Source organism: Trachypithecus francoisi, unplaced genomic scaffold, assembly GCF_009764315.1.
Source record: "Trachypithecus francoisi isolate TF-2019V2 unplaced genomic scaffold, Tfra_2.0 Lachesis_group3, whole genome shotgun sequence".
In the NCBI taxonomy this organism is placed as follows: Eukaryota; Metazoa; Chordata; class Mammalia; order Primates; family Cercopithecidae; genus Trachypithecus; species Trachypithecus francoisi.
In genome coordinates, this window is record NW_022681468.1 from 14,550,921 (window position 1) to 14,695,099 (window position 144,179).

Sequence of the window (144,179 nt, forward strand, 5' to 3'; positions counted from 1 at the left end):
TTCCTTTGGGGTAGCTCTCTCTCACCAGGTCAAACCTCCATTCTATGCTGATTGCCTCCCACATGTTAATGGTGCCTCTCATTCATAGCTCCTTGTTCAAAGTCTCTCTTCCCTGGCAAACCCCCTACCTGTCCCTAGCAGTCAGTACTCTTGTTCACTGCCACTACAACAGTATTGATGGAACAGTAGGGGCTCAAATGGGAGTTCCCTTCCTCCTTTCTGTTTACTATCAATAGCTCCCATTATTACTCTCATCTCCCTCACTAAAACTAAGCCTACATCTACCTTTCTTTCTCTCTTACTCTTTCTCCTCCCTTCCCTTCCCTTCCTTTCCTTTCCTTTCCTTCCTTCCTTCCTTCTTTCCTTCCTTCCTTCCCTTCTCCTTCCTACTTTCCTTCTTTCTTTTTCTTTCTTTTTTAGACAAGATCTCACTCTGTCACCCAGGCTGGAGTACAGTAGTGCAATCTCAGCTCACTGCAACCTCTGCTTCCTGGGTTAAAGCAATTCTCATGCCTCAGCCTCCTGAGTAGCTGGGATTACAGGTATGTGCCACCACACCTGGGTAATTTTTTTTCTTTTTTTTTCTTTTTTTAGTATTTTTAGTCAAGATGGGGTTTCAACATGTTGGCCAGGCTGATCTCGAACTCCTGGCCTCAAGTGATCCACCCACCTTGGCCTCCCAAAGTGCTGGGATTAGAGGCACGAGCCACAGCACCCAGCCTGCTGTGGCTCACACAGCAGGTGTGGTGGTACACACCTGCTCTAATAGGCACGTGTCTTGCTCATTTAGTGGAAGTAGAAGAAAGTTAGAAATATTTTTTCATGTAACAATAGCTGCTAATTTTTGTTGAGCTCTATTCACAAGCCTTGAGGTAGATCTTGTTGTCTCCATTTTATGGGTGTGAAAATAGCAGTAAAAAAAAAAATAATCCGAGGGTTCCATAGCTTGTGTTAGAGATGGCATTCTGAAGCCCAGCCTGTCCTGCTAACCACCTTCAGGATGCCTATGATTTATTCTGAGTTTTCAGCACAGGCAGTGCGGGGTGGGGGGTGTGTGTGTGTGTGTGTGTGCGTGTGTGTGTATAAGAGAGAGATTTCAGCTAAGCCCAAGTGACCACTGGTTGCCCTAATTAGGAATCTGTGCTGAAGGGTTATGTCTTCGTTTGGGCTGCCGTAAAAAAAGTACCATAGATTGAGTGGCTTATGAACAACAGAAATTTATTTTCCACAGTTCTGGAGGCTTGGAAGTCTAAGATCAACATGCCAATATAGTTAGGTTCTAGTAAGGGCCCTCTTCCAGGTTGCAGACTGCCAACTTCTTACTGCTAACTGCTAACTTCTTACTGCTAACTTGCAGACTGCTAACTTCTTAATGCTAACTGCTAACTTCTTACTGCTAACTTGCAGACTGCTAACTTCTTACTGCTAACTGCTAACTTCTTACTGCTAACTTGCAGACTGCTAACTTCTTACTGCTAACTGCTAACTTCTTACTGCTAACTGCTAACTTCTTACTGCTAACTGCTAACTTCTTACTGCTAACTTTTAGACTGCCAACTTCTTACTGCTAACTGCTAACTTCTTACTGCTAACTTGCAGACGGCTAACTTCTCACAAGGCAGAAAGACAGGAAGCTAGCTCCTTGGCCTCTTTTAATAAGAGCACGAATTCCATTCATGAGGTCTCCCACTTTCATGACCCAATCACCTCCTGCCTCCTAACACCATCAAATGGGGGCTTAGGATTTCAACATATGAATTTTGGGGAACACAAGCATTCATTTGGGGGAACACAACATAGTCCACTGCAGGTGGCAAGTGAGCATCTCTGACCAAGCTCCTAAGTCCTGCAGCTATATCTGTTTCCCATTAACATCAAGTACTCTGCTAATCTCCATAATGAACTGAGTTTACTAGTAACTGAGTGACTTGGTCATTAAGATGCTGGATGTTAGAAATGGATTCTCATGGATGAAATCAATGGTGTTTGAGATGTGTGGAGAGACTGAGAGAGTTTGAAGGCCATCCCCACCCTCAGATGATTAGGGAGGGGATCCTGTATCCTGGGGTCCTTAGGGATGGTACCCGAGGCCTGATCCCCAAATGGTCCTCAGTCTGGCCACTGATTTGGGAGGGTCCTGTTTTCTTGATCTTGACTATAAGTTTAACTGAAGCCTGACACTTGAATATTATTGATTCTACCTGGAGTCACTCTTTCCTGCAAACGTAGTCAGAATACCCGAAAGGACAGAGTGTTAGGTTAGCATCTATCTTACTGAGGGTTGTACATCTGTATACAGCAGGATTTGACTGGTAACTTACTTTCTTTATAACCTGGTGGCAAGGTTGCTGAGGGGCAGCTGGCCCTAACCCACCCTGCTTAGCAGCTCCCAAAAAAAGAACTTACCTGCACATGACATAGGTCATGTTTCCAACATAGGTCAATTTCCAACAAGAAGTACCCTGCATTGTCTTTCTAGACAGAGAGACTTCAATAGGGCTCAATACATTCACAACCCTGCAGCTATTGAGCACAAGTGCATTCTTCTGGGCATTGGCAAGTTTGCCCAAAGTAACACTTCCACGGTCAGCCCCAAAGGATTCCTTCTGGTGAAATATCTGCCAGGTAGGTGGTGAGTGTCCACCCCACAGTGCCAGTGAGGTGGCACATCCTCAAACCCACAGGAACAGCCTCTTAGGAAAACAATTGCAAAGCTCCTTTATCCATACTTCAAAAAGGAGACATCCGCTATTGGAAACAAGACCCTCAGCCACAGACAGGATTTGAAAAAGCAAGTCATTGGCCGGGCGCGGTGGCTCAAGCCTGTAATCCCAGCACTTTGGGAGGCCGAGACGGGCGGATCACGAGGTCAGGAGTTTGAGACCACCCTGGCTAACACGGTGAAACCCTGTCTCTACTAAAAAAAATACAAAAAGCTAGCCGGGCGAGGTGGCTGGCGCCTGTAGTCCCAGCTACTCGGGAGGCTGAGGCAGGAGAATGGCGTAAACCCGGGAGGCGGAGCTTGCAGTGAGCTGAGATCCGGCCACTGCACTCCAGCCCGGGCGACAGAGCAAGACTCCGTCTCAAAAAAAAAAAAAAGAAAAAGAAAAAGCAAGTCATTAAAACAACTGAACCACACTGCTGGCATGCCCTCCTATTGGAATCCCCCAAAATTCAGAGCTTATATTTTAAAGAGCTTATATTTTAAAATGCCTACAGCAATGTGAGGGGTCTCTGAGGTGTTGGGAATCTTGTGTAGCTTGACTGTATCAATGTTAGTATCCTTGTTGTGATACTCCACTATAGTTTCTCAAATATTATGACTGGGGAAAGAAAACAAGGTGAAGGACATATAAAATCTGTCTGTGTTATTTCTGACAACTTTATGCCAATCTACAATCATCTCAAAAACTGTAGTCTAAAAACAGAAATGTCCTAACACTTAAGAAACATCTTCCAGGCTGGGCGCGGTGGCTCATGCCTGTAATCCCAGCACTTTGGGAAGCCGAGGCGGGTGGATCACTTGAGCTCAGGAGTTCCAGACCAGCCTGGCCAATAAGGCAAAACCCTGTCTCTACTGAAAATACAAAAATTACCCAGGTGTGGTGGTGCACACCTGCAATCCCAGCTACTCAGGAGGCTGAGGAAGGGGAATTGCCTGAACTCAAGAGGTGGAGGTTGCAGTGAGCTGAGATTGTGCCACTGCACTCCAGCCTCAGCGACAGAGCAAGACTCTGTCTTAAAAAAACAAACAACAACAAAAAAAACCTTCCAGTCACTTTTGTTATTTAAGACATTGAAGACATTGGAAATCTGGGGAGAAATTCAACAGCAATCCTTACACAGGCCTTTTTTTTTTAACCTGGAAGAGGGGGGTTATCCCATTTTCCCCCTTTTGTTTGTGATGGTTTATCTTATGAAATTCCCAGAGCCTGCAGCGTGACGTGGTGGCTCCCTGTGAGCTGGTAACTCCAGATCACAAGCCATGATCAGTGGCTAAACCTTAGGCAAATTGGAGTTTCCCTCCTGAGTTTAGGCTTTCTCTCCTGTTAACATTCTGATTAATCAATGCCCCAACATTTATGAGAGCCTGGCTCTACCCCTTGGTGGCAATGGGCTCCAAAAAATCTTCACCCAAGGGGGGTCCTTAGAACACTTTGCTTCAAAAGATTTTCCCCATGCACATCAGAAGATTAGGTACAGAGAAAAACCATGAGAACACTGATTCTGCTCCAGATTTCTCAAGTGGAAACCTTGTCTTAGTATGGATCTTAGAAAACAAAATTATCCCAGAAAATGAATCAATGGACAGAATAAAAGTCATCACTGTACGTCTCCATTTCTGATGGTGGGCAGTGTGGATTCAGTGGAAGAGGCCCCAGGAACTGGGAATCAGGAAACCACCAACCAACTTTGTGACCTAGAACAGGATCGGCAGACTACAGTCCAGGATTGATAAAGTTTTATTGCAACACATTCATTGGTGGAGTCACCCTGTATCGGCAGAGTGGAGCAGTTGCTATAGAAACGGTATGGCCCACAAAGCCTAAAATATTTACTATCTGGTTCTTTACACAAAGAGTTTGTTGACCTCTGATTTAGAACAACTGTCATGATAAAAATACTACTATGTCAATGTTTAAGTACTAGGCATCATGCAAAGTGCTTTAGATGCCTTTGCTTATTCAGTCCACACAATGAATCTACACAGCTCAGATCATCACCATCTCATAAACAGGGAAATGAGATTTAAGGAAGTTAAAACCTGCTGGGTTCACACACTTAGTAAATGGACCACCTTAGTAATTCTCTCACCTCCTGAGAAAGTCCCTCTTCTCCCTGAGCCTGCGTCATCATCTGGGTGGATGTCAGGGTTGCAAAAGAAGCTCTAATACCTCTACTGTTCTTTTGAATATGATGAGAACAACCTTTTTCCAATCAAATATCTAGGCACAAGGCAAAAGTATTTTCTTTAAAAGTTTGTGTTTGTTTGTTTATTTTTGTTTTTTTAGATGAAGTCTCGCTCTGTCACCCAGGCTGGAGTGCAGTGGCACGATCTTGGCTCAGTGCAACCTCTGCCTCCGGGGTTCTAGCAATTATCTACCTCAGCCTCCTGAGTAGCTGGGATTACAGGTGCCCACCACCAAGCCCGGCTAATTTTTGTATTTTTAGTAGACACGGGGTTTCACCATCTTGGCCAGGCTGGTCTTGAACCCCTGACCTCGTGATTCACTCACCTTATCCTCCCAAAGTGCTGGGATTACAGGCGTGAGTCACCGCACCCGGCCTTGAAAGTATTTTTATAACCCAAATACTTCCAAAAAGGTTTAAGACTGGAGTAAAAGGTTGAAAGCCAAGTAACAATGTTGGGAAGTGACAGTAAGATGGGAATGGATTTTACAAACATTTTAAGGGAATCTAAAGCAATTGAGCATAAAATGCTTTTGAGCTTCCTGGCAGCCAAAGCAATAAGGGAAACAATGTGAAAATGAGAATCTCACTACCTAAATAAAATGCATCATCCCTTCCTCACTGTTATTTTGCCTTGAATCTTCAGTGTTTTTGACTCTGCCTTTGGCCATTAGTAAGGTCTTATATCACGAATTGACACACTCGTCCCCTAGTGCCTTTGGCTCCTTGAAAGGTTCAGCACATCCTAGCACAAAGTGAAATCAGCCAATGTGGGACACTAAATGGGATCAAGATTGTATTGCATCAATTCCTTTTGCCACACTGGCTAAGGCGTATCACTAACTCCCCAGGAGGAAGAAATAGGAGATTGATATCAGAACCCACTGAAGAGCCTGTACTTTTAAAATAAGAATATAGAGTCAATTGTAAAGTATTCTTGTGTTTTATGAACTTTTTCAGAAGGTTAAAGATAAAGTTATGTTTGGCGGCATACATGAGCCATACTAGAAGCAGGGGCTATAAAGGAGGAAGCTCAGCCGAACCCTGACTCTTGGGGTCATTCTTATGCCATCCCCATAGCACAGGGGTAGTGATCATGGACCCTGGCACACACAGAATCTTCAAGAGCAAGAGAGGCCACATCCGCACCCAACCCAGCTCAGTGCTTTTTAACCATGGCCACACGTTTGATCACCGGGGGAAATTTAAAAACCACTGCAGACCGGGTCCACACCCAGAGATTACAATTTAATCTGTCTGGGTCACGGCCTCAGCATCAGCATTTTTTTTTTTTTTTTTTTTGAGACGGAGTCTCGCGCTGTCACCCAGGCTGGAGCGCTGTGGCCGGATCTCAGCTCACTGCAAGCTCCGCCTCCCGGGTTCACGCCATTCTCCTGCCTCAGCCTCCCGAGTAGCTGGGACTACAGGCGCCGCCACCTCGCCCGGCTAGTTTTTTGTGGTTTTTAGTAGAGACGGGGTTTCACCGTGTTAGTCAGGATGGTCTCGATCTCCTGACCTCGTGATCCGCCCGTCTCGGCCTCCCAAAGTGCTAGGATTACAGGCTTGAGCCACTGCGCCCGGCCAGCATCAGCATTTTTTAAATTTGCCCAGGTGACCCTAATGAGCAGCCAAAGTGGAGAACCACAGCCCTAGTTCAAAACAGTGATTTGCAGACATCATCATCATTTTCCCTTTTCACAAGTAAAACTACCACTGCAAGCAGCTATTACTGCAATATAAATAACAGCTTGAACATAAGGCCTTTTTAATTTGTTTAAGTAGATGGTTACAACAATGATCTATCCCTCCCTTATGACCTCAGATCTCATCCCAACGTGTTATATTGGAGAGATGCTTCCCTCCTTGACCTCAGGTCACTCTCTCTCAACACTTACAGTAATTAGTGTTTACTGAATGCCTCCTGCCTAAGAGAATGAGGACAGGTGACCTTATGCCTTCTCCACAGCCACCCTGAGAGGTAGGGAAGAGCACTTCTAGTTTACAGATGGAAAAAGTGAGGCTCCAAAACAATGCAGTCTGAGAGTGGCAGTCTGAGAGTGCATATTCCTGCACTGCTTCCTATAGCACTGCATCTGTTGTCAAATCTGAACTTGTCATGAAAGCAGAATGGGTCAATTTCCTTAAAAAGAAAAGGAAATCTTTCAGTGAGTTCAGTCTGTCCCAGTCACACCAGCCTCCTCGCTGTTCACAGGACAGACAAGCACGTGCCCACCTCAGGGCCTCGGCGCTTCCTGCCCCCTTAGCTGGAAATGCTCCTTCCACATCCCCTTTCCCTTACCTTTCCCCTGAGTGGTCCTGTCCACTCAGAGACCTTGCCAAACACCTGATTTTAAGTCCCCAAGCCCATCCCAGTCACTATCTCCTGATCACTATTTATTTTCCTCACAATATTTATCACCTGACATTATACATCTGCTCATTTGCAAATTTACTTTCTGTCTGCTCCACTAAACCATAAGCTCCACCAGGGCAGGCCCCTTTTGCTCACTGCTGTCTCCCAGTGCCTGGCATACAGGAGGCGGGTGCCCCGTGAACATGCCCCTCTCACCCTCTCAGAACACCAGCCCTCATTCTGCAGCAAACCCTGCTGTAAGTGCTATGCTTTTTTTTTTTTTTTTTTTTTTTAAGAAGGAGGCTTGCTCTGTCACCCAGGCTGCAGTGCAGTGGCACAATCTTGGTTCACTGCAACCTCTGCCTCCTGGGTTCAAATGATTCTCCTGCCTCAGCCTCCTGAGTAGCTGGGATAAAAGGCACATGCCACCATGCCTGGCTAATTTTTTGTATTTTTAGTAGAGATATAGTTTTACCATGTTGACCAGGCTGGTCTCGAACTCCTGACCTCAAGTGATCCGTCTGCCTTGGCCTCCCAAAGTGCTGGGATTACAGGCATGAGCCACTACACCCAGCCTCTAAGTGCTATGCTTTTGTTAATGCATTAAACCCTAAGACAACCTACCTCAGGGCTGTTGTCACCATGCTACAGACAGTGAAACAGAGGCACAGAAGGGTTCATAAGTAACTTGCCCCAGGTTGCTGCCAGTAAGTAGCAAAGCCAGGATTCAAGCTCCACAGTCCAACTTCAGAGCTTATGCTATTAACTACTTTGTTGAATGAATGATGAATGAATGGTGGATGCCACTCCACTGGCTGATGAGCAAGGCAGGCCAAATCTAGCCCTCACCCAACTAAAGATCCTGCATCTCTGAGGTCGTCCTGAATTTTACACTAGGGCACAATGCACCCTAACTGGGCCCACCCCGCACTCTATCTGCCCCTCAGCCAGGCCCCTGATACCTTCACACTTCAACAGTTTGTACAGTGGCAGAATTTCAGGTTTCAAAGCAGAGAGAGAATCTGAAGTCTACCCAAACCTGGTGTGTCTCTCCAGACATCTTATTTTTACACAGTAAAATGTAGCATTTTGGAAACAGGTAGTGCTTAGGCACTTGGCAAGCTGGCTAGATGGAGCACACTGGGTCCATCCTGCTCTCCCTGTTTGTGGAGGGTCCAACAGAACAAAGTTCCCTCCCTGGAAAGCAAGTGGCCCCTCTCCCTCACTCATCTTCAGGCAGTTGCCATGTCTTCATAAATCTGATCAAAATCCAGTCTCTGAAATCAAACCCCCTCTCCACATTCACTGTAGCCCTCCCCGCTCATGCCTGGACATCCTAAACAGGCGTCCTCGAACGCCTCCCCAGGACTACTTCCTTTCTCTGACCTGAGATTGGAGTCACATTCCCAAAGCACACTCCTCAGCATATCAATCCTCAGCTCAGAAACTCTCCCCAACTCCAACTGCCTCGATAAGAAATGCAAACTCCCTAGCTATCATCTGATTCAAGATGACCTCCCTTTTAAATGTCCCCCTCACTTAACACTACACATGAGCAGACCACATTAACCTACTACTGAGAAACTGTATCAGTCAGCTTTCACTAGGTTATGTTGAATAACAACAATCCCCCAAATATCGGTGGCGTATAACACACATTGTTTCTCATTTGCATCACTAGTCGGCAATGAAGGGACAGCTTCTCTTGTCTTCCATTCTAGAATCCAGGCAGAAGGAGAAGTGCCATCTAGAACACATCATCCTCAGGGGAAAGGGAAAAGGGCAAGAGCTGGAGAAACACACAACTTTTAAAGTTTCTGCTCAGACATCACATAAGTGGTGTCTGCTCACGTCTATTGGCCAAAGTAAGTCACATGTCCATGTCTGAAGTCAATGGATTGAATACCCTATAATGCAAGTCACATCCCCATCTCTACAGGAAGATCTGGAAGTAAGTAAATGCAAACAATAACATATGCCATCACAAAAATAAAAAGTCCTGTCTTGGTTGGGCATGGTGGCTCACACCTGTAATACCAGTACTTTGGGAGGCCGAGGCAGGTGGATCATTTGAAGTCAGGAGTTCAAGACCAGCCTGGCCAACATGGTGAAACCTCACCTGTACTAAAAATACAAAAAGTAGCTGGGCATGGTGGTGCGTGCCTGTAGTCTCAGTTACTCAGGAGGCTAAGGCAGGAGAATCCCTTGAACTTGGGAGGCGGAGGATGCAGTGAGCCGAGATGATTCCACTGTACTCCAGCCTGGGTGACAGAGTGAGACTCTGTCTCAAAAAAAAAGAAAAGAAAAGAGTAAATAAATGAGTGAGCAGCTTGCCTGAGCAGACTTCTACCCCAGAGGCAGCAGAAGAGGAACAAATGGAGAACCCAATCAGCCTGGGAGGCGGGGAGAAGCTGGCTGGAAGAATCTGGCTTTAAGGATTAGCTGAGTCATGTGGAGGGGGATGGGGAATCTCTGGTATGTCTGCAAACTGCTTCTTCCTTTGTCTGACAGCTACTCCTGAAAGAGACATCGGGGTGCTATCATTTTACAACACAGGTTACATCCAAAAGGCAATTCTTAGGATATATGACAGAAGAGGAAAAGGAGGTGAATGAACAGATGAGCTGTAGCAAAACTCTATGAAGCAAACAATGGGGAATTGGGTCAGCTATGTCGTTTCAGGGTTGCATCTGTCACTTGTTGCTAATATTGACGTTGTCATATAGAAAAACAGGGAAAAAGTGGAAGGGGCAGCTGCAGAGTTCCCAAGCAGAGAGCTGTCTTGGACTCTTTGGCTGCACAGCCAAAGGTGCAAGCTGCGCAGGGGTGTGTGTGATGGTACAATAGCTTGCAGAGATCCATCTCCAGTGCCTACAGCTCTACACAGGCCAGTGACCCATTTGTCCTTGTGAGACCCTGGACTGACTCGCCCAAATCCAGACTGGCAAACACCCCTGCTTCATGGCCCACTCTTTATGACAGATTTTTACACCCAATTCAAGGGAATGCCTCCAAGAAGATGGGCATAGAGGAGCCTGATCCAAAAAGAGGGGGAAGCAGCCTTTATCCTCCACCTGTACAGTAGGTGGAGCCCAGGGGCACTAAAAAGCCATGGAAACTCTTTAAATGGGGGATGTGATCAAGAATCAAAATTGTTATCCTTGCTGTTGTTTAATCATTACCTCCAGGCCGGACATGTGGTGGCTCACGCCTGTAATCTCAGCACTTGGGAGGCCAAGGCGGGTGGATCATCCGAGGTCGGGAGTTTGAGACTATCCTGGCCAACATGGCGAAACCCCATCTCTACTAAAAATACAAAATTAGCCAGGCGTGGTGGCGCATGCCTGTAATCCCAACTACTCGGGAGGCTGAGGCAGGAGAATCGCTTGAACCCAGGAGGCAGAGGTTGCAGTGAGCTGGGATTGCACCATTGCACTCCAGCCTGGGCAACAAGAGCAAAAGTCGATCTCAAAATAAATAAATAAATAGGAAAAAATATAAAGAAGAATCTGGGAGCATGTCAGAAATGGAGATCCCCACCCCCAGCCCCACCCCAGACCTCCTGCATCTGCATTTTAACTAGGTCCCCAGGTGACCATGTGCACATAAAAGACAGAGAGGCACGGCTCTGAGCTACAAGACCCACCGCTTTCCTCCAGGATCTCCTCTGTGATCTTTTGGATCCCTTCTGAGACCCCTCTGACTTCATTGTGTGATTCTCAGTATTGGTGATGAGCTTGGGGCTTGAGGGCTGTGGAAGAGGCAGCAACATCCTCCCAGTGTGTGTAGTCTGCAAATTAGGTACCAACTTCCCCACCTTTCCTTTCTTCCTCCTACACATATGGGTCATCCGAAGCCCACAAGTCATTGAGTCACTTTTCACACAGAGCTATAAGGAATCTGTGCTGGCTAAGGAAAAACCAAGCAAGGCTTAAACGATCAAAGGGATTTCAGAGCAATTCTTTCAAGGGCTTGCCCCCTCTGAGGCCCAGAGAAGAATCACTCAGAAATTAGAGAGTGAAAAGATGTAACCACACAGCTATTCTGTTCCACTGCCAGCATGGAAGCATGTCTAATAAGCCCTCCAGCACATGGCCCCATCTAACTGAAACATCCCAGGGGATGGAATTTCCCCCCATTTTCCTGGGGAGACTGTTTGAGGCAAAGGTTTCCTTTAAGAAGCACTTTAGGGGAGGCAAGCTGCCCGTTGATGGTTCTTCTCCCGGGTCTGCCAATTCCCAGGTGGAGCCTGGAGCCCCTGCACCCGGGTAACCAGGTGGAACCCTTGCAGCCAGGTGAGTGGCTGCAGCACCATCTCAAGTACTCTTGTTCACACAGCTCTCTTTGCCGATGCTTAGCTAATAAGCCAGAACCACTTAGCTGCTCTGATCTTTGTTTATAAGTCATTCTATCTGCTCCATTAATCACCTTTATCAACACTCCTGCAGGTCTCTGGGGAGTTTCCACCTCTTTCTTGGCACCAGGCTTCTCCAGGCTGAAGGCCTTTCAGGGCAATGACCCTCATGTCCCGTTCTCAATCACCGCTAGCCAATCATCGTGTCCTGCCTTCCCTGAGCACCTGCTCAGAGTGTTGTTCATGTCCCCGCAGTCAGGCAAGGTCAGCAACCTTCATGAGGACAGCTTATTCAGCAACCAGAGAGCATTTCACAGAAGGCGCCAGTGGCCCCTCCTTCCCAGGTGTTCATCTTCAAATGAGGCAAGACACAAAGGCCACCAGGCCACCAAAGAAGGTGGGGCCGCTGCCACTTTGCCTGCTGCCTGTGTGGTGTGATGCATCCTCTTTCGGGATAAGCACCAGCCGGCCTCGCTGCATACTCCTCCGAGGAGGCACCGAGAGATGGAAAAGGAAACCAGGATGACTCTAAGAACTGGTCATCTGCCTGAGAGAGGCCCCGACTCTTCCCTTTTGCATGTTACATGCGGTGCCCTACATTTCGTCAGCTCCCCCCTATCGTTTTGCTTACATGCCTCCAATGTTGCTTAGAACAAATACATCTGCTTTGGGGCCTCGGCAAAATCCTGCTGGGATTAAGCCCTACTGATCTAAAAAACGTAATAAACTGGGTGTCCTGACGTGTGAGGCCGTGTGTGGAGGGAGCACAGAATTAGGGGGATCCATGCCCCCTCTCAGCTGTGCTTATGATGGTGAGCACTACACTCTTGCCATCCCTTGGCTCCAGGTGCCCAGAAGTGAAAAGGTAAGCAGCTCCTACAGTGGGGAGAGGAATCGTTCCCACTCTTAAAACCTTATGTGAGACAGAAAAGCCCGGTTCCCTGCAGCAGCACACACAAGGCTTGGCATGATGCAGCCTCGGGAGCCACCACACCCGAGGACCTGAACCCTGCAAAGCCAGCTGAAAACATCTCCCTCGCCCCGATTTGGTCAAGTTCTCTCTCACCACCCTATTTCGCAATCACCAAGTCCACTGCCAGAAATATCCCACCCTCCCCATCTGTCCAGCAAATACCCTCTTGCGTCAAAGCACAGCTCAAATGCTGCATGCTTTGTGAAGCCTTCCAGCCACGCCGGGCATGTGAGTGTGTCACCCCAGGTCACATGCAGTGATTACGGAGTTTACCTTGTCCTCTAACCTGTGGGCTCACTGAGAACAGGGATTTCTCTCCTTTGTCCCAGCCTCATTAGTGTCCCACCCACGGGTACCCAGTAAATGCCTGCTGGGTGCATACTTTGGAATACAGAACATAGAAAATAAGCTAGCCACTGTATTTATACTACATGGCTCTTCTTGAACTAGCATCCTGTAGAGGGGTCTAAATCAAAGGAAGGAAGAAGTGCTTTTCATGCTCCCATCTTGGAAAATGGGGATGCCATTTATCTGCATCTGCAATTAGGGTTGATGACCCCCACCTGCAACTTGCACCTCCAGCGTCTGCTGAGACCTACAGATCCTGCCTCTCTCAACCTATTCCTTGACACCCTAAGTAAAACTATCCCTTCTGCTAAGTCTCTGCAATAACCTCTCATTATTCTCCCTATCTTCATTTTTCTTTTTTTGCCCTAAAAAGCTAATTAAGCATAATGCTAAGGACTTTCACATATTATTTCAATTTCAGTTATTCTCCACATTGCCAGCAGATCTAACTTCCTAAAACCCAGAACGGCTCAGAAACCATCCCTGGCTCCCAAAGCCTACAAAAGAGCATGAAGGCCTTTGGGTGTTTAAGACTGGTTGGTTCCATTATGGAAAACAGTATGGCGATTCCTCAAGGATCTAGAACTAGAAGTACCATATGACCCAGCCATCCCATTACTGGGTATATTCCCAAAGGATTATAAATCATGCTACTATAAAGACACATGCACATGTATGTTCATTGCGGCACTATTCACAATAGCAAAGACTTGGAATCAACCCAAATGTCCATCTGTGACAGACTGGATTAAGAAAATGTGGCACATATACACCATGGAATACTATGCAGCCATAAAAAAGGATGAGTTTGTGTCCTTTGTAGGGACATGGATGCAGCTGGAAACCATCATTCTCAGCAAACTATCACAAGAACAGAAAACCAAACACCGCATGTTCTCACTCATAGGTGGGAACTGAACAATGAGATCACTTGGACTCGGGAAGGGGAACATCACACACGGGGGCCTATTATGGGGAGGGGGGAGGGGGGAGGGATTGCACTGGGAGTTATACCTGATGTAAATGATGAGTTGATGGGTGCTGACAAGTTGATGGGTGCTGACGAGTTGATGGGTGCAGCACACCAACATGGCACAAGTATACATATGTAACAAACCTGCACGTTATGCACATGTACCCTAGAACTTAAAGTATAATAAAAAAAAAAAAAAAAAAGACTGGTTGGTTCCAACATACATTACAGGATGACTCGCCACCCATACTCACCCGCGCCAACTGTTCCCTCAGCCAGGGGGACCCTCCTCCTTCCCCAGCAAAGAGCACAGGCTCCGGAGCCAGGCTTCCCAAGTTCAGATCCTCACACTGCCAGCTCTGAGCTGGGAGACCTTGGGCAAGTTATCAAACCTCTCTGTGCCTTACTCATATCTTTTGTAAAATGGGTATGATAATAACAACACACCACCACCATCTACCCTCAGGACTGTCACAAGGATCAAGGAAGTGATGTGTGCAAAGCACTCAGAATGCTGCTACCCAAGTGTCTACTCCACCATGAGCCTTCAGCAGCCACACCTTCCCATCTTCAATGCCACCTTTGCTGGGATGCCCTCTTTGATTTTGACATCGGGGACTTAACTCGTCCCTCCTGTACTTACCACCAGGATTGCAGCCCTGTGTACTCCCCACATACTACATGTTAGCATTGTGGATTCCTATCCTGTCAACTCAAATGGAAGCTCCCTGGAGGCCAGGTCCGCATCTAGGACAGTTTTTTTCCCCTTGGGACCAGCAGACAGGGTTGCTCAGTCAACATGCATCTAGCAACTTGATCTTTGAACTCTAACACTTAACTCCTTCTGGGTGTCCTGATTTTCCCCAAGGCACCAACAGGCTAGAGGGGCCAGCCAGGGAGACAGTAGCTGCTTTCGTGGAGGCACAGCTCCCTGAGGGGTACAATGAGGGACGCTGTCCATCTAGTCATCATTCGCTGTAAGCAGAGTCTATGTCCGACTCCCGTCTCAGCTCTAAGCCAAGGACAAAGAGGACATAGTCCCTGCCCTCAAGGAGCTCAAAAGCAAGAAGGGAAAGAATGGCAAATACCTACATTCTTATCATTGCAATCTGTCATGAGCTAAAACCAAGGATGGCTTCCACCTGAGGTCAGGGAGACTGCCCCCAATAGGCCTCCTAAGTAGGGTGATTTTTTTCATAAATGCATTTGTTTTAATAAACAGATATCTTAGGTACAGAGCTGAACAAGCTGCCATGGGATCTACCCAGCCATCCCTGAACTTGGCATGTACAATGGAATCCAAAGTCAGACATTTGTAGTGTGAAATGAGATAAACCAACAGTGAGGTCATACAAGCTGGTATGTTGGCGGGGTGGTGTGAACGGTCTTTCTCTTTCTATTCTAGGCAGGAACTGCATCAACCACATTAGCCAAGCACCATGCTTTCACCAAATCCTACTCGTGATTTTATAGATCAATTCTGAAAAGCCCCAAATGACTGATGTCCTCTATTTCACAAAGGAGAGATGTCTTCAAAGAGTTAAGCATCTATTACAGTCAGGCAAACAAAAGTAACCGTATTTGCACAGCACTTTGCACTTAACCCTTAAAAGCCTGTAGGGCAAACCACATCATCATTACACCCATTTCACAGACAGGAATTAAGGCTCAGATAGGCAGAATAACTTGGACATAATCAGATTGTGTCAGGGCCAGAATGCAAACTCTCCAAATTCCAGCTCTCATTCATCAGGTCCTACATCACTAACAGAAAGGACTTTATCTGGAACAATCACAGTGAATACCGCTGTGCCCCATGTGATCTGGGTCATCTCTTGGTGTCAGCCATGCAAAGGGTCTACAGTTTCTTGTCCTCAAAGAATTAATAACAAGCAAATATAAGCTCCGCTATTCATTTTTAACTTTAATTCAAAATGAAGCAAGTGCTGCACTTATAAAATTCAGCCTCCAGCCTTTATCAGAGGGCAGCTCTGAAAATTTATGCTGTGAAGTTATATTTCAATTTAAGTTCTCTTTAACAGGTAATTGCAGCTGCAAAAAAAAAAAAAAAAACTTGTATAGCGCTCACTCTCATGCCAGGCACTCCTGTAAGCACCTTACAGAGATTAACACAAGTCAGTGCTCAGAACCCTGATATAATGGTACCATCTGACCTCCAGGGGCACATACGCGTGTACAAGCACCCACATGTACACACACTTCTATTGAGTGGCAGGCAGACACATCAGTGAAGGAAACACACCCTGGCCCTTTCCTTGGGTAAAAAGGCAAGATCACTAGTTCAAGGTCACAGAAATACAGCAAGCGCAGTGGCAGGATTGCAAACCAGATGGTTTGGCTCCAGGGTCCATGTTCTTTGAGCTCTAACTCTTAACTCCTTCTGGGTGTCCTGATCTTCCCCAAGGCACCGACAGGCTAGAGGGGCCAGCCAGGGAGAGAGGTGTCACTTTTGTGGGAGCACAGCTCCCTGATGGGTACAATGAGGGACTCTATCCATCCAGTCACCATTTGCTGTAAGCTGAGTCTATGCCTGACTCTGGTCTCACCTCTAGAGCCAAGGACATAGAGGACATAGTCCCTGCACTCAAGGAGCTCAAAGTCAAGAAGGGAAAGAATAGCAAATCCCTACATTCTTATCATCGCAATCTGCCATGCGCTAATACTGAACGAAGCACAGCCTGTTAACTGCGGAGACCACCCCAACTGTGGATTACTGAGAACCAGTTTGCCAACTTCCCCCTGGCCAGCACAGGTAGCTGGCATCTCCCAGGCATCACTGCCACCCCCTCCCCATGCTTTAAAAAAAAACAAATCCAAGTAATCTGATCCAGCCCTAGCCCTAGTTGAGCACGGACTCCTGGATAAATCCCCAAAGCCTAATTACTTACTATTGTGCCTGGTAATCTTAGGAGGTGTTTGTTTTCTCTTTCCCCTCAGACAGCCAATGAGCAAGACACAGTGGTTGCCAGCAAGTGTTCCTCCAGGTACGGGAGGTGATGCTGCGATTTCTCAGGGAGCAGTTTCAGGTGCACACTGCTGTCTGCCTAAATGCCCTTCCACAGCCTCCACCTACCTTTCGAGGCCAGGCTCAGACATGGTCTTCTCCAGGGAGGGCACCCTTGCCCTGAAATACCACACTGTTTCCTCTGTGGCACCCTCCCTAGGGAGACCCCCCACCGTGGTATTTGCGGCAGGTGGCTTGGTCTGGTTTTCCAGCCCTGGCCTGTCTTCCCCATGCTCACTGACAGCAGGGACTGGGTCCCTTCCAGCTTCAGAGCCTAGTACAGTACGGGATGTGTGGACTTTAAGAAGTATACGTTGAATTTAATTTCTTGGGCAGTTACTAGGAGACTCAGGGCTGGAGCCATGCACTGTGCTGAATTAGCAAAGGAAGCTGTAGGTCCAGAAACCAGGCAGCCACACCTGTTCCCACCTCCATGGGAAGGCCCCCTGGGCAGGGAGCTCTTTTGCTTCTCATCCACACAGTAACCTCTGTTCCTTTCCCAAGGAGCACATCCACTGCTTTTTCAGGAGAAGCAGTAAATTATTCCGGCACATTTATTTTTATTCCTTTTTAGTAAAATGCCATGTTCCAAAGGCCTCTTCTATAATGGACAATGTTAAATTTAAAAAATCCATTTTCAAGCATTCAACTTTTCTGTTACGTTGAACGGCTGGATCTCTTTCACCCAAGGCAATAAATGGCAATGCTTTATAATTTCCATTTTTAACTCAGGGAGGAATGTTCCTCAGGGTTCAAGAGGAAGCCGAGTGGGCGCTCTCTGGATTGTGGTGGGCCACACCGCATCAAGAGCGGAGAATCTGCAAGTTGGGGGTAGCAGATGGCCCAGCAAAGAGGAGAGATTGGGAGCAGATAGCCCCGATCATTTGGATGAGGCCAAAAAAACTTCTGATTGCAAACAAATAGGTATTAGAAACATACCAAGAAGCACGGTCCACAGAGGTGTTTGCTGCTGCCGTGGACAGGGCATTCTCTGTTTCTCAGATGGGCACTCAGACAGTGACAGGCTGGAATCTGCTACAGAAGTTCCCATCTCTGGTTTGTCTTTTCTACCCCACTTATTAATAATTATGGGTAAGGAATATAGGAATCACAATTCAGACCACCTGAATTAAAAATCTTGCTCCACAGAGGATTTTGGGGGCAGTGAAACTATTCTGTATGACACCATAATGGTAGATAGGAGACATCACACATCTATCAAAACCCGTGACATGAGGGCTGGGTGCAGTGGCTCATGCCTGTAATCCCAGCACTTTGGGAGGCCAAGGCAGGTGGACCACCTGAGGTCAGGAGTTCAAGACCAGCCTGACTAACATGGTGAAACCTCAGCTCTACTAAAAAAAAAAAAAAAAAGTACAAAAATTAGCTGGGCATGGTGGCACATGCCTGTAAACCCAGATACTTGGGAGGATGAGGAAGAATTGCTTGAACCCGGGAGGCAGAGGTTGCAGTGAGCTGAGATCCTGCCATTGCACTCTAAACTGCGCAACAAGAGTGAAACTTTGTCTCAAAACAAACAAAAAACAAAAACAAAAAAAATGGCATGTACCACACAAGGAGGGAGTCCTAATGTAAAAGGTGGACATTAGTTAATAACAATGTATCACTATTGACTCATCTTTGTAGCAAATACACCCACTAATACAAAGTATCAATAATAGGGGAAACTGTGAGGATGGAGGGATAACAGAGGAACTCTGTATTTTCTGCTCAGTTTTTCTGTAAACCTACAACTGCTTGAAAAATAAAGCTATTAATTAAAAACACATAAACCACTGATTCTGCCTTTTGTTGGCTGCGTGGCTTGGACTAGTTTGAGTTTCTTTTACTTCATCGGCAAACTGAGGACAGCACCTGCCTTCAGAGTTGTTACGAGAAGGAAGTAACACCTGAAAAGTGCTTAGAATAGTGCCCAACACAGGGTACCCTGGACTTAGCCAAGATGATGATGACGATGATGATAATGATGGCAGCCACCACGGGCTCTGTATGGTTCAAATACTTCCATACAGCATGTGGTGTCACACAGCAGCACTGTGAGACAGGTAAGAAGAGCTGCTATCCTCATTTTACAAAAGAGAAATCCTGATGCTTAGCGAGATTATGTAACCTGTCCAGGGTCACATGGCCAGTAAGTGGTGAGCTGGGACTCAGACCCTCGCGTCTGCCTTCACCATGTCCAACTACTGTCTCCAAGACAGACAGACAGACAGGAAGGAGCCTTTTCTGGCTGCTGAAAATCTTTGTACTTATCCAGCGTAATCTCCTTTTGCTAAGAGAGAGACGGAGGGAGAACAGCCACTAAATGCCAGCAGGCGGGATCTGGGCACAACTGATACTAGAACGCAGACCTTCAGCTCCCAATCCACTGACCCACTATATAACATCCCATCCCGCCCCACCCCCTGAAACAGGCATGAGTGGGCACAGTGATGCCGGGTGCTGTCTTCCTCAGCCTCTGTTTGTAATCAGATTGGTGACTGTGCCAGCCTATGGCTGTCCAGTGTGGTTGGTGACAGTTTCCCTAAGAAGCTGCCTGGCCCTCTGGAGGTTGCCCTTCTCAGGAAAGGCCCTCTCCAGGCTGGACATCCTGCCCCTGCTGTCTGGGAGAGGCATGGAACTGTGATCTCCCTGCCCACAGTAGTAAATCCAATTCTTGCTTCTCTAACTCAAAATTTGCTTTTACATAACGACTTTGAAATGTGGATGTGTGACTTGTCTCCCAAGCCCACTGAGGCATCATTCCAACAGATGTTTGTTCAGAATCCAGACACTTCTTGCCACCAGGGCCACTGCACCTCCCCACCCACTTGTCCTGATGTCCTTTTCGCAGCTCTAGGCCCCTCGTCCTTCTCTTGATTTCTTGTGCTTTCTCCACCTCTGCTCCCCACACAGGGGAGTCTACAGAGGCCCACCCCTAAGGGTACCTGCTTGGTGATCTCACTTCCTCCTAGTCCAGCCACAGTGCCAGCTCCTGTGTTCAGGGTCCCACCCCCACCAGACTCTACCACCCTCTCCCCTTCCACAACCGCCCTTACACCGGCATGGTACAGAATAAAAAGTAAGGGTGGAGCAGAAGCAAGCTGATGACCGAAGATTCTCCATCTAGCGCCTGCGTCCGTCTCCTCTGCTCCCCTGAAATGCTACAAAGCACCTTTCTCTTCAGACCCTCCTTAGCACCCTGCCTCAGCCCGCTTCTCCCAACCTTTCTTCTGTGGACACACAGCTCAGGCATCTCAGAAGATGTATCTGGAAGAAGGAAAACCACACACAACAAAGCAAATTCTAAAGAAGGATTTAAATCCTTCCCACAACAACAAGGGGAAATCAAGCGCCAACATGGGACACAGGACGTTGGAAACCCAAACCAATAGGGGTCACATCGTGGAGAATGAAAAAAACATTCAATATCAGAAGTGGGGCAGGGTGCAGTGGCTCACGCCTGTAATCCCAGCACTTTGGGAAGCCAAGACAGGTGGATCGCTTGAGGCCAAGAGTTCGAGACCAGTCTGGCCAAAATGGCGAAACTCCCGTCTCTACTGAAAACACAAAAATTAGCCATGTGTGGTGGTGGGCGCCTGTAATCCCAGCAACTCAGGAGGCTGAGGCAGGAAAATCACTTGAACCTGGGAGGCAAATGTTGCAGTAAGCCAAGATCACACCAGAGCACTCTAGCCTGGGTGAGGGGGTTGAAACTCTGTCCAAAAAAAGTTCTAAAAAAACCCAGAAGTTGGGGATGAAGGCAGTGTTAGAGAGGGGGAAATCATGCCCATCCCAGTTATGCAGGCAAATATAAAATAACACCTGTCAAGACACAAGAAAATTCTTCTATTTAGAAGCACGTTCTACAAGGTAGGCCATCCTCCAGCATCCTAAATCCTTCAAAGATAAAAAACAAACAAAGAAACAAATTTGTTTCCAGAAGAGAAAAGAATAAATGGTGTTGCAAGATGTTTACTTGTTAACTTGCCCTCAGAAAATTCAACTGACAAATCATTTTCAGTACTTAACACACACAGGCATTACATCATCTTTGGGGTGAGCAGATTAAAAAGTGGTAACAGAGAGAAGCTAGTGTCTGAGCATGTATTCTGGGCCAAACACTGTTTTAAGTGCTGATGGGTATTTAGATTCATTTCATTCCAACAATCCTCTGAGGTGGAGGTACATTTGACCCTTGAATAAATCAGGCATTAGTGGTGCCACCCCCTCTCAGTTGAAAGTCTATTAATATGTATAACTTTTTTAGACGGGATCTCACTCTGTTGCTCAGGATCTCAAGTGCTGCCCACAATGCCCAGCTAATTTTTTAATTATTTGGGAGACAAGGTCTCCCTCTGTTGCTCTGGACTGAAGCAATCCTCCTGCCTTAGCCTCCCAAAGTGCTGGGATCACAGGCATGAGTCCCTGTGTCTGGCCTGCATATAACTTTTGACTCCCCAGTAACTTCACTACCAATAGCCTACTGCTGACCGGAAGCCTTACAGATAACATAAACTGTCGATTAACACATATTGGTTTTTTGTTTTTTTGAGATGGAGTCTCACTCTGTCACTCAGGCTGGAGTGTAGTGGTGCGATCTCGGCTCACTGCAACCTCCACTTCCTGGGTTCAGGCGATTCACCTGCCTCAGCCTCCTGAGTATCTGGGATTGCAGGTGTGCACCATGATGCCTGGCTAGTTTTTTTGTATTTTCAGTAGAGAGGGAGTTTCAGCATATTGGCCAGGCTGTTCTCGAACTCCTGACCTCAAGTGATCTGCCTGCCTCGGCCTCTCAAAGTCCTAGGATTACAGGCGTGAGCCACCACACCCAGCCTGTTTAACACATATTATATATGTCACATGTATTACACACTGTATCACTGTATTCTTACATAGAGTAAGCTAGAGGAAAAATTTTGTTAAGAAAATAAAAGGAAGAGAAAATATATTTATTCAGTAAGTGGAAGCAAATCATCTAATGGTCTTCATCCTCATGATCTTCATGTCGAGAGGAGAAAGAGGAGGGGTTGGTCTTTCTGTCTCAGGAGTGGCAGAGGCAGAAAAAAATCCACATGTAAGTGACCTATGCAGGTTTGCTCAACAGTCAACTGTAATTATTACCCTCATTTTACAGATGGAAAAAGTGAGGCACATACTATGGTTTTAAAATGCAAACAAGGCTTTCACCCTTTATAGTCTAGTTAGGGGAGGCAGATAATACAATAATGGATAGACTTAGTGCCTGCAGGCCAGTTGTGGTGGCTCACGCCTTTAATACTAGCACTTTGGGAGGCCAAGGCAGACAGATTGCTGGAGCTCAGGAGTTTGAAACCAGCATGTGTAACATGGCAAAACCTCATCTGTACTAAAAATACAAAAATTAGCCAGGCATGGTGGCATGTGCCTATAGTACCAGTTATTCAGGAGGCTGAGGCGGGTGGATGGCTTCAGCCTGGGAGGTCAAGGCTGCAGTAAGCGGAGACCACACCACTGCACTCCAGCCTGGATGACACAGTGAGAATCTGTCTCATTTTTTAAAAAGTAAATAAAATTAAGAATTCACACCTGCAAGGAGCTAAAACAAGATGCCATGACAGCCAGGGACTCAGAGGGCTACTTTGGACTGGGTGACCAGGGAAAGCCTGTGAAGGTGCCAATGGCAAGTAGGAGCCGATCCTGGAGGATCTGGACAGAAACAGTATGGTTCCCAGACACTCCAAAAGTCAGTCACAGAATGCAACTGTCACTGCTTCTGGTTTCACAGGTCAGGGCTGGGCCCAGCCATCTGTGTTTTTCAAGTCCCCCTGGTGTCTTTCATTTACAGGCCAAGGTTGAGAAGCACGAGGTTCCATTCTCAGCTGTCTTCAAATACTCCAGATGTGTGGAAACTCATTGGTTCTTTATATAGACCGAATGTTTGAGTCCCCCTCAAATTCACAGTTTGAAGCCTGAACTCACAATATGATGGTATTTGGAGGTAGGGCTTTTGGCAAGTAATTGGGGTTAGCCGAGTTCATGAGGGTATGGCCCCCACGATGGGATGAGCACCCTTATAAGAGGAGAAAGAGAGACTGTGTGCTGTCTCTCTCTGCCACTCTGAGCACACGAAGGTGTCCATCTGCAAGCCAAGTTGAGAGCCCTCACCAGTCACCTTGACCTTGGATTTGCCAGCCTCCACAACCATGAGAAAGAAATGTCTGTTGTTTGAGCTATTCTGTCTATGATATTTTGCTAAAGCAGCCTGAGCTAAGGTAGTCCTTTAGGGACTCAGAGTCACTGCCACTCATTCCTACATCATACATGTGTCATGGAAAGACCTACTTCCCTTTTTCAGTGCTTGCTCTGCACAGGCCATGAAAATAAACATCCAAGGCCTAGAGGCCCATGTTTTGCCTTCAGATCCCTAGGGAAAAATTAATTATAAATTTTCCACAGACATCATTGAACAAAAATAAAGCAGATTTTTAAAAATCTTTCCTACATTTAAAAAAAATGGTTTCTAGGAAAATGGCTCCATTAAATAAGTGTTAACATTCAAATTTTTGTTTGAATTGCTTTTGTTCAACATTCAAATATTTATTGAACACCTACCAAGTGTCCAGCTGTGCTCTAGCCTAGTGCCAAGTGTCCAGCAGTGCTCTAGCCCAGAAAGCCACCCGGGCATCTCTTCAGGATGCCAATTCTGATTCGGGGGGCCTGAGACTCTGCATTCCTGATATGCTCCCAGGCGATGCTCCCATGCTGAGCACTAGGTCTCCAGGCCAGCGAGCACCACTTCTGACTTCATCCTGAAATTGCCTGGGAGCTCTTACAAAGTAACGACTCCTGGGCCCTACCCCAAACCAATGAAAGCAGACACTCTGGGAGTGGGACCTGGACATTTCAAAATATTCCTATAAAGCTCTTGAGGTGATCTAAAGATGCAGCCAGGATTAAAAACAGCTCTTTTGGCCACAAAAGAGGTAGCCCTCAAGGGTAGACACCCAGCAATGAAGTGAGTTATGTTAGTGACACATGTCACAAAAACATAAAAACAACATAGGCAGCAGGGCACGGTGGCTCACGCCTGTAATCCTGGCACTTTGGGAGGCCGGGGCAGGAGGACTGCTTGAGCCTAGGAGTTTGAGACCACCCTGGGCCACATGGCAAAACCCTGCCTCTACAAAGAAATACAAAAAATAGCCTGTGGTCCCAGCTACTCGGGAGGCTGAGACAGGAGGATCACTTGAGCCAGGGTGGTAGAGGCTGCCATGAGATATGATCACACCACTGCATTCCAGCCTGGGTGACAGAGTGACAAAATTAAACAAAAACAAACAAACAAAACACACAGGATGATAAAGGTGGAAGGGAAGGGAAGGGTGGTGGCTGGTACTTATGCTGAAACACAGATAATGAAATCAAAATGCTAACACCAAGATCTGGGGATACAACCCCGGGCAGAGTCCATTTTCCATGTAGAGTCTTCAGGAAAGACTAGAGCAGGGTCCCATTCATGTTTTTGGAAAACAAAGTTCTTCCTCTCACAGGTAAAGACGAGCATAAGGCACAGGCCATAAAGACACACACTGGAGGTTCTTACGGAGACGTGGGCTCCTGTTTGTGGGACACCCACTCCAAGTGGTGCCTTAGCACAGGAGAGAGCTCTTAAAGCTCCATCTTCTGACATCCCTGAAAGGCCTCACCCAGCAGAGCTGCACAAGGTGCCCTCCAAATCATGGAGGCAAACTCAAAGCAGAAGCCTGAAGAGGAGGCAAGATGCCCTGCAATTCTTTATGAGGAAACCCCACCAACTGTGCAGAAGGGAGGCAGCCATCAGACGACAGCATCTGTCACACCCCTGAAACTCTCACTTGAAGCTCTAATCCAGCCTTCCTTATCACAGCAAGCCCCAGGATGGGAGGCCAGGGTGAAGAGGTGTAAGAATTGAGTGTTTGCTCTCCAGGTGCCCAACCTCACCGACTCCCAGGTGGAGTTCTGGTGGTGGGCATGGAGCCTACGACCGAGGTCTAAGCCAGTCCTGGGCCCAGCACTCCCTTGGCCAGATCAATCTGCAAGGGTGGTCATGCGGCCCAACTCAACCCAACAGAACTTTCTGGCTTCTGCAGAAGCTGCTCAGCCTCAGCATATTTGAGTCTGGGAGAACAAAAGGTTGGGCCAGTGGTAACCGCCTTCCCATGCTAGATGATAAGTGAGCCCAGAGATGGAGAAACAGCAATTGACACCTCGTAATCTTTGATTTCACACTGCTAGTTACTGAGGCACTACATTTCTATTTCTGCTAAACCCAGTTCTGTCATAGCAACTCTAAATATCCCTGCCTCATCTAGTCCCCCAGGCTACACAGAAGGACACTGGACCAGCTCATCCTCCTCTGTGTACCTGCAGTGCCTCCTGCAGGGCTGCTCACTGGGAAGCCTCTGGAGTCCGTCAATGTCACCCAGCTTTCCCTGTATTGAGATCTTGCCCTCTCTACTCTAGTATAAGCTACTCAATGACAGGGGCTTGCATCTTATACTCCCCACTACGTGTCCAAAATAGAGCTGGACACACACCAGCAGGTGCTTGCTACACAGACTTGTGAAATGAAAAGGGAGCAGAGATTCTCATAGGCCAGGGAGGAAGATGCTGGGAGGGAAGGCTGGCCACAGCCCCCATCTGGCCTGAGAGGAGAGCTGGGGACTGTGCAGTACAAGGGAGAGGCCTGGCACCTGGATCCAGGTGACCCCAGTATGTTCCAGCTGCCCAAGACATCTTAGGAAGCCACTAAACTTCTGAGCTTTGTGTATCTTGTCTTGGCAAAAACATGATAAGGATTAAAATGTGAGATACATCAAAATGCACTTTCATTCCATCATTCGACCCATATTCATGGAGTCCTTCCTATGGGCCAGGCTGTATTCTGGAAACAGTCAACACAAAGCATAATGCAAAAGTTAACCATTTTTAAAGATAGTGTCAAGTTCCCTCCACTTCCCTTTCCACAAAAGGGACAAGGTAAGGCCTTCCTGTGGAATAGAACAGACACTTTATATGTTGAATGATTTTTAATCAGACAGCTGAAGACAGACACAGAGCCCACAGTGGGGCAAAGGAGAACTCTATGATAAGAAAGGGATCCCTGTCTAAGCCAACATACTCAGGCTATGTACAACAGAAGTCACGGAAGGCGCATGGCCAGCCCAGGATAAGGGCACCAGCAAGCTTGAAACCACCCAAACATTCCCCAACCCTGATTCTTTATCCCAAGTAGCAAAGGGTTTCCATGGGGATGGTGCCAATTCCAGCATTTCTGGTCCCTGGAATGGGTGGGAACGGCCCCCAACATTAACCATCCTTGACCTCACGCATGTTTTTCAGTGTACAGCCAATGTCCCTTGTCATGTGTCAGTTGGCCCACATGTCCACCAGCCTGGCTGATGAGAGCAGACACCCTGGGGGAGGGAATGACAGGATGACACCCCTGCCTGCTGGGTCACCAGGACAGGAGGAATCACCCAGGTTCCAAGTTAATCCCAGCACTTCTCTGCAAGCCTGCGCTTGTCCACCACCACGTCCCTCCCGGTGGACTTCTCAGAAGCCATCTGAGGGCAGGGAAACTGATGGCGTAAAAAACAGTATGAAAACTTTGACAGAAGGTCGCCCTCTCCTAAGCACAGGGAACCAACTAAAGGTTTTAGTTACACAGGCCTAGGCTCTCAAACCAGCTTTACCACTTATGAGTTCTGTGACTTTGAGCAACTTGTGCCTTCTCCCTAGATCTTTCCTGACCTGTAAAATGGGGACGAGACTTGCCTCACAGAGTATGACAATTAAACACATGGGGACTCCCATCCAACCCTGCTCCTTTGCCCTGGAGCTCCATCTCCTTTTATACCCAGGCCCAAACAGAGCCTCCCCAGTTTCTCCCAACAACCCTGCAACAGGCAACTATTCTGCCCATTTACAGGTGAGAAAACAGAGATCCAAAGATGATGTGATCTGCCCAGCAACTCAGTGGCAAAGCCATCTATATTAAAACCTCACAGTTCCCTAAGGGCTTGTGAATGTATCATCCCCCCAGATCCTCCTCACAAAGACCTTAAGGGTTGGAACCAGAGCTCAAGCATAGAAGTGCCTATGGTCTGGGCAGTGGCTGTGACTTCTGCTCTCTGCCAATATGCTCTCTTCTCCTGAGAATTTTCTTCACTCATTTAAGCAAAGCCTGTCTGTGGCAGGAGAACAGACAAGATGTCACCTCTGGGTCTCTACTGCCTCGGACCCCCAAGAAAAACCTGAAGAAGAACATCAAAACGGGGCAAGCAGAATCAGTCTCCAGGGCTGAATGACACCCTGCAGACTCCCATTTGAGAGAAACGGCTGCAGCACCCCAGAGCGTCCCGCCCCTGCATCTGCCCAGGCATGACCGGACCCTGGTGGGCCATCTCAAAGCACCATTGCCACAGCAGCTGGATCTGCCACTGCAAGAGCTCCAGTAATGGATACAGTGAGCAAAAGGGAAAGAAAAAAAAGACATCTCAAGCCACAAACAAAATCAAGAGAACAGGGAAAATACTTAGCCTTCAGGAACACTGTGAGAACAAAAAATAACATTTTTAAACTCTTGAATGTGACCTTTTCAGTTGCTGGATAAAGAAAGCACTTGAGTTGCTTAGCAGCACCATTGACGAATGTCTTTATGTTACCTTTCAACACCTCACGGCCACCCTTTCCCACTCAGGTCCACAAACCGCCTTTCTCAGCTCCGGCTGTAACCGCCCACATAAGCACCATCTCCAGGTCAGGCCAAATGCCTTAGTAGACTGGGTGGAGAAGAATCGATTTCTTACCAGGATCTGTGCAGTTCTTGGCTGTCTGTGTCCCATTCACTGGGGCCATCAACTTTCTATTTCTCCACGTGTCTGGCAGGACACGTTTGCTAGCAGAAGCTGTTTTGTGCCCTGGATTGGAAAATAAGTTACAGATACCATTAGGTTAGTGTGATGGCTGCATTTCCAAAATGATCTTATATTTGTGTATCTATGTCAGCAACTGCCCTGTTTGCCTATTTGGAGCCATCTTTAGGAATTGATAGGTTGATTGGAAGTATAACATAACCTGCTTACATACAATGGTCTGTTTCCCGGATCTAGTTCACTGTTTCCAGTCCCAGATGGGTCAGCATGTGACCTGACCTTGGCCAAGACTGAGGTGGTCTCAGCACCTCATAGGTGCAACAAACGGTTTAGATAGGTGGCCCTTTAGGTGTTCTTCCAGTAAAAGACACTCTCAGAGGGCCCCTGCCCTGGAGGAACTACAAATGAATAGCAAGTCAGCAAGCAGGTGGGCATGATGCGGTCTGGCTGATACGGTCTGGCCCAGTGCTCCTCACACTTGAATGTGCACGCAGATCACCTGGGCATCTTGTTAGAATTCAGATTCTGATTCAGCAGGTCTGGGGTGGGACCTGGGATTCTGCACTAACAAGCTCCCAGGTGGGGCTGATTCTGCTGGTCCAGGGGCCATACTGAGCAAGTGAGAATTCGTGGACGCCCACAACCAAACACACTTAAACTCCTAAAGGTAATTCCTGATCCAGCAAATAAAAATGATCCTCATGTTAAGACCTTCAAAGTATTCATTTACCTCTCCTGATGCTCATTGCTTCAGCTGAGTAATGATACCTCTTCCATAATGCTGACATCTAAGAGCCTCTAGGTATGTTGTTATTTCTGGTGTGTAATTGGGGAGGGGGGTGGAGAACAAAAAACAAAAAAACCACTGACTTGCCCAATTGCAAAGCACCAGGTACTAAGATATTCAAAATAACCTTCCTGGGTCTCATTGGAAAGAGCCACTTTTAAACCCTGCATCCTCAAATCACAAAGTAGGTTTCGAAAGGCAGTTATTTCGAAAACTTTAATCAAGTTCCGCTTGATTTTACCTATCAGTGTACACCTCTAAATGGTCTCTGGATGTTGATGGCCTTTCTAACTGCTCAAGAAGGTACCACCCACTTTACCTCCGTGTCTTGGTGTTTAAATCACCAGCATTTCTTTTGTTTTTTTACATTTGAAAAAAAAAATGAAACTAAAAGGTTCACAGCATCCAACTCAAAATGAGACGATTAGGGAAGTGAATGTCTCCTGAAGGTTACACATGGGGTCACATCCCCCTAAACAGATTTCTTTGATTAGTTCCGTCTCTCTTTCCGCTCCACCTGAAATTTGCATAGCCTAAGCTACTCCCAAATCCCTCTTGGAGGAGGGGGCACAGGTCGAGGCTCCACACACCCGCCTTCTCCCTCCGTAGGAGTTAAGGGGAGTTGAGAGACACGATGCTGATACATGGCAGCAATCCCCCGCGGCAGACTGCCCCAACGCTTTAGGGTTGGGGAAGAACACCTCAGGGCACCCAAGGGACCCCTTTGAACCAGGACAGGGGCGAGACGCAGTGGCAGTTCCTGCGGCTCTGCAGAATAGGAAAGCCACTCAGTTTCGCCCACCCCAGACCAAGAGAATCCTGCCTGCACCCCGCAGTTGCGCTGCCCATTCCGGGCACACTCCCGGGACGGAAGCGGTTCTTGCTTTCGTCTTAGTAACACACACCTACAGCCGTGTCCTGAGCCCCCAGGGGCCGCGCGTAGCTCAGGGGAACCGGCGCCACCACGCAGAGCGTCCATCAGCCCTTCTGGGCGCGCTCTACCTGCCCGGCTGGGAGGGGACTGGATGAACCCTTGGGACCAAGCTGACGAGGAAGAAGGGGGAAACATCTCGGAGCCGCCCCGAGACTCCCCAGCCAAAGACCCCAACTCCCCAGGAAGAGGGGGCCCGTACCAGCACCCACCCAAGTTGCCGAAGAGGCCGGACGCACAGCACACCAGGGCCAGCACCGCGCACACGAAGCCGACTTGCTGCGGCAGCATCTCTCGCCTCCTGCGAACTTTGAGCGGCCGGAGGGTCCCGCGGAGCGCCATTCCGGAGCGCCTGGGTGCCGTCCCTGGGAGAGGACGGGGAGCTTCAGCGGCCGGAGTGCAATCAGTGGCCGATCGGCGCTGGAGCTGTAGCAGTAGGTGCGCGGCTCAGAGGCGAGGAGCTCCGGGCCAAAGCCTCATGTCCCGCGGGCGAGGTCTGCGGAGGAGCCCCTTGGGAAGGTGGAGACGCGCGACGCGGCCGGAGCTCAGAGTCCCGTGCGCGGCGTGCGCGCTCCGCGCACCATGGCTCCGTGGCGAGGAGGCGACGCCGGCACGGTGGCGCTGGCGGCCCGGGCTGGCAGGGCTGGCGCAGTCCCGGCGCTGAAGCCGCTACCTGCCCGCTCCGCTTCAGCTCGCTTGCCGGGCCACAGCCCTGGCAGTAGCGCCGTGGGAGCACTCAATGCGCCCCCGCGCCCCGCTCCGCCGCGCCCACTCGCAGCATCCTCCTCCTCCAAGTTTGGCGGCTGCCGCTCCGGCTGCCAGCAGGCGATGCTCCCCTGCTTCCCGGCGAGCCGGCCCGGGCGGCCGAGTGCGCGCAGCGGGAAGGCGGGCTGGAAGCACGGGACCTGAGACCCTCGCGGCGAACAGGCTGGACGTCGGCCCTCCCAGGGGCGAGCTCTACCCGGGAACTTTCTCTCCAGCTTCTCAGCTGCGGGCGCCTGCGTCTGCGAGGCCGTGGCGCCTCCCGCCCGCTGCTCTCGCCTCCCTACTCCTCCCCTCCCGCCCGCCTCTCACCCCCCGCCCTTCCCAGCACGTGTACTCCTCCCGTAGGGCGCACTCCCGGGTGCACTCTTCCCTTCCACCGTGAGGTCCAACTACTGACCAATATAATCCCCTTCTTTCTCCCTTTTTCTCTCCCTTCCCATATGGAGCAGCAACGAGCCCTTCCTTTACCCTCTGAGGCTGCTGCAGAGAGAAACAGGTTATGGCACCGCTGGGGACTCTTAGAACAAGGGTTTCTGCAGAGCAGTCGCTCCTGTCTGGGCTCCCTGACCCCCGAGGCCACCCGAGGCCCCGCCATACCCCCTCTCCCCCACCCCGCCACCCGCCATGGGCAGAAGATGCAGGAGACGATTAATTGGTCATGCAGAGCTAACACACAGGTTTGCACCAAGCCAACAGGAGCCTGGACCCGCTGGGACCAGCTCCTTCAGGGCTCTCGGGACTGTTGGGGACCTGCGAGGCCGCGACACCGACCTGCAAAAAAGCTGCAGACGGGGCAGAGAGGGAAACCATAGAGATCTGCGGGCCCCACCACCGACAGCTGAGCTTTCGATGTTCCTAAGCCTACCATTTCCCAGGGCTTTCTGGTTTGTTTTTTTCTCTCTCCTTGTTGGTCGGCTCTCCGGTGTAAACCGCTTTAAAAATGGGGCAGGAGGGAAAATTTCAGAACAGCAACTGAGGGGTGATACAGGTGCAGGCAGGTGGAGGGGACCCCAGCCCAGGGGGGTGTGTGACTACCCCTAGGACTGACTTCCTTCCCGGCCAATTCATCGCCACCTGTTTAGTGCTGCTAGGGGTTAAAATCCTTTTTGGAACAAGGCCAACTCTTTAATTAAATAAATACATACCCACCGTGTGCAGGCCCTGTGCCAACTGGAGAACAAAACAATAACAAATGTATGAGACCCATTCTCTGCTTTCAAGGAACCCTAAATCAAAAGGGAGCAAGGCCCTTAGATAAATGCCCCATTTAGGAGGGTCCTAAAAATCACTGTTGTGCAGAATGTGCGTTGTTCACTCACAGCTCACTACACTACTGTGTGGTCCTCCGCAGCATGAGAATTACCTAAGAGCTTATGCGACGCACAGGCTAAGATTCCACCCCAGACCTACTGAGTCAGAATGTACATTTTTAACAAGATCCCTTGGAAATGTGTGTGCACCTTCACGTGTGAGAAGTGCTCCCTTTTCGAACCTGCTCCAATGACTCTAGCCGGTCACCACCCTCACGGTTCCCTCTGGACCGAGTAAGCAGGGATCATTTTGCTTGTGTTAGTCTGGCATAGTGACACAGGTTAGAGATGCCAGAGGGCCAGGAAGGGAGAAGGCTCACTGATTATTTTCAGCAGCTCTGTTTCAATACCAACAAAGATAGTGAAGGCATGAACACAAAACTAATTGCAGTGGAAACCCCTAGAGGAAATGAAATGGAAAAGGCCAGGGTTCTGTTTTTGTCTGCAGAGATGCCTTGACACTGAGGCTCACTCTCTGTACTGGTGACCTCAACCAAGCATGCCTGCCTGTGACAGAAAAGACACTTTTCATACGTTTGGAGAATTTTCTTCTCATTGACTAGACTGTACAAGGATGCATTCAGCAGTAGCAAATAGAAGACTATAAAACATTGTTAAATATGGCACTTAGAGAGCTAGTCAAGGGCCCTTGGCATCAAATTTAAGCCAAAGGAAAAAGTTAAAGTGCAAATATGCTGTTGTCCTGTCCATAAAACAGTGTCAGGGTCACATTGGTTAAAGCAATGCCAATGAACAAAATGGCATCTTGTTACTAGCATTTAATATTTTCTTAAAACTTTTGTCCATGGAGCTCACCTAGGGCTGGTGAAAATACGTGTTTTTGAATCCAAAACAGGCCAAAGGAGTCATTAGGTGTCTGTCTTTAGACATTTAGTCAGCTCTTTAGTAGGACATTTTCTTTTCTTTGACATTTTTCTCCTGCTTTCAGTTAATAGTTAGAACGCTTGGAATAATTTCTCATGCACAAATGGATTCCTTTTATTTGACAGTTTAAAAAGCAATTCATTTGAAATTGTACTTTTCACTTTATTTAAATAGTGCCCATTACCAAATAGCCTCAGCTCCAGCTCTAATGACTCATTCTGCAGGAGAGAGAATTGGGTTTTCTGTACCTTTTGGATTCAAAGCATTCAGGAGCATTTTCTAAATCAGCAAAGGCCATGGGACAAATGGAAAATGCGTTGCTTGGTTCATCCTGGCCCTGGCTTCAATGCCTTTGGATTCAGAATATCTCCTCTGCAATTGTGTCTTCTGATACAACACTGCAGGGAATTGTCTACATGGCCAGAGTTTAGGCCATTTTGTTAGGAAGTCTCAGCCCAGGGGAGGTGGGTACCATATTTTTCCTTAACAATCCTTTCCTGTGACATGATGAGCTTCACCATTTAATTCATATCTTACTTCATTTTAAAAAGTTTTCTTTGCTAGAATGACCTTCTCCATGACTTCTAATTTCCACTTTGCCTTGAAAATGACTGCTCATCAGCCCCGGATAGGCAGCAGTTCTCAAACTTCAACATGCTTCGGAATCCCCTGGAGTTTGTTAAAACTCAGGTTGTTGGACCGCCCCCTCCCCAACTCCACAGAGTTTCTGCTTCAGTAAATTCAGATTCAGAGTAGGCCCTGAGAATGTGCATTTCTAACAAGTTCCCAAGTAAAATTGATGCTACTGGTCCAGGGGCCACATTTTGAGGAGCACTGGGCTAAGGGATGCTATGATGACAGTCACAGCACTAAAACAGCAGCAATTTGTTTCCGGCTCGGGCTTCTGGTCTACCAAGAGGTGTGTGTCTTGAGGAGGGGTCAGTCAGGTACCCGGAAGCAGCCACAGTCTCAACATGGCTGTTTGCAGTGCCCGAAGGCAGAGACCTCTGGCGCCTCCTGTGCTGACCATTAGATGCTCTGGCCAGAACATGACTGCTCTCACCTCTACTCACCACTCATGGCCCCAGACTGGTCACATGGCCCCACCAATCCGTGAGGAGGTCCAGAAGTACCATTCTTCCACTGCAGGCTAAGATCTGAACTTTACAATGGGTGGCCTTGATGACGACCACATCAGTGCAAACCTTGCCCCTCTTCCTTGCTTTCTAAGACCTCCCTTGCCTGCCCCTTCCTCTTCTCTAGTAGAGTTGATTCCGCCATGTCCTAAAGCCCCTGGACTACATCTCCATTCTAGCATTTCCCTTTTTTTTTTTTTTTTTTTTGGAGACAGTCTTGCTCTGTCACCCAAGTTGGAGTACAGTGGAGCACAAACTCAGCATTCAGCTCACTGCAACCTCTGCCTCCCGAGCTCAAGCAATTCTCATGCCTCACCTTCCCGAGTAGCTGGGACTACAGGCATGCACCACCATGCCTGCTAATTGTTTGTATTTTAGTAGAGACAAGGTTTCACCATCTTGCCCAGATTGATCTCAAACGTCTGAGCTCAGGCAATCCACCTGCCTCAGCCTCCCAAAGTGCTGGGATTACAGGCGTGAGTCACTGCACCCAGCCTCATTCTAGCATTTCTATCTCATTGTTTTGTGATGTGGGTGAGATTATCTGTCTCCTTTTAGTGGGTGAAGGCCTCAGGAGTTGCCATCTTATCCACAGCTCTGAACACAGCACCCTGCCATTAGGTGCTTCATATATGAAGTATTTATTGAATGAGCAAACAAATAGATAAAGAATAGTTGCCCCTGTTATATGATATCTGCTCTACCACCACTTCAGCCCCACCCAGGCAGCGACCCCATCTTCGCTGCCAAGGTTACCAGTGACCTGTGAGTACATCTCCCAGAATGTGATCCTCTTACACATGTTGACTCTTACTAGCCACCATTCTTTATGTTCTTGACAATGTGTGATTCTGGTTTTTCTCTTCCTTCTTTGACCAGCTCTTCTTGGTCCTTTTGGAGCACAGCTCTCCCTGGTCCTCTGGGGCTCTGTTCTAGTTCCTCTTTTCTTCTCACCATTTACCCCTCTTCCTGGGAGAGTGCCTTGTTGCTCTCTGCTACCGACTCACAAGTCTGTATCTCTAGCTGGAAACTTCTTGGTCATTTCAGCCTGCATGTTTGGGGGATGAACCCATGTCTCCCACATCTCTCCTCACAGCCCATCATCAACCAGGCGTAGGACTTGTCCACTTCTTGCCATCCCTGTTGACAGCTCTGGGTGCATTTCCCACCTGGATCACTACAGCAGCCTCCTTAACCAGCTTCTCTAACCCCAGTCTTTCCGTCTCATTCCCTTCTTCACCCAGCATCTGGAGGAAGAAAAATCTGATTATAACCCTTCCTTCCATAAAACCGTCAGAGGCTTTTTGGATAAACTTCCAAGTCTTTCGCTTGGCTTTTTAGATCCCACATGGTCTAAGCAGTGCTTCCAACACTGACTACACATTTGAATCACCTGGGGAGCTTCTCAACCACCAGAGGTGGAGGTGACTTCGGCATCAGTATTTTCTCCAAGCTGCAGCTGGGGTGAAGAAACCCTGCTCTAGACCCTTCTGGCCCTTCCAGCCCAATCTGTCATCATTCCCCTCCTTCAACTCCAAGCTGCAGCTATTCTAAGCCTCTTGTGGCTCTTTCTTGTTCTTCAAGGGTGATCCTTGTCTCATTTGCCTAGAACATGCTTCCCACCTCCAAAGCCCCCTTACCCTGGATAACTCTTCCTTTGTTTCCAGTCTTAAAGGAGAGATCATTTCCTCTGAAAAGCATTCCAGGAGCCCTGAAGCCTGAGTTAGGAGCCCCCTTCTGTATATTTATGGTGCCTTGCATTTCTATCAATAATTCATCATACTGTACAGTAACTGTCTACTTCCTTGTATAATATATAGTTTCCACCAGACTGTAAGCTCTATGAAGACAGGAACTACCATGCTCACGATGTGACCTAGTAGGTACTCAATAAATATTCATGGAAGAAAGAGACCGGCACACTCAGCCCACACTCAGCAAATGTGACTTGACTTGTCATGTTTCTCCCATTGTCATCTGCCATATGCAGTATTTTCACCATTGTTGGATCTCTTGAGTGTGTCTTGTAGCCCTAGGGAGAAGGCAGAGCCAGAATTAGCATCCCCATTTTACAGACACTCGGGGAGCCAAGATCCTTCACAATTAAGTAGCCTGCTCCAATTTGCATGAGTAGTCAGAGAGACAGCTGGATTTGAACCCAGTCTTCTGCCCTTTAAACACCCTCCACCTGCCACCCCATGCCACAGATGCTCACCCTGACAGGCAAGCTGATTAGCTTGTGGGATAAGTTAGTTCCTGTAGAGACAGAAGGCTGTGTGCCACAGCGGTCTCCTGCCTGGGTCATCTCATGGTCACTGACTCATGGTGGGAACCTCCAGCCAAGGGGGAAAGATGCTTAAACAGACAAGGCCTGGGGTTCCCTGCAGTCATCGTGTGTAGCTGCTACATATGTTGTAAGGCTGCTTCTCAGATTCTTGGGATTTACTGTTTTTGTTGTTTTTGCTCAAGTTGGTCTCAAACTCTTGGGCTTAAGCGATCATCTTGCCTCCACCTCTTGAGTAGCTGGGATTACAGGCGTGAGCCACCATGCCTAGCAGATTCTCGGAATTTAAACATGGAAATAACCAGTCCCTTTGCTCACCACTCATTCAGAAGACATTTATGGAGCACCTAACTGTGTATCTATTTACAGTTCTCTATTTTACCACACCATAACCCTATAGGAACATATGAGTTAGAGAAGGCTAACATACCCTGTCAAAGAAACCCAGCACTGGAGTGACCTGAAAAACAAAGCAATTTCTTTTTTGTATGCAATAGCCTTATAGAGCAATCCAGGTGTGGAAGGAAGCTCTGCTTCTCATCATCACTCAGGGACCCAGGTTTCTTCCACCTTGTGGCTCTGCCATCTCCTGGGCATTATCATCATCCCTGTGGTCAAAGCTGATTCACCTCCTCACCTGCAGTCAACAGGAAGGGGGAGGAAGCACGGTGGAGGCATGCTCAATGTCACAAGTCGTAGACCCGGAGGTGGCCAGTGTCACTTCTGCTTGTATTCCATTGATAGAAACTTAGTCACATGACCACACCTAAACAAGGAAGTCTGGGAAATGTTTGGGCAGCCTGTGCCCAGTGAGAATTCTGTTACTGTGGGAGCCAAAAGGGACGTGTAAGTGGGCAATGATCAGCCTCTACCAGAGTTATAGAAGTGTCACTAAGTGACTAGTCCAAGCTCTCCCAGGTAATAAGTCACAGATCCAAGCCTTCACCTCAAGCTGCAAACCAGAAAGCACCCCCAACCCACTTCCCCCTGATCACTTAGCTCTTGCCAGTCTAAGAGTGGAAATAAGATAGGTTGGGATGACCACAGGGGACAACAGGAAGAGCTATTTGGCAAGGGCTCAAAAGGGACCTCCAATTCAGACCCTTCCTAATTTTCTGCTGTTGGATTGGCTTCTTCTTGCTCCGTATAAGCTGTGGCATTACACAAAAGCCAGATTTCCCTTTATGACCAGTGCACTGCGCAGCCCAAGGCTAGAGCAGCTTGGGTTTTTGTTTTTCTGTGACCATGCTCTCTCTTGCTTTTGCATTTCTTCATTTCTTGCTAATGGCTTGGGCCTCAAAAGCTCTGGCCTCTGCATCTCTGGAAGGGCCTTAAATATATGGGGAGAAATGACAATTGTGCCAGGAGAAAAATGACAAGTGCTAGGAGAGTGGAACAGACAGTGTTGGAGGAGATTTTCATCAAAGGGAGATTCTGCCACAAGGGGAGTTGCTAAATGCAGCTGGGACTGCTGGGACAGACACATCTCCAACTCAGGTGCACGTTTGCCAAATCAATCCCCAAGGGAAACCAGTACACATGGTGAGCATCTTTCAGTCCAGTGTTTTGTCGGGAAGTGTATTTTGCTTTGAGTTTTTTGTTTTGTTTTGTTTTGTTTTGTTTTTTTGAGATGGAGTCTTGCTCTGTCACCCAGGCTGGAGTGCAATGGCAAAATCTCAGCTCAGTGAAACCTCCGCCTCCCGGGTTCAAGTGATTCTCCTGCCTCAGCCTCCTGAATAGCTGGGATTACAGGCACACGCTACCACACTGGCTTTTTTTTTTTTTTTTTTTTTTGGTAGAGGCGGGGTTTCACCATGTCGGTCAGGCTGGTCTCAAACTCCTGATCTCGTGATCCGCCCACCTCGGCCTCCCAAAGTGCTGGGATTACAGGCGTGAGCCACCGCGCCCGGCCTGCTTTGAGTTTTAATGAGGAAAATTTTTACTCTGACCACTTCAGAGGCTCCCATACAAACATTCCTGCTAATTCCCACTCAAAAGATGGCCAAGGCTCGGAAGTCAGAGATGGACAAAGCTCTGAGGACTGAGGTCATATATTTTGAACATGGGCTACTGCCTGGGTAACCTGAGTAGCTCCCTGTGGCATCTGGGTGGAAATGCTGCCCCATTGTCCAGAATGCAGGGGCAGTAAGCCCAAGCGGCCAGCTTGGGCAGCTGTCTGCAGGAAACTTGCCAGAGACCAGGCCAGCGCTTGCTAGACATACAAGCTCTTGTCCCCAACCGGAGAACTCGGTGTCCTTTGGTCATTACCCAGATAACATCAGAAACTGCAAGTCAAGCAATCAGGCCATTGCAAACAGGTTCAGTCCCTCTGGGAAAATGTCTTAGTCCCCATCAGACTCAGTACCTAGCCCAGCACTTTGTTGTAGTAACTCTAGCTGTCCCCAAATCTCATGAGCTTAGCACTTCTACAGCTTATTTCTCACTCACATGAAGTCCAAAAATGGATGGATTGACAGGTGGCTCTTCTCCAAGTGCTTATTCAGGACTCCTGGTCCCTTGCATCTTGTGGTTGTGCCATCTTCCACACATGGCCTCTGGGGGTGCCAAGCTCATCTGCACTGAAACAACAGAGGGGTGAGGACATGGAGAATCCTACGTGGAAGGTTTTTGTGGGTCAAACCTGGACGTTGTGACTGTGCATCCACCCACATTTCATGGGTTAGAACTCAGCCACATGGCCACGGCCTCCAGGAAGGCTGGGACATGGGGTGAAGGAGGAGAGGAAATGGCTTAGTGGGCAGTCATCTTGCTAGGGCCTCAGCAGGAACAGTCATAACAGATCCTATTTCTCTATCCCTGCTCGGGGCCAGGCAACGTTCAAAGAACTTTCTTTTGCTGACCCATTTAATCCTTCCGACACCTCTCCAAAGTAACTACCATTGTGATCACCGGTTCACAAATGTCAGAGCCCAAGCCTCTGAATCATTAAGTAACTTGCCCAAACTCAACACACATCTAGTAAGTGACCAAGCTGGGATTCAAAGCCAGATGGTCTGGGTCCCAAATGCCTGCTCTTAACCATCCTGATGAGCCTTCCTGCCCAAGTCCTCCTTTTATAGATGGGGAAATTGACACCCAGAAAGACAAAGCTAGATGGAAACTCAGATCTGTTCTAGGTTCAGCCTCACTCTCCTGCACATATAAGCTATCAGTAAACACTTGTTAAATGAGTGAACTGGTGGTTCTGCCTTTGCAAATGATCGGAAGTGAAATATAAAGCACCTCTTTAATGCTAGATGCCAATTTTTGCATGGCTCACCATCCTTGCATGGAGGCAAAAAGCTGAATAGGAGGCTGGGATGAACACAGACTCAGCTCATTCAAAAATAAATTAGCAAACTGCAACTCTTTTTGGGAATTTTGAAAAAAGGCCCAAAGGAGATTTACTACTGGGTTGCATAATCAAGTGCCCCCAAAGTAATACTAATGCTTTAATGGCTGTTATGCAATGTTGATGGGCCTCTATGACTCAGTGTTCTAAATTAATTTAAGGGATTTCTGATGAATTTTGTTGGTTAGCTTTGGGGGACTCTCCTCCCCGCCCCCAACCCTTTTTTAACCAGGTTCTGAAAGCAAATCCTCTAGCAAATTCTTACTATAAGATGAAGATATTTCAGTTAGGAAAATGCAGATATTCTAGAAGATATCAAAGGAGAGAAAGGAGCTCTTTTGTCATCAAAACACACAATTAAGTTTTCCCCTCTGCCAAAAGCTAAAACCGTCCTCCTCTGGGTCATGCATGTGAGCAGTCATAGGGCCATTCAAGCCGAGAGAATTCTAATCCCTCAGGCTGCTGGTAAATAATAATGTATTAACTTATTATTAGTATTCTGTTTCAAAGGCCAGTGATCAAAAGACAGTTAGCAGATGGCCAGAACGGTAAGCTTTAGAACTCAAATTGAACTGCTTTTGAATTCACACTTCACAATGGCCCTCTGTGGATCCGAACTTCCCATCTTGCATTCTTGGCTCTGCAAAAACCTTCTAGAACCTTCTATCAGTCCCCTCACAAATGCCCCCACTGCCTCGAGACACATCTGTATGTGCAGGCTGCGCTTTATAATGGGAGACAGGAGGGGATTCCTGCAACCATTTCTTAGCGTCTCAGCCTTGCTCTATAGGAAGAGAGCCTAAAGTGGAAATCCTGGTGTCTTTGAACAAGAAAATGTCTGGCCTTGAGACACATACGTTTGGGACATTTGTGTCCTTGAGCAAAACTGAATAAGTAGAGCCCCAGTGACCTGTAAGATAAAAAGCCTTTCTGATACAGCAGTAATTTTCTCCTTGCCACAAAACATTAATATTCAGTAGCTGAGTCTTATAACGAAGAATCATGTGATGATTTTTAGAAGCATTCACACTGGAACCAAGGAAGAAACTGGGGATGCCATGGCCTGCCCAAGATGGAGCTGCTACTGGTCCCTCTAGTTTTCCCATTGTCTGCCCTCTTTTCCATAGTTTCTGTCCCACATTCCCCTACATCCTATCAAGATACCAAAATCTCATGTCATACAGTTTCACATCCAAATTTCTATAAAATCAAACTTATTTCAGAGGTATTAGCTGGTAAGAGTTTAAATGCAGTGGCCTACCATTTTGAAGGTCACGGAGGCCTTTGAAAATCCAATTAATCCTATAGACCTTGGTCTATATTATCGTATAATATACACACAAGACCTTGAATATAATTTCTGGAGTGGAACCCTTTCCCCAAAAGCCATCTTCTAAGGACTTTCAAGAACCTGTGGTTTAAGGTGGATCTTTATTATTCCTCTGAGACATCACCCAGGACTGTATTTTAGAAATAAACTAAAAGACCAAATAGCCTCAGACACTAAAGAAGCAAAGGCCAATTTCTTGTTGCTTCTCCAAGGAAAGAAAGAGAATTCCATTGTTGATACTGGAAGAGTGTAGAGGCCCTGTGGTTAAATACATTTTGGAAATATTGGATGTTGTAATCCCCTTTCAGAGGCCTACAAGGCATATTATTGGCGCTGGGAAGATCCACAATGCAGCATCTATTATTTTGTGGAATTCAGCATTTCTGGAACTTATTTCACCCTGGAATCCTTTTTGCTCCCATCACTAGTTAATATCCCCATAGAACTGGTGTTTTGAGAAATATTGATATAGCCTAATCCCTGCATTTTGCATAGGGGAAACTGAGGCCCAGAAAAGGGGCATGACTTTCCCGTGGTCCCAGTGAGTTAGTGATAGAGCCAGACCTGAAAGCCTGGTCTTCTGGCTTGTAACTCTATTTGGCAAATTGCCTCAGTAAAAGGGTCTTCTTTGGGGATGGGGAGCAGTCTGGAGGACAGAAGGCAGAAATAGCTATGTCTGTTCACTTAGGGTGGGGACATTGTCAGTGGTCCTGGTTTAATGCTCAATACCCTCCTCAGCTCATCAGAGCCCTGATGTGCCTGTGGATTTTGTCCCATGGGTAATACTCTGAGGGCCTGGGGTGCTCATGATGAAGGCCCAGCAGGACCAGCCCAGCATGGGTTATAGAATGGGAGCTGGAGTCCAGACCTGGATCTCAGGGACACTCTTACGTTTCTGGTGATCCTACCTGGCATCAGTGGGGAGACCCAATGGACCATGCCTAGGAGGACACACAGTGGGCACATACCTTGTGACCAAGCCAAACCAAATGAATAGGAGCAGAAAGGGCTCTGATGGGTGTGAGTGTGGTACACACTGGGTCCCCAGGATATGGGCAGAGAGGTAGAAGCTCTTCCCCAGTTGTATTAGGGATACACTGCACTCCCGAGCTGTCTGTTTAAAATCTTCCAATGATGGACTCCATCCTCCCTCCCTCCAAAGCCCAGTCAGCAGCTAAATGAGGATCCCCTCCCCAGCACCTCCCAACAGCCCATCCCCATAGGGCACCTGCTGGTTGCATTTTCTCAAACACTCTCTGAGCCTCTTTTTAACTTCCCAAGGTCGTGAGTGTCCTTTGGCTCATTGCTAAAGACACAGCAATCATGTGATTTTTTGCTCAGAAGTCAAAGGATGCTAAGGATTGCTAAGAAGTTAAAAGGAAATAGTCTGAGGTTTTCCTGTTAAAAAAAATAAAAACAAAGCAACAATCTCCTTGCTTTGCTTATAACCATGTGAAAATTGCATGCATTACTCTGTGTGGGGAGACCCTGGAAATAAAAATAGTTCCTTTGCTAAAAAGAAAATAATGATGCCTTTAGTGGAGGTCCAGAACTGCTCCCAGGAGAGTAAGCTGTGTCCCTGCTTTCCTTATAGAGAGACCAGGGTCCATGGAGCTGCCTGCATGCAGGCCCAGCTGAGGCCCTTGCAGCCAATCAGTGGTGTCCATCTGGACTGACAGATGTTGTGTTGAAATTGAGAAGTATGATTCAGTCTTTAGACTCAATGGGAAGGAATACCCATGACCATGGGGTGGGGGGTGGGGGTGCTGGGTGGGGATGCTCAGGAGCAGACACTGGGTGAGCATTTGTAGTGCCTGGACAAGCCCTCGTTCTGGTCTTGGCTCCATCACAAACCTGTGCGACAATGGGAAAGTCACTTCACTTCTCGGAGCTTGAAGCTCCTCATCTCTAAGCGATGGGGGAGTCCCTGCCAGTTCTATAAGTCACTCCGAGCCCCTCCTGTACTAAATGCCCCCAAAAGAAAGAGCAGAATACTCAGGGAGTGACCTTTTGCCCTCCAGCCCAGCCTGGCTCTGTCAGTCCTTGCTGTGAGTTCCGCCAGCCTCCTGCTTCTCAGCAGCTTCCGAACGGCAGGCCTGCTGGCTTGGGCTCCAAACCCCTAAATTGGGAAATGTTCAACTGCAGATTGTTTACATTGTGTATTCAGAGTATGAAGTGGTGTTTGAGAAGTGTTGCCATGGAAACAGTGAAGTGAGGAGGCAGCTAACTATGAAGGGAAATAATCCAATATTAACATTCACAAGCTATGCTCCTTTACTGCTGTAAATGAAATATCACATTATTGGACAGCCCCTCAAGGCAGCCACTGTCCATGTACTGGGCCATAGTCTTCAAAATTGGAGGAAACTACTTCTTGGGTCCAGCTGATTAAAGAAACCGTAGCACATTCAGAGGCTCCTTGACATTGGGTCCGGGGCCTCTCCCAGCTCAAAAAGTTGCTGCCTCTAAGCCGATGGTTCTCAAACTTTGTTGATGGGTGACCCACTGGAGCAGGACAAAAGACCTCATGGTCCACTGCTTCATCCAGTCCCAATTTTCCATGGAAAAGGTACTGTGTGATAATACGAAATGCTGCCATAAAGCAAATTTGGGGAAGTCAGAGGTGCATGCACGCATCTATTTGCCTTTGCAGCAGGCACGTGGAGGTTCCCATGGGAATCATAGTATCTATGACACTAGAGTCTAGTCATTGGAAAATTATAGACTCCCCAGATGGGTGATGCAAAATGGGTATCACTACACACTGCAGAGTTAACCAAACAACCCCCTACAAACACCATGGAGATGGGTGAAGCTGAATTCACTGTAACATACAGCCAAGGAGCAAGAAGATCAAAGACTGAAAAGCACAGCCGACTCGAGACAGCACCAACGGGATGCCGGCAATGCGTAGCCTTCCCCCATATTGCAGGATTCCCAGCCACCTCTGTTGCCAAGAGCCGGATGGCAGCCAGACTTCTTAGTAGAACACTGTGTTCGAGTCCTCAGTAAATTCCAATGTTGGCTCCTTTTACGTTATAAACACCAAATATTAGAAACCCTCAATACTCATTTATTAAGTGACCTTGATCATATGTGATGATGACAGCCTTTGAAGTGCTGCACACTTTGCCTGGGGGAAGGGTTTGTGTGTTCCTGTCCAGAGGGTCTCCGAGGCCCTCCTCTGGACTGCAGGTCACTGAGGATCATGAGTAGCAGAATCAGGTAGGTAGACTTACCCAAAGCTCCATCCTCACCTCTCTTGGCTACTTGTAGCACTTCACTGACAACATTCATTACCCACTGCTGCCTGTGGGCAGCTGCATAGAGTCACCGGGGGAGTTTTGAACATGATACCTCCCTGGGCCGTAGCTCTGGAAATTCTGATCTACAAGATCAAGGATGGAGCTCAAGGATCTACATTCTCAAAAATGTCCACAGAGTGTGTGAGGGGCAGCCAGATGTCGAAGCCCTAGGCTTCGGGGGTGTCAAACAGACTGGAGCTGAACTACCTTCTACCACATCCTCCTGCCTGGAACCTTGGCCTGAGTGGGAGAGCCTCGGTGCCTCAGTTTCCCCATCTGTATGTTGAGGATGAAATGCCTGCTTCCTGGGGAGATGGGAGGGTCCCAGGACAAAATGCTGGAGAACAGTTGGCTCTGCTTCGTTCCTGGCAAGTCCCCAGCAATGTTCCTTTGGAGGTCATGTGGCCCATAGAAAACCCGAGGGGGTGGGTTTCCAGGGGAGGCATGTTACTGCTGTGCTTTATAACCTACATATACATTACATGTGTTCTTTTGTATATATCAAATGCTTCGTATTTTTTTAGGTCTATTCAGGAAGAAAAGAGAATATGATTTGGAGTGAAAGCTACCAATGTTCAAATTCCAGTTCTGCCAGTATCTATGCCCACTAACTGTGTGACTACCCCTCTCTAAGCAGCAGTTCATGGTCTTTAAAATGGAAATAATAATCCTTACCTCTCAGGGTTTTTGTGACGGTTGAAAAACAAATTTACCTTAAAATTTTTTTGAGACAAATCCAGATATAACTATATGAATAAAATAAATGAATGGATAAAAACATAAGCGAGTACATGGCGTGCTTGGCACAATGCCTTGGGCAGAGGAGACATTCAGTGAGTGGGGGCCCTGCCTCTTGGATCCTCCCCGTAAGGCCAGCATGGGGACTCGTGGCCAGAGGAGCACTGGACAGACATCCCAGCTGGACAGAAGAGGGGCTGACAGCTGAGCTTCTACTGGGTGGACAGAGGAACCTCAGCTCCTTCCCAGGTCAGGGATGACCAGCATCCCAAGTCCAAGGGGAGAGTCCCTTCAGGTGATCTGAGCAAAGTCTAGCTTCAGAGAATTAAAAGGAACAAAATCTGGAGTTACTGGCATTGTCTTGATTCCGGGGCTCAGGAATGCAAATATAATAACTCCACAGCAGGGATCAGGGCTCAGCTCATGCTTTTCCTCACAAATTTTACAAGATGCTCAGGCTTTCTCCGGATCCCCCACCTTGACAGGCTCAAGAATCTCTCAGAGGTGCCTCTGTGTACGCAGGCATTCAGTGAGATTTATATGTTTTGTCCGGAGGGGCCAGTCCTGTCTGTCCTCACATTGTACCCCATAAACACTTGGGCAGCCCCTCATGACAGGCAGAGCCCGTGATACTGCTGGGGACACGTAATGCTCTGGATCCTGCTGCCTAGCAGGGGTGGGTCCTGCCCAGCCCATGGTGGCTCCTCAGGGAGTAAGGCAGGCCACCCCTAACTGTAGAGTCCCATGCAGAGCTGACCTGGGCTCCCAGCATTTGGATCCTTCAAAGCCACTTCTCCAACCACTTTCCTGGGGCACAAACCCTGTAGAGCCTGCCTGGGAGAGTTGTCTGGTAGAGCTTCACCTTCTATCACTCTTACCTCTGGCCTTTGCTGCGGGTCAACCCTTTGATACTGTCTCTACCGTTTCCTGCCTCCTGGAGAATTCTATCTCAGGGGCTACATTGCCATTTCCTGCCACCTGATCAAAGTCATCTCAAAGGGGAGGGGCTGGGGTCTTGGTCCTTTTCCTCAAAGGAGACTCCTCTGCTCCTTGCCCAGTTCTTTTCCAGCAACCTCCAAGCTTAGCACACCAATGACTGCATCAGGGCATGGTAATGCAATTCCACACACCCGTGAAACCTGAACACAAGCCCCTGTTAAGTCAACCTGCTGGTAAGCTTGGAGCTCCCAGCATGCCACCAGGAGACCAGCTGGGCACAAGGCAGCATTTTTTTACTTAACAATCAGGTATTGGTGACTTCCTCTGTTCTAGGCATTATGCCTAGAACAGAGCAAGGGAGGATTGCTTGAGCCCAGGAGCTCAAGGCTGCAGAGACAGAGACTTAAAAGACACAGCCTCTGCCCTCAGGATGTTCACAGTCTAAGAAAAGAGACTCGGGTATAAATAATAACATGGAAAGAGAATTGGGAGTTGGGCCAGGATCCCAACACCCAGAAATGGTGCTGAGTAATGATCATGGCTCTGATTCTATCAGAGACTGAGCTTCCAGGCAGTTACTGGAGCAAGACAATGGTACAAAGAGAAAAGCACAAACCCAGTTAAGAAAACTAGAGTCCAGAGAAGACAAGAGGAAAGAGCAGGTAGGATCCTCATGATCACCATGGGGACATCAAAGCAGGCAAGATGCTCAGGATCCTGTGTGACACCCAGTACTTAGCCCTGGGTCTTGATGTTGTATTGATGAGGAAGGTTAATCTGCAAAGAGACCCCTAAATATGCTGGCCTAAAGAACAAAGAATTGGATCACCAGATAAAATATGGGATACTTAATTACATTTGAATTTCAGATAAATAACAACTTTTAGCTTAAGTATGCCCTATTCAATATTTTAATTCATTCATTTTTTTATCTGAAATTCTAATTTAATTGGGCATCCTACATTTCAATTAGCTAAATCTGGCAACCCTAAAGCAAAGGTGTATTTCTCTCTTACTTAAGAGTCTGGTCTAGACTGGTAGACCAGCCCAGCTCCACAAAGTCATTCAGGGACCGAGGTTCATCGTCCTGCTTCCCCATCCCTTGAGGCAGAAGTTCTCAAGGTGTGGCTTGCCAACCAGCAGCAGCAGCATCACCTGGGAACTTCTCAGAAATGCAATTCTTGGGCCACATTCCAGAAACACTGGGGTGGGCCCAGGAATCTGTGTTTAAACAAGACTTCTGGGTGACTCGGATGAGCTTAAGTTTGAGAAACACTGCCCTACTGTGCTATTCTCTTTGGAATGGTTGCAGCTGGGTCCTTGCCATATCCTGTCTTCCACCTAGAGGGGATAGGGAGAGGGAGAAGAGAACATGGAGGAGGTTGACCAGTCTTTTAACAGCCAATCTAAGAATTGGCTCACATTCCACTGAAGGCTAGTCACATGGCCATATCCACCCACAAGGAAGACTGGAAAATGTCATCTCTAGTTAGATAGAGTCTAACTACAACTCTATAAATAATGGAAGGAGAGAATAGATTTTGTTGGACCACTAGCAATTTCTGCTGAACATGTCCTCTGGTCACCCTGGCCATCACAATATGGGGGATTAAAGCAGCCTAGTCAGCAAATGAGGTTCCCTGCAGTAGGGGCATTAGGCCAGGCATGGTGGCTCATGCCTGTAATACCCATGCTTTGGGAAGCTGAGTTGGGAGGATCACTTGGGCCCAGGAGTTCGAGACCAGCCTGGGCAACATGGCAAGATCTAGTAGCTACAAATATATATATATATACACACACACACACAAATATATATATATTAGCCAGGCATGGTGTCATGTGCCTGTAGTCCCAACTACTCAAGAGGCTAAGGTGGGAGGACTGCTTGAGCCCAGAAATTCAAGGCTGCAGTGAACTATGATCGCACCATTGCTCTCTAGCCTGGATGACAGAGGGAGAACGTGTCTCTATTTAGAAGAATGAGGAGGAGAAGGGTAAGAGGAGGAGGAAGTTGGGGCATTGGTGGACCCATCTGCACAGAACAGGAGAGCAAAGGGAAAGGGGCATGTGGCCTGAAGGGATGACCAAGGCCTTCTTTATTTAATGTCCAACTCTTCTTTTCAGCAGCCGGCAGCACTCATGACACCCCCACTGTAATGTCCCCAGGGCCTCTCTCCTGCAAAATTTCAGGCTTTCTTGATTTCCTCTGATCAAATCTTACCTTCTCTCGATCCCAGGATTACAGATGAAACCGAGATAAAAATAATTTATGCAGACTCTGTGGCATTCGTAGAAGGGCAGTGTCCTATCCAAAGAGATGATGGTGTAAGGTGTGGTGGCTCATGCCTGTAGTCCCAGCACTTTGGGAGGCCGAGGCAGGCAGATTACTTGAGCCCAGTAGTTCAAGACCAGCCTGGGCAACATGATGAAACCACATCTCTACAAAAAATACAGACAGACATACACACACAAATTAGCCAGGCACAGTGGCACGTCCCTATGGTCCCAGCTACTTAGGAGGCTGAGATGGGAGGATCACCTGATCCCAGGAAGCTGAGGCTGCAAAGAGTTGTGATTGCACCACTGTACTCCAGCCTGGGCGACAGAGTGAGACCCTGTCAAAAAAAACAAAAACAAAAACAAAAAAACACACAAACAAACAGAAAATGAACAACAAAAAACCCAAAGAGGTGATGGTAACAGTTCTACTTTGTTTTTCAGGTCACAGGTAGACTCTCATATTAAGTTCTGATGTCCCATGTTTAAAGGAATATTAACAACTTAGAACACATTTAATGGAGAGTGAAAATGATAGTGAGGGTATCTCAAAACTTTAGAGAATTGTTTGGCTTCAAGAGGAAGACCTGGGAGTGGAAGGCCAGGGAATTATCGTCAAACATGCAAAGGCTGCCATAGAGGAAAGCTCCACTAATTCCATGTAGCCAAAGAGGACAGAACTAAGGGTGTTGGGTATAAGGTACATGAAGGCAGACCTGCGTTCCCCCAGTCTAAAGGTGAACTAACAATAAGGTTTAACCAGCAGTGGAAGGGAGCTGTTTACTGATAAAGAAGTAAGTTCCTCATTGCTGGAAGTATCCAAGCAGAAGTTAGGTGACTACCTGTCTGGAATAGTATAGAAGAGATGACTCGGACTAGATGAGAGTTGAGTCAATCCCAACCAGAAGAGTCTTTGGTTCTAATGTATATTTGCTGGTGACCCTAAGCAAGTCATTTGATCCATCTGAGTCTCAGTTTCCTCATCTATACATGTGGGAGTCCCCACCTTGCATCGTTCAATAAGGATATTGTGAGAGTCAAGTGAGAAAATAGCAAAAGCCCCTGTAAGTCTAAATAGCACATCTGATGATGATGACAATAATGGTGACAGTGACAACAACAAGCATGTCTGTGCTTCTATTATTTCAAGGGAACTTTTAGAGACCCCGAAAAGAGAGGACTGACGCTGGACACTTTGGGCATGAAGTAAGATTGTCAGGGCAAGGAGGATATTTTTCCTTAAATAGGACATTGGGAAGCATCTCCAGTCGCACCACCTCCTCTGCCTATAGTTATAAGTCCAGCTGAAGCCATGTTAGCTGGAAGTCTGCACACCAGGCAGGACGTGGCGTCCGCATGCTGCCCCGCGTATAAAACTCACCTGGCATTTGGATATTGACTGAGATTCTGCTGGCCTCTGGCTCGTGCTCAGGAAAACCCCCCTTCTTGTTATAGCCCAGCTTAGTTTTGCTGAGATGTCTTTCAATGTTTCCAGCAGTGGTGGGGGTGGGGGCACGTGTGTATCTGTTTCAAGGTGAATTTGTCTCAGAGTGGGCTTTGAAGAATGCCGCAGTGCAGAACTGAGCCATTGTCAAGGGGATCAATGCAGGGCTGACGTCCGTGGGCCTATTATCTGAACTGCTACAACGACCCAGGAAGGGCGGGCTCACTGACCGCCATTGTGAGGGCTCACTTGACCAAAAAGCAGAGCGGCGTGGCAGTGGCCGGCCACGCTGAGCGCTCCACTTCTCAGACTGTGTAACTAGGGGGCTGGAGAAAGTTCCATCAACTGGCATCATTCGGCTATGGCAGAATGAGAAATGGTGGGGCTTCTATCCCTCCACTGCCTCCTGATAGCTATGCCAACAAAGAAAAAGGGAAAAGCGTTACTCATCCTATATTCTTCTGCCTCTCTTCAGTTGGATTCTTAGTTTGCCCTGTTTATGGTTTTAATTAGTACTATCTGGGGCCCATAGAGTATACAGTGATATTTTAGAAACCATAATATTTATAATATTTTTTTAGATTGGTTTCTCCCATTCAGAAAAATAAAGATGTAAGTAGGGGATCTGATAGGGGGCTGTATGCAGTCAATGTTATTAGGAGCAAACCTTTAACTTTTAAAGGTTGATTGAGCAAGTCAGTTTATAGATAAAGAGACTGGCTCGCTCGTAATCAGATTCTAGGATTCCAACCTGGGTTTCCAGTATTCTTTCCAGTACAACATAACAGCTTTCTTTCATTTAGTAAATACTGATTGAGACCCTACTGTGTGCTGGATACTCCTACAGGGACTGGCAGTAAGGCAGTGAACCAGACAAAGTCCCTGCTCCATGGGGCTTATATTCTAGTGAGGGAAGACTTGTATTTTCTGATGCACGTGAGTGTATCTCCTCGTACATCTTGTATGGTGCTGGGCACAAAATCAGTTGTTAATAAATATTTAATAAGTGAATGAGTGAATGCTCTAACAGTGACCTTGATCACTTGAGCCCGGGAGGTAGAGGCTACAGTGAGCCGAGATCACACCACCGCACTCCAGCCTGAGCAACAGAGCAAGGTTCTACCTCAAATAAACAACAAAAAAGTGAAGTTTAGATTGGGGAGAAATGCAGGCTGGGTAGAAAGGATAGGACATTTGAACATTGTGCTCAGTTACTCCTCCTCTTCCCTTCCCCAAGGCCATGATCATGGGACATTCCAGCTAATAAAGCACCCAGATGAAGGTGAGGTCGCTTGTGGATGGGTACATTAGCTCCATTCCAGGGAGCAATTTGTAACTTTTCTCACAAAGCATGAATAATTTCCAAATGGCAGGTGCACAGATTATTTCTCCAAGGAGAAGACAATTTTGTCCTCCCACTTTTCATCATGCAAATCTTCCAACCACAGTTGGCAATAAGTAGAAATAGATAAATGAGATCCAAAATTCATATTTAACTGTTTGGAAGGACAGTTGTGGTTGAAAAAAGAAACAGTTGAACAGAACAGGGGGCCGGTGAGGACAGGATCTGTGTCTGAGACGTAGGTGAAGCTGAGGTAAAAGTCATAGCAGAGAGGGAAGAGGACAGAATTTTAGAGAAAATGATTTTTTTTTAATGTTAATATGAGAGTTTAGTATTCAAGGTGTGGGCTCAATTGTTATTTGTCTCTGTTCAGTCCCCACTGCCCTACAGAATCAGACCAAATGATCTGGGCAGGCTATTGACAGCCCTTTGTGACCTAGCCCCTGCCTGCCTTTCTAATCTCATTTCAGCCACTCTCCACCTTGCACCGCACCCATGCAGCCTGCTCCAGTTCTCTCTCTCCCCAGCCCCTGGCCCTCCAAGTATACATCCCTCTGAACCCTGTGCCTCTGCTCAAGCTGTTTCCTCTGTCTGCAAAAACCCCAGTCCACCCTTCAAGGTCAAGTTCAGATGTCATCCTCTCTGCAAAGCCTTCCTTCAGACCAGCATGAATTTAGCCTTCTGCATTTGTGTGGCTCTTTACTCATACCGTTCCTATAACATGTTTGAGTCTCTGCTCTGGTTCGTCAGCAGGCCTATCTCTTCTACTAGATTTTAAGTTCTTTTGGATTTTTTTGTTTTTCTTTGAGACGAAGTGTGGCTCCGTCCTCCAGAGAGCCCTGCCACCACACCTGGCTTTTTTGTTGTTCTTTTGTACAGACGGGTTTCACTATGTTGCCCAGGCTGGTGTCGAACTCCTGGGCTCGAGAGATCTGTCCACCTCAGCCTCCCAAAGTGCTGGGATTACAGGCATGAGCCACCGCACCTGGCCTGATTTCCTTGAATCTTAATTACCTACAAATGATCTGCAGTACCTCAAACTGTGCCATGAACATTACAGCAAGAGGATATAAATACAAATTAAATGTGAAGTTTATAGCCAAGCAGAGTGGCATGTGCCTGTAGTCCCAGCTACTGGAGAGGCTGAGGTGGGAGGATCGCTTGAGCCCGGGAGGTAGAGGCTACAGTGAGCCATGATAACACCACTGCACTCCAGCCTGGGTGACAGAGCAAGGCTCCACCTCAAATAAACAACAAAAAAGTGAAGTTTAGATTGGGGGGAAATGCAGGCTGGGTAGAAAGGATAGGACATTTGGACATTGCACTCAGTTACTAAAGCAGGATTATGGAAAGCCCCTCTGGCATTCATGTGGCTCCCGGCTCATGCCTCTCCTATAACGTGTTTGAGTCCCTGCTCTGGTTCGTCAGCAGGCCTATCTCTTCTACTAGATTTTAAGTTCTTTGGAATTTTTTTTCTTTTCTTTCTTAATAACGTTCATAAGTTTGAGATACGTAACGACTTAGAGGCAGGACGATGAACCACAAGTAAAATGGGGCTGAGGTTGGGCAATGAGACAAATATCTACTGTGGAATAAACAAACAGCAGAGAAGGAGGTTGGGCCATTTGTTCCTCTCCTCCCTCTCTTCCTGGCTTGGGCACAGTCTTTACAGGTCACTGCGTCCCACCACAGCTTCGGCTCCTGCCAGGTGGCTCCTCTCCCAAGACACAGCTCTCACCTGGGTTCTACGAACGCCACTTCCTCTCCCTGCACCTCTGGCCTCAGGATGGTGATAGCTTCCTGCTGCTGTGGGTCCCTGGGGCCCTCAGCACCCCTTGTTGCTTCCCTTATTGCACTCATACCTTCATTAATAGGCCCTTTACCTTGATGCTTTCCATTGAGGACCCTGACTAATACCCCCGCTGTATCTGTACCACTCCTAGACTCTGGTTAATACAGAATTCCGGTCAAGAAAATCCTGGGTGTCACCCTGTACCGGGGGTCAGCAAACCACTTATTTTTATAAAAAAGTTTTACTGGAACACAGCCACACCTATTCTTTTGCAAATTGTCTATAGCTGCTTTGAGCTACTCCACTGGCAGAAGTGTGCAGCTGTGACAGAGACGGTATGGCGTGCAAAGCCTAAAATATGTACTATCCAGGCATTTACAGAAAGAGCGTGCCCATCCCTGCTGTGTACTCACTGAACACGAACAGGTCATTGCTTTAGCATCCATCTACAATGTGTTTTCTAGGGATTTCTGCTGCTAAGATCTGATTCTCACCCCTGTCTTCTTTCCACTCTCATTATTTTCCAATCCATTCTTCATAGGACTTCCAGACAGATCTTGCCAAAACACAAATGTGACCCTTCTCGTTCTCCTTCAGGGGCTCCACTAGTTGAAGCCCAATTCTCAGAGGACAGCGTCTCTCTCTACTTCTTGCCTCATTGCCAAAGTGATTGTCACTCCAGCCACACCAATGATGATAGTGATTTCTTAACTACTTCTCAGGGTGGAGAGGAACCGAAATACTGAGGATATATGTCCATTTTCAGATGCATGTGTCCGTGCCAGATGCATTTCCTGAAATTTCAGAAATGTTACAACGTAGAAAAAAGAAGACACGCTTCTGAGCTGAGGCAGTACGGTAACATGGCCAAAGCAAATGTGAGGGGTAAGGGCCAGGGCTGCTCCAAGAGAACCCCTGCCATCAAGGCCAGGCCCTACAGGGCCATGGGGATCAGGCAGTGGAGTCTGGGGACAAGAGGGGCTCCCCAGGTGTTCTGAGCAGGTGAGTGACATGGTCAGATGCAGCCAGTGTGGGAAGGTGGGCTGAAGACAGAGGGCAAATGACAGAGAGGCAAATCAGAGGAGTGACACCAGGTGCGGACTCAGAGCTGATGCTGGGGCCAGACATCAGGGCACGGACCTGGAGGAAACGTAGGAGATGGAACTGACTGGAGTCACTGGCTGATCAGAAGAGGGCTTAGGGCAGCAGAAGAGGGAGGAATCGGGGTGGCTTCCAGGCTTCTGTCTTGAGAATCCGAAGAACCGGATATATGCTCTGACTCAGTGGCTCACAGGAAACCTTATATTTCCTGTATTCTTAAGCCCAGGTTCAGTTCTTGCCCCTTGAACAGGCTCCAGTGTGAAGGCTGTGCCTGCTTTTTTTTTTTTTTTCTTTTTTTGAGTTGGTCTCACTCTTGCCCAGGCTGGAGTGCATGCAGTGGTCCAATCACAGCTCACTGTAGCCTTGAACTCCTGGACTCAAGTGATCCTCCCACTTCAGCCTCCCAAGTAGATGGGACTAAAGGTATGTGCCACTCCCCCAGCTAATTATCTGTAGAGATAGAATCTTGCTATGTTGCCCAGGCTGGTCTCCAACTCCTGTCCTTAAGCGATCCTCCCACCACCGCCTCCCCACCTCCTGCAGCGCTGGGATTACAAGTGTAAGCGTCACACCCAGCAATGTGCCCATTCTTGATTTAACACATTTCCCCACAATCTAGAGCTGCACTGGGGAAGGGGTGGCCATGGATGATTTTCATTGCCCTTGGAGGCTGACTCAGAGCTGCTCTTAGAGGGAAGAGGTTTTCCTTTCTGCTGGAAGTTGACATTGGCGGGTACAAGTGGAGGCAGGAGTTGGCAGGAGAGAAAATGCCCAGCTCTCCTCATGAAGGACTGCCAGCAGAATAGTCCCCAAATCTGCCTGGGTTGCCATGTCCTTGCCACTTTTCCCCTTACCAGCTCCACAGAACAGGTGCCAACACAGGGAAGTGGGGTCTTCCTATGTTGGAATTCCTCAAGGGCACCTTTGAGGAATGCTCCTCCCTCCCAGCCCCACAGGGGAAGGTCACGTCAGAGAACCACAGCAGGGACCTCACAGCTGCAGGGACAGATGCTCTGGAACCTAAGGGCCACCCTCCTCTCACCCCCAACATTTCCTCAGTTACTAGGAAGGAAGATCGATTTGACAGGAGTAAGGTGTGTGGCCTGGTTCTGGTCAAAGGCAGAAATGCAAGCATGGTCTCCACCATCCCTGAGAAATCACAGCATGGGGGTGGCAGTGGCTTGGACAGCAGGTGAGAGTTTGAATTGGTGGCAGCAGCGTCCTGAGGTGCCCCAAGTGCTGCAGTCAGGACCCTGTATCCCTCACCTGCTCCCCTAAGGCTTCACCTTCAGGGAGCAAGACCTGGGTAGCCACAGGGGCAGGTGAACCAAAGAGGGCTGGAAAGACAAGCATGGACCAACTAGGTTTGCTAAGGCAGAACCTGGGGTACAGCACTTTCTCTGGCTCAAAATCAACGAGTGAGGGCACGTCAGGAGGACCGAAGGGTCCTATTTGGATGGGAATGTCAAGGCCAGCTCCTGAGAAGGGACTCTTAAGTTGATGACTCATTTGGAGTTCAAGTCAAAGAAAGCAATAGTACAGGGAACCTCTCCCAACCCCATTCAGATCTCTCCAAGATGATTTACTGCACTGAGAGGAGCCCTTCCCATTTGCATAGGGTTTTGTAATTTAATTTCAAGTCTGTTCATACTCCTTTCCTCATGAGAGAGGTAAAGGCAGGAATTATTATCCTTCCTTTCCCTGCTGAGAACCCAGGAACCTCCACCCTTTCCTGAAGTCCCATGGTTATTTAGTGGTGGAAGAGTTTCCAACCTAGAATGGTGGTTATTATCTCCCTAATGAAATGGTATGACATGGTCTAACCCAACTGTCTCTCTCCCATACCCATAATCAGGTCTTGAAACAGTTCCCTGGAAACAATCAAGCTTTTCATTGCATCACAAGAGACCTCAGATGAAAGAGATGCTCTCCTGGGCTGTGATCATGTGCTGTGACCAAATCTGCCATGAAGCTGCTGGGGGGTATGTTGGTTCCAACCCTACCGAGACATGCATTACATAGAACAATGTCTTCACTCAGCCAAGATGTATCTTTTTAATCACAACAATATTAGAGATGATAATTCCCGCCCCCCCCAAAGAAAGTTGAGTCAATTATTCTGGAATATTTGATTAGCCCTAATAACCAAATGCTATTAAACCCACCCAATTAAGCCTCCAATTACCAGGAAGTTGCAAGATTTTCTGAATGCTACTTAATAAGGCTTTTAGCTTGAAGAGTATTGTGTCATTTTGTTCTAACACCACGAAAACCTGTCTTAGAGGAGATTAAAGTGGGAATTCTTCAAAGGACATAATTTCTGTTGAAGTGCATAGTGAGCTCTTTATGCTGGAACTCAGCTGAGAACACTGAATTCATTCTACTTGAAACTTTTCAAAGGAAAGATGGGGTTTGAGAGGGAGTGAAAGAGGATGAGAGAAAAGGAAGGACAGAGAGAGGGACAGGAATTGAGAGAGGAGAAGGAGGGACAGAAGCTTCCTCAATTATAAAAAACAATTTAGAAAAGAAAATATGGGCCGGGTGCAGTGACTCACGCCTGTAAACCCAGCACATTGGGAGGCCGAGGCGAGTGGATCATTTGAGGTCAGGAGTTCAAGAACAGCCTGGCCAACATGGTGAAACCCCAACTCTACTAAAAAAAAAAAAATTAGCCGGGCGTGGTGGCACGTGCCTATAACCCCAGCTACTTGGGAGGCTGAGGCAGGAGACTTGCTTGAACCTGGAAGGCAGAGGTTTCAGTGAGCCGAGAATGTGCCATTGCATTCCAGCCTGGGTGACAGAGTAAGACTCTGTCTCAAAAAGAAAATACACAGGGCAGGTTGGAGGGAAGAGGTCAGTGAGAAGGTAGAAACAGGAGCAAGTATACAATTTTATATCCTCAAATTCTAGTTGTAGGTCTTTTCCAGTTTTGCTGGTTGACCTTGAGCAAATAAATTTCATCCTGAGCTCTGCCTGAGAAACGCACTGGTATTAAATTCCAGTAGCATCTCGCTCTCATACTTTCTCCTTCTCTCACTAAAAAACTGGGTTTTGTAGCCTCCCTGATAAAAATCAATGCCTTAGATTCATATGCAATTTCCATTTCAACCTGGTTCACTCATGTTCTCTCTCAATTGTTCCCTGAACAACCCTAAGCAATTGGCCAGGCAGGAATGATAGACCCATTTTAAAGACGAGCAGCTTGATATTCCCAGCACTCAAGTGTCTTATCCAAAGCCCCATTAAATAAATGGCAGAAGCAGGTTTTGTCATCAATGTCCTTCTACCAGAACATGAAATTTTTCTTGGGTTCAAGAGCTATTTCATGCCCAGAAAACCCACATCCTGTATTGTTTTTCTGTCTAAATCTCCCCTTTTCTAATTAAATTATGGTGTCCAGTTGGTGAGAGTTGACTCCAAAAGTTGGGGTTCTTTGAGGTTGGGAATCAGAGTGACACAGTGACTCTGGCAGGTGGCCTTGGCAGGAGAGTGAGGCACGTGTGAGGTCACTTTGAGTCCATCTGGTTGGCTGAGGACATGTATTTCTCTGCAGAGTCAAGGCAGGAGAGGACATAGGTCTTGCTCTGCCTGGAAGAAGACCTTAGAGCTTGTCCAGGTTGTATCAGTTCCATAGGGCCGCCATGACAAATGACCACAAACTGGCTGGCTTAAAACAACAGAAATTCATTCTCTCACAGTTCTGGAGGCTGGAAGTCCAAGATCAAGGTGTCACCAGGACTGTGCACCACCTGAAGGCTCTGGGGAAGAATCCTCCCTTGCCTCTTCCAAGCTTCTAGTAGTTGTGGGCAGTCCGTGGTGTTCCTTGGTTGCAGGTGCACCACTGCAATCTCTGCTCCCGTCATCACGGATTGCTCTCCTCTCTGTGTCCACGTCTCTGTGTCCAAATGATCTCTTCTTATAAAGACACCAGTCATTAGATTAGGGCCCACCCCAAGTTGGTATGACTTCATCTTAACTTGATTACATCTACAAAGACCTTATTTCCAAATAAGGTGCCATGCACAGGTAGCAGGGATCAGACTTCGACACACCTTTTTTTTTTTTTTTGAGACAGAGTCTCTGTCACCCAGGCTGGAGTGTAGTGGCACGATCTTGGCTCACTGCAACCTCTACTCCCCAGGCTCAAGTGATTCTCCCGCCTCAGCCTCCCAAGAAGCTGGGACTACAGGCACATGCCACCACACCCAGCTAATTTTTTGTACTTTTAGTAGAGATGAAGTTTCACCAAGTTGGCCAGGCTAGTCTTGAACTCCTGACCGTGAGTCATCTGCCCACCTTGGCCTCCCCAAGTGCTGGGATTATAAGCATGAGCTACCGTGCCTGGCCTTCAACATATCTTTTTAAGGAACATAATTTTACCTCTAAAAGTGGCTGTCCCCTATTCTGCTGCTTCTCAGAGTCTCATAAATAATTGTCAGAAAGGCTTCCCCTCATCGACACATTTCAAATGCTTTGGCTTTGAAAAACATAATCTCAAGGAACTTCAAAGAAAAATACTTTTCTGCATTTGTGCGAGAAGGGAATTTCAGTATCCTCTGGCTAATTCTTCTCAGCACATTTCTTATAAGAAAATTGAAGTTCCTCCAGTAGAGACACTCCAGCTGTGACAATCTACTTAAAGCTAAAGGGGGTTTATAAGGTTCTCTAAATAAAGTGACTATTTGTTCATAGAGTTTGCAAGGTCACTCTTCCTACACTGAAGATGTTCATTACATGTAGCTATGAAATATAGTAGCTTTGGTCTAATGCATTTGAATACTTGTCTTAATCTACACTTTCTGAAAAGACATGACTTTACCAACCTCTGCCTTGTGAACTGAAGTGTATCTTTACTAGAACTTTCAGGAAGATGGTGCTTTTGTTATAGGTGATATGAATTACTGGCAAACAAATAAAGCAATGTAAATATAAATAGGAAAGCTGCCTATTTTAATTTTGTCACATAATTTCCTGTGCCATTATAGAAGAAGTTTTGCTTTTTGCCAGTCTAAACTGGAGATGTATGGTACTGTATTTCCTTGGGCTATCTCTTTCTGCTTTCATTCTCTCTGTTGATCTTTTGTATTTCTTTCCCCATTTTGAGAAAGAAAAAAATCATAGTACATGTTTGATACATATGCTCTTCACTCACTCTATTTGAGCTTTGAAAGAAATACCACACATGCTGGTCCTCTAGTGCCCCTGGAAAACACATTTCTGCAGCTGGGAAGCAAAAGCTTTCCTTACAAAACACACGAGATAGAAGGAACCCGGTCCCAGACCAAAAGACGCCTGACTCTGCGGTGACTGCTGCTTAGTCTTCTTCCAGTCAAGCCAAAGTACCTAAGTCCCGTTTGTAAAATGTAAAAAGAAAGGACATTCAACATTAACACACTTCCATCTCCTTTTAAAATCATACCTTCTCCCTCTCTCTTAGATATCTGTGGGTGCCTCTTCAGCATCCAGGTTATTCCTCATTCTCCCAACAGCTCCCAATTTCTGAGGATCCACGTGAGTCAGGGAAAGTTTATTCCAAATGACTCCAGCTCCAGGGATGGAACACGAGGTTTCTGATGGCCCTGGCCATGGCCATCGTGATTGGCTCAGACATGGTCATGTGGCTTGGGCTGGTCCAATCAGAGAGGATCTAAGACTTTGATTGCAGGTGCTAAGAGGAAGATTCCCTATCCTCATTTGGACAAGAGTAAGGAATGTTACTAATTTGGGAGCTGCTGGCAGCCAGTGTGTATCCACAAGTGGTGCTAGCCTTTGGATGAAGTCAATACTATCCATGGAGGGTACATAGAGGGGTGGTCTTTGATAACATTGTTGAATAGCTGGATCATGCCTCCTGCAAAACCCACACTTCCTTTGGACCATTTAGTTATGTGGCTCAATAAACCCTTACTACTTCTTCTTCTTCTTCTTCTTCTTCTTCTTCTTCTTCTTCTTCTTCTTCGAGACGGAATCTTGCTCTGTTGCCCGGGACAGAGTGCAGTGGCACGATCTCAGCTCACTGAAATCTCCACCTCCCAGGTTCAAGCGATTCTTCTGCCTCAGCCTCCCAAGTAGCCGGCGCCTACCACCCAGCTAATTTATTTTGTATTTTTAGTAGAGACGGGGTTTCGTCATGTTGGCCAGACTGGTCTCGAACTCCTAACCTCAAGTGATCCACTGACCTCAGCCTCCCAAAGTACTGGAATTACAGGTGTGAGCTACCATGCCCAGCCAAACCCCTTTTATTACTGAAGTCTGTTTGAGATGAATGTTATAGGACTTATTAACTGAAAGTATCCTTTCCCCCCTTCCCTTATTTCTCTTTGCCACACTTTTCCACATACACCAACATTCTGCTGATGATACGTTTGCAGCATAAGTTTGGAGTACTTGTGGACTATTCAGGTGGTAATAAGTAGAATAGTGCTGCCCATTCATCGATGGTAAAAATGTTCAATGGCTGCACTGCCTAACCCAGTAGCCACATGCAGCTATCAAGTCCTTAACATGTGGCTTATGTGAATGAAGAACTCAATGATTATTTTATTTTATTAAGAATTTGAATTTAAGTAGCCACATGAGGCTGGTGGCTACCATACTGAGAAGCACAGATCCAGAAGGAATTTGAAAACACTGAACTGAGACATAGATTGGGTGAAGATGGAAATGTGGGCATCTCAAAGGTACTCGGAGTGTGTGGAGTGAGAGGAGAGTAGAGGACAGCCCTTGGGGATTCAAGTGTAAGTGGAAGAAAAGGAACCAGCAAAGGAGACTGAGAAAGTGAGGATAAGAAGTAGGAAGAAAAACATGAGCTACATGTATCTTAAAAGCTAAGAGAAGCACATTTCAAGGAAGGAGGGGTGAACTACATGCAGCAAGGGAGAAAATAAGACCTCCTCACCAAAAAGCAGGCCATTGGTGGTCTTGGGAAGAGTCGTTGCATGATGGTAGGAGAAGTCAGGTGGTGGTATACAGACATCAGAACCGAGATGCTTCCAGTCATGGTCATTAAAGATCGTAAAGGAGAACTCAGACCATGGGATGTCCAGGAGACAACAGTGAAGTGGGGACTAGATTCACATGCCCCGGGTCTTACCTTGTTCACTTTGATTTGTTTCTAGGGGACATGGTAACATTTTCTCCCCTGCTACCCTTTAGAAGTTTTAGCAAATTAAATATGGCTCCCTAGAAAACATGGTGGTGCCACTCTCATTCCAATTTCTACAAGTTGACTTAGGCCATAGAGCAGCAATTCACTCCAAATCACCAGTTTCTCTTTTCTACCTCTGATGTATATTTATTTGGGGCTTCTATTTTTAGCCTGTCTGAAGGAAAAAAAAAAAAAAAAAAAAAGAAGTAATGGGAATTCACAGGATTTATTGCACAAATTACTTCTCTGGCTCCCTCCAACCTCCATCAAGGCTTCTGACAGTGGCATTGTATTTCTTATTTATTAGATTTTTAAGTGCTCTGTTAGGTAGTTTACAAGCTTTCCTTAATGTCTTTGCAACCCAAGTGCATAACAGCCGCTGAAAATTGATCACAGGTCATATCTGGCCCATCTTTAAATTTAAATCACATGAAGCCTTCTTCAACTCCATGCTGGCTTCCACATAGAGGTTGTTGCGAACCTTACATAAAAACCCAAGGAGACTAACTTCAAAGTTATTTATAATATACACACATGGAGAATTGTTTCACCTTGATACTAATGATCAAAGGGAAAGCCAAAAAATCTAAATAATTTCTGCAAAACATTGCACTTCCCACAACTAGTTATGACTTGTAGCTTACTCTTTAACTCCTAAGTTATACTGAAGTCTTTGAAAGAATCCTACTTCAAATGGACTCATTTTCTGAGTCTCTTGCTGTCCAAAATTTCATCAGGACACAAGAACAAATCATTGTGGAATGTCTAAGGCCATCCTACGCTGCTCCTTGGTGGGCCTCAGGAGACCCTTTTAGAGAACAGGCCTGGTATTCTTGTGAACTTACATTCCATGCTGCTTCCCTCCCCTGGGCTGTAGCAGGTGCTAGGTCTTTTCAAGCCTCTTGCCACAGCAAATGCCTTTTCTCTGCTTAAATGCCTTCCCCTACTTATCCATCAGCAAACTCCTATTGATCCTTCAAGACCCCGTTAGTTGTTATCAAGCCTGGAAGGTCCTCTCTGTATCCCCAAGCAGAGATAGCTGTTCCTTCTTCTGGGCACCTACACCTCTTCTGTAGCCTGAGTACATTGCCTTTTGCTTGTTTAGGGGTCTTTCTCTCTGCTAGATTCTTTCATGGAAGGGGCCATGTCTCATTCTTCTATTCCCAAAGCCTAGCACAGGGCTTAATGCATAACAGATATTCCCCAAGTGTGGCTGGATGGAGAATGAGTAAGTGAATGTACAAATGATGTCTATGGAATTCAAAGCCAGGTCTATACAGTCAATGCAAAGCTGAATTTTGGAGCAAATACACAGAAATTTGGATGGAAACAAAATAATCTTCAAAGAAAGCATACTGGAAAGAGGTGTAGGAGCCAAGAGACAGGGATTCCGGAATTGGTCCTGACTTTGGGTAAGTCATTTCCCTCTCCAGCTCTTTATTGCAAAATAGGAGATGTGATCCATTCGTCAATAATATCCCTTCTAATTCTGACTTCAATCCCAAATTACTATGCTGCTAGTGAGTTATTTTTTGTTTGTTTGGTTTTGGTTTCTGGCTTTTGGGTTTTGTTTCGGTTTGTGTTTTGAGACAGGGTCTCACTCTGTTGCCCCAACTGGATGCAGTGGTGCGATCACAGCTCACTGCAGCCTCTACCTCTAAAGCTCAAGTGATCCTCCCACCTCGGCCTCCTGAGTAGCTGAAACCACCATGCCTGGCCTGGTGAGGTGTTATGCAACATGTCCATAAACATCAGACTTAGAGAGGGAGGAAGAAGTTTCCACAGGCTTGGGTCTAGCTTGTTTCCAATATCAGGAGAAAGATTATGTCTGTACTTCTTTGTAAACACTTCATTTTTCCCTTACACAGCACAATATTCGTATAGAGGAGCTTCCATAGATATTGATTGATCTAAATATTTCCAAGTTTGCTTTCTCCATGTATTGAGTCATTCTTTTATTCATTTATCCATTTATCTCTTTATTTACTCAATCACCCTCCCATCCATCCAACCATCCATCCATCCATCCATCCATCCAACCATCCATTCATCCAACCATCCATCCATCCATCCATCCATCCATCCATCCATCCATCTATCCATCCATCCATCCATCCAACCATCCATCCAACCGTCCGTCCATCCATCCATCCAACCATCCATCCAACCATCCACCCGTCCATCTATCCATCCATCCATCCATCCATTCAACCATCCAACCATCCATCCAACCATCCATCCATCTATCCATCCTTATATGTTTCCAATGACTATTTGAGTGTCCCTATTTGCCTTGCACTATGCCAAGTACTGAAATAGTGGCAGCCACCATTCTGGTGTGGATGACTGTGCACGGAAGTCACATGCCCATTTTGGGGAGATGTGAACTATGCACTAATAGTTCACCCCAAATGGCTCTTTGTCAGATACCTCCATAATGTGGAAAAAGGATAAAAATAACGTAGATTCCCATCACCCACAGAGGTAGTGTGTGGGAACCAGACATGATGAACCTAGACAGGAGAAAACCACAAATCTTTGAAGACGTTCTGTATGTACACAAGCAGGCACAAGCAAGTCCGTCCCCTAGAAGTTACAGGGAGGCAAGAAGCAGACGTCAGCCTAGCATATGAAAAAGCGGGCCAGTAGAGCAATATGAAAATGGAATGGGTTGCCTCCAAGGGTAATGAGTTCTCTGGCACTGAAAGAGATTGTACAAGAGCTAGATAATCCTCATTTGCTGAGGATGTCACAAACGGAATTCAAGCATGGAATAAGGAGGTGGTTGGACAAGGTGACCTTCAAAGTTCCTTTCACACTCTGAAGTTTCAAAATTCTAGGAGCAAGACTATATTGTTTGTGTCCAACTCAGTGCACAGCCAGTCCAATTAGTGTTTGCCATACTTCCCTTCCCTGAAGCCCTTTAATTCTGCTGGAAATCAGTTGGCAGAGAATACAACAGCCTATCTACCAGATCAGTTGGTTTGCATCTATGAAAATAGTTTAGCAGCAGGAAACCTTAGAGCTATACAATTCTTGGCTAGGAAAAACAAAAGGGAAGAGATCTGTCCTGAAAAAATCAGATGACTTTCAACCCCACTCAGCTCTCCAGACTGAATTTGTACCTGAATTCACAGTGTGAGGCAGAAATTTTCCAGCAGTCTTGGGTCACCAGGACCCGGGGAATATCCTCAGCGTGGTCTTTTATGGAGTTATGGGCTTGCTAACAACCATCCTTGTCATCTCTAAAATCCCTGATGGGTTAGCCACTTGCTTAGAACACAAACCTGAGATGGCCTTTTTCATATTAAAGGTTAAAGAAAGTCCAGGAACAGTGGCTCGTGCCTGTAATCCCAGAACTTTTGGAGGCTAAGGTGGGAGGATTGCTTGAGGTCAGGAATTCAAGGCCAGCCTGGGCAACATAGCAAGACTCCAACCCTACAAAAAATAAAAATAGCTGGGCATGGTGGCATGTGCCTGTAGTCACAGCTACTCAGGAGACTGAAGCTGGAGGATCCCTTGAACCTAGCAGGTCAAGGCTGCAGTGAGTCAAGATCAAGTCACTACACTGCAGCCTGGGCCACAGAGTGAGATCCCGTTAAAAAATTAAATTAAATTAAATTAAAAACAGTTGATAGAACAAAAGAGGAGTTTTGAATTTTTCCCCCACCTCCCCAAGAGTCTCACTTAACCCTGCAAACACAGGAGACAAACACCAGGGAAGCCACTTGATCACCAGCTGGCAGTAAGATTTAAATGAATTTTCCTGATCCTCTTTTCTGCAGTCACCAACACAGGAGTTCTAGGTGCATCCTGTGGCCCCCCTTCATTTCTCAGTAGGAGGAGCAGAGGAATGTGGCTGTTTGGAGAGTGGAGTTTATTGGAGAAATAAATCTCTGTGGCTAAATATGAACCATGCAGAGGAAACAAAGGAACTGCTTTTTAATGACTGAGGTTTAAATGAAGCCCAGCAGCCTAAGACAGAACCCCAATTAAGAAGAGATGGAAAATCAGGGTCCCAGAGACCACTTAAACTTACATAAATATTTACGACTATCCACTCTATACCAGGAATGGTGGTAGTTGCTGGAATTTTAAAGATAAATAAGATACCGCCCTGCTTTCCAGGGGCTGACATTGGAGGGGGGCGATTGCTGTGTGGGGCTAAAGGGAAGAAGACAGGGCAGGGTGAGAAGTGCTGTAGTCACGGCATAACATCACGCTGCAGAAGCCAACGCTCATCAGGAGGGAGGCAGGAAGACTTCCGGAGGAGGTGCTGTTTGATCTTGTCCCAAAAGATAGGTAGGAATTTGCAAAGTGGGAACAGGAAAGAGAGTCTTGCAAGCAAAAGGAAGAGCATGTGTAGAGGAATTGGAGAAGGATAGAGCCCATGATGTTGGGGAATAATGACAAGTTCAACATGAGTCAGGTTCCAACAAAGGAGGCTGGATAGATAGATGAGAACCCAACTGAGTAGGTCACAGGTGCCATCGAGACTTTTGAGCTTTATTCTATAGCCAGGGGCTCCCAAAGCTATAGAATCATCTTCAGAGCTTATATCAGAATTCCGATTCCAGGCTGCACCCACAGAAGTTATGAGTAGGACCTGGAAATCTGCATTTTGACAAGCGCTGCCGCAGATCATGGCGGACGCTCTCCAAAGGAGCTGCGGGGCTGCTGTGGGGGTGAGGCAGTGCGTAAGCAAGGAAGGAGCTTGGCTTTGTGTCTGGGACTTCTCAGATGGAGGCCTGGAGGAGGAGGGAGCAGAGGAAGGATCCTCCTGGTATTTCCCAATAGGAGATGCAGAAACAACAGAGCGTGGCCCTTGGCTCCCCAAGGGATCCGCGAGGACAGGATCTGACAGACACTAAGGATGCCTCTCTCTGGTGGGTGTTCCATGTCCTCCTGGAGCAATGAGCCCAGGTAAAGTAACCTGGGCCAGGGAGAGAGGTTAGGGCAGAATCTGCCTGTTCAGAGGCAGTGCCCAGGAGAGGGCGACTGTCTCCGGGGAGCCAGACCTCACTTAAATGTGCCACTAGTTAAGCCCGAAGCCCAAAAGCAAGGCAGGGGCTGGACCCAGGCTTGGAGCAAAGCTGGAACACAAAGAAGTGGCCAGGGAGGCAAACTGGCCTGCCCTGGTGCGGACTCCCACCAATGCTCTGCCCCACCCAGTGATGTCGTGATGACCACACCAGTCCCCGCGGCTCTGCCCCAGCCTGGCCTCCGGGGGACCTGGCTTCTCAGGCTGTAGTCAGCTGCTTGGCCCAGGCAACCGGGCTCAGGGGAAATGGTCTTTCTACTATAGGACCTCACCCACAGGCTCCCCTGTGCCAGCGAGCAGGGGGACAGAAGTCCAGAGGCCTCCATGATGACCAACATTGTCATCTAAACTCATGATAAGTGACAAGTGCAGCTGCCAGCACCTCACTGGTGTTAGAGGCAAGAGAAATGACAAAAGCAAAGAAGCTGCTTTCCTTTGGAGAGGGCTTTGCTGCCATGCACTCATGCTGGGCTGTGTGGGGTGCAGCTATGCCAGGAAACTGAAGAAAAGCCAATCCCCAAGACAGCCACTGTTGAACCATCCAGCAAAAGAGAGCACCCAATGATGCCCTTAGAGCAGGGCTTCTCAACTCCTGTGTAATTGCCTCTATTTAAATTATCTTTAACTTTAACCATCTTTGAATGAAATTCATGGATAATGTAACAACCCGATTCATAATTTCAAAAGAATATGTACTGCCCTGACTATCAGAGAAAGGACAGAAGAAAAGTAAATCATGATTGTGTATTTCACAGCTATAGTAGGAAACATAATGAGGGAGACACCTGCATGTAGGACTACGGTGGATGAGACAGCTACAGGCGCAGAGCAGCGGGGCAGTGTTGCATTGCGACTCAAGCACCAGACAGCGTTGCCATTGGAGACACACTTTCTAAATGTGTGTTGTAGAAGACAGGTGTCTTAGTCTGTTTTCACGCTGCTGATAAAGACACACCTGAGACCAGGAAGAAAAAGAGGTTTCACGGACTCAGTTCCACGTGGCTGGGGAGGCCTCACAATCATGGTGGAAGGTGAAAGGCACTTCCTACATGGCAGCAGCAAGAGAGAATCAGAGAGCCAAGCAAAAGGGGTTTCCCCTTATAAAACCATCAGATCTCGTAAGACTTATTCACTACCACGAGAACAGCATGGGGGAAACTGCCCCCATGATTAAATTATCTCCCACCAGGTCCCTCCCACAACACGTGGGAATTCAACATGAGATTTGGGTAGGATACAGCCAAACCATATCAACATGTGTTTTCTGAACTGGTGAATACTCTGTAAAGTTTCAAACAAAATAAGGTACAACCTTCCCTCTATTTGGTTGTGCTTTTCTGTAAAAAGGATACATTTAAATTTTACTAAAAGAAATTCTTTGTGTTCATATGTAAAACAGAATTACGTACTAGGTTTCAATGATTGTGGGGTTTTCTTTCAGCTATATGAATGCACAGAAGATATTAGAAAGGGGTGAGTAACATAGGACAGTTCATCGTGTCTGACCGTCCCTCACACCGCTGGACATCTCCCCGGCTCCTGCTCACTCAATGCCATGAGGCCCCCTAAATATTGTGACAACCCAACGCATGCACCCACAGATTTCCAACGTGCTCCTTAGGATGGTGCTGCACCTCTGGGGTCCACTGCTATGAGGTTTACAAAGCCCTTGCTTGTACATTAAGTGATTTGAGCATCTCAATTGAAGGAGGCAGAGCAGATGGAAAAATTGAGGTGCAGAAAGGATATGTCACACCTGGGTTTGTGGGGAGTTGGCAGCAGAGCGGGAACCCAGACTCTCAACATCTTGGGATTGCATGACGTTATGGGCTGGACTGTGTCCCCCAAAACTTATGTGTTGAAGTCCTAAATGCCTGTACCTTCCCAATGTGTCTGTATTCGGATATAGAGTCTTTAAAGAGGTAGTTAAGGTCAAGTGAGGTTATACTGGTGGGCCTTAATCCAATAGGACTGATGTCCTTATAAGAAGAGAAGATTGGCTGGGCATGGTGGCTCATTCATGCCTGGGACTGCAGCACTTTGGGAGGCTGAGGTGGGAGAATCGCTTAAGCCTGGGAGGTCGAAGTTGCAGTGAGCCATGAACATTCCATGGTACTGCAGCCTGTGTGACAGAGCAAGACCCTGTCTCGAAAAATAAAATAAAATAAAATGAAACAAAAAACAAACAAAAACAACAACAACAACAAAAAAAAACAGAGAGAAGATTAGGACAGAGACAGGCACAGAAGGAAGACCACACAAAGAGAGAGGGAGAAGATAGCCATCTCCAAGCCAAAGAGAGAGGCCTCAGAAGAAACTAACCCTGCCAACACCTTGATCTCGGCCTTTCAGCCTCCAGACTGTGAGAAAATAATTTCTGTTGTTTCAGCCCCCAGCCTGTGGCATTTTGTTATGGCTACCCCAGCAGACTAATACAGATGAGATTTTGAAGATCGTCTAGCCTGACTGTCTGCCGCTGCATAAATTGCCTTGGGATTACCAGAAGCAAATCTCACAGCCTCCTGTCTCCTTCTCCACATACCACTGAGCTAAAAATGCAGACACTGCATCTCACTCTGTAAGCCAGATGAAGTAATTCTCACCCTACCAGGTAAACTCAAAAAGAGTCTCCCACAAGCAAAGTCAATAGGGACACATGTAATAACCTCTAATGATATCTCAAATGTTAGCCAGACCTGTATGGTCCAGATGAGACCAGATCAGGCCAATTAATTACCCAAATTATGTTAATTACCCACATCTCTGGGTTAGGGCCTCATCTGCTTGACCAAATGGAAACTTATTGCCTGGAGTTCATAGACTCGCCCAGTGTGCTGACTCATGTCTGGAAACTAGTATTTTTGTGCTCACATCTTGCTTGTCAGGAGGGTGGAGCAGAAAACCAGGTGCCCCGTGATGGCCAGACTCCCCACATGTAATCCACTGCCACTTCTGGTGTTCGTGCACAGCTACAAAGGGCTCTGGCCCTGCTCTCTAGAGCCTGCCATGTTGAGATAGCTGAGTTTCCTTTCTACTTAAAACACCTTCTGTTTTATGCTTAGGCAAGGGGTTCCTGCACCAAAGCAACCTGAGCCTCTAAATGTTCCAGCTCCCTTCCTGCCCACATCCCCATGGACATGTCTTCCCAGAGCACATGGGCCGTTCAGGAGTGGGTTCAAGATGGGCTCTTTGGTCAGCTGCTTTGCTGACCCCAGAGCCAACCCTCCCCTCCAACGCTGTCAAGACCACTGGCAAGTTCAGGGTCCTCATTCCCCTGTGGTTGGTTCCTACTGGATATTTTAATGAGATCTACCTGCCTACCCTACTTAAAACTGTGACCCCTTTAGCACTGCTACCTGGCCTCAACTTTCCTTCCCCTCTCCTTCTTCCAGGTTCAATTTTTTCCATGGCACCATCTGACACAATATATGTTTTATGTATGTATTATTGTTTTATTTTACTTAAAACGTAAAGTCTACAAGGGCAAGGGATTGTGTTGCTTTGTCAGGCTCTGTCCCCAGCCAGTACTAACTAGCACAGTGTCTTGCACCCAGTAGGCACCTAACAAATATTTGTAGGACGGGAAATGAGGAGCTACTGAACTGCAGGCCTCACTCAGTCAGCCACAGTGTCCTTTCCCACCCGCACAGGGACAGATCTGAGATGACAGACACCCTTGCCATTCAGCAGCGGCGACTGGAATGTATTTATGCAGGGGGCCCATATGAGTTTGCTCTCTTGAGAGAACAGGACAAAATCCTGGCCCCACGTAACTTCGCTCATTCATTCCACTAGCGTTTCCTGGGTCCTGCCTGTGTGCCCAGCATATGTAGACAAGAAGAGGCCATCTCTAGCCCCAGGAGCTCACAGTCGAGTCAGGGAGACAGGCTCATTGCAGAGCAATTAATACTCCAGCAAAAGATGCACACAGAGTGACTAACCCCACTTGTGGAGCTGGGCTTGCTTCGTGGCATTCAAACTGGGTGCTGGAAAATGAATTCACGTTAATAGGCAGTGGGGTGAAGGGCACATTCTCGTTGTGCCGGGAGGCGGGGTAAGGGAAAGTGATACAGATACAGGCTGCGTGGGGCTAAAACATGCCACACAAAAGAGGGGCTGCACTTTTTTCTGGGAACCAGCCACTTTGCAACTTTGCTCTGCAGGCCTCTGTGGGTTCCTGACCCCCTCCTGAGGGGCCGCCAGGGGAGGTGGAAGACAGGCTGGACTCTGAGCTCCTGACTTGGTTTCAATCAGAACCCCTCCTCTGATCTGTGTGATAAAAATGACCTTCTCACAAGACTTCCTTTTAACAAAGCCTTTGAAAATGAGTGCTATCCACTGCTGACTGCTAAAACTTTCTGTGCTTAGGGAAATGTTCTATATCTGCACGAATACAGTAGCCAGTCATATGTGGGTAAGGAGCACTTGAAATGTGGCCAGTGTGATGAAGAAACTTAGTTCTTCATGTTACTTCATTTTAATTGATATAAATTATTAATAAAATTCAAGTAGCCACATGTGGCTAGTGGCTATTGTACTGGGCAGCACAGCAAGGCACTGGGGAGCCAAGGAAGATTTGAACGTGGAAGACCATGAGCAGAACTATGCCTTAGAAGCAGTGTGGCCCCATAACTACCTCAAGAAGTAGGTAAATGTATATCCATTTTCTTGGTGAGGAAATCGAGTCTTGGAAAAATACTATGGCTTGTTGAGAGTTTCATAGCTAGTAAGCAGCTGAAGTGGGTCTTGAAGCAAAGTCTTCTAGCTCTAAACCTGGGAGCCCACCAGGGACATGATCAGAGGATTTATAAAAATGCTACCATTGATAATTACGACTGCACAGACACCTCTTACCAAGTGAAATACGGTTGGTTCTACCTATACTGGCCATGCCCCAAACTCTACTTTAGGTAGAATGAGCCAATACAATGTTACATGAAAGATTCATATTTGTAAAGTTTTCTTAAAAGAAAAATGTCTGCTAAAATTTCTTCCTAAGTCCACACAATTGCTTTTCTGAAATCATCCACTATAGGGTCTTGTTTAAGCATTAAAATTCTTGTGTAAGTAATCAGCATTTCCTGGCAATAAAAATCTCAGAGAAACAGAGGATTGGACTGCAATAATAATCCCTCTTGATATGATGCATAATAAATGACATCATCTACCAATGTTACCAGCAGTGGGAAAGGTTCTTGTCCCTCACATGGGGCTTATCTTAATCCTCTTGTGCTGCTCTACCAAAATACCACACAGGCTTGGTAATTTGTAACTTATAATGGGCAGATATTTATTGGCTCATAGTTCTGAAAGTTGACAAGTCCAACATCAAGGTGCTGGCATCTGGTGAGGGCCTTCTTGCTGCATCATGACATTGCTGAAGGCATCACATGGCAGAAGGTGGAAGGGCCAAGAGAGAGAGCCCATTCTTAAAGGCCCTTTTACTAAAGAATTAAACCCATTCTGGTGAAGCCTTCATGGCCTAATCACTTCTTAAAGGCCCCACCTCCCAAGACCATTACACTGACCATTCAAACAAGAGCAGAGTTCTTAAAGATAATTTTCTAATGAATATTTTCTTTTTTTCTGACAGGTGAAATAATAAGTGGAGGGAAAGCCTTCAAATCCAACCCTGAAAGTTCAAGCAGTCTTATTTTTCTTTTCCTGACTGATTTTTCATGCATCTGTCTCAGAAAAATCTTACTAGGGAAAGGAAGCTCCTTGTGCTGGGTGTGGAGTAGGCTAGAGGGAGGTGAGATGGAGTACACACAGGGCCTACATTTTAAAGAGTCTGAATTGTGCAGTAGGAATTAGCAAAGAGCTGCACATTCAGAATATACTTCCCAGGCCTCTTTATCCTTGGCACTGCATGCTAGAAGATGGGAAGGAAACATCCATTTAGGCTTTCTAGTAGCCATCTTTTGTTTACTGCTCTTGCCAATGAAGAATTAATGAAAGTTGCTCAGGGGAAAGTAACCTTGTTCTCCACTGACCTACTCAGAATCTAGGTTTATGTAATAGTCAGGACATGCTTGGGTATGTAGCAATAACAAAGAGCCCCTAAACTTAGTGACCCCAAATAAACAAAGGGCATTTCTCTCATGTCCCATGTCTGTCTAGGGTCAGTTGGAAGTTCTGCTTAATATGGTTACTCTCACACCCAGACTGACAGAGCAGAGTCCTTCTTAAACATTGTCAAGAGCTCTGAAGAATTTCCACTGTCAATTAACACAGCCCCATCCAAACACATACAGATCAAAAAACAACACTACCACCTACACAGAGTTGAATGTATCTGGCATCCACACCAATGACCACCACAGTAGGGACCTGCAGCTTTTTTCTGCCTTTCTTCTTCTTATCTGGGAATTCCACCCTCGTCTTGATGACCAGTAGCAGAAAATGGATCAAGAGGGCAGGTGTTGCAAGATGCAACAGATAATCTAAAAGTCTTGATTGCATGAATAACCTCCACTCCCAATACTTTTCAAGTCACAAAACTATTGCTCAGCCCAGGCTGCCCCTGAGGAGATGCGGAAGAACAATGACTCCCCAAACTTCAGGGACATTTAGATGCCTGGTGGAATCTTGGATCTGGAAGGGGCCTCAGAGGTCATCTCATGTAACCCTAACATCTCAGGGATAAGGAAACTGGAGCCCACAAAGAGATTTTCCTGAGTCTGCCTGGGCAGGGATAGGACTAGAACCCAGCTCTCTTGGATCCTAGGACTAAAAAAAGAAATATTCCCCTAGGGCTCACCACAGACCCTGATCTGAAAGAAGTAGAAAAGACACAGGCTGGGGAGCAGGGCAGGCAGCCCTTGAGAGGGGCCCCAGGAGCACAGTTGCCTTTCTCTATCAGGCCTTGGACAAACATTGCCTACCTGAGAACACTGGATCAAGGCCTTTACTAATCACAAAACCAGCACCTCTTTCATGCCCTTGGGAGCTCTCCTCATGTTGGTGTAAACTACCGACTTGGATGCTGCTTCTAGCTTCCTGTGACCTTCTGAGAGACCTTCTGAGAAAACTACAGCCGTGTACATAAAAGGGAGAGAAAGAGGTTCAGAGAAAGAAACAGAGGCAGCAGAGGTGGACGGGATGAGAATTTACAGTCTAGAAGAAGCACTTGCTGTGGGCCTTTCTTGGCCAATCCAAGACCATGTGCTCCAAGGGCTACCATCTGAAATGTTCTGCTTTATTTTGACTTGGGCAGTGGCTCTTTCCCTGACTAGAATGTAAGCTCCATGTCAGGATCAGTCCCAGACACTGGGAGACACACTACAGCCTTTGCACAAGGAGTTCTGTAAGTACTTGTTGAATGGGCTGGTAACTACGGAAGGACATTTAAAGGTTTTAAAACAGAGTGACAGGGTCATGCTTGGCTCTCAGAAAGTTCAAAAAAGAGACGCATACAGCAACATTTGAGTTGAATCTCAAAAGATGATGAAGTAGGGACTGGAAAACAGGGTAGGTGGAAGCCTTTCCAAGCCAGAGAGAAGAATGAAGGTCAAACAGGGAAAATAAGCAATAAGTAGTTAGACTACATTCATTCATTCATTCATTTACTCACTCAACCAACACTCATTGAACACCGGCTGTATACCAGGCCTGGAACTGTGTATAGTTAATTTCATGTGTCAACTTGACTGGGCTAAGGGATGCCCAGATAACTGGTAAAATGTTCTTTCTGGGCATATCTGCGAGGATGTTTCCAGAAGAGATTATTATTTGAATCAGTAGACTGAGTAAAGAAGATTCTCCCTCACCAATGTGGGAGGCATCATCCAATCCAGTGAGGGCCTAAGTAGAAAAAAAGGTGCAGAAAGGATGAATTCACTCTCTCTCCTTTAGCTGGGACATCTATCTTCTCATCCTAGGCATTGGAGCATCTCATTCTTGGGACTTTGGACTTTGGGACTGATATAAGTGGTCCTCCCCGCGCTCCAGTTCTTAGGTCTACAGCCTCAAACTGGAAATTACACCATCAAGTTATAGTCCCAAGTTCTCAGGCCTTTGGACTTGAGCTGAGTTATATTGTTTACTTTCCTGGCTTCTTAGCTTGCCAACTGCAGATTGTGAGACTTCTTGGCCTCCATAATCACATAAACCAATTCGCCATAAATCTCTTTTTCTGTATGTACATATATCCAGTTGGTTCTGTTTCTCTGGAAAACCCTGACTAATACAGACAGAGAGCAAAGGGGACCACAGCACGTGGCCCGTAAATATGTAGGCAAGTTAACAGAGCCATGGATAACCTCAGGACCAGCAGAGAATTTGGGATGGGAGGGAGTCCACCCTATAGGAGCATTGATCTGGCATCAGACAGCAGGAAGGAGAAGAAGGAGACTTTGGGGAGAGCCTAGACTAAGCCTATGACCCCAGACCCCTCACCTAGGTGATCCCAGTGTGCCCCCCACATACTCTTAGCAGCCTGCAGTTCCACACAGTCCTGCCATTAGAGCTGAAGGGACTTCTGGTCTACTCTCCTTATTTTCAGATGAGGTAACTGGACTTAGAGAAGAAGGCAGTGTGCATGCCAAAAAGCACACAGCAAGTTGGCTATGTCATCTTCTTACGCTTTTGGTTAAAACAGCACCAGCCAACCCTAGGCTTTACTCAGGGTGCTTTGCTCAGGAAGAAGGGGAGGAGCCAGGCCTGAACCCTGGTTTTAGCCATCATGGAAGAGGCAGGTGGTGTCAGTAGTGGGCCATGGGAGAAAGAAGAGTTTGTCACCCACCACACCGGGAGCTTGCTCTGCAGAAAGTCCAGGCTCTCCTCAAGCCATCTCTGTCCCTTGGGGTGTCCCACCATGCACCTCAGATTCTCAGGAGCACAACCTCAGGTTCAGATGCCACCCCATGCATCTTCTAGTCCAACACCTCACCAAATGCCCAAGTCCCCTCTCAAATGTCCCTATCAGGTGGTCATCATGCCCTGAACTGCAGGCTCTGCCCAAGCACCTTAACGATGCTCCTCACATCCCACTGACTGCGTGGAATTTATGTGAATGAATGAGTAAACCATACGTGAGGGCACAAGTGAGGGGATGAATGAATATGTTCATCAAAGGCCTTCAGGATTCATGTGTTTCCTCCATGCTGTAGGGATAAACAAGAGTTCCTACCTCACAGGGTTTTTTATGAGGGTTAAATGAATAAATATTTGTAAAGTGCTTGGAATAGTACCAACCACAGAGTAAGTGTTATATGTTTGTTGGATAAAATGCAAAAACATACAGCTGTTCCATATTTCTGGTTCCATCTTTATGTAACTCTTATTTAAAAATTATTTCTTGACTGAGTGCGGTGGCACACGCCTGTAATCCCAACACTTTGGGAAGCTGAGGCAGGTGGATACCCTGAGGCCAGGAGTTTGAGACCAGCCTGGCCAACATGGTGAAACCCCATCTCTACTAAAAATACAAAAATTAGACGGGCATGGTGGTGGGTGCCTGTAATCCCAGCTACTCAGGAAGCTAAGGCAAGAGAATCACTGGAACCCAGGAGGCAGAGGTTGTAGTGAACTGAGATTGTGCCACTGCACTCCAGCCTGGGCAACAGAGCAAGAATCCATCTAATAATAAATAAATAAATAAATAAATAATTATTAGACAGAATGGAAGGCTGTCTCCCTTGTAACCTGGAATAACAATCTAGAATGTTCTGCTTTGTGGATGAAAGGTTGACTCTTCTCTCCTGTGACAGCTCTCAGGAATCTGAACTCTCCTGTCCTGTTCCCTCCCTTTCCTAGTCTGAAGACCAACCTTCTTGACCTGACCGGGCTTGGGGTGGGGGTTCCTGACCACCTCCTCTGATCGGGCCACCACCCTCTTCTAGCGCAGCGCCAATGTTCTCTGGCCCTGGAGTGGAGGAGCCCAGACGCTTGAGAGAGGGAAGTGCTGTTGCACATCGGGGCTGCCAGCCAAGAAACAGCCCTCGGACCTGCCCCTCCCCACCCCCAGGCTCTGTGGAGCCTTTTCCCAGACCCTTTGGGGGCCATGCTTGGCTTTGACCTCAAATCCAAGCACTTCCAGATCCAACTCCGCCCTCCCCAGCCTCCTCACCTCTCATCTGCTCTCTGGTTTCCCGAGTCCATCCTGGTGTCCCTACCCCCAGGCTGTCTTCAAGAATCTACCACAGTTCCTGGCACACTGTAGACACTGGAGAGACAGTTGTTAGACTGATTTGTTCCAGGGGTGGGGGAAATTGGGGCAAGAGACGGTTATGTCAACAGTTGACTGTAGCTTTAAGCCTGTTGCTGCAATTCGCACACTTGAGTGAGCCTAAGGAAGATAAGAATTGCCTGTCTTGGGTGATCCCTGAGCCCCACCCCTGAGATTTAGATAGGTATGAGCTGGGTCCTGGGAATCTGCATTTCTAGCAACCACCTCAGATGGTTCTGTTGTTGTCCACGGACCTTGTTTTGAGAAATTCTGCTCACTGTGATTTGGGCTAAAGAGAGGGCCAGACAAAATGGGGGAGGAGGCCAGAGGACACGGTCGCGGGGAGCAGGAAGTCTTCATGGAGGCGGTGCTGCTGCAAGTATAAATGAAGGGCTTCAGGAACCAGGGGCTAGAGAAGGTGGTTCCAGAAGGCTTCCCTGGAAGTGGCAATGAGGATGGGAGATAGTGCAAATGAGGAAGACCCAGCGGATGCTGTCATCCCAACCACACCAGCAACACCATGGCTCCTATCCCCTCAGGATCTTGTAGCCCAGACCACAAGACGTCAGTTGGAATCCTGGACATCTCCTTGCCCAATTGCCCTCCCCACAGCACAGATGCACTTCACCCAGTGGTTCCCAGGGGAATGAGCCACAGGAGAAACATAACGGCAACCCAGGAATCCTGGAACTGGCCAGACAGGCCAGCAATAGTGAAGGGTTGACAGGGATGGCTGTCTTGGAAGAGTTCTTGAACCAAAGGTCAAAGTCAAGGTGGACAAGACAAAATTATGGTGCTAGAGACTGAAAACAGACTCTGCCAGGCTGAGGGTCCCTGTCCCACACCCCAGCTCAGGGCCCCACGTTCTCTCCTGTTCCGTGCTCCCCAGCCCAACCCACCCCTAAAGCCGCCCACCCCTCAGCCATTGGCTCATTCATTCCTGCCATGTCCGTTGAGCCCCTAGTCTCATTAGTCCTTGGGGAACGCTCATTCAGGGATTGGGCTGGAACACGTACGCTTGCTCTTTTGATTCACAGATTTTCCTGATCAGAGAATAACCCCTGGGAGGTAAACGTCCTAAATGTTGGGTGATATTTTTACATCCTTTTTATGATTTAAAAAGGCCCAGTTCACAGATCGCAAATATTACCAGTACTGTACCCACATATTGTTCCTTGGAATACCCCACAACTTGTCAGGTCCCCAGGGAAGCCCAAGCCCACAGCTACCCCTTGCCTGGGGAAGAAGATCATTATTCCACATCAGGAGAGGTGTTCTGCAGCCTCTGCAAATTTTAGAACCCCTGTAATTAAGCCCAACCCCTAATTAGTCTGGGTAGTCATCTTGGCCTAGTTCTACCTCCCAAATCTGAGGCCAACTGCCTCTCCTGTCATGGACCAGAAGGACAAGTGCTTTCAAGGCGAGGGTCTCCCAGATATGAAGCAATAGAGGGGGAAAAATGCCGGCTTGAATAACGTGTCAAAAATAATAATATTGTTATTTAAAGCTGAGTCGCAGGGAGAATCCTACAGAAGTGCTGATGACATTCCCATTAACGCCAAGAGTGTTCATCGTGATTGATGTCTCCAATAAACAGCTAAGGAATCAGAAGTGATTGATTGGGCCATCTCTTTAAAGTGTTGCAAAAAACTGCCTCGGAGAGCATACTTGCCTCTCCACAAGTGAAAAATGCATTTTCAAATAATGTCAGCCATATGAAATGATCACCCTCTGTCCAGGTATGTATAAAAATTGATCTGCTGATACTCCGCCGAGGCGTGAGGCTGGGAATGTTAGGAATGTGTTGTATGCACGCATCTGTATATAGATTTCTCTCTGTGTCATCACCATCTGTGCTGACAGGGCGCTCAGGTGGTTAAAGCTGGGGGCACGTGAGGTGGAGGTGACTGTTAGAGTCTGCCTAGGTCCAGATAGTTCTGTGTCAGTTGATGCACCAGCCTGAAGCCAGCTGTGGCCAGATGTCCTGCCTGACAACACCATACTCCTGGTTCCAATGAGAACCTTGAGTGGTGGGGTGGGGGACCAGAGGAGTGCCTGGCTGTCTTCCATAGCCCAGCTTCAGGGAATGGCTTCTACATTCCCTTCTACCGCACCTCCACCTTCATTCACTCCTTGGCCAGTTAAGTGTCCCCACATCTCACTCCCTATGCCACTGAGGAGTGATTCCAGTCACTGATGGCACACCCAGTGGCATTTCCTCTGCCTTTCCCCATCCTGGCGGGTCCAGGCTGCTCCCTCCTGACCCACCCTGTGGGGTTCTCAGAGCCCGGCTGAAACCAGGCTGCCTCTTGCTTCACAATCTCTCTGAAGACTTGGGAATTAGATTGTAGGAAAGAGAACAAGGTCATGTCTGAGAGTGGATTTCCAGGCTCCCGGGTGCCCAGGACCCTCATCCACAGGCTGGCTCTCTCTCGTCAGTCCTCACCTGCTACAGTTGGGTACAGGGATCAATACAAGCCCACAATCAGAAAATGCAGAGGAAATTAAATGTGTACAGGCCTAGGGGTGTGTGCTAGTATGGTCGGGTTGGACACTGATGGTCTTGTACATCTGGGATGTGGGGTTCCTGGGGAAAGTGTGGGGAACTGGGACTGGAAAATCAGCTGGGGTCAGAGCCCAAAAACTTTATAAGCCATAAAAGGAGTCTTGTATGCCATGGGCAGTGAGTGGGATGCCTCATAGAGATGAAGGTAGGATGGAGCATGATTCGATTTTCATTTTGGACAAATTACTCTGCACAGTGGGGAGTGGAGAGAAAGAGGAGGCAGGGAGACTATTTAGGAGGAAATCGCAGCAGTCCCGTTCAAGCTTTCCTTCCTCGGAGAAGCCTCTGACTTTGGTGCCTAGAAGTAGAGCCAGAGACAGGGTTTCTTGTTCAAGCAATTTATGGGGGCGGTCTCAGGAGAAGGAAGGTGAGGCGGGCAGGAGAGGGGAGGGACAGCCTAACTGAGAGCATGGACTCAACTGGGGATGAGTGTCAGGCTAAGCCCCCAGGAGCTCAGGCTCCTGCACTGTGCCCCAGAGCCGGCCTCGAGCCCAGGGGCAAAGCGGGGGACTCTTTGTATCAATGCCAGCCATTGGCCAAGAGCTATGGAGGTGCTGGTAGGAAGTGCTCTCCCAGGTGAGCCAGGTTCCTGGGACAGGGAGATTCTCCAGAGAAGGGGGTAGCTGTGATGGATTAACAGCTTGCACGTGCAGTGGCCGGGGATGCTTGCAGTAATCTGTAAAGGGCACTGGGGAGGGGCACAGACAGCCCCTCTGAAACCCCTCTGGGGGGCTTGTAGTGCACAGATTGCCAGGCCCCCTCCAGAGGTTGACCCACACCCAAAAGTAGCAGGTGGGGGCTGAGGAGAGCGAGCCAGCCTATGGATGAGGGTCCCAGGCAGCCAGGAGCCTGGATACCCACTCTCAGACATGACCTTGTTCTCCTTCCCACAATCTAATTCCCAAGGCTTCAGAGAGATTGTGAAGCAAGAGGCAGCCTGGTTTCAGCCTGGCTCTGAGAACCCCACAGGGTGGGCCAGGAGGGAGCAGCCCCGCCAGGCCAGGATGAGATGGTGAGAGGTACCCCTGAGTAGAGCAGCTGTCCAGGCAAGAGGGTGAGTGGGAAGGGGCCTGCCACCTGTGTGCCCAGAACCGAGGGGTTTCCCAAGACATGGGGCTTTCAGTGCCAACACTGGGGAAAGTCCCAGGCAAACCAGGGTAAGTTAGTCACTGCACTGGATGGGCTGATGAAGGAAACCCAGGACCCACTTTTGGGCCCTAAAAACCTCCCTCCAAGATATCCACTAGTAGGTCTGGAGTGGGGATAAAGGCTGGCCTTCAGCTCCCATCTCTCAGGAGGACTGGGCTAGTTGGCTGTTAAATGGAAGGCTAACCCAGAAGGGTGGACTTTTGGGGAACATAAAGCATATCTAGGAATCTGAAGGTATTTAGAAAATTCATATCATGGCTAATAGTTTTATATTTCAGTCTTCCTTGTAGAAGAACAACTAGCAAATGTGATACAGTGGGCCAAGCTGTGGACAAGGAATCCTAAGACCTAAACTCTAGTCCCAAACATTTCATAACTAGTTGTGTGACCACGGACAAGTAAGTTGCGCTCCCTGGACCCCATTCTCCTTCATTGTTAAAAAAAAAAAAAAGACAGTTGAAACTAGGTCTAGGGTTCTTTTGTGTGCTGTTGGATCCCTTTGACAGTTTGAAAAGGCTTATGGATTTCTTCTCCGAACAGTGTTTTGAAATGCATGAGATGAAATAGGATTTACAAGGGAAACCAACTGTAATACAATTATAAACATAGTGTAAAAAGAAATTTGTTATGTGGCAATATATGTACTCCTTAATAAATGCAATTAAAAACAAGCCTGAGCGATAGGTATAATAACTATAATTTTAAAGTAGTTGTGAGAGTAAACAATATTTCAAGATGTCTGTGACAACCATAATTGATATGAAATATTTGTGGTTTCTATTAACAGCAATGTCACAGGAGCTCCTGATGCTGCTATGGCTTGCTGGCTACAAGCAAGGAATGAAATGCTACACTTCAGCTGGAAGTTAGTGAAAATAAAAATATAATTGTTCCCTTTCCATTTCCCCCCAATTTCTTTTCTTTTCTTTTTTTTTTTTGAGACAGAGTTTCCCTCTTGTCACCCAGGCTGGAATGCAATGGCATAATCTCTCGGTTCACTGCAACCTCCACCTTCTGGGTTCTAGCCATTCTCCTGCCTCAGTCTCCCAAGTAGCTCGGATTACAGGTGTGCACCACCATGCCCAGCTAATTTTGTATTTTTGGTAGAGACAGGGTTTCACTACGTTGGTCAGGCTGATCTCGAACTTCTGATTTCAGGTGATCTGCCCTCCCAGGCCTCCCAAAGCACTGGGATTACAGGTGTGAGCCACTGTGCCTGGCCTATTATCCCCCAGTTTTATCCATGAACTATGTCCTCCCCAAAATTCACGTGTTGAAGCTGTAACCCTCAGTACCTCTGAATGTGACTGTATTTGGAGTTAGGCCTTTAAAGAGATGATTCAGGTAAAATGAGACATCTAGTGGGCCCTAATCCAATATGACTGGTGTCCTTATAAGAAAAGCAGATTAGGACTCAGGCACAGAGGGAAGACCATGTGAAGACACAGAGAAAAGGCGGCCGCCTGCAAGCCGAAGAGAGAGGCCTCAGAAGGAACCAATCCTGATGACACCTTGATCTTGGACTTCTAGCCTTCAGAACCGTGAGAAAATACATTTCTGTTATTTAAGCCCCCAAGCTTGTGGGGTTTTGTGATGGCAGCCCCAATAGACTAATACAACCCCCCAGCCCATAGAACCCAGGTTAAAAATTCCAGAACTAGGCAATCTTTGAGGTCCCTTTGACTCTGTCCATGCAGATAGCACCTTTCTGTGCTAGACAAGAAGGGCTTTGTGGATGAAGATAAAAGGGCATATTCTTTGGGCCATTGCAGAACTAGCCAAGATGAGAAGGAGATCCAGGTGCTCCTCGGCCCCCTTCATTGACTGTGTCTGCTGCTGCCCCTCTGTGCTGAGAAGAGTCCTCCCCATCTGAGTGTGTAATCTGCAGGTAGATCCCAAGGGCAGCCCATCTACTTCACAGGGTATCCACAGAGGTCTTCGACCGGGAGGGCTCTATGACTTCCACCCTGAGGCTCAGTGGATGATGCCCAAACATGAAAGAGCAAAGCTCCAGGACTGAGCTCTCCTGCAAACTTCTAGTGAGAAGATGGAGTGGATTTTCCCTCTTCCTCTGGATGAGGAAGGGAGGCAGAAGGAGGACACAGGGGAAGACAGAAGAAGAGAGGTGAGAACTGAGGTGGGAGAGGAAGAAAATAAGTGAGAGAAGAAGGGGAGAGGAAGGAAGAATGGGAAATGGGACGGTGAGAAGTGAAAGAGAAGAGACGGAGGGGGAGAGAAGAAAGAAGGAGAGGCCACCAGGTCACTTTCTCTTCTTCAGCCAAGGCTGTCTGAAGCTCCCTTTCCCTCTAGGAGCTGCTGGTTACCAGGGGACAGTGAGAACTGGAAGAAGGACACAGAGAGAACCCTTCACCCCACCACTACCTCCAGCAAGCAAGCGATTCCTAATGGTTGGAACCCCAGCTCCTAGGCCAGCTGTTGTTTCAGCAATCTGAGCCTGGGCAATAGGCATCCGCCACACAGTCTCAACTCCTAATTTAAGAGGATGGGGCAAGGGGTCCTGCCTGTCCATCTGACTCGTGGCTGTCTTTGAGAGAAGCTGCCTCCATGCATGTAGAGAGGCCGCCTAACCCTAGGGTCAGCCAATTGTTTCTCCTTCCTGGAGCCCCACCTCTCTATCTTCCCATGGAAACTCATTGACACAGTTTTTCTTGAGGCCAGTTTGTTTTTCAGTTCTATCAGCCCTGATATGATGCTTAATACTTCCCTGGGGAGCAAGATGAAGCCATTGACATCTCTGCGGTAAATACTAGGATGCTTCTGAATAGTGTATTATTTACTTGGGAGAATGTATCTTGGGTCAGTATGCAATTAGAGAGGTCATTATTTTCTCAAGAGAGGGAGATGGTTCCGGCAGGTTCTACACTTAAATATGTCATTAGGTGCTGCTTAAAGCATCTCGGGTACCTGGGAGGCACTGCTCATTTATTTTTAACAACTTGCCTATTGCAGCATCCATACTGCTGAGCCACTGGGATGAGGAGAAATGAGTTCTGATTCTAACTACATGGTTGAGGGAGGAAAAGCAATACTCTGTGTCACTAGCCAATGAAACAAGTAGCAATTAGTGACTTTGAGCCAAACAGGCCCATTGATTCAATCAAGAATCTAGTCTATATCAGGCACAGTGCTCAGCGTTTTAATTTAATATTCCACTTAATCCTCAACACAGTTCTATAAGAGAATATTGTTCTTATTTTATATATGAGGAAAGAGACTTAGTGAAGAAACATGCTCGAAGTCACAAAGCTAATGAATAGCAAAGCCACCACATGAAGAGTCCAATATAACAACAGGAAGAGCTGCAAGGCACAGACTTTTTCTGAGGAGGAGTCCTTAGGGAAGCCCAATGTCAAGAGGAGACGAAAACAAGGACACTAGAGGAATTTAAAGACTCTGGATCACACAGCTAGATTAAAGATTAAACACAACCCATCTCCACACTAACAACTTCTTTACCTCAGTTCCTATTACCCAATACAACAAATTCAGCTTTCAACAGAAAATTACAAGGCATACCAAAAGGCAAGAAAAAAAAATACAATCTTAGGAGGCAAATCAATCATCAGAACCAGACTCGGATATGACACAAGTGTCGGATATCAGACAGATAATTTAAAATAATTATGATTAATATGCAACATCCCTAGTGAATAAAGTAGGCAATATACAAGAACACATGAATAATGTAAGCAGAGTTGAAATTCTAAGTATCAAAAATAAAATCCTAGAAGTTAAGAACACTATAACAGAAATGAAGAATGCCTCTGATGGGGTCATCAACAGAGTAAACATGGTCAAAGAGTCAAGGGCCTTGAATATCAGTCAGTAGAAGCTTCCTAAACTGAAATGCAAAGGGAAAGAAAAATAATAACAAAAACAGAACAGAGAATCTGGGAATTGTGAGACAATATCAAAAAGTATAGTATATGCATAACTGAAATGCAGGACAAGAAAGAGAAAATGGAGCAGAAGTATTTGAGCTAATAATGGCTACTATTTTCCAAATTGCAGATCCAGGAAGCTTAGAAAACACCAAGCAGAATAAATATACAAACCAACAAACACAAAACAAAAAACACCTAGGTACATCATATTTGAACTACAGAAAAAACTGAAAGTAGAACTACCATTTGATTCAGAAATCCCATTACTGGGTAGGATATACATTCCATATATTCCATGGGAGATGTGTGTGTGTGTGTGTGTGTGTGTGTGTGTGTGTAATGGAATACTACTCAGCCATAAAAAAGAACAAAATAATGGCATTCACAGTAACCTGGATGGAATTGGAGACCATTATTCTAAGTGAAGTAACTCAGGAATGGAAAACCAAACATCATATGTTCTCGCTTACAAGTTAAAACTAAGCTATGAAGATGCAAAGGCATAAGAATGATATAATGAACTTTGGGGACTCAGGGGGAAGGGTGGGAGGGGGTAAGAGATAAAAGACTACACTTTGGGTACAATGTACACTGCTTGAGTGATGAGTGCACCAAAATCTCAAAATTGAGATTTTGGTTACTTGTCATGTAACCAAAAACCACCTGTTCCCCAAAAACTACTGAAATAAAATAAAGTTTTATAAAAAAGTACTGCTACCTGTCTCTCTCCAAACCATGCCCCTCAAAAAATAAATAAATAAACCACAGAAAAATAAAGACAAAGAAAAAATATTAAAAGAAGCTGGAGAAGGATAGATGTAGGAAATACCAAACTCATAGAAGAACAAAGTTAAGAGTTACAGCTGACTTTTTGACATAAAACTATGCATAGAGGAGGAGAAACATTTAAAGCGAATGAATGAGGCTGGGCATGGTGGTTCACGCCTGTAATCCCAGCACTTCGGGAGGCTGAGAGGGGTGGATCAAGCGGTCAGGAGATCGAGACCATCCCGGCTAACATGGGGAAACCCTGTCTCTACTAAAAACATACAAAAAATTAGCCAGGCGTGGTGGCTTGCACCTGTAGTCCCAGCTACTTGGAAGGCTGAGGCAGGAGAATCGCTTGAACCCGGGAGGCGAAAGTTGCAGTGAGTCAAGATCGTGCCACTGTACTCCAGCCTGGGTGATAGAGTAAGACTCCATCTCAAAAAAAAAAAAAAAAAAAAAAAAGCAGAAGAAATTATTCAGGCAGAAGGAAGATGATAACAGTCAGAAACTTAGATTTATGTAAAGAAAGTAAAAGTGGCCAGGCACGGTGGCTGAGGCAGGAGAATCGTTTGAACCTGGGAGGCAGAGGTTGCAGTGAGATAACGCCACTGCATTCCTTCCTGAGCAACATAGTGGTACTCTGTCTCAAAAAATAAAAATAAAACATTAGTGAAGATTGGACTGGAACGTTTATAGATTGGATGACTCAATATTGGTAAAATGTCAGTTCTTCCCAACTTGATACAGATTCCCAATCAAAAGCTCAGCAAGCTATTTTGTAGGTATCAACAAACTGACTCATATCTATATAAAGGCAAAGAACCTAGAATAGCCAGCACAATACTGAAGAACAACAAAGGACTCACATTACCCAATTTAAGACTTACTATAAGACTATAACAATCGAGATTGCTGAAATTGGTGAGAGAATAGAAATATAGATCCATGGAACAGAAGAGAACACAAATAATAGACCAACTGTATTCAACTGATTTTTTACAAAGGCACAAAGGCAATTCAATGAAGAGAGAATTGTCTTTCCAACAAAAAGGGCTGGATCAAAGAGATATTCATATGAAAAAAAAATGAACCTAGCCACAGACCTTACACCTTACACAAAAATGTACTCAAAATGAATCACAAATCTAAATGTAAAATGTAAAACTATGAAACTTTTAGAAGAAAACCAGAGAAAATATGCATGACCTTAGGTTTAGTGATGAGTTTTAAGATACACCAAAAGCACAATTCATGAAAGATAAAATTCACATGTGGGTATAGCGGGTTGAATGGTGGCCCTCAAAAAGGTAAGTCCAGGCCAGGTGCGGTGGCTCATGCCTGTAATCCCAGCACTTTGGGAGGCCAAGGCGGGCAGATCGCTGGAGGCCAGGGGTTCAAGACCATCCAGGCCAACATGATGAAACCCTGTCTCTACTAAAAATACAAAAATTAGCCAGGCATAGTGGCACATGCCTGTAATCCCAGCTATTCTGGAGGCTGAGGCATGAGAATCACCTGAACCCAGAGGCAGAGGTTACAGTGAGCTGAGATGGCACCACTGCACTCCAGCATGGGCAACAGAGTGAGACATTGTCTCAAAAAAGAAGGAAGTCCACATCCAAATTCCTGGAATCTGTCAGTGTGATCTTATTTGGAAAAAAGGGTCTTTGTAGAAGGTTGAGTTAAAGACCTTGAGATGAGATCATCCTGAATTACCCGGGTGGGCCATAAATCCAATGCAAGTATCCTTAGAAGAGAGATACAGGGTGATTTGACAGAGAGAAGAGAAGAAGGTGTGTGACCACAGAGGCAGAGACAGGAGTGATGTAACCGCTAGCCAAGGGGAGCCTCAATATGATGTAATGAAAATAGCACTGCACCTCTGTGGTCTCCCTTTCACAAACCCATAATCCCAGTCTAACCATGAAAGAATCATCAGATAAATCCCAGCTGAGAAACATTCTACAAAACACCTGACCAGTACTCCTCAAAACTGTCAAGATCATCAAAAAATAAGGAAAGCCTGAGGAACTGTCCCAGCAGAGGTGCCTCAGGAGTAAATGTAGTGTCTCCTAGATGAGATCCTAAAACAGAACAAGGACGTCAGGTTAAAACGAAGGAAATAAGGCCAGGCATCCTGGCTCAACACCTGTAATCCCAGTACTGTGGGAGGCCGAGGCAGGCAGGGGATCTCCTGAGCCCAGGAGTTCTAGGCTAGCCTGGCCAACATGGCAAAACCCCATCTCTACCAAAAAATAAAATAAAATAAAATAACCATTCGTGGTGGCTCAAACCTGCAGTCCCATCTATTCGGGAGGCTGAGGTGGGGGAGATCACCTGAGTCCGGGGAGGTGGAGGCTGCAGTGAGCCATGACTGTGCCACTGAACTCCAGCCTGGGTGGAAAAAGTGAGACCCTGTCTCAGAAAACAATGACAGCAACAACAAGAAAACTAAGGAAATCTGAAAAAGTACAGACAAGTTACTAATAATATATCGATATTGGTTCATCAATTGTGACACATGTACCCTACTATATGTTAATAGGCAGAAGTGAGAAGAGGCATCTAGGAACTCCCTGCAGTATCTTTACAACATCTCTGGAATTCCAATTTTATTCTAAAATATAAAGTTTATTTAAAAGTAAAAAAAAAAGAAGAAGAAGAAACTGTGTTATTTATGACCTTAAAAAATTAAAAGTAACATCCCCCCTGAAAAATAAACCCCTAACACTTTCCAAACATGACATACACAAATGATCAACACATAAAGGAAATTGGAAGAAACCTGTGTTGTTTGCCCTGGAGTGGATGCCTGTGGGGGAAGGGACTAGGATTAGACCTAGAGGAAGGCGAAAGACACAACCACGATAATCTCAAAAGAGGATTCAAGTCCAGATGGGTGGTGACAGCAAGCCATCAAATGGGGGACATCAGTCCCCCTAGTCCGTGCACCTGAAATCCTTAAACAAAGGGAGGGAAAGGAAGAGAGAGGTCCTGCCAAAGGTGGCCAGTGATCTCTGCAGCCACAGGAAAGGCAAATGCCTGTCTGGAGAACATTCCTTGAGGTTGTGGGGGAGAAAATGGCCTGATCGCTGGCTTCTGCTCTCAGCAGAAGCTGCCAAGCACAGGACTCAGGCACGTGGCTCAGAGACAATACTTTTTTTTTTTTTTTTTCAAGATGGGAGTCTTGCTCTGTCATCCAGGCTGGAGTGCAGTGCTACGATTTTGGCTTATTGCAACCTCGGCCTCCCAGATTCAAACACTTCTCCTGCCTCAGCCTCTGGAGTAGCTGGGATTACAGGCATGCCCACACCTGGCTAACTTTTGTATTTTTAGTAGAGATGGGGTTTCACCGTGTTGGCCAGTCTGGTCTCAAACTCCTGAGCTCATGATCCACCTGCCTTGGCCTCCCAAAGTGCTGGGATTACAGGCTTAAGCCACCACGCATGGCCAAGATATTTTTTTAAGAACATTTAAAAAATATATGGAATACTTCACGAATTTGTGTGTCATCCTTGCATAGGACCACGCTAAGCTTCTCTGTATTATTCCAAGTTTGGTATATGTGCTGCCAAAGTGACAATTTTGTGCCTGCTGCTGCCACCTCCACCATCTGACCCCAGGCAACCTTATCTAACCTCCTACATCTCAGCTTCCTCATCTATAAAATGGGCAAATGGGGATAATAATGACTTCTGAGGGTTAAAAGAGGTAAATGCATAAAAAACACTTTCCTATGTCTGACACATAACGTCTTGATAAATGGTCACTATTATTATTTTAAATGATTTTTCGAATCCATTTTCCCCTTAGGCCAGATTTGCAATTATTTCCAGCAGGAAACAGTTTCATTGTCTGCCCTGCCCATAACTCTCTTCTCAGAACTTGCTTCTCCAAAGGGCAAGCTGTAAGACCCTTCCCTGTCCCCACTACCTGGCCTGTCCCAGCCACCCTGATGGGACAGGAAGTCCGACTCAAGTGAGCTGATCAGGTTAAGTTCTCTCAATAGTTTAACCTAAGAGGCCACCGATTTTAGTGAATTGGTAAGAAATAATGCACTGGACTTACATGGTCTCAAGGAGTCATGGTCTGACCCAGTTGACACCCCGTGGAGTCAAAGTCACCCAGAAGTTAGGCGAGCAGAAACAACATGTGATCTGGTTTGCAGAGGTGGGTGGAGCTCAGAGAGGCAGAGAAGACGAGGACAGTTCGAGGGAGGCCTACCTGCGCTTCCTCAATTAACTCCATCAGATTCCCTAATCCCTTTCAAGAAAACTCCTTCTCATTTGCATTTTTGAATGGGTTTCTATTTATTACAACCAAAATAGCCCTGACTGAAATTTACAGGCACATCTTACCCACCAGATTGGGACACCATCTGCAGTCCTAGCACCTAGTGTGGTTCTAGATCAATAGCTGATTGTTAAGAGATAAGGAAGGAAGGAAGGAAGGAGGAAGGAAGGAAGGAAGGAAGGAAGGAAGGAAGGAAGGAAGGAAGACAGTCAGGCCTGTCCAGACCCTCACCCTTTGCCAGTGTCCCTGCATTCAGCCTCAGCCACTTCCCCTGGCCCCTGGTGGTCTTTTGGTTGGAAGAACCCTCCCCTACAGCAGGTGCCCAGGATCCCAAAAGGCCGGAGGAAAAGGAGTCAGTTGAGTCACAGAGCCTGGAGTTCCCAACACACAGGGATGTCGAGAGAGAAACCACTGATGGCCAAAACGTCATCACAGAAGACACAGTTAATCCAGGGAGGCTGTCTGTTTCCAGGGCACAGGAAAGGGCACCTGCTTAGTCGATGTGCCGAGCAATGTGCTGTGGACGCCTTACACAAGGTATCCTGTGCAGGTCCTCAGCCTGCTGGCCCCAGCCACTTCCCCTGCCAACCGAGCTTCCCAGCTTCCTGCTGGGTGGGTCCAGCCAATGGAGGCAGCAGTGGGAGATTGGAGGGTGAGGGACAGGGGGAAGCTGGGCTATTTCTCCTCCTCCTCCCTCTTCCTCAGATAGCACCCCGGCAAGAGCTGTGTGTGGCCACTGGACCAGCCCCCTGGGGGTCCAGCCCCAATCTGGCAACCTGAACCCTGGGCTTCAGTAACATCACCTCCTCCCTGCAGCTCCCAGCTCGCAGTTGTGTTCCTGCTGGTCTCTGGATTGCTTCACCCTCCCCCACTTGGCCTCCAAGCTCTGCCATCACTCATGTAACCAATTCCCTGTATTAAAGTAGCTTTGTTCGAAATTCTCCAGGGGTTTCCATTCCCTAGCCAAACCCGTGTGGTTCGTATTATTTCTGGGCTGCAATGAGAAAACAAAACTGCAAGGAGAAGTAACTTGCCTCTGGTTATACTGCTAGTAAGTGGCAAAGCTGCATTTGAAGCCAGCTCTGTCTGACTTGAAGGCCACGTTTCATCTGCACACCCCCTTCCATTGCCCTTGGGCAGCCATCCACCCTCTAGGGGAGCTGGCCTCAGTTCCACCTGTACCGGTGCTGTCTTAGGAAGGTCTCCTAGCCCTCCCAGGCGATTTGGCAGCTGTAGCCAGGCACGTTAAGCTCAGACACGTGGCCCCAGTCCGAAGCTCTGTTCCTAATGTTGGAAAATGTTTGCCTTGTTTCTTTCCTGCAGACTGTGAGAACAGGCTGTTCCAATGAGACTTGAAAAGCTGCCTTCGGTGGACTTTCCTTTCCCCTCAAAGAATGTCAGTCCTGAGGGTCTGTAATCTTGGCACTCCCAAAGTAAGAGGTGAGTTATTTTTCCCAGTGTGCTTCCCACTCCTGCCTCTGTCCCACAGGAGACTGGAGGTTCTTCTGTTTGAGAAAATGTTAAATGATCTAGATCTTTAATAGTGTCTGCTGACCACAGCATCACCTGAGAGCTTGTTGAAAATACAGGACTCCACTCGGGGCCTGCAGAGTCATGGTGTGTTGTTTTGGGGGCCTTGGGGTTTTTTTTTTTGGAGACAGGGTCTTGCTCTGTCACCCAGGCTGGAGTGCTGTGGTGCAATCGCAGCTCACTGCAGCCTCTACCTCCTAGGCTCAGGCAATCCTCCCACCTAAGCCTCCAGAGTAGCTGGGACTACAGGTGCGTGCCACCACATTTAGCTAATAGATCAGCCTGGTTATTAGCCATCGTTTCTGTAGAGACAGGGTCTCACTATGTTACCCAGCCTGGTTTCCAACTCCTGGGCTCAGACAATCCTCCAACCTCAGCCTCCCAAAGTGCTGGGATTATAGGCATGAACCACCACTCCCAGCCAGGATGTGTATTTTAACAAGATCAAGATTCCCAAATGCTTCCTATGCATGCTAAAGTTGGAGAAGTGCTGCCCTTGACTATTTTATAGATGTCTACTGGGCACCTATTATATGTAATTTCATAAGAGTAACATATCTTCTGGGGGTGGTGTGGAATTAAATGAATCAATACATTAGAACAGTGCTGGATGCACATTTAGGCACACAATAAATGCAGGATGTTTTAGTATGATTATCATTATTTTTATAAACATTTGCTTGGGCCTGAAATCAAGCACTAGGAGGCTTTAAGATTAATAGAGCCAGCTGAGTGCAGTGGCTCATGCCTGTAATCCCAGCACTGTGGGAGGCCGAGGCAGATGGATCACAAGGTCAGGAAGTCAAAACCATCCCGGCTAACATGGTAAAATCCTGTCTCTGCTAAAAACACAAAAAAATTAGCCGGGAGTGGTGGTGGGCGCCTGTAGTCGCAGCTGCTTGGGAGGCTGAGGCAGGAGAATGGGGTGAACCCGGGAGGCGGAGCTTGCAGTGAGCCAAGATCGAGCCACTGCACTCCAGCCTGGGCAACAGAGCAAGACTCCATCTCAAAAAAAAAAAAGAATAAAAAAAGATTAATAGAGCCCTGCCTCAAGGAGCTCCCAGGCTGTGGAGAGATGTGCATAGAAACAAATAATTCTGATCAAATATAACCTGTGTTCACTTTGGGAGGTCAAGGTGGGAGGACTGCTTGAGCCCAGGAGTTCAAGACCAGCCTGGGCAACATAGTGAGACCCCATCTCTCCAAAAATAAAAACAATTAGCTGGGTATGGTGGTATCTGCCTGTAGTCCCAGCTAGTCAGGAGGGTGGGGTAGGAGGATCACTTGAGCCTGGGAGGTTGAGGCTGCTGTGAGCTATGATTGAACCACTGCACTCCAGCCTGGGCAAAGGAGCAAGACTTTGTCTCAAAAATGTGTGTGATTGTGTGTGTGTGTGTGTGTATGTTTAGCCTGTGCTATAAAAGTTACACACCAACCTATAGGACCTGAGGTTTAGAAAGTACTCTGTGATTTACAAACAAGAATTCACATATGATATCATGTGAGCATAACATAATGTGGCTTTAAAAAGTACATAACATTATTGCCTCTATAGAAATGAAATTCAGAGGAGCAATGCCCAAGCTCACACAGCAACTTGAATTCAAATCTTATAACTCCAAATCCAGTGCTCTGCCTCCTGTCCCCAACACAGCCTCTCCAAGAAAGAAGGTATAGAGTATCTGAGAAAGTTCAAGGTGGAAGGAAAACTGGAACCAAGGACTAATGTCTGAGATGACATTGGGGTGTGCTCCTTGCTTGGTATTTGTCACTGGAGAAGGACAGTGATCAGGGTTGACACTGAAGTCGTTTTCTCTCAGAAATTACATACGAGTGGAAACAAAGCCAGACAATCCATGGGGGTCCAGGATTATCCTTTTGGGTTTGGTTTGTTTGCTTGGGTTTGGGGGTTTTCTGGTACGTCCAAGTACCCCACTGTCCAGCCAATGTTCACTTTCTGGAAAGCTGGTCTCAGGCTCCTTTTCTAACCTCAGCTGAAAAAGTTGTGTCCCCCAGTGACTCTTCACCACCCTCAGATCAAGATCAGCACACGGAGCCTTTTCAGCAGACTCTCCCAGTGCTGGGTGAACAGCAGCAGTTCTCAAAGCAGGGTCCCCAGCCGGGCCGCTGCAGCCTCAGCTAGGAAATTGTTAGAAATAATGCCCCAACTCTGCCAAGACCTACTGAGGTGCAAACTCTAGGGTGAGACCCCCAGCATGAGGTGCTTTAACAAGTCTTCTCTGCCATTCTTGGAGCTTTTGTAGGTGGATACAAGCGAAAGTTAGCATGTATGTGAGTCACTTTAGCGTTTGAAAGCATTAACTATGGAGCTAGAATCAGGATTCAGCTGCCCACCAGGTAGGTGACCTTGGGCAAACTCAATGATTTGGGGTTTGAGAAGCACTGGTAGGGCTGTCCTCTAGAGCTTTCTGCAACGATGGAAATGTTGTATATCTGCCGGGTCCAGTATCACAGCCCCTGGTCTCAGAGGGCTGCCAAGCACTCGCGTGTGGCTAGTATGGCTACAGAACAATTTCAAAATTTATTTACTTTTGATTAATTTAAATTTAAATAGCCACACATGACTACTGGCTACGTCATTGGACAGAGCAGGTCTAGAGGACACTCTCCCTCACCCCCAGATCACATATCAGAAACAGCACATGAATCTCCAGCAAGGTGGGAAGGTGGCAGTCCGGAGAAGTATGGACAAAAGACATCAGGAAGGAGGCACTTCACTGCCAGGCCTGAGAAAAAAACCAGATCCCACTGAGGCTCAGCAGAGACTGCGGCAGGAGTGACACTCCCTAGAGACCCTCGGTCCACTTGTCCCGGAAGGTGGCTCATGAAGCCTTAGCCTCATCTCAAGGAGAGGTGCCAAAGTGGACATGTGGGGACAGACAGGTCAGAGCTGGGCAGTAGGCAGGTAGGTCACAAGCTAAAGATTCAAACAGACCAGAGAAAAGTATCTTTCGAGAATGCAGCAAAAGAAAATAAGCATAAACTAAAGCAGGACAGATCTTGGTCTGACACAAGGAGGAATGGCCTGATAGGGTGGCTGAGACCAATCTTGCTGCAGGATGCTCCAGAGCTTCTGTCCCTGTAGAGGAAGTGTGGGGTCAATGGAAGGGCTTGTGCATCCTAATTCCTGTTTCATTTACTAGCTGGGTGACTGTGAAAAATGGATTGACCTCCCTGGGCCGAGGTTCCTTTGTTTGCCATAGAGGAAGCAAGAAGCAGAAGATCATGGGGTGGGGACAGAATGGCAAGGCGGTTAAGAGCTTGGGCTTCTGGAGGCAGCCAGATGTGGGCTTGAAACTCAATGTGGCCTCAGCCAAGGGACTCATGTAAGTCACTTGACATTTCTGTGGTTTCATTTTCTCATCTGTAAAACAAGTCGGCTATTAACAGAGGAGTCATAGAGACTAGATGGATTGCAGGACATATAACATGATGCTGGGCATATAACATGATGCTGGGCGCCCAGTAGGAGCGCAGTAATTACAGAGCTCACTAAGTGTGCCAAGGCCTTTACATGGACTCACGTATTCTTTACAACATGCCAAGGAAGCAGTCCTACTGTTATGCCCATTTTTCAGATGACAAAACTGAGGAACCAAAAGGTTATGTAACTTGCCCAAGGTCACCTACCTGGTGAGTGGTTGAGCCCTGAGTCCAGCTCTATACTTGATGCTTTCAAATGCTGAAGTGCCTCCCATTCATGCTAACTTTTGTTTGTGTCCCCCCACAAAACAAGCAGGAATAGTAGAGAGGGCAATTTATTGTCACCTCGCGTTGCGACCTTGAGCCCTTGCTCCTGCCCCACCCCAATATTCCCCTCTGTGCAATAAAAGGAATAGACTAGTTGGACCTCAGTGCACTGGGAGCCATGACAGTCTTCGGGAAGAAGTGAGGCAACTCTTTGTAGGGAGCAATTTCAATCCACTTCACCTCCCAGGCAGAGGGAGGCTGGCTCAGAAGTCCCTGGAGGCTCTTTCCAAGTTGACGGCCATATCAAGGCATGACCCCATTCTAAGGACTCAGCGGAGGTCTTTGGAAAACATCAAGAATGAGGCAGAACCTAATATTCCAGTCCAAGCTTGGCAGGTTGAGCCTAATTAGGCAAGCCCTGTCCCTCTCTGGGCCTCCCTATGCAGACACTCAGGCCACCTCCTCATAGTCAGTGCTGCTGTGCCTGACCTCCTTGCTGATATGGCTGGAGGTTCACCCTCCCAGCCCCAGGAGATAGAGAAGGACTAGACCGAGTCAGCCATGGTAACCCCGCCCCTCTGTCAGTGATTGGCTGAGACCTGAGTACAGGATTTTATCCTGGCCAATGAGGGGAAGACACCACTGGGATGCTGAGAAAGGCTTTCTTCCCTTGATACCATAGCCCCACAGGAGAGCCTGCGTTCCGTGAAGACACTTGGATGCCTGGAACTGCTGCAGCCACATTATGACCATGAGGAGCTGGGACTGGGTGTGGTGGAGTTCCTGAGTTAACCAGCCCTGCAGCCAGCAGGACTACTTTTCAAAGAGATCAACTCCTTGCTGTTTAAGTCACTTTGAATTCATTATTCTCTTTCTTGCAGCCAAATGCATTCTAAATTGTATTTACTTTTCTCATTTGTTCAGTGAGGATAATACCACCAGGATCTTGTGTGGATAAAACGAGATGAAAGATTTGTAGATGCTAAAGCATCCATGACAGTGCCTTATTACTGCAGCAGCCTGAAAACTGACAGCTTTAAAGATGAGGAAGTGTTGTGGGGAAGCTATCAGTCCCACTGTAAACCACTGATAGATGACTCAACTCAATACTCAAGGGGCTTTTCTACTGGAGTAAGAAGCTCCCACAATTGTGTGAACTTTCCTTTTTGTTTTGTTTAGTTTTTTTTTTTCTTTTGAGACAGAGTCTCACTCTGTCACCCAGGCTGGAGTGCAGTGGGGTGATCTTGGCTCACTGCAACCTCTGCTTTCTGGGTTCAAGCGATTCTCATGCCTCAACCTCCCAGTAGCTGGGATTACAAGCACGTGCCACCACACCCGGCTAATTTTTTTTTTTTTTTTTTTTTGTATTTTTAGTAAAGACAGGGTTTCGCCATGTTAACCATACTAGTCTTGAACTCCTGACCTCAGGTGATCTACCCTCCTTGGCCTCCCAAAGTGCTGGGATTACAGGTGTGAGCCACCGCACCTGGCCTGAACTTTCCTTATTGCTTTATTTGTTATACTTGTATCTAGCAACTCAGAAAACCAATTTTTCTCAATTATTAATTTGATTAATTAAATGTTATCTTTTGTGTGTGTGTGAGACACAGTCTCACTCCTGTCACACAGGTTGGAGTGCAGTGGCATGATCACAGCTCACTGCAGCCTCAACCTCCCAGGTCAGGTGATACTCCCACCTCAGCCTCCTGAGTGCCTGGGACTACAGGCATGTGCCACCATGACTGGCTAATTTTTTGTAGTTTTAGTAGAGACAGGGTCTCCCTAGTTGTCAGGCTGGTCTCAAACTCCTGGGCTCAAGGGATCTTCCCCCTCAGCCTCCTAAAGTGCAGTGATTACAGGCATGAGCCACAATGCCTGGCATAAATATTCTAAACAATTTAAAATGCAATTACAGACAGTGCATTTGATTTGTTTTGAATACTTCCATGCCTCAAACAGCAGACAAAACATTCAGAAACATCATGGCTACACATAAACTCATGCTTATGCTCACTCTAAAGTATCCACACCATAGCCATAATCCATTATTCTGCACTTGATATATTGCCTTCCCAGGATTCTTGCTACACTTACTATTTATTATAATTATTTATTACATTCTCAGTCTTTGCTTGCTTTGCATGACCTTGACAGCTTGGAGGAGGACTGCTGGGCTCCCCCAGAGGCAGACACTGAGACAATGTAATAAATAATATACATTAATGTACATTATTTATTACATTATTTTTATATCATCCTAGGGTTTTAGTAACACTTTTAGTCCTCCCAGGGTGCAAGGAGGGTAGAGAGGGTCATTAGTCTTACCAGACCCAAAGACAGAGGACACTTTCTCAGACAAGCTGAGGACCTAGAATTAGGTTATTAGCCAATTGATTATTGACTAGGGCTTGGAGCCTGAATGCAAAACATAAGGTGATTCATGACCCAGGTGCCAATCAACAGTGGACTGGATTTTTTCAAATATGGTACATACACACCATGGAATACTATGCAGCCATAAAAAAGAATGAAATCACGTCCTCTGAAGCCATGTGAATACAGCTGGAGGCCATTATCCTAAGCAAATTAACACAGAAACAGAAAACCAAGTGCCACGTGTTCTCACTTATAAGCGGAAGCTAAACATTGGGTATAAACGGACACAAAGATGGGGGTTCCAAAAAGGGAGAGGAAGGGTGGGAGTTGGGGGAGCAAGAGCTGAAAAACCACCTATGGGGTATGATGTTCGCTACCTGGGCAATGCGATGATCAGCAGCCCAAACCTCGGCATCACGTGATATACCCATGTAACAAACCTGTGCATGGACCCCCCAAACCTAAACTTAAACAAAAACGTTGGGTGATTCAAACACAAGTCCTGGGTCTCCAGGCTGGGTCACTTCTCATAAAAGTTTTTCCTGTGATGGCTTGGGAATTTTAAGCATCCGTCTTTTTTTGTGCAATTTTTTTTAAGTTTTAGAATTCTGTGTCTTTCCCGATAGGATGTAAACAGAAGGACACTTTGCTGCAAGGTCTTCTTCCCCCAGATTCATCCCTCTAGTCTAAGGAAAACATCAGACAGTCCTACACGGAGGGACATTCTACAGAATATCTGAGCAGTCCTCCTCCAAGCCGTCAAGGTCACGCAAAGCAAGGAAAGACTAAGAAACCATCACAGACCGGAAGAGACTAAGGAGGCATACTGATTAAATACAACGTGGTATGCAGGATAGCATTCTGGAAGAGGAAAACGACGTTCGTAGACAAAGCTGATAAAACCTGAATAACATCTGGAGTTTAATTCATATTTAACATAAGAGAAGGTTAATCTCTCAGTTTTGGCAGATATACCAAAGTAATGTAAGAAGTCAACATTAAAAGAAACAGGGAGAGGGGTGTACTAGAACTCTGTTATCTTTGCAATTTTTCTTTAAATCTAAAATTATTCCAAATGGAGTTTATTTTTTTCAATGGTTTCTTAGGCTAGGCGCCCCCAAAAGCAGACACTGAGGCAAGGATATAAGTGGAAGTCGTTCCTTTGAGAGGTGACTCTAGGATTCACCGGGTAGGGAGTGGGGATGTGAGACAGGAAAGGGAGGAATCGCCAGAGGGTGGACTGGCAAGCAGATGACCGCTGTGGGTAACGGGGGCTCAGGCCTGCATGGAAATATAGGAAATGACATCTCCGAGTTATCCCAAGGAGAGACAAAGGTGTTGGAATATTATCTGCCATTCCCATGAGATATTGGGTGAAGGCTGCTCTGGGACTAGACACCTCCCACCTACCCAACATGGGCCAAGCAAGCTCCAGGGGCCAGCGACAGCCGCAGGTGAAGCTGCAGGGCTTGCAGTTGGAAGCTGTCCAGCAACAGACTAGGAGGATGATGTGGGCCAAGGAGAGATGGACGGGACATGACAGTACCACCGCTCTCCACGTCATTCCCTGAACTGAGCCCGCCTGCTAATGCCTCTTGGCTGATAGCGTTGAACCCATTATCCTATCATTTTGATAGATTGGCCTGGTCCAACAGTATTATTTAATATTTCCATATTCTTTATTAGCATTTCATGATAATTAATATAAGATTATGTAAAAATGCCATCTCCTCCTGGAGGAAGGATCAAATCTGCAAAGCGAGCTCTCCTCCTCAGGACTTTGGCTGATTTGTCCCTGGGAGGGTCCTGTGGAAGCCTCTTGCTGCTTGTTTTTTGCGTGCTTGCCTGTGAGGTTCAGCTTGAGGTCCCTCTCTGCCTGGATTTTATGTTGGACCCCTTCCCCCCCGCCCTACCCCGTGCTCACTGACCCTTCCTGCCCCTTGCTATTGTGTGTATTCATTCTGGGGTTTTTTGGTTTACTCACAGTCCCTGACGTTTATTCTTTCCCGCTTAAGCAGGAAGAAACGATGACATCTTCTATCAGATACTAAACAGGAAGATAGAGGTCATTTCAGTAATTTACGCGGAGGGCATGTATCAAAGGGAGTTGGTTACATAGCTGAGAAACCAAACAGGGGACAGTGAAGCTGCCCAGATTTTAGCAACAGCAGGAAGCCTCTAGCAGCCTCGGAAGGCGTGCTACTGCAGCCCCTGTGCCGGGGTCCCCCAGAATAAGCTGATGCGATAGTGGCTCCCACAGGACAGCAGCCATAGCTATGGAGCGGATGCCAGGAGAGAATGCAGCCAGGTCCCCGGGACTCCGCTGGGGATGGAGCCAGCAGATAGAGAGACTCAGCCTGGCTTTTCCTTTCCTTCCCCCGCAGCCTCCCTCCCACTTGGCCACGCCCAGCCAGAAGCCTGAGAACTGCAGCGTGAAGGGGCCAGAACCGCGGAGGTAAAAGGCCAGGGGTGAAGCTGAGGCTCGCGCACATCCCCGCTCATTATGAACTGTCGTGCGCTTTACAGGAGGGACCGCATTCTCATATCTATGAACGCTCCCTTACTTGTTAAACTAAAAAAATACATCCTCCTCGTCATTCTCCTCAAAGGATCCTTTTATACAACGGTACATTTTTCTCGTTTGCAGATTGTCATGAGCTCAGGGTCTTTCATGTGTTTGCTCTAATGAGTCACATTATTAGATGGTCAAATTGTCAGACTTGTCGTGTGAACACCTTTAGGATGGCCCTGGTATCCTTGAAAGCATTCTTCCCTTCTGGCAACTGTAAAGATGATCCAGAACTGTAAAGATGATCCAGAACTGATTTCCTCCTGCCCCAATACAGGAAATTCGTGGAGTCCTGATTCCATTAATAAAGAACAAGTGTTAAAGATCAAAATCCGGGCTGGGTGCAGTGGCTCACGCCTATAATCCCAGGACTTTGGGAGGCCGAGATGGGCAGGTCACCTGAGGTCAGGAGTTTGAGACAAGCCTGGCCAACATGATGAAACTCTGTCTCTACTAAAAATACAAAAATTAGCCGGGTGTGGGGGTGGGCGCCTGCAATCCCAGCTACTGGGGAGGCTGAGCCAGGAGAATTGCTTGAACCGGGGGGCGGAGGTTTCAGTGAGCCGAGATCATGTCACTGCACTCCAGCCTGGGCATCAAGAGCAAGACTCCATCTCAAAAAAAAAAAAAAAAAAAAAAATAGCCGGCTGCAATGGGCCTTACTCTTCGTAGTGACAAAGCTGGAAACATTTCTTTTTGAGATTATGAATTATATAGATAGTTTGAATTCAGCATAATGCCTCGCTGAACCTCACTTTAAAAAAAAATAGGTTATCATTTCCATGATCAAGACTTTTGGTTCCCCAACAGGACCAAGGTGTCTTGAGGAAGAATCAAGGGTAGTATCAGCTTCAGGGAGTACAAAAGCACAGGCAGAGTCCTCTGCAAAGTGATGCAGATGAAACCCCAGGAATGAATGACACACTCATTACCTGCCAGGCACCGCTCTGAGCACTTCATCTGCATTATGTTACTTAATCATCACGGCCCCCTGCCAGGAGGATCATTATGCCTGCTTTACAGAAAAGACTTACAGGTTAAAGTGCCTAAGGTCCTGCAGCCTCCAAACCTGGCCAATTCACCTGCAGACCCCATGCTCTGAACTGCCGCACCACATGGCCAGGTGAGGGCCGTCCTGGTCCCCAAATGAGCTGCCTACGCACACACTGCCAAGCCTTTGCCCACACTGTTGGCTCTCCCCTGCTGTACTTGGAACACCTACTTGACCTTCAAATTCCAGCCTGAGTCCTCCGCCTCCTCTGTGCTCCTGACTCCTTGTGCATCTCAACACACATTAGAGCTGTGTGTGTGTGTGTGTGTGTGTGTCCCTCAGGGCACACATGCAAGGGCAGGTTCTGTGCTTCATTCATTTGCATCCACACTGCACAGTGCCTGACACATAGCAGGTGCCCAAGACATACTTGATGAAGGAAGAAAGAGGGAAACCTGGATTTCAGGTAGCTCAGGGAAATGCTTCCATCACCTGGCATGAGCTGAGGGATCCCTGCTCCTGCCCGTCATTTCCTATTTATTAAAAGGGACCTACCCCGTCCCCCGCTCCATGCAGCACCATAGATATTAGGTGGCTGCTTTTCTGAACATGAGAGTCTTTCCTGCTAAGGGAAACAATAGCCTGATTTGCTCCTGTCCTCAAGATTTCTGGTAACAATCTCAGGTCAGAGGAAAACTGGAGTGAGGTGGAAGACCAAGGACTTATAGTCTCCTTCAGGGGCTTGGGGGCTCGGGAGAAACCCCACAAACCCAGTAGGCTCTTGCTCGCTGGCTGGATGATGAGCATGCTCTCTCTCTCTCTCTTCTCTCTCTCTTTCTCTCTTTCTCTCTCTCTCTCTCTCTGTCCTACTCCCTCTTCCCCTCCACTTCTCTCTTTGTACCTCTTGCCCTCCTTCTTCTGTTCTCTCTCTCTCACACACATACACACACACACACACACAGCCTTGGTAACCAGTGGTTACTAAAAAAGCCCAAATTCAGCCACAGCCACACTCCATCAAATGAGAAATCCTCTGCTAATACACGGGCAAGACAAGTTTCTTCCAAAGCATCTCATATGTGTTGCTGTGCAGTCGCCAGTGAACGTGTGAGTCCAGTCGCCTGCACCACCGCCTTCCCGTGCGTGTGCCTCGCAGCGTTGTTCGTCAGGATTCCTCAGATGTAAAGTTGTGAACATTTGGGCAGTGCCAGGGCTGGCGTTGCAGAGCCTGCTTTAATGAATGCATAATTAACACCATGGGCTCCTGCCAATGGCCAGCACTTAAGTCCTTGAAAACAGTCTGTTCCCTGAAATAGGTTAAACGCCCCTCCACCGCCACTGCTACCTCGTTTACACCACTGACTCAGCCACAATGCCTATATATGTGAAGAAAAAAAATCCCCAAAGAAATTATTAGTGTTGGCATAGCAACAATATGCTAATTGTGTCTTTCCTAAAGCAGGCCCAGCAGGACCACCACCCGGGGTTGGTTCAGTTTCTGTGCACTTTAAAATAGAAGAAAACTGCATTCTTTTGGCTAGGTGCTGTATTGCAGAATCTCCCCACCATATAACCCAAGTTAATAAGGTTTAGGTGATTTTTAATGCCTCCATGCTAAAATAGAAAAAACAAAGCTAAGACTTGATCCATAAAACTGTCTTGATGTCAGGACATTGAACAGAAAAAAGATCATTGTCATCTGCCTTGGTCCTCCACCCCCGCCCCCCAGCTTGTCTGATGCATCTCTGAAGCCTAACTACTCAATGAAGGAGGGCTCCTGAATTTGGGGAGGCGAACAGCTTAGGACCGTTATTACACTTTGGGGTGCAAACGATAAAGATCCCAACTCAAATGAGCTAACTGGGAAAGAAGAGTGTTGGCTGCTTACAAGTTACAAGGACATCCAGACAGGGGCTTCAGGCTAGCGGAGTGCACGGTTCGAGGCTGTAACTAAGGGCTCAGCTGTTTTCCAGGTCTCTGTTCCTCCATCCTCAGTACTGATGCCAGAAGACTGGACCCCTGTGAGCACTGCTGGTAGCACCCCAGCAAATGAGGAGAGAGAAACAGGGACCGAGGGAGAGGGACAGAAACAGAGAGATAAGGAGAGCCAGAGAGAAGGGATCCGGCTTCTCATCCCTCCACAAAAGGAAGAACATTTTCCCAGAGACCTTCAGCAAACCACTTCCTGCATCGTATAGGCAGAATCGGGTCACACATGCCCATTCCAAAACTAGTCAGTAGCAAGGAAGGTGGGATTATTCTCCCAGGCACCGGAGCACTCCTTGAACTGAAGTTAATTGTTCAAACTAAAGTCCTACTGTCCCCTGTGCCAGGGGTGGACTGGGCAGTGGAGAGGTCACTGCTGTGTTCACCACATGAGCACATATGTTCTACCACTCTTGCTTCCAGCTAGTCATGCTCAAGCTTGGGCTCACTCACAAGGGAGCCCACAAAGCAGTGGGAGCTTCAGAGGATGGAGTCCAGTGATCCTCCTTTTGTGTGGGGAAGTGGCAAATCCACTCGTTAACATGGTTCTTTAATTCTCAGGGATGACGGGTGAGCCTCTCTGGGCAGGAGCACTGGGCTGTGCCCCTGGCAGTGGCAGGAGCTTCTTTCTTTTTTCTTTTCTTTCCTTCCCCGCTTCCTTTCCTTTCCCTCCTTCCCTCCCTCCCTCCCTCCCTCTTTCTTTCTTTCTTTCCTTCCTTCCTTCCTTCCTTCCTTCCTTCCTTCCTTCCTTCCTTTCTTTCTTTCTTTCTTTCTTTCTTCTTTCTTTCTTTCTCTCTCTCTCTCTCTCTTTCTTTCTCTCTCTCTCTCTCTCTTTCTTTCTCTTTCTATTCTGAGACGGAGTTGCACTCTTGTTGCCCAGGCTGGAGTGCAGTGCCATGATTTTGGCTCACTGCAACCTCCACCTCCCGGTTCAAGCAATTCTGCTGCCTCAGCCTCTTGAGTAGCCGGGATTACAGGCACTTGCCACCACGCCCAACTAATTTTTGTATTTTTAATAGAGACAGAGTTTCACCATGTTGGCTGGTCTTGAACTCCTGACCTCAGGGGATCCACCCACCTCGGCCTCCCAAAGTGCTGGGATTACAGGCGTGAGCCACTGCGCCAGGCCAGGAGCTGCTTTCTGAAGTCTGGGCCAAGCACATGAAGAGGAGCACCTCATGCCAACTGTTCAACCCTCTGACCTCTACCACCTTCCTGGCCAAGTCTTCAAGGGCTCTTTACGAGGAAATTGTGACCCAGAGCACAATTGTCAGTCAAGGCCATTTCTCTGTACAATTCCCCTCTATTATGAACCTTTTAAATCTGTCAAGTACCTGCTTGAAAGGGGCATAATATTATGCAAATTTTCAAAACACCATTAGCCACAGACGGTTCATCATAAGAACGTATATCAAAAACATAGCTAAGAACAAATAAGCAAGTGAAATGTAATCCCACTCCCGGGTAATCCAAAGAGCAATGACAATCACTTGCTAATTTCTAATTTCATGTTCCTTTTACCATTTGATCCTTACAGCAACATAGCGAGACGGGTAGAGAAAATAGCATTGTCCCCCGTTTAATAAGTGGGAGGCATAAGGCTTAAATAATTTGCTTAAGCATTGCTGAATTTCATATCCAACAAAGGACTTGTATCCAAAATACATAGAGCTCTGAAAATTCAACAATAAGAAAATCAACAATTCAATTTTTTAAAATACAAGGGACTTAGATACTTCATCAAAGAGGATATAAGAATGGCAAAATAAGATATCTAACACCATTAGCCATTTGGGAAATGCAAATCAAAACCACAGTGGAATAACAATTCAAACCTACTCTGATGGTTATGATTAAAAAGACAGACAAAACCAAGTGCTGACCAAGGATGCAGGGCAACTAGAACCCTCATACCTGATGAGAATGCAAAATGGTAAAGCCTGGAAAATGGTTTGGTAGTTTCTTACGAAGTTAAATATACATTTTCTTCTCTTTTTCTTTTTTTTTTTTTTAGGTATTAATAGATCATTCCTTTTTACTACTGAGTTATATCCCTCTGTATTTAACCATTCACCAGGTGAAGAATATTTGGATTTTTTGAGCTATCATTTGATCACAAATAAAGTTGCTATCAGCATTTGTGTGCAAGTTTTTGTGTGAACATAAGTGTTCATTTTTCTAGGGTAAATATCCAGAAGTGGGATTGTTTGAGCCTACAGAAAATATGTTTGGGCTGGGCAAAGTGGCTCATGCCTGTAATCCCAGCACCGGGTACGGGGTCTTGCTCTGTCACCCAAACTCGAGTGCCATGGCATGATCTCAGTTCACTGCAACCTTTGCCTCCTGGGCTCAAGCAATTCTCGTGCCTCAGCCTCCGGAGTAGCTGGGACTACAGGTGCATACCACCACGCCTGCTAATTTTCTGTATTTTTGGTAGAGACAGGGTTTCACCATGTTGCCCAGGCTGGTCTTGAAATCCTAAGCTCAAGCAATCTGCCAGCCTCAGCCTCCCAAAGTGCTGGGATTACAGGCATGAACCACTTCACCCAGCCTAAACATGTATGTTCTATAGGATCAAACAATCCCACTCCTGGATATTTACCCTAGAAAAATGAACACTTATGTTCACACAAAAACTTGCACACAAATGCTGATAGCAGCTTTATTTGTGATCAAATAATAGCTAAAAAAAAAAAAAATTCTTCACCTGGTGAATGGTTAAAACAATAGAAAGGGATACAACTCAGTAGTAAAAAAGAATGATCTATTAATACCTAACAGTTTGGATGAATCTCAAAGGCTTTAAGCTGAGGGAAAGAAACCAATCTCAAAAACTTACATAACGTATGATTTCATTTATGTAACATCCTCGAGAAGACAAAACTGTAGTAGTGAGAGCAGCTCAGTGGCTGCCAGGCCTTACGGGTGGAGGGAGAGTGTCTGTAAGGGGAACCTTCTGGGGTGATGGAACTGTTTTGTATCCTAATTGTGGTGGTAGTTACACAAATTTATACATGTGTTAAAATTTATAGAACTGTACACCAAAGGAAGAAAAAAGCCAATTTTTACTACACAATATATATTTTTTAAATTTTCTTTGAGACAGAGTCTCGCCATATCACCCAGGTTGCAGTGCAGTGGCGTGATCTTGGCTCACTGCAACCTCTGCCTCCTGGGTTCAAGCGATTCTCATGCCTCAGCCTCCCAAGTAGTTGTGACTACAGGCACATGCCACCACACCCGGCTAATTTTTGGTATTTTTAGAAGAGATGGGGTTTGGCCAAGTTAGCCAGATTGGTCTCAAACTCCTGGCCTCAAGTGATCCACTCGCCTCTGCCTCCCAAAGTGCTGGGATGACAGGCGTGAGTCACTGCGTCCAATTTTTAAGATATTTTAAAGTAATGATTTGATACCAGTTCAACTCCTTGCCCACTACAGTCTCCACCCCAGTACACAACCTAAAACAGCTCAAGGCTTTGCTCATGGCATAGCCCTCAGGCCCTCCCTCTAAGGCTTTTCTTTTACATAAAACTCTAAGCAGCTCCACTCTCCAGTCTCCCAGCCCATGGAAGCCAGCGGCCAGAAGCAGGCACACTGACAGTAACAAGCAACATCTGGAGTGGACAGAGAAGGCAGAAAGCTGTGAAAGCCGGCACAGGAACTCAACACATGCGAGTGTCCCACCCATTCTGAATGCATGCCTTGGAGACCTACGAGGACTCCCCTGTATCCCAGTCCTGGGCAGTGGGACCTGGGTGGTTTCTGAGGAGGACCCTGAGTCATTAGAGAAAGGTCCCTTGAGGCTCCTGGTGCTCTCCCTCTGCAGCAGGAAGTACCCAGTAGAGTCCATCCTTGCTGTCTTCTCTACTCACGAGCAACCCTGAAGATTGAACATGCAGTGATTTGCCCATTGGTTGGGGCAAGAATTTGGATGCCAGGATGCCCTTGAGTACACCTGTCAATGACCAGATCTGCCCTTTAGTGTGGCCTTGTTGATTTCTGTTATTCCCATGACTATTGATCATAGCATCTAACATTTTTGAGCATCTGCTGTGTTCCAGGTATGTGGATCCTTCCATTTAGTCCTCACGACAGCCCTATGAGTAGAAACCACAACAAGCCCCATTCTACAGATAAGGAAGCTGAACCCAGAGAGGTTAAGAGACTTGCTTGCAGTGACACAGTAAGTGACAGAGCCAAGACTGTGTATCTCCAGAACCTCCCCTTGTAACCATGGTACTGCCTCAAAGAGGATGTTGTGAAATGGGAAAGTGCACAAAGAAAGCTGACTTCTTTTTTTTTGAGACAGAGTTTCACTTTTGCCACCCAGACTGGGGTGCAATGGTGCGATCTCAGGTCACTGCAACCTCCAATCCCAGGTTCGAGTGATTCTCCTGCCTTAGCCTCCTGAGTAGCTGGGATTACAGGTGCACACCACCAGGCCGGGCTAATTTTTGTATTTTTAGTAGAGACGGGGTTTCACCATATTGACCAGGCTAGTCTTGAACTCCTAATCTCAAGTGATGTGCCCGCCTTGGCCTCCCAAAGTGCTGAGATTACATGCATGAGCCACCATACCCGGCCAAGAAAGCTGACTTCTAAAGCTATCATAGAAGTGAAGACAAAGTGAGGATGACTAAGAAATTGATTGTTCTTTCACAGGAAATAAATGCTTGGAGGAATTTAAAGAAAAAAAATGCTTAATTCAATGTTGGCTCATAGCTAAAACATAACCAAGTCCTTTAGAAATAAGAAAAATGGATTTTTGAAGCTCTTTCAGCAATTGTTCCAACCAGCACAAATATTATTAATCAAGTAAGAGAATGTGTTAGCAAAACTTACATTTGGCTTAATGCGTGAGGATGTTGACAGGAAACAGGGGCACTGTGGGATTGTAATTGCTGAGTCACAGGTACATATGTTTCCTTCCATAATCAGAGCTCTGGCACAAGGTCTCTTAGGAGTTGCAGTCAAGCTGTCGGTCGGGGTTGCTGTCTCAGATGAAAGCTCAACTGAGGTCAAGATCTCCATGGCTTGGGGAATCTCCATGGTTTGGGGAATTATATTCCAGAATAACCTGGGTCTCCTGTACCGTATGGGAAGAATTTGGATGCATAAAAGGAAAAACCTTCAGTTGTCTGGAAAATTCAACCTGTGAAACATTTATCCCAAAAGCAGGGGAATTTTAAAGACCCTATAACTGCAGGATAGAGTTCTCTCTCTAACCTCAAGACGTAGGTTCCTGAGAACCTAAGAAAAACAGTAGGCACACCAAGGTGATGATTAAGCCAAAGAAATCCTATATTTGGCTGGGCACAGTGGCACACACCTATAATCCCAGCACTTTGGGAGGCCGAGGTGGGCGGATCATGAGGTCAGGAGATCAAAACCATCCTGGCGATCACTGTGAAACCCCGTTTCTACTAAAAATACAAAAAATTAGCTGGGCATGGTGGCAGGTGCCTGTAGTCCCAGCTACTCTGGAGGCTGAGGCAGGAGAATGGCATGAACCCAGGGGGCAGAGCTTGCAGTGAGCTGAGATTGCATCACTGCACTCCAGCCTGGGCAAGAGAGTGAGACTCCATCTCAAAAAAAAAAAAAAAAAAAAAAAAACCAGAAAGAAAGAAAGAAATGCTGTATTTGAGATGTTTGCAAAAAAAGAAGGAAAGAAAAGACAGAAACAGTGGAAGGGTGGAAGGCAGCTTCTGAGATGACCCCCAGTGATTCCTGCCTCCTGGTTTTCATGCCTGCTGTAGTTTGGATATTTGTTTCCCAAAACCTCATGTTGAAATTTGATCTCCAGTGTTGGTGAGGTGGACTCTGAGGAGTGTTTGAGTGGTGGAGGTGGGTCCCTCATGAATAGATTAATCCCTTCCCTGGCTGGGGGTGAGTTCTTGCTCTATTAGTTCACATGGGAGCTGGTTGCTAAAGACAGTCTGGTACCTCCTTCCTCTCTCTGTCTTGCTTCCTGTTTCACCATTTGGTCTCTGCACACACTGGCTCTCATCACCATCTGCCATGAGTGGAAGCAGCCTGAGGCCTTATTAAAAGCAGATGCTGGTGTCATGCTCCTTGCAGAGCCTGCAAAAATGTAATCCAAATAAATCTCTTTTCCTTATAAATTACCCAGCTTCAGATATTCCTTTATAGCAATACTAAATGGACTAAGAAAATTGATACTGAGAAGTGAGGCATTGCTATAAAGATACATGAAGGCCAGGTACCATAGCTCACACCTGTAATCCTAGCACTTTGGGAGGCCAAGGTAGGCAGATCACCTGAGGCCAGGAGTTCAAGACCAGCCTGGCTAACATGGTGAAACCCTGTCTCTACTGAAATACAAAAATTAGCCAGGTGTGGTGGCATGTGGATGTAATTCAACTACTTGGGAGGCTGAGGCATAAGAATTGTTTGAACTTGGGAGGCAGAGGTTGCAATGAGCCAAGATTGCACCACTGCACTCTACCTGGGTGACAGTGTGAACTCTGTCCGAAAAAAAAAAAAAATGTAGAAGTGGCTTTGGCTTTGGAACTGGTTAATGGGTTGGAGGGCTTAGAAGATAGAATGATAAGGGAAAGTTTGGAACTTCTTAGAGGTTAGTTATGTGGTTGTGACCAAAATGCTAATAGAAATATAGACAGTAAAGGCCATAAGGATGAGGGCTCAGATGGAAATGAGGAATGTATTGGGAACTGGAGCAAAGGTCACCCTTGTTACACTGTAGCAAATAACTTGACTACACTGTGTCCATGCCCTAGGGCTTTGTGGAAGACTGAGCTTAAAAATGATGACCTAGGGTCTGGCAGAAGAAATTTCTAAGCAGCAAAGCATTCAAGAAGTGGTGTGGCTACTTTTAACACCTTACAATCAGATACAGCAGCAAAGGAATGACCTAAAGGTGGAATTTATAATTAAGAGAGAAGCAGAATGTAAAATTGTGGAAAATTTGCAGCCTGACCCTGTGTTATAGAAAGAAAGAGCATTTTCAGGAGAGGAATCCAAGAATGCCTATGGAATAACCATAGAGAGATTAGCATGAATAAAAGAGACCCGGGTGCCAACAGCCAAGACAATGGAGGGAAGACCCCAAAGGCATTTCAGAGGTCTCTGAGGCTACCCCTCCCATCACAGGTCCAGAGGCATAGGAGGACAGAATGGTTCTATGGGACAGCCCAGAGCACTGTTGCCCTGCACCACTTCAAGAGGCTGCTCCACAATCCTGGCCACTCAAGCTTTAGCCAAAGTCCAAACAGCCCAAAGTACTGCTTGGGCTGCCACTCCAAAGGGCATAAGTGGTAAACCTTGGCAGCTTTAATATGATAAGTCTGCAGGTACCTTGAATGCAAGAACCATGGAGGTGTGACAACTTCTACCTTGATTTCAGAAGATGTATCAAAAAGCCTGAGACCCCAGGGAATGGGGCTACCTTGGGGACCCCAGAATTACAGAGCCACTAGCAGCTTGCACCCTCAGCCTGGAAAAGCTACAGGCTCCAGACTCCAACCCATGAGAGCAGCCATAGGGGTAGACCTTTCCAAGGCTTTAGGAACCCATCCCTCCTGCCAGTATGCCAGGAAACATGGCATGGAGTCACAGGAGATTTTGGAGCTATACGATATTTTGTCTGCCCTACTGGGTTTCAGACTTGTGCAGGGTCTCTTACCCCTTTCTTTTGGCAGAGTTCTCCCTTTTGGAACAGAAATATTTACCCAATGCTGATACAATCATTGTATCCTGGAAATAAATAACTTTTTTATTTTATTTGCTCATAGCTAGAAGGAGCTTGCCTTGAGTCTCAGGAGAGACTTTGAACTTTTTAGTTAATGCTGAAATAAGTTAAGACTTTGGGGGACTATTGAGAAGGAATTATTGTATTTTGTAATGTGAGATGGACATAAGTTTTGGGGGCCAGGGGTAGAATGCTATAGTTCGGATGTTTGTCCCCCAAACCTCGTGTTGAAATTTGATCCTCAGTGTTGGAGGTGGGGACTAATGGGAGGCGTTTGAGTCACGGGGGCAGATCCCTCATGAATAGATTAATCCCATTCCAGGGGTTGAGTGGGCTGGGGTGAGTTCTCACTCTATTCTTTCCCATGAGAGCTGGTTGTTAAAAACAGCCTGGCATCTCCCTCCACTCTCACTTGCTTCCTGTCTCACCATGTGATCTCTGCACATACTGGCTCCCCTGACCTTCCACCATGAGTGGAAGCAGCCTGAAGCCTCACCAGCAGTAGATGCTCTCACAGTGTTTCTTGTACAGCCTGCAAAATCCTGAGCCAAATAAATATCTTTTCTTTATAAATTACCTAGTCTCCAGTATTCCTTTACAGCATTACAAAACACACAAAGACAATGTCCTTATTTAATCTTCTTCCCTTGAGTGTGGCCTGGATCAAATGATCACTTTTAACAAATAGAATATGGTGAAACTAATAGGGATACTTCTTTCAAGATTAGGTTATTAAAAGACTGTGACTTCTGTTTTGGGCCTCTGTCTCTCTTGGATTACTTAGTCTGGGGGAGGCCAAATGTCATGTTGTGAGGCAGCTATGGAGAGGTTCACATGGTGAGGGAACAAGGACTTCCAATAAGCATGGGAGTAAGCTTGAAAGCAGATCCCGGCCTCAGATGAGCTTTCATCTGAGATGGCAACCCCAACCGACAGCTTGACTGCAACTCATGAGAGACCTTGTGCTAGAAGCTCTGAGCCAGACACTCCTAAATTCTGGCCCACAAAAACTATGAGCTAATCAATGCTGTTTTAAGCCACTGTGTTTGGAGATAATTTATTATGCAGCAATAAATAACTAATACACAAATTAAATAGACTGACAGTGATAGTTTGCATATTATAAATTGGTAATAAAGAACACGTTTATATTCCATTTACCATCCCTTACCTATTATAAATTCTCAAGATCCTCTCACCATCACAGTTTTAAAGAGATATTGTAATTCGTCACTGGATTTGCATTAACCATTCAAATGGAGATTAGATGCCATAAAAATAAATCTTGCCTGATGAGTCCTGTGTATAATGAAGGAAACCTGTGAGCTCCCTTGAGCTTTGATGCAAGACAGCCCAAGGCCCTGTCTCCCAAGGTACCAGTTAATTTTTACTTTTACAGAATGTGTGTGCATAGCATAGAATATGATCACATGCTAGAATTTTCCAAGACTTTGTAACACTTAGTCCATAAAGTTTTCCAGGACCAGCTTTAGGAAATACGGCTGGGTGACTGCCAGGAAATCTTGTTCCCTTGGAGGAATGAGCCTCGGACTTACAGAGTAAGGGTAACTATGTCTATTTCAGTGGAACTGGTGAAAGGACTCCACAGTTAAGCCAGCACCTTGTGAAGGGAACAGCAAAGAATGCTTCTAGGAGCATTTTCCTTAGGAACACTAGTTTGGGACCCTTTGCCTGAGCCTCCCCTGGACCTCCACACTTCAGCCTCCCCTTCTGTTGTCTGAGAGTCTCTGCAAAGCAAAGACCTTCCCAGGTCTTAACTCTTAAGACTCCAGGAGGGAAGGAGGGCTGCAGGGCCTCAGGATAGCCACTTAGTGGGGTCCCCTGATTGAGCCTGGTCCCCAGATTCCTCAGGTGACCTTGCTGGAAGATAAAGCCCAGACTCCTCAGCCAGGCCTGGGGTGAGGAGTGAGAGGGAGATGGGGACTAGGGTAGGGGGAAACAGTGACTCCCCAGGCTCAGGATCCAGGGCCGGGAGAAGCATACTTCCTACATTTAGCTGAGACATGGAAGGAAGCCATCTCTTGACTTGGCCCCGTCAATTTCATTTGTTTGGGATGGTTTTTTATTCCCCTTTTCCTTAGTTCAAGTTCATTTAACAAGCTGAATTTCTGCCATTGGCTGAGATCTGATTTCGTGCTTTAAAAAATAATACATTGAAACAACAAAAGTCATTCTAACCACCCATGAGCCTAATAGTAATGAGGCACCTCTGCTTCAGCAGTTGCCTAGATTCAGGTCAGCATGGGGCGGAGGATGGAAATGGAGAGTTTCTCTGAGTCCTGAGGTCCAGGGTAGGTAACCCAGGAAACCTATGGGCTATTTGGGACAAGTCAGACCTCAGAGGGTCATAGTGGATTGTTGGAACGATGGTTCGAGCTGACATGGTGTTCCTGGGACTCTCCTAGTCCCCACACAAATCATTTGGTGTTATTAGTCCCTGTTTGGCAAAGCACCACTGAGGCTAGAGGCTTTATCATCTTCCTTTGGGACTCCCATTCCCACAGCTACACGGGGAGTGTTATTGGTTGATGAGCTTGGGATCTGGCCCAGCAGTGTCCTAAAGGGAAAGCAAAAGTAGAAAGTGACTTTTAGGGAACAAATTAGTTCATAGCTGCTTATCTAGAATTTTCTCTACCCCCTAGCTCTGCCCGCTGGGTTACAGCCCCGACCTAACAAGTAGAAGGAGGTGACTCCCTACACATATAAAAGAAGGAGAAAGAGCTGACTCATTTTTTTGAGTCTTGTGTGCTAGGAATGGTGCCTGACCATGTATTATAATACTAGCTAACATGTGATGGATACGTTAGATATGCCACTCTGTTGTGAGGGTCCCAGTTTGATTCAGGTGGACCTGGACGTGTCTGGAATACCATGGGGTAGAAGCCCATTAGAAATCTATTTGCACATAGACTAAGAGGTCTCCTGGGAGAGAATCCATCCTAAGTGAAAAAAGGAATTACATGGCATACGTGTGGTAGTATCCATTAGGATTCGTTTCAGCTGAATGTGGCAGGGGGCAGAAACCCCTAAAATTAACTATAGCTTAAACAAAACAAAATTGAAACTTACTTTCTGGCCAGATGTGGTGACTCACATCTATAATTCCAGTACTTTGGGAGGCCGAAATGGGAGGACCACTTGAACCTAGGCGTTCAAGACAAGCCTAGGCAACATGGCAAAAAGCCATCGCTACAAAAAAATACAAAAATTAGCTGGGTGTGGTGGCATACACCTGTAGTCGCAGCTACAGGTGAGACTGAGGTGGGAGGATTGCTTGAGCCTGGGAGGTAGAGGTTGCAATGAGTTGAGATTACCCCACTGCACTCCAGCCTTGGCAACACAGTAAGACCCTGTCTCAAAGAAAAAGAAAATAAATTTATTTTTCTTTGATGCAAATAAGGTCCAGAACCAATGGCCCAGTATTGGTCTGACCCCACTGTGTCATTGAGAACATAGGTTTCAATATTTCTGCTCCACTGTTTGAGAACATAGCTTCCATCCGCAAGCTTTCTTCATGGCCCAAGATGGCTGTTGGAGCTCCAGCCATTGCATCTCAGGCTGCTGGCTGAAGAAAGAGGGAAGAGGTCAGAAAGGGACAGGCTTCGAGGTGAGTCGGTTCTTTAAACAGACTTCCTTACACACAGCAGTTTTGCTTACATCCTGTTGGCCAGAACTTGATCACATGCACATACCAAGCTCCAGGGGAAGGTGAGAAATATTGTCTTTTGCCCCAGGTATTAAGAAGCCCAACTGGGAATCAAGATTCACTTCTTAAGGAGAACTGAGAGGGCAGATTTTTGATTAGGCAACGAACAACTTTAGCCATGGTGACCCAGCCAAGAAACCCAAGCTCAGCTCTGCCCCACGCCCTGCCCCATGGATACATGTCTGAGTCTTGGGGAGATAAGAGGCTACAAGAAAACTCTAAAAGTTGTGGGCCTGAGTGCTAAGTTGGGGTTCCTCCCACAGAGAGTAACATAAAAAGAGGATAGAAGAGGTTTTTACCTACAATGTCCTCAGACATTTATCTGCCTTGATATTTTGAGGACTCCTGGCCCCAGTGAAGGACCATGGTCCAGGTGCCCAGCAAAGTGGCACCGATGCTGGGGAGTAAGCACATGTGCAGGGCATCCCCAGATGCCCTTATTAGTCCTTGAAGCAGGGGAAGGAGGGATCACACGTCATTGACAATCTGCAAGACTTAGGTTGCCACTGTCAAAGTGACCAGTTCATACTCAAGACTAATGAGACTAGGAAAATGCCATGACTCCTATGCTAATCCTCACAACAAACTGCCTGGTGCCTAGGATTATTTTCATTCTAACATCTGAGGAAGCTGAGGCCCAGCAAAGTGATGGGAACATCACAGAGCTGGTCAGTGGCAGAACCGTGATTAACCCCCTATGTAGACCTCAAGAGCCCTGTTCTCTTCATGCCACACCCCCACAAGCCTTCTCTCTGCTCCGAAGAGTCTGGGGCTGGAACAGTGAGAATGAAATGGAAGAACAGATGAAGCCAGAAGGACACTTGTGACATTTTCCTTCCCAAATCCCTTTCTTTGGGAAAGGATCCTGCCCCAGTCCATGTAATTGGGGGTGTATCAACTGTGGAGCCTTATTTCCCTGACCATCCAAAGGGCAGCTAGGCTAAACTTAAATTTAGGCTCTCCTTCTCCTGGGAATTTGAGTGTTGAGTGGATATTCTCAGCGAGTGAAGGCAGCGTTATCCCACAGCAGCTCCCTAAAGAGACATTCCATGGGTTCCTGAGATGTTCAGATTTGCCGTGGTCCTATCCTTCAGTTCCAGGAGTTACCAGAATCCCAACAAGGCAAAGATGTCAATACCTAGTCCCCCTTTTTCCTTAGGAAAAAAAGATGGAGTTTACTGTGTATGTAAATGTACCCTCAGCTTTAAAGGCACTAACTCCTCTGGGAGATGCCCTTTTTTCGTCTATTCTCTCTCCTTTTTTCTACCTGGAATACTGACGTGACGGTTGGATCTACAGGGATTGCATTGCAGCCATAAAGTGAATTCAGGATGGAAACCAGCCCTGAAGATGGTGAAGAGAAAGGTAGATGGAGCCTGGTTCCTAAGGAGTTAAAGAAACTACCATACCAGCCCTGTATCGCCTGCCTTCTGGCTTTAGGAGAGAGGAAACAAAGTCTTCCATCTTACATAGGCCAATATGATTACAGGTCTCAGTGATTAGCAGCCAGAATGAATCCTAAGCAATACACCCATTCTTTTGCTTAAATTAGAATCAGTAACTTTGCGTCTAATTACAGATGAGTCCATTTCCTTGGAATTAAAGAAAGTGTAACTAGGAGCCCAAGGAGCAACAAGCATCTCTCAAAAACTGTAATACTACGGCCGCCTCTCTCTCTGTCCTGACTAATACTTCTGCCCTTGGCCCTGTGCTGCTGAATCTCCCACTGACCCACGTGGGAGACTATGCAGGTGAAGGGGAATCCCCAGATCCTGCAGCTGCAGGCACAAGTGTGCCCATGTGGATCCAGGGCGGAACACTTAGAACGCTGTTAATTGGGACTGGTTCTAGAAGACGGTAAAGATGTACATCTTGAAATCGGCAGGTGAGGCACTAGGTCTTGGCTTCCCTATGCTCAGTTTTCTAATCTTTGAAATGGAAAGGAAGTAAAATCCTATCAGAGAATATAGCTGAGGGTTTCAAGTTACTGGACATAGAAATGCTTTGTAGCCACGCACGGTGGCCCGTGTCTGTAATCCCAGCTACTCTGGAAGCTGAGGTGGGAGGAGGATCGCTTGAGGCCAGGAGTTTGAGACCAGCCTTGGCAACATAGTGAGACCTCTTCTCTTTAAAAAAATTTAATGCTTTGTAAACCATAATGCTCATTACACATTGTTACTATTAATATTACTTTTTTATTGCTGAATTTTGCTATGTTAATAGGCAAATGGGCTTGTGAGCTAGCTTAGGAATTCAAACAACATTTACAACATTAATTTTGTTGTGAAATTAGTTCTGAAGCTTCAAACAACTCACTTGCTTTTGGGCCAGACACAGTGGCTCACACCTGTAATCCCAGCACTTTGGGAGGCCGAGGCAGGTGGATCACTTGAGGTCAGGAGTTTGAGATTTGCTTTTGAAACCCTACTAACTCTTAAGCTGGAGGAGGCCTCTGCTGTTATCAGTTACTCTCTAGCTGTTGCACGTGTTAACATAATGTACATTTAACGATTTCAACAACCTTTAAGTGAGATATATTCACATCCAACTGTTTTTAAAGGTGGTCAAAATTCAAAAGTCTTGTAACTTTATGGCTGGATTAAGTTAGGACCAACATCCAAATGTTCTACTGTTTTCATTGTTCTCTGCATTAATTCACTGTAGGCAAAGGGCCCACATAAAATGAGTTTTTCATAAGCTGAGACAGGAAGTTTTGCCTAAGTTTTTCCATTTTCTAAGATAATCCTTTGCATTTGCAAATTTACAATTTCCAAAGTACTTTTGGACAGTGGGTCCTCCAGACTCACAACAACCCATTACAAGGACAGGTATTTTTCCCGCTCTACAGAGGAGCAGATTATTTCGGAAGAATTAAACGGAAGTGAAATGATATGCCCAGCACCATCACATAGCCAGTACATGATAGAAGTGAGCCTGGAAGCCACCTCTGCTTCCTGAAATGGTGTGGAATTGTTGTGTGATGTTGAAGTCTCCGATTGTTTGGGCTGTAGCTTACATTTAAAAAGCAAAAGAGTAAAGTGACCACTGAGAAAATGGCTTTCCTACTTTAGTTAACCAAAGGATTACCTGAGGAAATTACAGGATAGGTCCAGGCAGGGCCAATAAATTTTTGTGTTAATATTGGGCCAGGCGTGGTGGCTCATGCCTGTAATCCCAGCACTTTGGGAGGCTGAAGCAGACAGACCACTTGAAATCAGGAGTTCAAGACCAGCCTGGCCAACATGGCGAAACTCCATCTCTGCTAAAAATACAAAAATTAGTTGGGCATGGTGGTAAGCGCTTGGAATCCCAGCTACTTGGGAGGCTGAGGCAGGAGAAACGCTTGAACCTAGGAGGCAGAGATTACAGTGAGCTGAGATCATGCCACTGCACTCCAGCCTGGGCAACAGAGACTCTGTCTCAAAGAAAAAAAAAGAAGGAAAGAAAGGAAATGTTTGTGTTGATATTGTTCTAGAATTCTTACTATTCTAAGTATGGTCCTAGGACCAGCAACGTCAGCACGGCCTGGGAGTGTGTTAGAAATGTACATTCTTGGCCACAGTGGCTTATGTCTGTAATGCCAACTACTCAGGAGGCTGAGGTGGGAGCATCGCTTGAGCCCCAGAAGTCAAGGTTGCAGTGAGCGATCATGCTACTGCACCCCAGACTGGGAGACAGAACAAGACCCTGTCTCAATCAATCAATAGAAATGCAAAAGCCCCATCCCAGACCTACTGTATAAAAATCTGCATTTAAACAAGATCCCCAGGCAACGTGTGCATACTAAAGTTTAAGAAGCCCTGCCCCAGATGATTAAGATGTGGGTCTTGTAGACCCCACATTCCCAAACAGTGTCTTGAAAAAAAATTTTCAATTCATTTGGTGAATCCACTTGATTCCATGAACGGGGTAAGTCAAGCAATTAAAACAACTGATGGATTGAAAACAGCTTTTTAATTGGTGTGACAACGGCAGCTGGACACCTGAATGCGGACTGGGAAATCAGCCTTGAGGAGAAACATTTGGGAAAGCCTCACAAACATTAACTCTCATCTGCTCAGCAACCCTGCAGAGTGAGGTGCATCATCACCCTTGTGGAGATGGAAAACTAGTTCTCAGAGAACAGGAGTGACTTGATCGAGATCATGCTGTTCGTAAAGGGCAGAGTCAGATTCAAGTTCAGCACTGTCGGGTCCTCTATCGTAGGGCCCACGTAGTGCCCTGGTTTCAGTTACTCTACAGCAGTGGTTAGAAAGCTATCAGAAATGCAAATTCTTGGGCCCCACCCCAGAACTACTGAATTCGAAAGTCTGGGAGGGGGATCCAGTCAGCTGTGTTTTACAAGCCCTCCAGGCAATTCTAATGCAGCTGGAGCTTGTAAACCTCTGTCTACAGATTCAAGCCTGATGTGACGCAGGGAAGGAGTACCAGGTACCTACCAGGTCTGACTAGAGGCCCACAGTACTCAAAAATATTCCAGCACTGGTGCCCATCGCTTAACATGATGCAGTGGGGCCTGAAAGTGCATGAAGTACCTTTGAGCTGCTCTTATCAGCTGAGAATTTGTCGGCAAGACCTGGGGATTTGTTAGAAATGCAGAGTTCAGGACCCTTCCCCAGACCTAACTGGGGTTAGTTCAGGACCCCTAACTCCAGATTCTACTACATCAGAATCTGTGTGTTAAGAAGATTCCGGTGCACCTTAAAGGGTTGAGAAATGCTATAGTAGAGTGAGCCCTAAGTTTGAAGTCCTCATTCCTGAGTACAAATACTAAGTTTACTACCTCCTTAGGTTTTCCCATCCCACTCGGTTACTAACTCAGCAGGTAAAACCTTCAGAGACCCTGGGGTGTGGAACATCACCACGAGCTCATGTGGCGTGTGCCAGAGCTCACTCTGAGAAGCTGAGACCAGTGAGTCTCTGCCATCCCCTGCCTCCTACTGGAATCCTACTCTCGACCCTGAGAGAAGTCCTGGGATGGTGAAATTGCCTTGAAAGTCTCCAGTGAGAAGAGAAAGCCAAGAAAGAGATGAAAGAGTACCTAGCATGAAACTCAAAGAAACCGGATGGGTGAGTGAGGTGAACATGAAGGTTGCCAGCAAGGTCAAGGGCTAGAACCTGGGAAAATAGAGCAAAGGGTGAGGGACGAAGTCAGTGGCTTAGAAAATGGAGTCTGCAGACATGGGTTACTGCACCATACTGGGCTACCTCCATGGTATTGAACCCATTCCTATTCTTTGATTAGGGTTCTGCCTGTCTCCCACTGGGCACGCCAGCTCCCACCCTAGGTCCATCCTTAAGAGCCAGCCAATGCCCAGTTTGCCCCACCCATGTGCCCTTGGCAGTTGCTCTTAGCTTCCTCCTTCCATTGACCCTTGCTTGCCAGATTCTATTTGCCTACAGCCCAGACCATCTGAAGACTAACTAGATCTTACAGAAATAAGCAATCTTAGGAGAAATCTAAGAAAGAAAAGCAGCTAATCTGGAGGACAGGGAAGGAGAGATTGGCATACAGACATCAGAAATGGTCAAGATAAACCACCCAAATTGAGGATGAGGAGAAGAGAACAGAAGAGGACAAATTCAATACCAGTGGCAAAACCATATGCACTTTGAGGGAACTCTCTAATATGCACATGTCTGGGACTTTTAAATCATCAAAATGCTTTTCAGTGAGGGTCATTTGATATCCAGGAAGCCTTTGGAATTATTTTAGTAGGCTTTGTTAAGCTCTTTATTTTCAACATCAGGAAGTTGTGTTCTGCCAGAAGAGGATTATTTGGACATCAGATTGAAGCCTATACGCTTCCAGAAAAATTTAACGTGGCCTTGGCCCATATGGGATCCTCTTGGCCAAAATGACCATCCATGCACCCCAGCATTTCTCTCTGAATTCTCCTCCATCTGTAGCTTTTCTAATACAGGCATCTTAGTTTGCTAGGGCTGCCATAACAGAATATCACAGTTTGAATTGAACAACAAAAATTTATTTTCTCACAATTGTGGAAGCTGGAAGTCCATGATCAAGGTGCCAGCAGGTTAGTTTCTGGGGAGGCCTCTCTTCCTGGCTTGCAGATGGCTGCCTTCTTGCTGCATCCTCACTCCTGGTGTTTCTTCCTCCTCTTATAAGGACACCAGTCTGATTTGATTAGGGCCCCATCCTTATGACCTCATTTAACCTTAATTACCTCCTTAAAGGCCCCGTCTCCAAATACAGTAACATTGAGAGTTAGGGCTTCAACAGATGAATTCTGAGGGGAAACAATTCAGTCCATAACACTAGGGATGAGAAACCAGGCTGCAATCACTTGGCAAAATACAGCAAGTGGAGCTTGTTATGTGGTTGATTGTGCCCTAAATGCTACAGCCCTAAGAAAGTCTCCTCACCCTCTGGACTTGTTTCCTCCTCTGTAATGAACAAAGGATGACAAAGAGCCCTGTTGGGGTGCTGGAGCCCCTGCATTCTGGCCCTGGCTCTGCCAACATCCAGTGAAGTGTTGATTGACTGTACCCTTTCTATGACCCATCTTTCTCCTACATAAAACAAGGTACCAACTCAACAACAACAACAAAAACAAAGAACCCAACTAAACAATGGGCAAATGACTTGAATATAGACATTTCTCCAAAGATATACAAATGGTCAATAGGCATATGAAAAGATGCTCAACATCACTGTTAAGGAAATGCAAATCAAAACCATAGTAAGATACCACTTCACACTCATTAGGATGGCTATTACCAAAAAACAGAAAACAACAAGTGTTGGAGAGGATGTGGAGAAATTGGAAGGTTTGTGCATGGCTAGTGGGAATGGAAAATGGTGTAGGCAGTGTTAAAAATGATATGCCAGTTCCTGAAAAAGTTAAATATAGAATTACCATATGATCCAGCAATTTTGCTTCTGGGAATATACCCAAAGAATTGAAATCAGGAACTCCAACAGATATAATACGCCCATGTTCACAGCAGCATCATTCACAATAGACAAAAGATGGAAGCAACCCAACTGTCCATTAATGAATAAATGGATAAACAAAATGTAGTATATATGTGGAGTGAATATTATTCAGCCTTAAAAAGGAAGGAAATTGGGAGGAGGTTCCAAGACGGCCGAATAGGAACAGCTCCAGTCTACAGCTCCCAGCGTGAGGGCCTCAGAAGACAGGTGATTTCTGCATTTCCAACGGGTTCATCTCACTAGGGCTTGTTGGACAGTGGGCGTAGCCCACGGAGTGTGAGCCAAAGCAGGGCAGGGCATCGCCTCACCCGGGAAGCACAAGGGGTCTGGGAATTCCCTTTCCTAGCCAAGAGAAGCCATGACAGACAGTACCTGGAAAATCAGGACACTCCCACCCTAATACTGTGCTTTTCCAATGGTCTTAGCAAATGGCATACCTGGAGATTATAGCCCATGCACAGCTCGGAGGGTCCCACGCCCACGGAGCCCCACTCACTTTTAGCACAGCAGTCTGAGATAGAACTGCAAGGTGGCAGCAAGGCTGGGGGAAGCGCTTGCCATTGCTGAGGCTTGAGTAGGCAAACAAAGCTGCCAGGAAGCTCGGACTGCATGGAGTCCACCACAGCTCAAGAAGGCCTGCCTGCCTCTGTAGACTCCACCTCTTGGGGCAGGGCATAGCTGAACAAAAGGCAGTAGAAACTTCTGCAGAATTAAATGCCCCTGTCTGACAGCTTTGAAGAGAGTAGAGTTTCTCCCAGCATGAAGTTTGAGATCTGAGAACGGACAGACTGCCTCCTCAAGTGGGTCCCTGACCCCTGACTAGCCTAACTGGGAGACACCTCCCAGTAGGGGCCTACTGACACCTCACACAACCAGGTGCCCCTCTGAGATGAAGGTTCCAGAGGAAGGATCAGGCAGCAACATTTGCCATTCTGCAGCCTCCGCTGGTGATACCCAGGCAAACAGGGACTGGAGTGGACCTCCAGCAAACTCCAACAGACCTGCAATTGAGGGTCCTGACTGTTAGAAGGAAAACTAACAAACAGAAAGGCCATCCACACCAAAACCCCATCTGTATGTCACCATCATCAAAGACTAAAGGTAGATAAAACCACAAAAATGGGGAGAAATCAAAGCAGAAAAGCTGAAAATTCTAAAAATCAGAGCACCTCTTCTCCTCCAAAGGAACACAGCTCCTTGCCAGCAACGGAACAAAGCTGAACAGAGAATGACTTTGACAAGTTGAGAGAAGAAGGCTTCAGATGATCGGCAATAACAAACGTCTCCGAGCCAAAGGAGGATGTTCAAACCCATTGCAAAGAAGCTAAAAATCCTGAAAAAAGATTAGACGAATGGCTAACTAGAATAAACAGTGTAGAGAAGACCTTAAATGACCTGATGGAGCTGAAAACCATGGCACAAGAACAACATGATGCATGCACAAGCTTCAGTGGCCGATTTGATCAAGTGGAAGAAAGGGTATCAGTGATTGAAGATCAAACGAATGAAATGAAGCAAGAAGAGAAGTTTAGAGAAAAAAGAGTGAAAGGAAACGCACAAAACCTCCAAGAAATATGGGACTACGTGAAAAGACCAAATCTACGTCTGATTGGTGTACCTGAAAGTGACAAGGAGAAAGGCACCAAGTTGGAAAACACTCTTCAGGATATTATCCAGGAGAACTTCCCCAACCTAGCAAGGCAGGCCAACATTCAAATTCAGGAAATACAGAAAACACCACAAAGATACTGCTCGAGAACAGCAACCCCAAGACACACAATTGTCAGATTCATCAAGGTTGAAATGAAGGAAAAAGTGTTAAGCGCAGCCAGAGAGAAAGGTCGAGTTACCCACAAAGGGAAGCCCATCAGACTAACAGCGGATCTCTCAGCAGAAACCCTACAAGCCAGAAGAGAGTGGGGGCCAATATTCAACATTCTTAAAGAAAAGAATATTCAACCCAGAATTTCATATCCAGCCAAACTAAACTTTATAAGTGAAGAAGAAATAAAATTCTTTACAGACAAGCAAATGCTGAGAGATTTTGTCACCCCCAGGCCTGACTTACAAGAGCTCCTGGAGGAAGCACTAAACATGGAAAGGAACAAACGGTACCAACCACTGCAAAAACATGCCAAATTGTAAAGAACGTCAATGCTATGAAGAAACGGCATCAATTAATGGGCAAAATAACCAGTGAACATCACAATGACAGGATCAAATTCACACACAACAACATTAACCTTAAATGTAAATGGTCTAAATGCCCCAATTAAAAGACACAGACTGCAAATTGGATAAAGAGTCAAGACCCATCAGTGTGCTGTATTCAGGAGACCCATCTCACATGCAGAGACACACATAGGCTCAAAATAAAGAGATGGAGGAAGATCAACCAAGCAAATGGAAAACAAAAAAAGCAGGGGTTGCAATCCTAGTCTCTGGTAAAACAGACTTCAAACCAACAAAGATCAAAAGAGACAAAGAGGGTCATTACATAATGGTAAAGGGATCAATTCAACAAGAAGAGCTAACTATCCCAAATATATATGCGTCCAATACAGGAGCACCCAGATTCATAAAGCAAGTCCTTAGAGACCTACAAAGAGACTTAGACTCCAACACAATACTAATGGGAGGCTTTAACGCCCCATTGTCAACATTAGACAGATCAACGAGACAGATCAAAGTTAACAAGGATATCCAGGAATTGAACTCACCTCTGCACCAAGCAGATGTAATAGACATCTACAGAACTCTCCACCCCAAATCAACAGAATATACATTCTTCTCAGCACCACATCACACTTATTCCAAAATTGACCACATAGTTGAAAGTAAATCACTCCTCAGCAAATGTAAAAGAACAGAAATTACAACAAACTGTCTCTCAGACCACAGTGCAATCAAACTAGAACTCAGGATTTAAAAACTCACTCAAAACCGCTCAACTACATGGAAACTGAACAACCTGCTCCTGAATGACTACTGGCTACATAACGAAATGAAGGTAGAAATAATGATGTTCTTTGAAACCAATGAGAACAAAGACACAACATACCAGAATCTCTGGGACACATTTAAAGCAGTGTGTAGAGGGAAAACTATAGCACTAAATGCCCACAAAAGAAAGCAGGAAAGATCTAAAATTGACACCCTAACATCACAATTAGAAGAACTAGAGAAACAAGAGCAAACACATTCAAAAGCTAGCAGAAGGCAAGAAATAACTAAGATCAGAGCAGAACTGATGGAGATAGACACAAAAAACCTTCAAAAAATCAATGAATCCAGGAGCTGGTTTTTTTTAAAAGATCAACAAAATCGATAGACCACTAGCAAGACTAATAAAGAAGAAAAGAGAGAAGAATCAAATAAATGCAATAAAAAATGATAAAGGGGATGTCACCACTAATCCCACAGAGATACAAACTACCATCAGAGAATACTATAAATACCACTATGCAAATAAACTAGAAAATCTAGAAGAAAGGGATAAATTCCTGGACACATACATTCTCCCAAGACTAAACCAGGAAGAAGTTGAATCCCTGAATAGACCAATAACAGGCTCTGAAATTGAGGCAATAATTAATAGCCTACCCACCAAAAAAAGTCCAGGACCAGATGGATTCACAGCCAAATCCTACCAGAGGTACAAAGAGGAACTGGTACCATTCCTTCTGAAACTATTCCAATCAATAGAAAAAGGGAGAATCCTCCCTAACTCATTTTATGAGGCCAGCATCATCCTGATACCAAAACCGGGCAGAGACACAACAAAAAAAGAGAATTTTAGACCAATATCCCTGATGAACATTGATGCACAAATCCTCAATAAAATACTGGCAAACTGAATCCTGCAGCACATCAAAAAGCTTATCCACCATGATCAAGTTGGCTTCATCCTTGGGATGCAAGGCTGGTTCAACATATGCAAATCAATAAATGTAATCCATCATATAAACAGAATCAAAGACAAAACCCACATGATTATCTCAATAGATGCAGAAAACGCCTTCTACAAAATCCAACAGCCTTTCATGCTAAAAACTCTCAATAAACTAGGTCCTGATGGGACATATCTCAAAATAATAAGAGCTATTTATGACAAACCCACAGCCAATATCATACCGAATGGGCAAAAACTAGAAGCATTCCCTTTGAAAACTGGCACAAGACAGGGATGCCCTCTCTCACCACTCCTATTCAACATAGTGTTGGAAGTTCTGGCCAGGGCAATCAGGCAGGAGAAAGAAATAAAGGATATTCAATTAGGAAAAGAGGAAGTCAAGTTGTCCCTGTTTGCAGATAACATGATTGTACATGTAGAAAACTGCATCTTCTCAGCCCAAAATCTCCTTAAGCTGATAAGCAACTTCAGCAAAGTCTCAGGATACAAAATCAATGTGCAAAAATCACAAACATTCCTACATGCCAATAACAGACAAACAGAAAGTCAAATCATGAGTGAACTCCCATTTACAATTTACAATTGCTTCAAAGAGAATAAAATACCTAGGAATCCAACTTACAAGGGATGTGAAGGACCTCTTCAAGGAGAACTACAAATCACTGGTCAATGAAATAAAAGAGGACACAAACAAATGGAAGAACATTCCATGCTCATGGATAGGAAGAATCAATATCGTGCAAATGGCCATACTGCTCAAGGTAATTTATAGATTCAATGCCATCCCCATCAAGCTACCAATGACGTTCTTCACAGAATTGGAAAAAACTACTTTAAAGTTCATATGGAACCAAAAAAGAGCCCGCATTGCCAAGGCAATCCTAAGCCAAAAGAACAAAGCTGGAGGCATCACGTTACCTGACTTCAAACTATACTACAAGTCTAAAGTAACCAAAACAGCATAGTACTGGTACCAAAACAGACATATAGGCCAATAGAACAGAACAGAGCCCTCAGAAATAATCCCACACATCTACAGCCATCTGATCTTTGACAAACCTGACAAAAACAAGAAATGGGGAAAGGATTACCTATTTAATAAATGGCGCTGGGAAAACTGGCTAGCCATATGTAGAAAGCTGAAACTGGATCCCTTCCTTACACCTAGTACAAAAATTAATTCAAGATGGATTAAAGACTTCAATGTTGGACCCAAAATCATAAAAATCCTAGAAGAAAACCTAGGCAACACCATTCAGGACACAGGCACGGGCAAGGACTTCATGACTGAAACGCAAAAAGCAATGACAACAAAAGCCAAAATAGACAAATGGAATCTAATTAAACTAAAGAGCTTCTGCACAACAAAAGAAACTACCATCAGAGTGAACAGGCAACCTACAGAATGGGAGAAAATTTTTACAATCTACCCATCTGACAAAAGGCTAATATCCAGAATCCACAAAGAACTTAAACAAATTTACAAGAAAAAATCAAACAACCCCATCAAAAACTGGGCGAAGGATATGAACAGACACTTCTCAAAAGAAGACATTTACACAACTAGCAGACACATAGAAAAATGCTCACCATCACTGGCCATCAGAAAAACACAAATCATAACCACAATGAGATACCATCTCACACCAGTTAGAATGGCAATCATTAAAAAGTCAGGAAACAGCAGGTGCTGGAGAGGATGTGGAAAAATAGGAACACTTTTATGCTGTTGGTGGGACTGTAAAGTAGTTCAACCATTGTGGAAGACAGTGTGGCAATTCCTCAAGGATCTAGAACTAGAAATACCATTTGACCCAGCCATCCCATTGCTGGGTATATACCCAAAGGATTGTAAATCATACTGCTATAAAGACACATGCACATGTATGTTTATTACGGTACTATTAACAATAGTAAAGACTTGGAACCAACCCAAATGTCCATCAGTGATAGACTGGATTAAGAAAATGTGCCACATATACACCATGGAATACTATGCAGCCATAAAAAAGGATGAGTTCATGTCCTTTGCAGGGACATGGATGAAGCTGGAAACCATATTCTGAGCAAACTATCGCAAGGACAGAAAACCAAACACCGCATGTTCTCACTCATAGGTCAGAATTTTTTTTTTTTTTTTTTTTTGAGACGGAGTCTTGCTCTGTCACCCAGGTTGGACTGCAGTGGCTGGATCTCAGCTCACTGCAAGCTCCGCCTCCTGGGTTTAGGCCATTCTCCTGCCTCAGCCTCCCGAGTAGCTGGGACTACAGGCACCCGCCACCACACTCGGCTATTTTTTTTTTTTTGTATTTTTTTAGTAGATACAGGGTTTCACCATGTTAGCCAGGATGGTCTTGATCTCCTGACCTCGTGATCCACCCGTCTCGGCCTCCCAAAGTGCTGGGATTACAGGCTTGAGCCACCATGCCCGGTCCATAGGTCAGAATTGAACAATGAGAACACTTGGGCACCAGTGCCTATCATGGGGTGGGCGGAGGGGGGAGGGATAGCATTAGGAGATATACCTAATGTAAATGACAAGTTAATGGGTACAGCACACTCAACATGGCACATGTATACATATGTAACAAACCTGCACATTGTGCACATGTACCATAGAACTTGAAGTATAATTTTAAAAAAAAAGGAAGGAAGGAAATTTGTTTGGTTGCAGTGGCTCACACCTGTAATCTCAACACTTTGGGATGCCAAAGTGGGTGGATCACCTGAGGTCAGGAGTTTGAGACCAGCCTGACCAATATGGCGAAACTCCATCTCTACTAAAAATACAAAAATTAACCAGGCATGGTGGTGTGTGCCTGTAATCTACTCGGGAGGCTGAGACAGGAGAATTGCTTGAAACCAGGAGGTGGAGGTTGCAGTGAGCCAAGATAGTGCCATTGCACTCCAGCCTGGGCAACAGAGTGAGACACTGTCAAAAAAAGAAAAGGAAGGAAATTCTAACACATGCTACAACAACATGGATGAACCTTGAGGACACTGTGCTGACTGAAATAAGCCAATCGCAAAAGGAGAAATACTGTATGATTTCACTTACATAAGGTACCTATATAAGTGACTACTCGTGAAATTCATAGAGACTGAAAGTAGAATGGGCCAGACATGGTGGCTCATGCCTGTAATACCAGCACTTTGAGAGGCTAAGGCAAGAGGATCACTTGAGCCCAGGAGTTTGAGACCAGCCTGGGTAATGTAGCAAGATTTCGTGTCTACAAAAACTGTAAAAATTAGCTGGGCATGGTAGTGCACACCTGTAGTCCCAGCTACTCAGGAGGCTGAGGTGGGAGAGTCGCTGTAGCCCAGGAGGTCAAGGTTACAGTGAGCCATGATTGTGCCAGTGCACTCCAGACTGGGCAACAGAATGAGACCCTGTCTGAGTGAAGAGAGAGAGAGAGAGAGAGAAGAGAGAGAAAGGAAAAGAAAGAAAGAAAGAAAGAAAGAAAGAAAGAAAGAAAGAAAGAAAGAAAGAAAGAAAGAAAGAAAGAAAGAGAAAGAAAGAGAAAGAAAGAGAAAGAAAGAGAAAGAAAGAGAAAGAAAAATAAAGAAAGAAAGAGAAAGAAAGATGGTTACTAGCGGCTGGAGGAGGGAGTTGGGAGTGAGTGAGTGTTTAATGGGTACAGAATTTTAGTTTGGGAAGAGGAAGAGAGTTCTGGAGATGGATGGTGGTGATGGTTGCACAACAATGTGAATGTACTTCATGTCACTGAACTGTGCAGTTAAAATGTATATTGTATATTATGTATATTTTAACACAATAAAAAATAAAGAGGGGTCATTGGACTGCATCTAAGGTGTCATCCAGCTCTAAAATTTGATGCCTTTTAGTACTTAATACAACATAAGAGGATATTCCCTTGTTTCCTTCACCAAACAGCAAAATCGAATTCTCAGCCTTTTTCAGGCTGTGCTGACCAGAACTGTTTGGGAAACAAACTCCTGAGAATCTGTGGGTTTGGCTGGTCTCTTGTTTAGCTCAGGGGAAACTGGAAGCCCCTAAAGAACCCTGCAATTTGCAGGTAAATCAGGGCAGGTATTTTGTGGTCCTTGGGGGAATTGTTTTTAATCAGTGTTCTTAGACTTTTGGGTGAGTCTTGCTTATTGTATTTCTGAGCTGGACAAGGTGCAGCTTCAGGAAAACTCAACTCGGAGCCCATCTGTTTAGTATTTGGAGCAAGCTCGTGGGGAGTACTCAGGCTGAAAATTGGTTTGGGGTTTCAATGGTTGTTTAAAAAACAAACAAAACTCCTTTAACTATCATGCAGATGAGTGCAGCGACTTAAAACACACCGCCTGGACTCCTGAAAGCATGCAAAATGTCATCTTCTGCCTTCCTGATCTTTCTGCTTTCTAATTTCAGATGTCTGCCCTTCAGTGAGATGAGTGGCTGTCAGTTTAAATACCAGACTCTCGATTCGGGATATCCTTAAGGGACCCAAGGAGTTTTGTAGCTACTCAAAGAAATGGTTTCCAGCTTGGGTGTCTACCTCTGTTAGTGCTAATTCCATAGAAATCCTTGGCCAGAATACATGGTGGAGCGTGGTAGGTATGTCTGTTGCAGGTTTGGATTATTCATCTTCGTCAAACTCCAGGGCTAAGTCTGGGATGATCTCCAAGAGCCTGCATGCAATCTGAAGTTTAGGTAAACTGTCTCATTCACCTCGCTGTTCCCAGTGTGGGATCCCCAGGGCTTGGTGCAAAATAGAAACTATCTACTGATAGCTGAATTAAATTTAAAGGAGTGTAATTGAGCAGTGAATCATTCATGAATTGGGCAGCCCCCCCAGTATCACAGCAGATTCACAGAGACTCCAGGGTTGCCTTGGGGTCAGAACAAATTTCTGGACAAAAAAGGTAAATTGATGTGCAAGAATCAGAAGTGAGGTATAGAAACAGCGAGATTGGTTACAGCTCAGCATTTGCCTTATATGACGGCAGTTTGAACACTCCGCAGTCTATGAGTGGTTGAAGTATGGCCACTGGGATTGGCTAACACTTGGTTGTTGTTACGGATGCATACTATTAGGTTTTTAATTTTGTATGACTATTAAGCTAGGTTACAGTTCATTCACAAATATAGAAGTACTGAGTCATTCTCAGGCCGTATTTAGTTTGCTTTAACACTACTGAGTTAAACTGAATGTCATCTTGGGTGGTACAGAATGGAACATAAAGGTCAAACTCTCAATTCGGAATCAGCCAACTGCCATAGAAATCCTTCACCTTCCTAGCTTGGTAAAGAAAGAAGAAATTCCCCCAAACTTGTTCTTTGCACTAATTAATACCCAACTTAAAAATTGCATATATTGTATTATTTGAATCCTAGTGTTTATTAATCCTGAAAAGCAAAAGCAACCATAATGAAGGGACTGATGATTCATTTTTCTCATTTAGGCTTACCATTCTAGCTAATTTGGTCTTGACAAACTCAGAACATGGGATCTGTATGTATCCCAGACAGATGTGCAAGTCCTGTGTGAATTAGTCAAGCCTGACTATAGATCCATCCGCTGGCCCCCTTATCCCAAAACACTGAGAGCCCTGTCTTGCCACCAGGTAGGCTTTTTGTTGTTGTTCTTATTGTTTTGTGTGTGTGTGTGTGTGTGTGTGTGTGTTTTTGACACGGAGTCTCACTCTGTCACCCAGGCTGGAGTGCAGTGCGCAATCTTGGCTCACTGCAACCTTCGCCTCCCAGATTCAAGTGACTCTCCTGCCTCAGCCAGCTGAGTAGCTGGGATTACAGGCACACGCCACCAGCCCCAGATAATTTTTGTATTTTTAGTAGAGATGGGATTTTCACCATGTTGGCCAGGTTGATCTTGAACTCCTGACTTCAGGTGATCCACCCGCTTCAGCCTCCCAGAGTGCTGGAATTATAGGCATGAGCTACCGTGCCTGACCAAGGTAGGTGTATTTCTGAATAAGCTCCTACGTAAATCTACCTGGGTAAAACTCTTGCATTTTATATTTACACTTTGTACTTTTCAGTGCCATTCCATATGTATGTGTCTCATTTTAAAGATGATACATGATATATCATTTTACACATTTTATACATGTTACATCACTAACCATGTGGTGAAATCAAAAGGATTCCCATTTTACAGAAGGGAAAACTGAGGCATGAAGAGATGATTTCTTCACCTGAGTTAGCAGTGGAGTTTGGATCCTAATTATTTCCCTAGTTCTCTGGTTTAATCCTTTCCGATTTTGATGCACATTTGTAAGCTTAAAACTTAGCATCTCCCTGCCAGTTTTTAAAACAGTCTGCATACCTTCTCTTGGGCACACAACAGCCAATGCAGATACCCAGAATGTCTGCCCGCTGCCAATCACTTCTCTTCTGGGGCAAGGGCTTTCTTCCAAGTCAGCAGGCTTCTTAGACTAAGCCATCCAGCCACTTTGGTTGCTAGGCATGGAACCCCTGCAGGAATTTGGAGACTTATGGCCAGGATTCACAGGAAGGAGAACTCAGTACAAAACAAAGAGCTGGACCTCGGGTGGAGCTTCAGGGAGGGCTGGCTGGTTCTGGGTCCAAAGTGGCCCAGGGTCCGCAGCAACAGTTTTGTAGAACTTCACCCCAGTCTAGAACTCTCCTATTAATGAGACCTAGCTCACAGGGAGACACACGCTCGGAGTTTCTGTCTTGCCACCGCCTGCCTAATGCCTCGCTGCTGCTCAGAGGATATAAAGTTAATTTTCTTGGGAGGCCGAGACGGGCGGATCACGAGGTCAGGAGATCGAGACCATCCTGGCTAACACGGTGAAACCCCGTCTCTACTAAAAATACAAAAAACTAGCCGGGCGAGGTGGCGGGCGCCTGTAGTCCCAGGTACTTGGGAGGCTGAGGCAGGAGAATGGCGTAAACCCGGGAGGCGGAGCTTGCTGTGAGCTGAGATCTGGCCGCTGCACTCCAGCCTGGGAGACAGAGCGAGACTCCGTCTCAAAAAAAAAAAAAAAAGTTAATTTTCTGAAGTCATCATATTGGGTAAAACCCCAGTAGAGTTCAGATTTGCCCTTGGAAATTCTTTAAATCTCCAGAGAGTACAGTTTATGTGGTTTCATGCATGTCGCTCTATGTAGTAGTGTGTGTTAGATGCAGAGTGTATGGGGTACTTTCCTTACAAACTTTTTGTCTGGCCCTGTCCTTTAATCTTGCCTGTAGGGAGCATCTTCTCCTGTACTTGGATGAACATTTGGGGCAGTCTTTGTTTTTTTAAATCAGGAAAAATTTACATGACGTAAAATTAAACATTGACGATTTCAAGGGTACAATGCAGGGACAGTTAGGATATTCCCAGTGATGTACAACCACCAGCTCTGTCTAGTTCCAAGACATTTACATCATCCTGAGAGGAAACCATGTACCCATTAGTGGTCCCCATTACCCTGTCCCACAGGCCCTGGCAACCATAAGTCTGCATTCTGTCCCTATGAATTGACTTCTTGCGATGTTTCATATCAATGACCCCATACACTATGTGGCCTTGTGTCTGGCCTCTTTCACTTAGGACAATGTTATTATTAAGGTTCATCCACATTGTAGCATGGATCAGTACTTCATTTCTATTAGCCCTTTGATTTTGGTTTACTCTTTGGTTTTAAAAAGTCCTCGGGTAACTTTCCTTTTTTTTTTTTTTTTTGAGACAGAGTATCCCTCTGTCGCCCAGGCTGGAATGCAGTGGTGAGATCTAGGCTCACTGCAACCTCCACCTCCCGGGTTCAAGCGATTCTCCTTTCTCAGCCTCTCGAGTAGCTGTGATCACAGGCACCCGCCACCATGCCGGGGTAATTTTTGTATTTTCAGTAGAGATAGGGTTTCGCCATGTTGGCCAGGCTGGTCTCGAAATCCAGACCTCAGGTGATCCACCCGCCTCAGCCTCCCAAAGTGCTGGGAATGCAGATGTGAGCCACTGCCCTCGCCTTAAGGTAGGTTTGTTTGCAAACATTGTCTCCATTCAGCAAATCAAATCTCCAGTCCAATCCACACTTAAGTCTTGACTCACAGATGAGCCTTCTGCCCCTGCTCTTGCCACGGCCACCTGCAGGAAGACCACCCACCTTGGGGATGGCAGAGAGTGTCCCTCTCTCCCTCTTTTTTCCTCCCTAGTTTGCTCACCTCTGTTTCTGGTTTCTGGCCCCTCTGGGATGGAGCATGAGGAAGGAAAGCAGGGAGAAAGGGGAAGAAAATTTGCCACTTGATTGGTACTATAGTAAAGTGGCTCTAAGCTCTCTGGGTCTGATGGAATTACACAACCTTTCCCCAATGTTGGCCTCGTGTTCTTCGGCAACTCACGCTGGGGCCCTGCAGTTGCAAACTTCTTGAGGTGGGCAATGCATTTTCCCCTTTTTCCAGATGCCGACTGACTTCACACAGTGAAGTCTGGGACATCCCATGGCCTCTCCAAATAGCCTTCTTGAGCAGGATTTAAAACTCTACAGACTTATCGCTCTGCCATGGGAGTAGAGGACCATAAACATAATTGAAATTACATAGAAGTATTTAGAGACAAACAAATTGGTTTTATCACATTAATGGACCTAAGAAATCATTCTATTCAAAAACTGTATTTGAAAATAAAATGCGGCCGGGTGCAGTGGCTCACATCTGTTATCTCAGCACTTTGGGAGGCCGAGGCAGCCAGATCACTTGAGGTCAGGAGTTTGAGACCAGCCTGGCCAACATGGTGAAACCCCAGCTCTACTAAAAATACAAAAATTAGCCAGGCATGGTGGTGCACGCCTGTAACCCCAGCTACTTGGGAGGCTTAGGCAGGAGAATCGCTTGAACCCAGGAGGCAGAGCTTGCAGTGAGCCAAGATCACACCATTGCACTCCAGCCTGGGTGACAGAGCGAGACTCCATCTCAAAAAATAAATAAATAAATAAATAAATAAATAAAACAAAATTCAGTCCAGGTGCAGTGGCTCATGCTTGTAACCTCAGCACTTTGGGAGGCTGAGGCAGGTGGATCACTTGAGGTCAGGAGTTCAAGACCAGCCTGGCCAATGGAGTCTCACTTTGTCACCCAGGCTGGAGTGCAGTGGTGCGATCTCGGCTCTCCTCAACCTCCGTCTCCTGGGTTCAAGTGATTCTCCTGCCTCAGCCTCCTGAGAAGCTGGGGTTACAGGTGTGTGCCACCAGGCCAAGCTAATTTTTTATTTTTAGTAGAGATGGGGTTTCACCATGTTGGCCAGGCTGGTCTCAGACTCCTGACCTCAGATGATCCACCCACCTCAGCCTCCCAAAGTGCTGGGATTACAGGTGAGATCCACCACAACTGGCCTGTGATATTTTTAATTGAGAAAAAATATTATTTACTGGTGCTGAGGTGCCTGGTGAGCTTAAAGGAAATTCTGCTAAATGAAAGATACTCTTATTTCTTATTTATCTCATATTGAAATGTATATGTATTTCAGCCCAAATATTTTCCCAGGGTCTTTTTGCATTCTTTCAGAATACCTTTCTTTGATAAACGTTGTTACAAGATTAAAAAGCATCAAATAAGAGATTTCTGTTCATGAGTATTTTAATGTTTTGCCGAATTTAAATTGCAGGCCCTTCTCAATTTTATTCCATTCTGGTACACAATATAAATGTATACAATTAAAAATAGAAGCCCTGGCCAGGTGCAGAGGCTCATGCCTATAATCCCAGCGCTTTGGGAGGCCAAGGTGAGTGGCTTGCTAGAGGCCAGGAGTTTGAGACAAGTCTGGCCAACATGGCGAAACCCTGTCTCTACTAAAAATACAAAAAAAATGGCTGGGCCTGGTGGCACACACCTGTAATCCCAGCTACTGAGGAGGCTGAGGCATGAGAATCGTTTGAACCCAGGAGGTAGAAGCTGCAGTGAGCTGAGATGGCACCACTGCACTCCAGCCTGGTAAGACAGTGAAATCCTGTCTCAAAAAAAGAAAGAAAGAAAGAGAGAGAGAGAGAGAGAGAGAGAAAGAAAGAGGCAGCTCTATTAAAAGATTCTCCCCTCTCTCCTCAAGTTAAGATTTTCTTTTTTAAAAAACTTCTTATTCTGCCTTTATTCATTTGACATCTACAATTTTGTGTTTTTTTCATTTTTAATTTCTATGGGTACATAGGAGGTATATATATTTATGGGGTACATGAGATGTTTTGCTACAGGCATGCAATGTGCAATAACCACATAGTGGAGAATGTCTGTGTTACAGACAATCCAATTATGCTCATTTATTTATGTATTTATTTATTGAGACAGAGTCTCCCTCTGTCACCCAGGCTTGAGTGCAGTGGTGCGATCTTGGCTCACTGCGGCCTCCACCTCCTGGGTTCCAGGAATTCTCCTGCCTCAGCCTCCCAGGTAACTGGGATTACAGGCAACACACTGCTAATTTTTGTATTTGTAGTAGAGACGGGGTTTCACCATGTTGGCCAGGCTGGTCTCTAACTCCTAACCTCAGGTGAACTCCTAACCTCAAGTTAACGGGTAAAAAACTGGGCTTCCCAAAGTGCTGGGATTACAGTTTATTATTTTAAAATGTATAATTAAATTTTTATTCACTATAGTCACCCTATTGTGCTATCAAATACTAGGTCTTATTCATTCTAATTTTTTGTACCCATTAACCATCCCCACCTTCTTCCCACCACCTTCCCCTACTACCCTTCTCAGCCTCAGTTATATCCTTCTACTTCCTATCTCCATGAGTTTAATTGCTTTGATTTTTAGATCCCACATACAAATGGGAACATGATGTTATGTTTGTCTTTCTGTGCCTGGCTCATTTCACTTAGCATAATGATCTCCAGTTCCATTCATGTTGTTGCAAATGACAAGCTCTTATTCTTTTTCATGGCTGAATAATACTCCCTTGAATATAGATGCCACATTTTTCTTTTTCCATTTATCTGTTGATGGATACCTAGGTTGCTTCCAAATCTTGGCTATTGTGAATAGTGCTGGAAAAATCATGGAAATGCAAATATCTCTTCAATATTCTGATTTCCTTTCTTTTGGGTACATACACAGCAGTGGGGTTACTGGATTATATGGTAGCTCTATTCTTAGTTTTTTGAGGAACCTCCAAAGCGTTCTCACAGTGGTTGCACTAATTTACATAACCATAAACAGTGTACGAGGGTTCCCTTTTCTCTGCATCCTCGCCAGCGTTTGTTATTGCCTGTCTTTTGGATAGAAGCCATTTTAACTGGGGTGAGATGACACTTTATTGTAGTTTTTATTGGCATTTCTCTAATTATCAATGGTGTTGAGCATCTTTTCAAGTTATGATTTGCTAAAGCACAATAGTGGATTATACTATGGATGTTCTGACCCTTGAATTTGTCCAGTTCTTTTCTTGCTTTTGGGGGGGTAAATCTCCATTTCTTCTTGCAAGCTTTGTTTTCAATCCTTGCAATGTGCTAAAAGTTTTAAAAGTTGATGTTTTATTTTAGTGCTCCATCCATTGAGTACTTTGATTAAATATTGCTAAATGATTTTTAACCAAGATGTAGAGGACCCACTTTAAAAAAAAAAAAAAAAAAAGTTTGGTCTCATCAGAAGGCTGTTGGGCTGATTTACAAAGTAAATGGGCTGATCTGCAAAAGCTCAAACATTTCTAAAATCTGTTTAATGACTCGCAGCAAAGAAAAAATCATATATTACGTTGCCAAGGTTTTTTTTTTAATACTACTTCAGCTTAATCATAGTTACTCTGAGTAGGTATAAAAATATTTGCAACATTTAACAAGTGAAGCTTGTATTTCAGTGGGTAGATTATCACAGCTGGTTTGAATAAAATAGAAATTACATGTTCATTGCAACCAATTCCAAGGTCATTGCTACTTGTAGTTAAATTTAGCAAAACACTGTTTTTATCATGAAGCTGTGATTTGGCAAAATATATATTTGTGTTGAGACCACAAAAACAATCTTATCTTCAAGGCTGAACATTTTAGCTACATTTAAAATAGTGTTTACATTTATTTTGAATGTTTCATCTTTGACAAAGTGAACTTCCCAAAGCTTTATTTTGGTTCTGTGAGTTGGCTGAAAAATATCAAACCCTTATGAGAGTTAGCTTATACTTGGAACATCAGAAAACATTAATGACAGATTGGCATCATTTATCTGTCTGCAAAGTTGTTTGGCCAATGAAACCAACACATTAAGTTACCACTTCTCTTTGTATGTCTACAAGAAAACTTGGAATATAAAATGAGCAAGACTGATTTTTTTTTTATTGTGGTAAAATACACATACCATAAAATTTACCATTGTAGCCATTTTTTTTTTTTTTAAACGGAGTTTCACTCTTGTTGCCCAAGCTGGAGTGCAATACATGATCTCAACTCACCGCAACCTCCGCCTCCCAGATTCAAGCGATTCTTCTGCCTCAGCCTCCTGAGTAGCTGGGATTACAAGCATGCCCCACCACACCCGGCTAATTTTGTATTTTTAGTAGAGATGGGGTTTCTCCATGTTGGTCAAGCTAGTCTCGAACTCCCGACCTCAGGTGATCCACCCGCCTCGGCCTCCCAAAGTGCTGGGATTACAGGCGTGAGCCACCATGCCTGGCCTCATTGTAGCCATTTTCAAGTGTACTATGGTTCGGTTGTATTAAGTACATTCACATTGTTATGAAACCATCACCTTTATTCCCTCCAGAACTTATTTATCATCCCAAACTAAAACTCCATACCCATTAAACACTAACTCCCGATTTCCCTTACCCGAGCCCTTGGTCGCCACCCTTCTACTTTCTGTTTCTGTGAATTGGACTACTCTAGGTACCTTATATAAGTGGAATCATACAGTATGTGTCCGCTTGTTATTAGCTTTTTTCACTCAGCATAATGTCCTCAAGATTCGTACGTGTTGTAGCATGTGTTAGAATTCCCTTCCTTTTTAAGGCTGAATAACCATCACTCTCTGGAGAGATCACGTTTTGTTTATCCATTCATCCATCCATGGACAGTTGAGTTGCTTCCACTTTGTCTGTTGTGAATGATGCTGCTGTGAACATGGGTGTTTGAACAATGGGTGCTGTGAACATTATCTGTTTGAGTTCCCGATTTCAATTCTTTTGGGCTTATACCTAGAAGAGAAATTGTGGGATCACATGATAATTTTAGGTTTATCTTTTTGAGGAACTGATACCATCTTCCACACTGACTGTAACATTTTACGTTCCCACTCATCATGCACAAAGCTTTCGATTTCTCCCTATCCCCTTCAACACTTGTTATTTTTGCTATTTTCTGTTTTGTGATAAAAGCCATCCTGATAGGTGTGAGATGTATCTCACTGTGGTTTTGATTTGCATTTCTTTAACAATTAATGACGTTGAGCATCTTTTTAGTGCGTTTTTTTTGCCATATGTATATCTTCTTTGGAGTAATGTCTATTCAAATATTTTCCCCCCAAAATGAATAAGATTAATTTTAAAGAACAATCATTTGATATAAACAAAAAATCAAGATGTGCAAAGTGGTGTGTGAGTGTATTTTTCTGTCACTGCACGTGTTAAATCATCTCCTTTGGGCATTGTCTCCTACAAACAGCCACTATCTTTCACCTTAGATGTTGATGCTTCTGTGGTAGATTTGTGACAAACTGGTTTTCAGATGGTCGGTGACTTTAGCCACTGTGGTGCGCTGGCAAACATCAACACTTTGTGCGAGGTGCGTGTTCATCGTCAACTTGCTGGAGAAACAGAAATGTGGTACTTAAGTTTTTACTAAATATGCATGGAAATGTTTTTGAGCTCATTATGGCCTGAAGGGTTTATCGAAAAATGTAAAAATCATTACCAAACGATACAATAAATAAGGGGAGTTGCACCATGTGATAAATGACAATGCAACTGCAGCAAAGGCACTCAGTCTTCTCTCTATGTATCGCCCCCCACCCTGGGTAGTACTGTTAAGCCTGAATTTCCCACACATATTTTATACATATCTAATCTACAATTTCCCATCTTCCCACTGACACTATCAACTGACAGCCTGGTGGCTTTGAGCATTTTGCAGGCCATCGCCCAGGCTATTGGTACAGACCATTGGCACAACTGGCTGGTGTGCCAACTGCCCATGAGATCAGCAGCATCACACCAAATACTTTCTCCTGCCATGAGGCACGACTGGCAGCAGTTAGATTTACCAAATCACTCGTGTCATAGTGCGCTTTATTTGGGAGCGCCCTGTGTGCTGTCCTTACAAGAGAGTGTTGGTTATGTTGTGCAACAAAGAGAGATGTTGCTAGGAAGCTTCTGAATTTAACCACAGATCAAATGTGGTCCACACAACTAGATGAGGCCATGGTGTGGAGCTAGAAGTTTCAAGTGGTCTACCAAACCTATCCAGTCTGCTTGAATGCAACTATTATTATAATACACCTTGCTTGGAAGTAAAATGGTAAACCGGATAGGACTACAAGATGACACGCCTAAACAGGAGCCATCCTGGGCAAACTAGGGAGAGTGGCTGCATACCAATGGCTCACAGCTGATTCATAGGAAAACGCACACATCTTTTGCTCAGGCAAGCTCTGGTCCCTTCAGAGCAGCAATTCCCATTTACTCCTCTGCCAAGGCAACACTAAGATTCATCTCTCTTGCCTTAAAGATTTCCCAGGTAGAAATCAAGCACCAACCCATGATGCTCCTCAACTGCTTGGCTACAAAAAATAAGTGACGGGGAACTCACTCCTTTGAGAGACAGCTCACCTCACTGTTGGGTGATATGGGACCAGCAAAGGTACTGAAGAGGCAACTCAGAGGCCAAGTTCTGGAGTCAGACTGCCTGGGGCCCAGCGCAGGCCTATTGTTTAGCAGCTGTGTGAACCTGGATAAGTTACTCAATTGCTGTTTCCTCTGCTGTAAAACAGTAAGAGAATGTGCCTTATACGATAGTATGTAGAGTTGCCAGATTAAATTTAAATTCATTACATTTGAATTATAGATTGCAAATATTTGTTTAGTATAACTATGTCCTAAGTTTAACTGGGCATCCTGGATTTTTTATTTGCTAAATCTGGCTACCCTGCTGGCATGGAGGTTAAGACAGTGCCAGGCATATAGTAAGTTTTATAGAGTTAACTGTTGCTAAAATGCTTTGACAGTAAGGAACAGAAACCCTGTAGCAGAAGACAAGGAGATTGTGGGTGTGTGGGCTCAGAGTTCTTCCCTCTGTTTCCCAGGTGACTTCTGGCCTCTATCTCCTTGTCTCTCAGAGGCCATGGGGACCTTCACAGTCAGGTTCCCTCCACCCCATCTTTCTCTAGGCTTGCCTTCCCACTAATATCTGACCCAATGTGGTCACCAGCCTCAAGTCTACATGACCTAGTATATCCAATCCCGTCTTCATTTGAGTTGTTCCAGGGGTAGAGCCTGAAAAAAATTAAATTAAATTAAAAAGCTTTTAGGCAAGTAGTTTATTTGAAAGGAATCCCTTTATAAGGGAGTAAGGAAGTGAGACGGGGAAGATGGATATCAATAAAAGGACATTATCAAACGAATTACCACCATGGACAACTGAAACTCAATCCTGCCGGGAAACTCTGGAAAAGAGTTATCTCAACCAAGGGATGAGGAAACCGAGCCTTTACCCACTAACTCAGCTCATCATGGTGAGGGCTACTTCTAGGGTCATTAACTTGATAGAGAGCACACTGGCATGGCCACAAAGCCGCCTTGAGTGTGTAGAGGTGAAACTGGAGGGAACATGCATGGGATGCTGATGGCATCATCTCCTGCAAGCGCGCCTCCCCCGCCCCTCTGTGGACGATTCTATGTCTCTCAGTTCAAATTCGTAAGGGAAAGCACCTAGTTGACCACTGGTCAGTCAAAGGACTGGCTGGTCCCGGGTCAGATGGTGGCCCTCATCCCATCCATCCACCGCTCGGTGGTCAGGGTCTATGGAAGTGTCATGACCTGCTCCTTCCATGGAGGCTTTGGGCTTCAGTAGTCACCACAGAGATGGGCAGAGCATGGGGAAAGCTCTCCATGCACAACCACTGCATTCTGAGAGTTTGTCAAGTCTGTGTTTACATACAAAGCTAAAATGTATCTCTTGAGTCTTACCCACTCTGGGTCAGGAACCTTCCAGAACAGCCCCAGTTAATCTTTGGCTATGGGAAGATAGTAACTTTCTCACACCTGAGGCTGCATTCATGGGTCCTTCTGTCTTCTCCTTTCTAGACTAACAGCATCCTCGGTTCTTCACCTCTTCTTCATACCATGCTTGTGTTTTCATTTGGTCAGAAGAACCCTCAGTCCAAAAAAGCAGATGTGGGTGGGGAAGGTGGAGGTGGGGAACTTATGTTCTGCACTGGGCTCTGAGTCTGGCAAGACTGGCAAGGTCAGCTGGATGGAAACATGGGGCAGAGGCCCCAGCCTTGCTACGAGCCACCTCGTTATGCATGCCTGAGAAGGCAGTGTATTTGTCCATTTTCACACTGCTGATAAAGACATACCTGAGACTAGGTAATTTATAAAGAAAAAGAGGTTTCATGGACTCACAGTTCCACATGGCTGGGGAGGTCTCACCATCATGGCGGAAGGCAAAAGGCACATCTTCCAAGGCAGCAGGCAAGAGAGAATAGAGCCAAGCAAAAGGGATTTCCCTTTATATAACCATCAGATCTCATAATACTTATTCACTACCACCAGAACAGTATGGGGGAAACTGCCCCATGATTCAATTATCTTCCACTAGGTCTCTCCTGCAACACATGGGAATTGTGGGAGCTACAATTCAAGATGAGATTTGGGTGGAGACACAGCCAAACCTTGTCAGCACTGCAGCCTGCTGTCTCCGGGAGGAGCCACTCAGCAGAGAGGTGAGGAACCTGCTCTGGGCCACCAAGGCCAAACCGGCTGTCCAGGAAACAGAAGTAAACAGTCCTCCTGGTGGCCCAGGGAGCCTTTGCCACTGCCAGTGGGATCCCAGGAAGCTGAGGAACTGTCTTTGTGAAGAGAACGTCCCCCTGAGATGGACCCATAACTAGGCCATTTCTCTCCATGTGAAACTCTTCATTAAAGAACGTTTTCATCAGGGGCATGAACCAGGATCAAGACAAATAACAAATAAGAGAAGCAAACCAGAGCCAGGCAGGCAGGAGCACAAACACCCACGCATGCTTAATAATGTGCTATGCTCACCCCTGGTCTCATCCAACTCTCTCTGACCTTCTTTAGAATGGATCCCTCCAGAGTCCACCAACTCAGTCTCACCCCTGGGCTTTCTTCAGACGTTCTGTTAGCTTCCACAGAGGTGGTAACCTTAGCTAAAGGAAAGGCTGGTTCTGATGACGATGGAGAAGCCACTCGTGTCTGAAGGAATTTATTCTCTCCTGGTTCTGCAGGCCAGCAGTCTGAAGTCAAGGTGTCAGCAGAGCTGTACTCCCTCCAAAGGCTCTAGGGAAGAAGACTTCCTTGCTTCCGCCAGTGCCAGGTGGCTGCCAGCCATCCTTGGCCTCATTCACTTGTGGCCAGATCACACCAATCTCTGCCCCCATCTTTGCATGACGTCTGTGTCTTCTCTCTTGTCTCTTTATGAGGACACTTGTCACTGGGTTTAGGGCCCACCCAGTTAATCCAGGATGATCTCATCTCAAGATCCTTAACCGAATTACATCTGCAAATACCTCTTTTATAATAAAGGTCACTTTCACAGATTCCCAGGATGTGAATGTACACGTGTCTTTTTGGAGGCCACTGTTCAACCACAATACCAGCTCAAAAGTCCAGAAAAGGTGGCTCATGAAGGATTTATTGAATGCCAACTCTATGCCAGACTCATGCTGGACTCAGTGTCTTTTGTAGCCCCCCACTGGAGGCCTCACAGCATCTTGCACAATTACTGCACCTTCATTCTGCAGTCCGTGCCTGGCCAGGCAGCTATTTGCAGTTGCCGTCCCCCCGCCCCCATGTAACCCAGGGCCCCAGCCAATAGGGGAGGGCCAGAACTTGCCAAGCAAAGGGCCGCTTCTTCCTGGTCAGTCTGGCTGTGAAATTATCATAGGCACCCAGGAAAAGAACCCAAGTTGGGAAGTCAGCACAATGTAGCCAGATGTCAGCCAAGCAGCCTGAAAGCCCCTCATCGAGCATCTGAACTGAGAGAGAGGGCATATGGGTTTCCTAGGTGATATGGCTTGGCTGTGTCCCCATCCAAATCTCATCTTGAACTGTAGCTCCCATAATTCCCACACGCTGTGCAAGGTACCTGGTGGGAAATAACTGAATCATGAGGGCGTTTTCCCTCATACTGTTCTCGTGGCAGGGAATAAGTCTCAAGAGAGCTAATGGTTTTGTAAGTGGTTTCCCCTTTCCCTTGATTCATTCATTCTCTCTTGTCTGCCACCATGTAAGACATGCCTTTTGCCTTCCACCATGATGGTGAGGCCTCCCCAGCCATGTGGAACTACGAGTTCATTAAACCTCTTTTTCTTTATAAATTACCCAGTTCCAGGTATGTTTTTATCAGCAGTTGAAAATGGACTAACACACTAGGACTTCCAGAAGAAAACCCCACAAATTGGATGGCTTCAACAATGGAAACTGATTCACTCAGTTTTGGAGGCCAGAAGTCCAAGATCAAGGTGTCAGCAGGGCTGTGTTCTCTCTGAAATTCTGGGCAGAATCCTTTGTCGCCTTTTCTGGTTTCTTTTGATGGCAGCCGCCAACCTCTGGCATCACTCAGGTCTCTGCCTCTGACGAAACGCGGCCTTCTCCCTGCGTGTCTCACATCTATCTCCACACTCTCTTCCTTCTTCTTATTAGGACATCAGTCATATTGGATTAAGGGCCTACCCTTCTCCAGGGTGACCTCATCTTAGTTGCATCTGCAGTGGCCCTATTTCCAAATGAGGTCACATTCTGAGGTATTGGGGATAGAACTTCAACATATTTTTGGAGGGCACAATTGAGCCCACAACAGTAAGCAAAGGACAACACATAGTCCAACTCATGCTGGCAATGGGGGCTTCATAAGCTCTCCTTGGGATGGCTCAGGGCCACCCACATACCTGGTGTCTGTGGCAGTCCTTGGTGAGGCCCAGGCCTACCTCATTGGGTGGAGAGTAAACTCTTAGATCCAGAGCACTCCTCTCAGTGGGGAGGAGGAGAACAGCCCTGGAGGATCCAAGCTGCCTCGGGCTGGAGGTGCTGGGCACTGTGCACCCATCCCTCCCCACCTAGCCTGCACAAACCACCTGCTCTGATTCCCTGTGCCTCCTTCTCCAACCACCTCCTTTCTTCAGCTCCTGGTCACTTATGATCGGCAGCTGGTGCTCATTTAGGATGTCAGATCCTGTCATTCTGTCCAGCACCCCCAGGGGCTTGTGTCTCACTCAGAGAGGAAGCCAAAGTCCTTCCCTGGCCCCGTCTGGGCGCCTCTGGTTGGCCCCTCTATGTCCACCCCCACCCTTCTCCACTGCTCTCTGCAGGTCCCTGGCTTAGGAGGCCAACCTGCAATGGGTTCTCTAGGTTTGCACTGGGCTCCAACAATAACAGAACCTGGGCAAGAGACTGGGTGAGAGGACAGTGGAGTTGGGGTACTTATTCCCCCCAGTTTTCTCCCTGCAGGGGTCCCCATGGGCCAGCTGTTGTCAATCAACCAGCAAGCAGCCTTCTCCTGTCTCCTTAGGTTCCTGTAGCTTCTGTTTTCTTGCCCCTTCAATGCCAGGGGTGGCCATGGCATCTGGGGTGGGGGGTGCTGTGCTATTCCTTGGGGTGTCTCTACATCTGCCTACTCTCTGAATTGGTCCTTTAAGTAAACTCCCCCCAGTCCTCCAATGTGAGTAGGCCATCTGCTTCCTGCCAGGATTTTGACTGATTCCCTTCTTGTCTCTCAGACTGTGTCTTCTATCATTCTCTCTCTCGATCACTCCTGCTTATGCACAGGCTTTCTCCTCTTACCTCCTCTTGCCTGACACTCTTATCCACACAACTGACTCTCTCACCCCTTTGCAAGGCCTTGCTCAGCTCTGGCATGCAAGGTACTGCCTGTCCTGACTACCCCACTAAGACTTGCAACACCCACCAGCCCTCAGCGTTTCCAAGCCCCCTTAGCCTTCTTGATTGTTTTCAGAACACTCATCTCCT

General features: G+C 46.2%; 1 protein-coding gene, 2 long non-coding RNA genes and 1 other non-coding gene across 4 annotated transcripts; 1 reads left to right on the forward strand and 3 right to left on the reverse strand.

Annotated features, from left to right (window-relative positions):
* Window positions 1–27,769: 27,769 nt before the first annotated feature.
* On the reverse strand, window positions 27,770–32,811 carry LOC117070999. The gene is made up of 5 exons (XM_033190820.1): window positions 32,762–32,811; window positions 31,184–31,250; window positions 30,994–31,089; window positions 29,766–30,557; window positions 27,770–27,880 (listed from the first exon to the last, which is right to left on the reverse strand). Exons 1-4 carry the CDS (start codon window positions 32,809–32,811, stop codon window positions 30,099–30,101), a joined length of 672 nt encoding a protein of 223 aa, XP_033046711.1. The 3' UTR covers window positions 27,770–27,880; window positions 29,766–30,098.
* Window positions 32,812–34,104: 1,293 nt separating this feature from the next.
* On the reverse strand, window positions 34,105–101,864 carry LOC117071521. Its single transcript, XR_004432335.1, has 3 exons — window positions 101,663–101,864; window positions 38,382–38,512; window positions 34,105–35,681 (listed from the first exon to the last, which is right to left on the reverse strand). It is a non-coding gene; the product is annotated as an uncharacterized LOC117071521 (long non-coding RNA).
* On the reverse strand, window positions 87,776–87,878 carry LOC117071672. The gene has a single exon (XR_004432434.1). It is a non-coding gene; the product is annotated as a U6 spliceosomal RNA (small nuclear RNA).
* Window positions 94,484–99,139, forward strand: LOC117071522. Its single transcript, XR_004432336.1, has 3 exons — window positions 94,484–94,600; window positions 94,756–94,962; window positions 98,592–99,139. It is a non-coding gene; the product is annotated as an uncharacterized LOC117071522 (long non-coding RNA).
* Window positions 101,865–144,179: the final 42,315 nt, after the last annotated feature.

What these genes read in the sequence shown, in the direction of transcription:
- LOC117070999 (XM_033190820.1), bottom strand. Translation starts at nt 32,811, where the DNA reads ATGGCCTTTGCTGATTTAGAAAATGCTCCTGAATGCTTTGAATCCAAA. An exon ending in CCAGAAAGCCCTGGGAAATG is followed by an intron (nt 31,090 to 31,183) that starts GTAGGCTTAGGA and finishes GCTTTTTTGCAG; the next exon opens with GTCGGTGTCGCGGCCTCGCA. An exon ending in TGTTGGCTTGGTGCAAACCT is followed by an intron (nt 30,558 to 30,993) that starts GTGTGTTAGCTC and finishes ACGGCCTCGCAG; the next exon opens with ACGCAGGCGCCCGCAGCTGA.